At 39.4% G+C, this 144179-nt stretch overlaps 4 protein-coding genes and 1 long non-coding RNA gene across 26 annotated transcripts; 4 read left to right on the forward strand and 1 right to left on the reverse strand.

Moving 5' to 3' along the window:
* The first annotated feature begins 6955 nt into the window (after positions 1-6955).
* On the forward strand, positions 6956-12248 carry LOC1279706 (DNA mismatch repair protein spellchecker 1). The gene is made up of 6 exons (XM_319476.5): positions 6956-7173; positions 7241-7290; positions 7354-7884; positions 9908-10179; positions 10258-11899; positions 11967-12248. Exons 1-6 carry the CDS (start codon positions 7137-7139, stop codon positions 12147-12149), a joined length of 2715 nt encoding a protein of 904 aa, XP_319476.5. The 5' UTR covers positions 6956-7136; the 3' UTR covers positions 12150-12248.
* Positions 12249-16380: 4132 nt separating this feature from the next.
* LOC1269030 (plectin) lies at positions 16381-80428 on the forward strand. 21 transcript variants are annotated; one of them, XM_061655507.1, is made up of 28 exons: positions 16388-16712; positions 18287-18372; positions 22941-23095; positions 23175-23237; positions 23373-23512; positions 26171-26305; positions 26767-26957; positions 27032-27276; positions 38086-38295; positions 38363-38515; positions 38603-38841; positions 38916-39065; positions 61072-61168; positions 61422-61477; positions 68582-68671; positions 68749-68826; positions 68946-69113; positions 69191-69682; positions 71305-71421; positions 72563-72583; positions 73480-73662; positions 75195-75362; positions 75448-77511; positions 77620-77835; positions 77903-78265; positions 78349-78419; positions 78578-78712; positions 78780-80428. In XM_061655507.1, the coding sequence occupies exons 2-28, from the start codon at positions 18320-18322 to the stop codon at positions 78868-78870; spliced, it is 6144 nt and encodes a 2047-aa protein (XP_061511491.1). In that variant the 5' UTR covers positions 16388-16712; positions 18287-18319; the 3' UTR covers positions 78871-80428. The 21 variants fall into 21 exon arrangements, 20 of the variants coding, with proteins under 20 accessions (XP_061511501.1, XP_061511495.1, XP_061511491.1 ...); XM_061655508.1 differs by having other exon boundaries at positions 16390-16712; positions 18283-18372; XM_061655509.1 differs by lacking the exon at positions 16388-16712 and adding an exon at positions 17112-17128 and having other exon boundaries at positions 18283-18372.
* LOC133392919 (uncharacterized protein K02A2.6-like) lies at positions 52614-53269 on the reverse strand. The gene has a single exon (XM_061655526.1). The coding sequence runs from the start codon at positions 53267-53269 to the stop codon at positions 52700-52702; it is 570 nt and encodes a 189-aa protein (XP_061511510.1). The 3' UTR covers positions 52614-52699.
* Positions 80429-113608: 33180 nt separating the features above from the next.
* On the forward strand, positions 113609-115006 carry LOC4576115 (uncharacterized). The gene is made up of 2 exons (XR_009766251.1): positions 113609-114291; positions 114356-115006. It is a non-coding gene; the product is annotated as an uncharacterized LOC4576115 (long non-coding RNA).
* Positions 115007-134819: 19813 nt separating this feature from the next.
* On the forward strand, positions 134820-136682 carry LOC1279715 (YY1-associated factor 2). 2 transcript variants are annotated; one of them, XM_319485.4, is made up of 2 exons: positions 134820-135342; positions 135598-136682. In XM_319485.4, the coding sequence occupies exons 1-2, from the start codon at positions 135204-135206 to the stop codon at positions 135915-135917; spliced, it is 459 nt and encodes a 152-aa protein (XP_319485.2). In that variant the 5' UTR covers positions 134820-135203; the 3' UTR covers positions 135918-136682. The 2 variants fall into 2 exon arrangements, with proteins under 2 accessions (XP_319485.2, XP_061511511.1); XM_061655527.1 differs by having other exon boundaries at positions 134821-135342; positions 135583-136682.
* Positions 136683-144179: the final 7497 nt, after the last annotated feature.

The raw sequence follows: 144179 nt of genomic DNA on the forward strand, positions 1-144179 counted from the left end.
ATGGTAAAGTTTTGAATTTTGATCTTCTTTGTCATTGGTATTGGATTTCATTCGTTACATCATTATTGGATGATTTGTTCCCAAGCGCCACAGATTAAGCTTAAACGACTGGAAAATTGAATATCCATAGAAAAAAAATTAAAGCTCCACAGCTTCATTGGTTTGATCAATAGATAGCGTATTACAACTCATCATTATATTGCTATCCTTTTCTTGCAATGTGTTTCGACAAGTTTAATCATATCATGACCTATATAGCCTTCTAACTTTTCGAGCAAAAATCTATATGAATGGTCGTGTGGTCAGATAAGTGGGTATCAACACCAACGACTATTACTCAAATCTCACTTGCTTCAGTGCTGGTGGTTTTCGTTGGAGTTTAGTATTTAAACAATCGTATCGCCGTTCTAGTTCTAGCGATGCATAACTTCAATGCGAAACCATACAACAGTACAGAGGAAATGAGAAAGCTCTCTTCCAAACGATGAAGCTCTCAACTGGTTGGGGTATCCCACCAACAAATAGCGCCACCAGCTTTTTTGCTATTTTTAGAATGCATGAGTCGTTTGCCGTCTGCTAAACGAAGTCTTTCTATATTCCGTTTAGGTAGAGTGCTTGAGTCGTTTAGAAGCCGTTTAGTGGTCGTTTAGTGGATTTGTGGCACTTGGGATCTGAGATTGCTCATCGTTTTTTGATACCCCAAGCGCCACAGATTAAGCTTAAACGACGGAAAAATTGAATATCCATAGAAAACAAAATGAAAGCTCCACAGCTTCATTGGTTTGATCAATAGATGGCGTATTAAAACTGATTATTATATTGCTATCTTTTACTTGCAATGTGTTTCGACAAGTTTAATCATATCATGACCTATATAGCCTTCTAACTTTTCGAGCAAAAATCTATATGAATGGTCGTGTGGTCAGATAAGTGGGTATCAACACCAACGACTATTACTCAAATCTCACTTGCTTCAGTGCTGGTGGTTTTCGTTGGAGTTTAGTATTTAAACAATCGTATCGCCGTTCTAGTTCTAGCGATGCATAACTTCAATGCGAAACCATACAACAGTACAGAGGAAATGAGAAAGCTCTCCTCCAAACGATGAAGCTCTCAACTGGTTGGGGTATCCCACCAACAAATAGCGCCACCAGCTTTTTTGCTATTTTTAGAATGCATGAGTCGTTTGCCGTCTGCTAAACGAAGTCTTTCTATATTCCGTTTAGGTAGAGTGCTTGAGTCATTTAGAAGCCGTTTAGTGGTCGTTTAGTGGATTTGTGGCACTTGGGACGGTTAAACAAGTTGGATGACTGATCAAATGAGCTACTTTGATCTACACAGAGTGAAATTTTGAGCTATTTTTCGTTGACGTTGTCGCTCTATCCCAAGCGCCACAGATTAAGCTTAAACGACTGGAAAATTGAATATCCATAGTAAAAAAATGAAAGCTCCACAGCTTCATTGGTTTGATCAATAGATGGCGTATTACAACTCATCATTATATTGCTATCCTTTTCTTGCAATGTGTTTCGACAAGTTTCATCTTATCATGACCTATATAGCCTTCTAACTTTCTGAGCAAAAATATATATGAATGGTCGTGTGGTCAGATACGTGGGTATCAACACCAACGACTATTACTCAAATCTCACTTGCTTCAGTGCTGGTGGTTTCTGTTGGAGTTTAGTATTTAAACAAGCGTATCGCCGTTCTAGTTCTAGCGATGCATAATTTCAATGCGAAACCATACAACAGTACAGAGGAAATGAGAAAACTCTCCTCCAAGCGATGAAGCTCAACTGGTTGGGGTATCCCACCAACAGAGTGCGCCACCATCTTTTTCGCTATTTTTAGAATGCATGAGTCGTCTATTTGAATGGTAAGGGAAAGAGACAGAGGAATTCTTACCTGCTACTGCAGTGACACCACTATACGTTGCTGTTAGGGCGGTGACAAGGCTTTTTCGCGCGACGAAATCGCAAGTCCGACGTTATCTGTCAAATCCCATATAAATCTCGTCCGATAAAATCGCATCCGATCAAGGATAATGTATTTAGAAGGTTGATTTTTATCGCTTTTGCTGGGCGACATTGTGGGGGACATCTGTCACTCTCTGCATACAAATTTCATTACCCCGCACCAGCCCTCCCCGATTTTTATACCGGAGCCCCTGGAAGAGAAATGTCAAGTCGAGAAATGTCATTTTGCTCTGAACAACTTCACCTTATCATTTATAACACCTTGCATCCGATGAGCGTTGCCACCGCCCTTAGTATTAGGTAAAGTGCTACTGTGCGCACTGTGTGCGCAGCACACTATGATGTGCGCACAGCTCAGCACAGTGCTTGAAGTGCGCATTGTGCTAGCACAGTGCGGAAGTGCTAGCACAGTACGGAAGTGCTAGCACAGTGTTAGCAAATAACCTGGTAGCCAACCACTTCTCACTCATTAAAAGAGTATCAGTATCATATCAAATAATTAATAAAGTAGCTAAAACCACCCCCTATTTGCAAAATTTTACGAATATTAGTGATATTTTGGCTGGAAATTACGAGATTTGACATACGTGGAATTTCGGGATATACGGCATTTAGAGCCCGTTTTCGGTCCCCATTAACCGTGTTTCTCGGAGACCGCCTGTACTTTGCATATTATAGCGCGTGGCCACGGAGCTGAAAAAATATTGAAAAAATTTTCAACTTTGTCAAAATTGCTAGTCAACTGCAATAAAGAGCTTTTCTCGTGGCCGCACCAAAAACATACACAAGAGCGATAAAAAGCTCCAACATCTGAATATCATCGATATTTTGTTTAAGAAGTACTTAATAGGTACATAAATCAATTAGAATCATGCATTTTAGCATTATTATCATAACAATGGGTCACAACTGCGCCAAATAGCTGTTTGTTTACGCTTTTCCACGAATGTCAAATTTTGTCAACTTTTGTCAACTTTTTTTCCTGGCTGCTCCAGGTCACAAAATTTTGACAAAAGCTCAAAAAAGTGACAAAAGCTCACATTTTGAAAAATTTGTCAGCATTTTGTCACTCCCGTGGCCTTTCGCTTTTACCGTTCAAATTGATATACAGTCTGTACCCGTGTTACGCGGTTGGCGCGTTCCCAAGGAATCCGCGTAACTCGAATATCAGCGTAAGTCGAATTTGGCGGTTTTCGGCCAAAATACAATTTATTGTTCGGCATTTTTGGTTCAATTTAGTACTTTTGTACACTTTGTCATTTATTTGATATGATTCTTGCCGAACATTTTGATATTTTTGACTTTTAAAGTACAGGCGGTCCCCGAGATACACGGTTAATGGGGACCGCAAACGGCCGCAAAATACCGCGTATCTCGAATTTCCGCGTAAGTCGAATCTCGTGATTTCCTGCAAAAATATCACAAATTTTCGTGTAATTTTGCAAGTAGGAGGCGGTTTTAGTCACTTTATGAATTATTTGATATGATTCTGACTGAATATAACTGTTTTAAACCTTTTGAAATAGTTTTTAACATTCGATCAAAACGGAAATTATTTGACAATTTGAAATTGATGTGTCAAATCAGTACTATTTGCTCAAAGAATTGTCAAATTTAGAAAACCGCGTATCTCCGAATCCGCGTATAAGAGGTACCGTGTATCTCGGGGACCGCCTGTATTTAAATTCATTGGTAAAAATGCAACTTATAACACCGACAAACCGACGTGACACTTCGAACAAAATGAGCTGCAAAAGTTGTCTCCTTATTTCAAATGAAAATACGTTAAACACTAGCGCCATCTCTATAATGATTCGCTTACTACACTGACACAGAGAATAATCTGCTAAATCCCCTTTTTGTTTTTCTTCGCAAATTCCAATGTGTATTGTGTTATGTACTTCTCACATCTTTTGCATTGATTTGGAAACTTTTAAAATGATTTTCCTGTGTGTTTTGTCCAATAATTCTCACAAAATCGTGCCTCAAACTTCCTTCGCAATTAGTACAGTAGAGCGTCGATTATCCGGGCAGCTCGGGACCGGACGGTTGCCGGTTAATCGATTTGCACGGATAATGGTCCAAGAAATGTCAAACGCATATAAAACATATGAAATTCACTAGTTTTATTATTAATTCACCTAGAATCAATCGATTAATCGTTAGTAGAATATTATTTTAATCAATAACTGTAGGTTTAACAACTGTTCATGAGCAAAAATGAATTTCGATAATACCCTTAGACACTACAGAGCTGCACAAGAAACTGGTTTCCCAATTGATTATCGCTGCAAACTTTCGCCGTACGTATGAACAGCTGTCAGATTTATGCGCACGGTTAAGCCGCCCGCCGGTTAATCCGTCCCTGGATAATCGACGTTCTACTGTATTTAGAAAAGTTGTTTACATCGAAGCAGCAGTGAACAGAGCTTACTTTGACAGAAGTGATCGCCTCACTGGTAAATGACAGTACAGCAATTATCCGCAGTACGCGATACTCGATATACGCGAATCCGCAGTACGCGATTTCTCTAAATTTGACAGCTCCATGTGTTTTTTGAAAATATTTTGATTCTTTGAAATATTTTATGTTCTTTTTGAATTTCCTTACTGTTCTTAATGCATTTTGCATTAAATTTGTGCAAAAGATGCTTGTTTTATGACAAAAAACTTTAATGCAAAACTCTATGACGATATATTTCAACCCTCGAACCGGTAGTGTAAACTATTTGTTGGATATCACAGTACACATGTACAACCATATAGAATAGTTATTGTACGATCGTAGTATACATTTATAACCTTATAGAATAGTCAGTTGGAATAAAGCTATTAATCTGAACACATCGTAGTCTGGCAACTAAGTATATAACACTATTTTTCCATAGGAATCCGCTATACGCGAAAACTCGAGATACGCTGTTGCGCTCAGTCCCGTACGATAGCGTATATCGGATAATGACTGTACTTTCATGTGGGACACTTTTGTAACGCCAGTGTCACGTCGGTTTGTCGGTGCTTATAATGCGTTGGACAATTCTTGAAGCAAATTGTACTGATTTGATGTTTGATCTGTCAAAATTAGAAAACCGCTTATCTCCAAATCAGCGTAACCGTATTAATACACGATGCGCAGTCTCAGATTGCGCATATATTCGTTTTATCAAAACATAAGTCATTTCGCGTAGCCAACCCTTAGCTATAAACGTCATTTCCATACAATTTCAGATTGCGCCAAGATTGCGCATAAATTTTCAAGATTATATGTCCGAGATATATAAATTTTTTTGACAGATAAATATATCAAACCGACCCGTTTGACAGATAAATATATGCGCAATCTGAGATTGCGCATCGTCTATTGCTACGGTAAGTCGAGAACCGCGTAACCTGGGAAGAGACTGTAGAGCGAAAACGTCCCGCGTGACAACGTCTCGCGTGACAAAAAGTAGCTCAATTTTGCAAACATTGCTACTCGTCTCGCACGACATTTCTGCTTCATCTGAAACAATCGAATTTTCCAGTTTGTTTATGAGCCAGACATATTAAAAAATGAAATAAATAAATTTGAACACATTTTAACTTATTTTTTTTATATTTTTAATTTTTATAATGTGTTTTTAGGTTGATTGGACCAAATAAGCTACTTTGATCTACACGGAGTGAAATTTTGAGCTACTTTTTTATCGTGCGCGACGTTGTCGCTCTATATCTTTTTGAACGGTTACTGTTGAAATAGACATACCCCAAGCGAAATTTTTCGGGGATAATGAACATAAACTCATGCCATCTCTTTCTATTCATCAGCTCTACTCTCTCACACGCATCGATGAACTTTTACACATCTCTTTGTTCATTGTGCTATATTTGAAGGGCTTAAAACTGATAGATGACGATTCATGTTCATGAACTAGTAGTGGTCAAATGGTAATGGTGTAATGTTTGCACCATGGTCGACATGAGTTCAATTCCATTTTTATTATTTTCATCGATGATTTAAAGTTTTGATTTCTTTTTAAAATATGCAGCTCCAGTAACTTCAGACTCCTTTACTCATTGTTAGAAATGCGTGTTTAATAGTCAATCTATTGTTTTTATTGTTTTAATTATTTCTTTTAATTCATTTAGTATCAGTACCCCTTCATACAACAAAACAAGCAAATAGCACGATCATGAATAATGATATTGTGGCGCAACTGGCAAAGTGATTCGAAGTAGAATTAGCGATGTGGTGTAGAATTAGCGATGAGGGAAGGGAATGAATCCGAATGTTCATTTCTATTTTTAGCTCTTTTTTGCATGGGTTCATCCTTCACGTGTGTTCACTATCCCCGAAAATGATCTGTATTTCGCTGGTCTTTTCGGGGAAAATTCGTTAACGAATTATCCCCGAAAAGACCAGCGAAATCCAGCGTGGTCGGGAGCTTGGGACAGGCGTTCCCCGAATTAAGACCCCCTCGAGCTACGACGATTCGCAGATTATGATATCGACAATCAAAAGTGGTCATTGAGACGAAATTGATGTATTTTTTTAAATTTCTGTGCTGATAATCGTTACAAACACATTTCCACAGAATCCACATTATTACATTATTATGAAAAAAATACACGGTTTCATAGATTCTGTCGGGAACGAAGAAACCGCGTAACTCGGGAACAGACTGTACTGTCGTATCTCGGAGGCGAAATAGCGACAACGTTGCGCGTGCGACAAAAAGTAGCTCAAAATTGCCTACAGAGCTACTGATCTCGCGCGACATTTCTGCTTCATCGGAAACAAACGAATTATCCATTTTGTTACGACCCAGACTGATTCAAAACTCCTAAAAATAAAATTTAACTCATCTTAACTTAATTTGTATGTTTTTCAACTAACATGTAGGTTGACTGGGTCTTTTTTTGAGTTACATTTTGTTGCGCGAGGTGTTTTCGCTCTATGTCTATTTGAACGGTCATTTGACCTCGTTCCTACACAGTCCTTGGCTTTTTAAGCACCTTGTTATTCGCGTTCCCATTATTGGCTGTCATATAAAATCGAATGAAACAAATTTCGCGCGTATTCCATATGTTTGTCTTTCTGAATACGCTCTGCGCCGGATTTGTTGTGAATTATATCTTCAATACAGCCGTTCTGTTTGTATCGAACAGCATTTCGAAATGTCGACCTTGAAACCACTACAGTGTCTAAATCTAGGTACGTAAATTAATAAAAACCCATGTGTTTGTACTTCCACAGTTTATTCGTATTTTATTCGTTGCAGACAAAGCACAGCAGCGAACATTCATCGAGTTTTATAAGTCATTAGGCGAGGTATGAAAAGCAGTTCAAAAGTTAGCTTTTTTATTTTAACTTCCTTGTGTCTATCATCCATAGAAACCGGCTACTACTGTGCGAATTTTCGATCGAACGGATTATTACAGCTGCCATGGCGTTGATGCCGCATTTGTTGCCAAAACACTTTTTAAGTCTTCGAACGCGATCAAAATAATGGAAGTAGATAATCAGCAGTTGCCGTATGTTTCCTTGAGTAAAAACAATTTCGAGGGACTCATTCGAGACCTACTGCTCGTGCGTAACTATCGAATAGAAGTGTATTCGAAGGAATCTAAAAGGAAACATGAGAATGATTGGTCGATCCAGTATAAAGGATCACCAGGGAATTTGGCACACTTCGAAGATGTTTTGTTTAACAACAATAACGAAATGGTTATCGGTTCGGCTCTGATTGCTCTGCACATTCGTCATGAATCCAAGCAACGAATGATTGGTTTAGGATTTATCGAAGTAAATGAGAGACGTATGGCCGTGATTGAATTTGTCGACGATGATTTCTACACTGAGCTGGAGGCTTTAATTGTAGTTACGGGACCTAAAGAGTGTCTACTTCCCAGTGTCGCAGCAGAGGTAAGTTGCACATATTGTGTATATTAAAAGAATACTTAAATCGGTTTTATTATTTGGCACTGTACCAACAATGCCATATACCAGTATCAGCAATAATAACAAATTCGATATTTGGTGCTAGGACATCTATTTCGTATAATCGATCTTTTCGAATATAATATATATGTGTGTTTTTTTGCTGAATGTAACTTCCATTCCATTCAGAGCCGGTCTCGTAGTACAGTCGTCAACTCGTACGACTTAACAACATGCCCGTCATGGGTTCAATCCCCAAATAGACCGCGCCGCCATACGTAGGACTGACTATCCTGCTATGGGGGGGAATCAATCAGTCACTGAAAGCCAAGCCCACAAGTGGGTACAGGCAGGCCTTGACCGACATCGGTTGTTGAGCCAAAGAAGAAGAAGAACTTCCATTCAATTTCTCGTTCAATTCCCTTCACCGTAGCAATAGACGATGCGCAATCTCAGATTGCGCATATATTTATCTGTCAAACGGGTCGGTTTGATATATTTATCTGTCAAAAAATATTTATATATCTCGGACATATAATCTTGAAAATTTATGCGCAATCTTGGCGCAATCTGAAATTGTATGGAAATGACGTTTATAGCTCAGGGTTGGCTACGCGAAATGACATATGTTTTGATAAAACGAATATATGCGCAATCTGAGATTGCGCATCGTGTATTAATACGGTCACGTAGCATAAATTCGCAATAAGTGTTGGTATATACAACATATCGTTCATGGCAACTACTGGTTTTGAATTTCCAATACAACTTCGCAATTTTCTTCATATGGTTAATCACATCACTTGTCAGTAAGCTTTCTAGCCTTGACTTCAGATACTTTTTGTTGTTTACCATATTTATTTGTTATTTGTTATTTATTAATTAAAATTCAACGGACCGCAAGTGGCCCACTTGAAGCGAATTCATTTACATTCATTCATTATAACATAGTCACATTTCGGTCATTCATTTGTCACGCTTAGTCTTAAGTAACATATGCTAGGATCTTTGAGCATCAGAACATGTTTATATAGGCAACATTTGGTTCAATTCACATCACCAACTAAGAACTAGTCGTGGGTAAAGTTGGCAAAAATCCGAAGTTGACTCAGATTCGACTCCGATAAGTTCGGAATCAACTCCGGAAGGTAGGTCCGTGCTGCAATATCCGGAGTCGTTGGGAATCGTGCGAAATGGCCCGGAGTAGCCCGGAGATGCCCGGTGTTGGAGTCATCCGGAATCATTCGGAGTCGTTCGGAATCGTCCGGAGTCGTCCGGAGCCGGAGTCGTCTGGAGTCGCCCGGAATCATTCGGAGTCGTTCAGAATCTCCGACTGCGAACGACTCCGGCGACTCCAGACCACTCTGGACGACTCTGGACGACTCCGGACGACTCCGACTCCGGGTAGATCTAGTGGTTCCATATTGCCGGAGTCGGAATCGGACTAACAATAGTCGGAGTCGGATCGGAGTCGTATCGGAGTCGTGGGTGTGCTCCATACAGCGCATCACTACTAAGAACGCCGTATTGTTTTGATTTTCCGTAATGTGTGCCATTTTCATCTTTTTCTGTCTTTTTGGCCTGCACGTAAGCTTCCCTTGAGATTTCTATTATCAATACGCCATGAAACGTTAAGTTTCCTTGTCCATAAAACAGATTAATATGTTACTTCGTTCTTTGTTCATGTAGTTTTTTTAGCTTTTTTTTAATATAAAGTAGTAGTAGTAGGTATAGCTTAAAGAGATAAGAGATTTCGAGCTCCGTGACTATAATTATTCCTGGTTTTTCAATAGAATCGACTCACATGAGAAAGGCCACAAATAAAAATATTATCTTCAGTAATCCGCAATATCCGCTATACAATTTCAGACAGGTGCCATAACTTTATTGCTATTGAAAGTGTTACGCTTAAAGTTTGCCTCTTTTGTACTCTTTGCATATCCCAACATGTTTGATGTGTATCGCTCATACGTCTATTTTGTTTTCAACATTCTCGTTAATTCTTTAGTACGAACGTGTCGAGCAAATTATGAAGCGTAATAATGTGATCGTTACAACACGCAAGGTGAAAGAATTTATGAAGGATAAAGTCGATGTCATCGACAGTTTGAACAAACTGCTGCGGTTCCGCGAGGGACAGCATCCAAACGCAAACACCATTCCAGAAGTATCTAAATCGCTGGCTCTAAGTGCACTGGGTGTAATCTTAAACTATCTCGAGCTTACTCAAGAACCAGGCAACCATGGTCAGTTTCGTCTGGAATCGCTCGATGCAAACCGGTAAAATATCAAACGTGTAATGATGTATTGTTTTCCTGTTAATTTTAATGTGTTTATTTATTTATTTTTCTATTCAAGCTTTGTTCATCTTGATGCAGCTGCAGTATCGGCTTTGAATCTTTTTCCAAACCCAGGCACGTCAGTTAAATCGAACGCCTATCGATGGCAAAGTGTTCTGGGCGTACTTGATAGGTGTCGCACACCACAAGGCCACCGATTGATGGCACAATGGATGAAACAGCCGCTACAAGATTATGAGATTATCAAAGATCGGCACGATATTGTGGAGTATTTTGTCAACAATACCATAGTACGCTCTGAGCTTTATGATAATCATCTTAAAAAGCTTCCAGATATAATGTTCGTGCTCAAGCGTCTTTTACGCAGAAAAGCTTCGCTGCAGGACATTTTTCGTTTGTACCAAGTTATTTTACGTGTGCCAAGAATGTTAACTCTTCTGGAAACGAACGATCTAGAAAGTATTGCTGTGCTGAACAATATATACAATCCTATCAAGGATAGCTTGAATGATTTGAAGCTATTTAAATCCATGGTTGAACAAATCATTGACTTGCAAGCGGTCGAACATGGCGAATATCTTGTAAAAGCTGATTTCGACAGCCAGCTAAAGAAGCGAAAAGAAGAAATGGACGAAGTTTATTCTAAAATGAAGCATCATCTATCCACAGTAGCCAAAGACATCGGATTGGATGCGGGATCGTCTATTAAGCTTGAATTTGTTAGCCAACATGGTTACCATTTTAGAATCACGCTTAAAGATGAAACTTTAATACGGAAGAACAATTCCTATCGCATCTTAGATGCCGTAAAGGGTGGCGTTCGGTTTATCACAACTAAACTACAAGATTACAGCGAGTCTTTTGCTACGTTAAAAATTGCGTATGAGGAACAACAGCAAACTATTGTCGCAGAAGTGATACGTGTAGCTGTAGGATATGTAGAACCATGGACAATGCTCAATAGTCAGATAGCGTACTTAGACTGTCTGGTAAGCTTTGCAGTGAGTGCTTCAACTGCACCGATCCCATACGTACGGCCCAAAATGTATCGCGAAGGTCCAAGTGTGTTAAAACTGATTCAAGTGCGTCATCCCTGTTTGGAGTTGCAAGAAGATGTCAACTATATCGCCAACGATGCAATGTTTGACGCCAAGGAAACTTCCACTTACATTATCACCGGCCCAAATATGGGTGGCAAAAGTACCTATATAAGATCTGTGGGAGTCACTGTCTTAATGGCTCATATCGGCTCATTCGTACCATGCGAGAGTGCAGAAATGTCAATTTTCGATTGCATCTTGGGGCGAGTTGGCGCCGATGATAATTTTACCAAAGGACTCAGTACATTCATGGTGGAGATGATCGAAACTGCAGGAATAATTCGCAGAGCAACAGATAGATCGCTTGTAATAATCGACGAGCTTGGGCGCGGCACATCAACATATGAGGGATGCGGCATTGCGTGGTCCATCGCTGAATGGCTAGCAAAAGAGAGCAAATGTTTTACCTTATTTGCCACCCATTTTCAGGAAATAACCGACCTTGCCAGCTACGTAGAAAACGTGAAAAACTGTCACATGCAAGCCATAGTTGATGGCGAATGTTTGACTTTATTGTATCAGGTAAAACCGGGAGTAATGGAGAAAAGTTTTGGCATACAAGTCGCTAAGCTGGCTAATTTTCCGCCAGGTGTCATAAAGGTAAGAACGTTTAAGAATGATGTAAATCGAAACAAAATCTGCAATTACTCCATTTGTTTACTTTCAGCTAGCTCAAAAGTTCTACAATGAATGTGAAGATCATCGAGGAGTCATTAAAGAAAAGCATGATACTGATTGTTTGGCGGTGCTGCAAAAGTGTTTCTCTGAGATCGATAATTTTGATTGTGACAGTGATAATTTTGCTTTGACTCCTGATGTATTGGAAAGATTGTTATTTTTGGTTAATTAAGAAAGGGTTTCCGTATGTATCATTACATCGTATTCTCCAACAAGACAATAGTTGTTTGTGATGTAATAAATTTGAATTGAATTTGTTGGATATTTGAAATGAATGATGTTTGTTTCTTATTGCGATTGCGATGCCTCTCCCAAATAGAAATGATTTTGATAAGTGTTTACGTATGAAAGCCTTTAAATTAGTAGTGTCAAACTCATGCACGGGCCGCTATTTTTTATACCAGGGATCTCCAAACTAAGGCCCGCGGGCCGCATGCGGCCCTCAAGAGCTTGTAATACGGCCCACGATGACTTTGCCAGAGTTAAAGAAAATGTTACGTTACTTTGACTTTAGTCACTGAAAGCCAAAGCCCACAAGTGGGTACAGACAGGCCTTGACCGACATCGGTTGTTGAGCCAAAGAAGAAAGAAGAATGTGATACAAAAATCAGATCTTGATCACTTCTTTTCATGTCATTTTGGGATAACAGTTACGTTGTAATAGTTAAAATTTTGTTGCAAAATAAAGAAAAGTACTGAATCAATTTATAATCAGTTGGGTTCGGCACATAGCAAAAAAAATTGCATAATTTTGTGCCAACTAACAACCCAAGCGCCACAGATTAAGCATAAATGACAAAAAAGAAAGCTCCATAGCTTCACCTGTTTGCTTAATAGACGGCGTATAAGACCAATATAATGATGAGTTATTATAATTAACTCATCATTATATAGCTGTCCTTTTTTTGCACTTGCAATGTGTTTCGACAAGCTTCATCTAATCGTGACCTATATAGCCTTCTAACTTTCCTAGCAAAAATCAATATGAATGGTGGTGTGGTCAGATATATGGGTCCCAACTGCCACAAACCACTAAACGATCACTAAACGGGTTCTAAACGACTCAAGCTCCTTACCTAAACGGAATGTAGAAATACTTCGTTTAGCAGATGGCAAATGACTCATGCATTCTAAAAATAGCAAAAAGCTGGTGGTACCATCTGTTGGTATGATACCTAACCAGTGGAGCTTCCTCGCTTGGAGAGCTTTCTCATTTTTCTTTCTGAGCTTTCTCCTGTTGTATAGTTTCGCATACCCGTTTATTGGAGGTGTGGCACTTGGGACGTTTTAGGATCATTATAAGGAGATAGTCTTCTTCATCTTCTTTTGGCTCAATCAAGGCCTGCGCCTGTACCACTACTTGTGGGCTTGGCTTTCAGTGACTTATTGATCACCCCATAGCAGGATAGTCAGTCCTACGTATGGCGGCACGGTCCATTTGGGATTTGAACCCATGACGGGCATGTTGTTAAGTGGTACGAGTTGAAGACTGTACTACTGTACTAGGAGATAAGGAGATAAGGAGATAGTACTTAATCTATAATAACATTGAGTCGGACAAGCTATTCACTAATTAACTGAAAACATTAAGATTCTTAAGGGTGATATTATAGTTTTGGAAGAAATCGTTTGACAAAGGACTGCCTTCAGTGGTTCCAGGCTGGTTCTTAGAATCAGATGTAACGAGGGCACTATTTTAATATGAGGAGAAATGTAGCTGCAGATAAGGACCAGTCGATAAGATAATGTAACAAACGAGAATGTTGATACATCAAATAGAAATTATGAATTAATTATTATTTTTCACGATGATACAAAAACATGTACAGGTGACCCGCGAGATACGACTGAATTTGGGACTGAAAAAATGTCCCAAAGCAAGGCGTAAATAGATATAGTCATATGTCGAATATCTTTGAATATAAAGTTTATAACCTACGTTGAAGATCCGATATCTCTGATATCGAGAATTTTAATTAATAAAATGTTGGATAATGTATAAATTTAACTCCAAAACCCGTTTACACGATATAGATACTCAAGATCGGGTAGTTGGGGAATCTTTGAAAATGTGTGTGTAACGGTTATCAGCAAATTTAAAAAAAGAACATCATGTTCTTTTCAATGACATCTTTAAACTGCCAAAATCTAAATCGTCGTATCTGCAAATCGTCGTAAATCGAGGGGGTCGTAACTCGGGGGACACCTGTATTTAATTCCCTCAAACTGATTAATCATCACGTGGTTCTTTAACACTTTAAGCGCCGTGTCATATAAATTCGCATGACGGTTTTGCTCACCGTTCAGCTTTGCATCTGACGCTCAGTGATTCTCTTGAGAACGAATGAGGTAGGAAAGAGAGAACGAGAACGACATGTGCTACGCCGCTTATCGCAATGAAACAAAAGAGTGATAACAATGGCACGAGAAACTGTCGCTCTCTTGGCTCTCTTGCCATGCGCTACGTGCTCACTCAAAAACTGTGACGTCAGGCCGGCGGTCAAAGTGTTAAAAAAAATCTAAGTTTTATTTCTACAGCATTACAACCGAGCTCTCCATACCTGGATGCAAAACTTTATAGCTGTTTTGAAAATATGTTCTGAGCGTTAAAACTATTCCCCTATATCAGAGATGTCAAAGTAGTGGTCCGGGGGCCAAATGTAGCCCACGAGATCTTTCGGTCTTTCGCTCGCGACCGCTTGCGAGCGCCTACATGTATGGTCCAAAACAGCCAAAATCATACAAAATCATGGAAAAGTCTGTGGCTTTGCGTTCTGGCGCCCACCCGACCTTTACCGAGCCATCCCGAATAGTTGTGTTCGTTAAACATGTGTGCGCATCAAAAGGACATGTGTAGCCGTGAGGAAACTTTTCTGTGTCTTTTTTGCCTTGTCCTTGCCTTTAGATCCTGATGAGTAAAGCATGCATACCTTTCGGGTACGTTCAGGGTATAAGCCCTGTCCCTCTCATGTTAATCGTGAAGATAGAATCGTATACTTACCTTGTCGATGTTTTATTGTACCTTCTAAGCATGTATGCACAAAAAAATAATAAATTCAAAAATCTATTTATTTTGACAAAAATAACCCCTCAATTCCAGACAATTTTATAGTAATGGATGAAAAATATAAAGCAAATTCTGTTATAACCTTTCGGATGAATAAATGTGTTAAAGATACAACTCGCATTTTAGCTTCAATCTCATACACATGTATAAAACCCTGAATTTTGTGGCATATTGTTTTCGTCGCTCATGAGTGGACATGGTTGTACCACTAGGTTGAGCAGTACAAACATATCTGATATATCTGAGACGGTTTTCTGATTTTTTATCTAGAGGGTGATGAGAAATGAGAATGAAATGAGTGAAATTGAACGTCGCGGCGAACGTTCCCGGGAACGAACGAGTTCCCCGATACGGTTGCATGGCTAATTGAAAGTAATCTGATAATTTATTTTTTACTTTATTTTATATCAAAGTTTTAACAAATGCAATGTAATTGTTATCCCAAAATGAAATAAAAAGAACTGCAAAAGATCTGATTTTTGTATACTATAATGTCATAAAAAACTAGGCTGCGGCTCGTGCTATTAATTTCAGTATAATTTTGGTCCGCGGGGTCAAATGAGTTTGGCATCGCTGCCCTATAAGCTTAAAAACCTCCATAGCAACGTTGCCAACATCCCCTAACCATTTACAACATTCTACCGCGTGGATTAAGTAGTCCATTATTATGATTCGAAATCCTGTAAGCGTAAATTACAGTACGTCCCTCGTGAATAAAAAGTAATTGTAAAGGAATCAGTGGGCTGGTCTGGTGGTACAGTCGTCAACTCGTGCGATGTAACAACATGCCCGTCATGGGTTCAAGTCTCGAATAGACTGTGCCCCCATACGTAGGCCTGACTATCCTGCTATGGTAACAATAAGTCACTGAAAGCCAAACTCACTTCACTACAGGCACAGACAGGCCTTGACCGACAGCGGTTGTTGTGCCAAAGAAGAAGAAGAGAAGAAAGGAATCAGTTATTTCAGAATGTAAGATGTTTTCAGCATAATATTTAAATCGATATTGTTAAAACAAGAATAAAGATACAAACTGCGAATTTCATGAACGAAGTTTTTGATTATCAGTTCCAAGGATACAATTTAGTTCATTATTCAGAAATAAAAACAAGTTTTCATAGATTAATACGATCTAATACTTAAGGTATTTGTGGGTATTATAAATGAAAAAAAAACAAAAACAAAACATAAATGCATGAAAATGCATCAAGCAGTAATTTATAATGGCTGTTAGGTGGATTTAAATATCTTACCACATATCAGGCTAACATCACACGATGTAGCGCAATGACGGCATCATGAGATCCTATTCTACGTTTTCTCGATGGTTTGCTATGTCCGATTCGAAGCCTTCCTTGCTAATGTTGAATATGTGTAGCGGTTTGAAGCAGACGCAAAACGAGTTTTTTCTCCACCTTCTCCGCCATCCTACCAGTGAGCAACATTCAGCTTCAAGTTTAAGCAGGCACGCGATGGTTGACTTTCGTCGCTATCGTTATTGCAGTGATCATCAACGAAGTCTTCGACGCTTTCAGTCGTTCGTCGTCCGCGAAGCTGTTCAGAGCAACTTGTTCGAAAGGTGTAGTGTAAGATAACCAACGAGTGACGAACACGGGAGTAAAAGAAAAGAAAACATAATAACTCGTACTACAGCAAGGGATTGGAAAGGTAACCAACGCAGAAAATGTAAAGAAATGAGTAAAGAATAAATCTTTCCTTTTAACATTTCTTTACAATTGTATCAAGCTAACAGTTAATCAATGGTTTTCGGTATACATGTGTGTCGCTACATTTGCTTCGGAGGGGTTGTTAGATGCTGCAAGGGACGCAGTGTGTTGTATAAAAATCTGTTCCAGCCTGCTTTACAATAGTGTTGTTCAGTAGTGATGAACCATGTGTTAGTGCAGCGTAGTTGGCCAATCGTGTATGCTGCCCTTTATATTAGCTTCTCAGACGTGCTACGATTCCGTGATCTAGTTCGTTCTTTGCTTCGATCAAATCTTAGCGGCGTTTCGTATTATGTTGAACAGATTAATTCAGTGAATATCGTTATTCTATGTTAGTATCGTTATTCTATGTTTAAGGTAAAGGAAATTTAAATGCGTTGTAAATTAGCGAATGGGTTGTAAAATCAACAATTTTAAAGGGGTGTGATCATTTGATAATGCTAAATAGATGTGCTCGGCTTACGGAGATAGAATATCAAACACTTTCAATGTCATGTGGAGGCCATCGAGTGTTGCAAATGAATCGTCTTCTTCGTAATAGCTTGCTTCCTGATCCCGAAAAAGGGTTCGTCGCTTTGACGGCTGTCACTGCTACTGATGATGCAGTCTTTCATTGTGTGTGTGATTAAATCAAGTTATTTTCTGCGTTCGCTGTTTGGCAATTATCAACAAAGTGTTTGGTAAAACAGTTGCTCTAACACGCGCTATCTGTTTGTTATAAATATGTGCTATGAATACACAATCATTACCGTCCATTAGTTTCTTAAGCAGAATATTAATATCTATGTTGAGTATTGAATTTTATAAAAAAAACATCTATGTAAAATAAGTACAAAATCATATAAGACTACTACAAGTTGTTTATATTTATTATAGTTTATTGCAGCTAGAACTCACTAGCTAAACTTCGATTACATGCCAACTGTTGAATTTGAGTTTGTGTGAATTATTTCATTTGGCACGTTTTTCTATAAAAACAGTCTTAATAGGCCTTGACATTTTTGTGAAATGATCAAAAACCGGTTTTCTACATGTTTTTATTAGCGGTCCCGTAGTACAGTCGTCAACTCGTACGATTTAACAACATGCCAGTCGTGGATTAAAACCCAGGATGGACCGTCTCCCCTGAAGCTAACAGGACTGACTATTTGGCTGCGTGGTACTGAATAAAGCTTCGAAAGTCTGTATAGACCGGGATGTTCGCGTAGGACATTTACGCCTAATAAAAGTAGAAGAAGATGCATGCTTTTCAATTGAACTTTCAACCAAATATAGTGCGTTCAATTAAAGGGCGTGCCAAGTAAAAAGTGTTCAATCATTGTATTCCGACTACAGTTCTTCTTCTTTTTATATTTGGCGTAACGTCCTATGCGGACATGCCGGCCTATACAGGCTTTCAAGACTGTAGCTAGCACCATCGAATTAATTTGTTTTGTTTTTTTTTTTGTTAATGAGGGATCGAATTAGTTTCTGCACAAACAAAAGTAATAATAAATTTACCAATCTTTCAGGAAGGCCATACAATGTTTTTGCAAACAACGGGATAAAATGAGAATCGTTGCAGCAACGCTGTTTGTTATTCTCACTGTCTTCAAAATAAGGTATGCTGTAAGTATGTGTGGAACGGGTGTATTTTTTAATACAGTAAATTGCACCTATACGTAAATATGGTAACATAACATGGTTAACCAGATTAGAAAAAATCATAATATAATGTTTTTTATAAACCTAGTTTTAGAGAAGCTTCAACCAGTATCGTCAAGAATGGTTAGGTTTCTATAAATATATAGTGCATCCTAGGCACGGTACATTTATTTCACTATTACAAAGAAAATAATGATTGATAATGATAATGAACCATGAGTTTAAACATACCGTAACAATTTCAAGCGGTGAAGCGTGAAGCTAGAATCAGCATGGTTCAATCTTATCACGCTGACAATTATTTGCACGTTTGTGTCGAATTCAAAGTGAGCTGATATATCAGATAGGCTTATCCAGTGCAATTTGACGTTTAAAAACGAAAAGAGGAAAAAAACCCGGTTTGACAGTTTGATTTTTCCGAATACAGTGAACCCTCTCTTATTTGAGAGGCGATGGGACTGTCGAATAAGAGGGGTTTTCAGAGGTGGAAATTACAGAGGTGGAAAGTTAATGAAAGGTCCATCCAAACAAGAAAGAGACAGAACATTTAGTATGCAGCCTTAACTGTTTCTATAGGAAACTGCGAACAGGATTGCCAATTTGAGCATACATCTTTCAATAACCATGGCAACACCATACACAAATAAGAGGGACACAGATTTCAGAGGTTTTCCAAATTGGAGGAACAAAAATGTACTGGAAATCAAGGGACTGTGCAAAATGTTCAAATAAGAGAGGTTTTTCAAATTGGAGAGGTGTCAAATAAGAGAGGGTTCACTGTACTCACTCCTAAGATTGTCCAATTTTTTCACTATTTTCTATAGTTTTGAGAATAAATCGTGATAAAATGAACGGAACTTGATAGTGTGTAAACTGGAACACTGATCGGTTATTGGTTAAAACTCACCATAAGCGTTCTGCGGTTTTTTGTTCGATTGGTACACTATTCCTTGCTTTCCTTGCTGGTTATATACATTCAAAAATCACCTCTTTTGTTTAAAAATTTATTGCGAAGTAACGGTTTTGTTAGGATCAGGTGAGCTTCATATCTTGATGTCAATCTAAAAACTGACCGTCTCGTGGCTTTTTGGCTGCTTTCTTTTAACTACTCCAGAGCAAGGTCTTTGAAAGAGAACAGGTCAATGCGTTTAAAGTAAATTAACAGAAAGCCATGGGAAAATTTTAACAGTTAAAGTGAAGATTGTTTATGTTTAGCGATGGACGTTGCTATGGAGTGAATGAGAGTTTTGTTCATTTTGCACTCATTACCTTTTAAAAAATTATAAGGCCGAAAATACACGGACCGGAATTTTGCGACCGCGGAATTCTGCCTGCTGTCAAACCTATATACAAAGTGTCAACGGCAACATTCCCGAACTATCAAATCCATACATTTTTCAGCAAGCATTTCGTGTATTTTCGACCTATGATTTAGAATTCAATCATGGCTGATACAATCCAAGTATCTCATTTATCATTCGTCGCCGGGTTATCAGCAAAAGACGGTATGCATATTGTACCAGTGTCTGCCGATTGGATGTTTCATTTTACTCTCAGTGTTTAATCGAAGGTTAATGAGACTTCTTTTACCCAGTTGGAAAATGTACTGTGCTGTTTTATGCCTGTTAAACTTAATCGTTCTTTCAGCAGGACCGTTGCAAACGGTAGTGATTCGTGGTCGCGGAATGGTAAACAATGAAAAAGGTTATCAATGTTTCTGTTTGCAATTACTGTTCAATGTTTGCAATTACTTCTCCTTTATTCTTCAGAAGTGGTTGGCCGCAAGAAATTTATCCAATATAATCTTCCTAATAGTAAATTTGTCCACTTTTCCGCGATAACTATTAGCCGTTTGTTTGTAAACCCTTTTCCATGAAACTGTCAAAAGCGAGCTGAAAATGGCAACCTAGCAATGGGCTTTGCATCGGCCTGTGCTCCTTAATAGAACCTGACTCCAGAGTAACGCTAGCTACCATGTTTGCCATTTGAGACACCGTTTTATCTTCAAGGCACACTAAATTTTGTTAGGGAACGAATTTTCAAATCGTGTGTCAATGTATGAGTGAGAAAGAGCATGGTAAGCCCACCTGATAAATACACTCACTTTGGTCGAATTGTCAGCCTCAACTGTGTAATGACATTCGATTAAATGTCAAAATTTTCACAATGTCTAACACATTGTATGAAAATATAAGACACGAAACAGATTATTTTTGCATAGGTTTCTTATCGAATATCATTGCATTTTGGCACTATTTGGCGGTATATCTAAACTCACGGTTATAATAACTTTAATAAACCTATTCCCTATGCGCTTTGAGTCCATGGTCCAAGCCTCATTTGAACCGTCTTACCGTAGTAGCAAGGACTGACTATCCGGCTGCGTTGTAGGGTAAATGTACCTATAGTGGTGATAGTACCAATAGTGGTGGTATTGCACTAAAATGCGGTCCATACGGCAAATTAAAAGTAATTAAGTTATTTACGTTAGTGTGAAATGTTCTTTAGCCTTTTACAAAGGGTTTAAAAGATAAATGGGACCATTCCATTACTTTGTGACCGAAAAAACCATTATTTTGTGAAATGTGTCAACATTTTTCCAAATTCCTTAGGATTTCATAACGAAACTCATATTTCTGTTAACGTTCTAAATGACCACTTACTTGTGCAATTACTAATTTTTCAAAATAACTGTTATGAAATGTTATTGTTTTACTAAAATTATTTGCCTTTTGACCATATTTATGCATTTTTAAGTGTTTTTTACCATAGTGCCATTATAGGTACACAAAACAGGTATGTTTCTATAGTGGTTATAGTTATAAAATCAATAAAAATAGGTTGTTTTAGACTTTTCGAGGATATTTTTGACATGTCGTACTGTTTTCACTAAAAGAAACAAAATAAATGAGTTTTATGTAGGTAATTTACCAAAAAAAGGCGAAAATTTGCTTATTTCGCTGAATGAAAAATCGACCTCAAAACAAGCTTTCTGTTCCGGGTGTGGGTTATACGACAGGTGTTATATAGTACTTTAGTCAATAGTTTCATCAATCTAATTTTATTTTTTTACGATCAAATTACGCAAGAAACGAATATTATAGCAGTAATCATTGATATCCATACGAAAGCAACTTCGAAAGTTTCATTATTATTATACATTTTTTGGAGGTATCTTTGTTTACCACCACTATAGGAACACAATACGACGACTATAGAAACCATACCACCATTATAGGTACAACGAATCATTCACAAAAATATGTATTTTTTCGTAAATTTGATGTGTTTCGTGGTAAAAGTGGTTGTGATTGCGAAGATAAAACATATTCCAATTGCAATGTGTTAAAATATTCAGAAATTGTCCTTCCTGACACTTTAAATTCATTAAAACACATCTGTACCACTACAAATTGCACCACTATTGGTACACTTACCCTACTGAATAAAGTCTCGAAAGCTTGTGTGTAGGCCGCCAAGTCCACGTATGACGTTACGCTAAGTAGTAAAAACCTATTCAACTGTGAATTAACGCACATTAGATGTCTGACAAATAGCCAAATCGTTTTGACCTTTGGTTGTTTATGACATACAAATGTTCATTACTTATGCAAATGCCAAGTTCATGAAAAATTTACGCAAATTCTAGCATATAGTTTATTAGCGTTGCAATTCTATGCACAACATAATAAAGCCAATTATGTGACTCGAGTATCAGTGAAACAGTGTCAAAAATGCTGATTTTCTGCTATGATCCGTGTTAAACAACTAGATTTCTCTCTGGTTTGACATATCTAACTGAACGAAGGAAATTTGCATTATCTGACTCAATGGGAAACCGTTTTTTGTCCAACAGCATTTCGTCAGGCTAAAGCTACGGAAAGCGTTTTGATTTACAATGTTTCTATTAATTGAATAATTTTAAACCTTACGAATTGCATGTTATTGCATTCATAAATAGAGTTTAAGTAATGATTGTGCGAAAAAATTAAAAAGTGTGTGAATAATAAAATGCAGAGAAAGTAGAGAAACATTACACAAGCGCTTCCTTACATAACATCGCTAAAAACATTTAAAAAATTACAACGCCATACGTAGGAGTAATCATAAAACTATACGATAAATACTGCGTTTCACGTAACAGTTTTTATTTTTTTTATTTTTATTATTATTATTGTTTACAAAAAAGGCTGATCAATTTGGCAGCAATGTCACAAATCAATGAAATAAATCTCTAACAAGCTTGCATAATACCGGTTTCGTTTCGTTTTGATTTCGTGCATAGTGGTTTTGTTTGACATTGTTCCGTTTGAATCAGATAATCGACACTAACATCATTACTCTGAAACTTTTCCCTACAATTCTTTCCACATACTATTTCTATTTCAAATTACACATTTTAGTGATAACAATAAGTTTTGGTACTCAAATAGCTTTTATTCATGCTCCATTTAAATGTTTTTTTTGCTTTCCAAACATGTATTCCAAAACGTATTATACCGTGAATTTTGGCTTGTTCATACAGGGCTGCTAAATGTTTTGTATCGACGGTGCTTTGCTCGCGTATGCCAGGTCTGACTCAAACCCAGCGTCAGATATGCACTGAATCATCAGATGCGGTTGTATCTCTAGCATCCGGTCAGTGGATAGGAGCAAATGAATGCCAAAAACAGTTCCATGGTAAGATGGTTGGAAATTATAGACCAGTATATTGTATGCTCTGTACTCACATTATATATTCATTAATATTTTATGAAAGGTCATCGTTGGAATTGTACTCACGTATGGAATACTGATATGTTCGGGCAGATAGTAGTGATAGGTACTTAGAAAATTATGTATTTGAAAATATTTAACATACAGGACCATTATTATTGATTGCTAAAGCCGAAGAAAAGTATGGCAGTAGCAACAACATGCGTAATTTCGAGTTTTGAATAAAAATTGTATTTTTTAGGTTCTAGAGAGGCTGCATATACTTATGCTATAACTAGCGCCGGTGCTGTATATTCAATTACGACTGCCTGCGCTAAAGGAAACATTACAACATGTGGTTGTGATATGAACCAGAAAATTTTCTCTTCTAGTGAGTCTGAAGTGAGTTCGAATTGTAACATACCTAAATACAGTAAGTGTTCGCTAACTAGATGCTTTTTAACAGAAATGTTGTTAAACTGGACGTTCGTTAAATGGGATGGATCACGGTCAAAGTGTGTTCATAAACTAGATGATTTTTAAGTGAAATGCTTTCAAACTGAATGCTTTCGAACTGGTTAGCAAACACTGGGATGGATCCCACTCAATGTGAGTTTATAGATCAGGTGGGCTTATCCAGTAAAATTTGACGTCTAAAGACGAAAAAAGGAAGACAACTTGATTTTATAGTTAGATCCAAGGTCTTTGAAAGAGAACAGGTCAATGTGTTGAGAGTAAATTGTACTGGATAAGCCCACCTGATCTATAAACTCACATTGACTGGGATCCATCCCAGTTAGCAAACATCCAAGCAAAGTTGAGACAGAAAGCCATGGTAAACTTTTGAAACTAAATTGAACATTGCTTATATGTTTAGCAATGGATGTTGCCTTCTTCTTCTTCTTCTTCTTCTTCTTCTTCTTCTTTTTCTTCTTCTTATTCATATATTCATCGTAATGTCCTACGCGGACATCCCGGTCTGTACAGGCTTTCGAAACTTAATTCATTGCCATACAGCCGGGATAGTCAATCCTTGTTACTGGGAGATAGTCCATTCTAGGTTTGAATCCATGACTGCTGAACCTCCTTTTTGTTTTTCTCCGTAAATTCAAATGCGCATAGTTTTATTTACTTCTCACAAATGATTTTCCTGGATATTTTGTTCAATAATTCTCACAAAATCTAGCCTCACAGAAAAATTGTTTACATCGAAGCAGCAGTGAACAGAGTTTACTTTGACAGAAGTGATCGCCTCACTTGCAAATGACAGTACTTTTGTGTGGGACACTTTTGTAACGAAAGTGTCATGTCGGTTTGTCGGCGCATGTACTGTGTAGTTTTTTGACTACTAAGCTTTTAATTTTTCTTCCGACGGCAAGACCGTTGCAAAGGTAGTGATTCATGGTTACAAAATGGCAAAGAATGAAAAAGTCTATCAATATTTCTGAATACAGAGTGGACTCAAATGACTTCTTCTTATGTCTGTATGAGTGATTGTCCGCAAGTAATAGAAGCAAAAGAATATTTTTCATATAAAATTCGTCGTCAATTCTTCTTTAGATATCACTCGTTTGTTGGTAAACACTTTTTCATGAAATTGTAAAAAGCGAGCTGAAAATGGCAACCTAGCAACGGGCTTTGCATCGACCGGTTCTCTTTCAAAGACCTTGGTTAGATCCATAACAAACTGGATACTTTGATGTTTTTTCTATGTACACTTATGACATTTTTAGCATTTAATATTTTCTTGGCCCGCAAATACACGACCATAACAATCCAGCCATATAAATGAAATGTCATTCGGACGCGCTACCACGGAAACGCAGAGATGTTCTTGCTGGATATCTCTGCGGAACTGTTATACGCGTTTGAACACGCGAAAATGCGCGTAGTGTTTTTGCGGCCTTACTATTTCAATTTTCATCCGTATAGCTCACTTTACCAAAGCAAACCTTCTACATTTGAGGAAAAAAATAAAATAAAAATATAAATATAAATAAATTTTTTTACTCAAAACATTGCAGAAATTCGTGAAATTTACAACGATATTTTTATTCATATTCCGGACAGTTTCGAGCTCATGTTTCAAATTACGGACGTTTTGATTCAAATACCAGACAGCCTCAAAATTTCGTCTATTCTCTTCAAATTCACACTCATACTACACTATTTTAGCTTTTAACTTATTTTAAGTTCTGAACACCTTGAACCCGAATTCTGCGTGAAGGAGTCCATAGACTGTCAAAACGACTTTTGAAACGACGGTGTTAAAAACAACGGGGTTTGGGTGCTGCTTTTCTCTTGTACTCGTAGGTGCATAAAACCGAAGAAATTATATACGCATTGACGGTGTTTTTCGTTCGGCCATCGAGGCCTTTGTCACATATATCTTCACATATCGTTATTTTCTTGTTGTTATCACTGTCTAAAAAAGTCTTGCTTCGAATTCTGTACAGGATTAAACATGTGTTTTAATGAAATTTAGAGCACAATTTGATAAAACATTGTTCTGTTCACGTTCATAACTATTTCCACAATGGATGCCGATATGTTTCAATGCACGTGGACGCGATTTATAGGAATTATCGAAGAAACAACACTGGCGTCGGTTTGAAGTAAAACTGATGAGAATGCCTTCTGCGGTGAACTAACCGACAGAAAATATTTATCGGGACTATTAGGAGACTACTATTTTTAATTGATTCTAGTACATCATCGCAATTATAAAAAAAAACAAAAAGCGGTACGACCAGTGCCTAGATATGAAGATATTCAATAAAAACATACCAAGTGTCCGTAATTTGAAGCATAACGGTAATTTCATTTCAGTTAACGAATATCGTCCGCAAGCTGGAAAATAAAAACATCCCAGTTAGCGAACACTTACTTACTTACATTCCTATTCCATTTTCCTATTCCAATTGTACATTTGCTCTTAATTTGTTTATCCCATGTTCGATTTTGCACACAACTTGACATGAAATTAAATGTTTTGTTTGGTTTCTTTTCTATTGGTGATGACGATTATCCCCCTTTCCCTTTCGCATATTCTTTTAGTAGAACTGGAAATGGGGAGGCTGTTCTGTGGACATTGGCTACGGCATGCGGTTTGCTAAAAAGTTTCTCGATGCCCGTGAAATCGAAAACGATAACCGGAGTCTAATGAACATGCACAATAACCGCGTAGGAAGAAAGGTAATTTAGAGCGATAATTTAAAATGAAAACAAAAACTACATAAATAGTAATAAAAATAACCAGTACATATTTATCATCCATTGTAAACACTAGACGTGTTATTTAAGGTTATTTAAATATATATATATATATATATATATATATATATATATATATATATATATATATATATAGTTATATGTATATATATATATATATATATATATATATATATATATATATATATATATATATATATATATATATATATATATATATATATATATATATATATAAGCATAAGTTAAATTAAAATGCAACATATACTATGAGTTGTACCGTTGTACTTTATGTTCGGCTAATTTTACTACATTTTTTAATTTAAATTTAGTAATGATGTTATATGTTTAACAATATAGAGCAATTTTGGTATGTCGATTATACTTTACTAAAGATTTGTCATTTTTTAATCCACTTATAGCTAGTAAAGTTACTGCTACGAACAGAATGTAAGTGCCACGGCGTAAGTGGTTCCTGCGCGATGAAAACTTGCTGGAAAAGTTTGCCTTCGTTTCATGTTATTGGCGATGCCATGATGAAGAAATATCGCAAAGCCAAACTTGTTCACGGTATTAACATTAGAAATAATCAACCGCAACTCGTGTTGAAACGGTATGTTTGTGATATGATTATAACATTTTCGTTAGTGTTAAGTTATGATACTAATCCATATATTTCATTTATAGAAAAGTGAACAAACCGTTGCTCAAAAATGGGAAGACACTGGGTGACAGTCAAATTCCAAAGAGAACTGAATTGGTTTATCTGGAGCCTTCGCCTAACTATTGCGAGCGTAATATCAGTATTGGAGTACTCGGTACAGCCGATCGAAATTGCAACCGCACTTCGCAATCCATAGATCATTGTGATCTACTGTGCTGTGGACGAGGCTACAACACCCATCAGATCGAACGAACCTGGCAGTGTAATTGTAAGTTTAAATGGTGCTGCACGGTTACATGCGATGTATGTTCAGAGCGAAAGGAAGCATACACTTGTAAATAAAATATGATCATAATGTTCACTAAATAAATTCACTGTCTATCGATAGACGAATCCTTTGTTTGTTATTGTGTATAAAACCTAGATTAGGGGTACTGGGGGTAGTTTCGACACCGGTTTACCCATGATTGCAATACTTTTTCCAATGTAAACTTACTAGTAGACACCGAAAAAGGTTTTTTGATTCAGTATGTATCATCTTACAAGAAACTACGGATCCTGGATTTTTTGATAACATTTTGATAAAAATAAAAAAAAGTGTGTGTTGACTGCACTGCGGGTCAAGACTGCACTGCGGGGTGGGGTGCTTGTGGGGTGATTTCGACACATTGATTATAACTCTTAAAATAACAAATTCTGATACAGTCTGAACTTCGATTCCCTGCCAACTATTGAATATGTACTTTTTAGCTGGCACGTTTTTCCATACAAAAAAATCTGAAGTTTTTCTCAGCAAGCCATGAGATTTTTGTGAATTTTTCAAAAACCGGGTTTTCTATACAAACCAAAGTGAGTGTATATATCAGGTGGGCTTATGGTGTTCTTCCTCACTAATACATCGAGACACAATTCGACAGTTTGTTCCAAGGTCCTTGAAAGAGAACAGGTCGAAGCGTTTAGAGTAAAATGACAGAAAGCCATGGGAAAATTTTGACAGTTAAAGTGAACATTGTTCATGTTTAGCGATGGACGTTGCTATGGAGCGAATGGAAGTTTTGTTCAGCATTTTGCACTCATTTCCTTTTAGAATATTATAAGAAATAGAATCTAATTAGAATATTACATGGCTGATTGAATCCATGGATCTCATTTATCATTCGTCGCCGGGTTATAAGTAAAGGACGGTATGCATATTGTATCAGTGTGTGTCGATTGGAAGTTTCATTTTACTCTCAGTGTTTCATTGAAAGTAAATAGGACTTCTTTTACCCAGTTGGAACATGTTAAACTTTTCGTTTTCCCAGCAGGACCGTTGAAAACGGTAGTGGTTTGTGGTCACGGAATGGCAAACAATCAAAAAGATTATCAACGTTTCTGAACACAGAGTAGACTGCAATTACGCCTCCTTAATTCTCCAGAAGTGATTGACCACAAGAAATTTAGCCAATATAATCTTCCTAATAGTAAATTCGTCCACTTTTCCGCGTTAACTATTAGCCGTTTGTTTGTAAACACTTTTTCATGAAACTGTCAAAAGCGACCTGAAAATGGCAACCTAGCAACGGGTTTTGCATCGATCGTTCTCCTTAATAGATCTTGGTTTGTTCCATAAAAAAATCTACTATGCTTTGAAGTTTAAACGGTATCTCGCAGTAATGGTATGTGGTTTTACTCAGGCGTAGCACGAAGAAAGAAGCCAAAAAAACTTACGTGGCAGCCAGCTCTTGGATTAAAACGAAGATTTGAAGGCTATAGATTCCAAAAAAGAACATTTCCATCGTCAAATCTGATACATAGGCAACAATTATTGAATCCTTTCTACCAGCAAGCAAGAAACAGTGTACCAACCGAACCAAATATAATTTTATACTAAAAATGAGGAATTTATCAGAGTGCCTGAGCATATATCCTTTGGTCCTGTTCAATAGACCACCGATACATCTCAAATATTGAGTAAAATTGTGAAATTTTTGGATAGAGTTAGGAGTGAGCCCATAGAAAAATTATCAAAGCATCCAGTTTGTTATGGATCTAACTGTCAAACCAGGTTTTCTTCCTATTTTCGTTTTTAGACGTCAAATTGCACCGGATAAGCCCTCCTGATAGTGATCAACTCACTTTGATACAAACGCATGCTTTTTAATTGAACTGTCAGCCAACTATCGAGCGGTCAACTAAAAAGCAAGCCAACTTCGTTCAATTATTGAATTCTGACTGTAGACGGTTGTCTTTCATTGAAGTTCAACAAAGTATTTCGTTTCAATTTTAAGAAAAAATAACTCAAAACATTTTTAACATATGCGAAAGAAATGAAGTTATAAGCAAGAACAAATATTTCGTTACGAACAGCTTGGGACCAGACTCCATATAGTAGAAACTGGAAGATAGTATCTGGAATGGTTAACATTCTTCAGTATCTTCATGCAATCGTCTTCTTTTTTCATAAATTCGAAGTGTGCTCAATTTTATTTTTCTCTGCTAACTCAAATATCAAAAGTCGAACATCGGTCAATGTAAAGTAATCCTAAAATACGATCAAAGCCATAACAATATTAATTTTAATAAGCCTAAACCATATATAAAATACATGTTTTGAGTCCGAGTTTGGCAATCGTTCTATGAGATAATGATACAGTCAGTCGAAAAAGTATTAGTCTAGCTGAATATTTTGTAGAAAAAGGCGAATTATGGCCGCAATAGGCATGGGTTACTAAAAGTAATGATGAGGTTTGATAAAGGGACCATCAATGCACACGTATTGCTAAAAACATCGTTTCATCAGTATAGTTTCAGCAGGTTTGGTGTTTTGGGCAAATGACAATGCTCAGTATGTTCTCCTGCTCGACTGACCTTGAAACATGTGGTACTTTTTAAGTACATTTTCTCAGAACTGGAACCCAAAGAACTTAAAAACTGCAAGAATATATTTCCCCATCTAGTCTCCTATCAATTTGAATCATTTTTTTAGCTCACCTTTCCTCATTGAGCCCTAGTAGTAGGACTCCATGGTGCTACCGTTACACGAGATTATGATGCTACATGTTAGTAGACTGTTTTCGCTATACTAGACGGCGGCTGTATGACCTTGACGAGTTATACTTGTGTTAATATTTAGTAGAGCTTAATTTGAAATGATTTTTGAATTACTTGATGCTGTTTACCAGATTTTGCCACTTTCTGAGTGTGGGATTATTCAAACAAAACAGTTTTGTAACAACTCACTCATGCAAGCCATAACATGATCAGCTACAATAAAATGAAACATGACCCATCAACCAAATGTGATCCATATCTTTGCCTGATCTTATTGGCCATCATAAAATGCATTGATTTTTGGGTTATATTTGATTTTTTGGACATTCAACCGCTTCTTTCGTTAGATAAACGGTAAATGATGACTGCTTACATGATGGTTTGAGACACAATTAGTGTCAAAAAATGGCCAAACGCTGATCAAATCAAGGAATGAGGCCTTTTTATGTATTTTGGTTGCGTTTGCACTATTTTAATGCTTATTTTTTAGCAATACGTGTGTATTGATGGTCCCTTTATCAAACATCATTACTTTTACCGCCCCATGTCTATCGCGGCCATAATTCATATTTTTCTACAAAATATTAAGCTAGACGAATATTTTTTGGACTGACTGTAGCCTTAATTCATCATTATATGCTCCTTGGTTTGTTGACATCGCGAGTTTTAAAGCTTTTAAGATATTTTTTATTGAGTGTATGCTTAGCTTGATCATTACGTTTGCCGTACATAGTTACGGGTCATCTGTAGAAAAATTACGATAAAAAATAAAATTTGCATACTATAAATAATCATTACAAAGTGATTTACATTACTGCCAAGTGTCAATTTTACCCCCAATAGCCGCACAAATTTTGGTGACACTTTATACTACATAGTTTAATATAAAAATTATACACTTTGATACATAACTAATCAAAAGTCTTTATAAAAGAATACTATTAATAAGAACATTATAATTTTGTTGAAATAACGCCACAAGTCCCAGAAGTAAAAATTTACATCGGCTGTCAATCAGAACCACCATGTGTTTATTTTATTTTTTGATAATTGACAGGTTTCTGATCAGTAAAAAATGATCCAATATTCGAAACAGTTAATATAAATAAGGTGTACCAAGTTTTTTTCTTCAAAAAGTTTTATAAATACTAAAACGGCAAGGTATCGATCTTAACCACAGTGTAGAACCAACCCTGACTTCCCCTACTTTTTTTGCGTTTCAGCCGATATTGGCCGCGGTTAGCATAGAGGCGTAAAAGATGCAGAATATGAAAGAATTATTTTTTTATCCATTGCTGGACGATTAGTTGTGTATGATGTGGAAACAAAAATCAAATTCAAATCAAAATATTTAGCCTACGAGATAAATAATAAATATAATAAATAATAATAATAAATAAAAGATAAATAATCAAATCATTATAATCTCCTTTCTATTCAAATGTTAGCTGTCGTCATCTCTGCATAAAACAATGTGTTATGTATCAAATAGATTGCAAAACTTCCATTGATGTTCCGATCATCAGATTAGTCGATTATGTGTACGGTTCTGTGTATCCCAGTCGATTCCCTGCCAACTATTGAATATGTGCTTTTTAGTTGCCACGTTTTCCATACAAAAAAAATCCGAAATTATTCTCGGCAGAGATTTTTGCGAATTTTTTAAAAACCGGTTTTCTATACAAACGCATGCCTTTCAATTAAACTGTCAGCCAACTATCGAGCGTTCAACTAAAAAGCATGCTAACTAAAAAGCTCTTATACTATACTCTTATTTATAATGACCATAGGAAACATAAATAACATTTTTGAAATAATTGAAATGAGCGAATATGAGCAAAAAAAAAACCGTTTAAAAATGACGGGTAAAAGCAATGGGGTCATATCTATACACCAGCACTACCCAAAAGCTGAACCTTTCGGCAAGAAACCTTGTGAAGCTTTAGACAGAATGTTTTATGTCATGAGCTTGTCGAGCGTTTGAAAGATTGCAGACTTATGTCACACGACCATCACACCAATATATGTGCAAAGTACTATTATAGCAGAAGGGCATGCGCAGACTAGATTGCAATGAGCAGCACTTTTTCATTGATTCTTTTCCTACCAGTTTTGTAGCGCGAAGTCAAAGATTTAGAGTGGTCGAAATATAGGACCTGGAAAACGGCATATCAAAGTGGTGTTGCTTGAGTGTAGGCACATTTGCAGACGTTTAGGTTTCACGGCTCTGTAATGTACCTTAACAGGTTGTAAATGTTGCGTATAAAAATATGAAAAATTAAATGTTGCGTTATGCGTGAGGCACAACTCCATATTTGTCGTACGTGTGTCCGTGTCCAATGGCATGCCCATTAGGTTAACTGTAAGCGAGAAAAGTTACAGCTTAAAGAAAGCATTGCGTGCAATCTTTGTGCTAATAATGTTCATGGTAATGTGAAAAGCAGTGTGTTTAGTAACGAGTACAAAATCAGTGGTGGTCTCTGCTTACCGAATGCACCACTCGGTAATGGTGCTGACGAGCATGATAACAGGTCAAAAATGTTAGCAAGATAAGCATGCCGCTTGCTGCTCCAGTTATTTTTTCCTCACCGCGAACCGTAGTGCACCACCCTGGCTCTTGCCGCCATTTCGTTTTTCAATCCAATTGACAAGCAATCTTTGGAGCATGTGTATGCAAGAGAGCTGAAGGAATATAAATCGGGTCGTACAGAAAGTGAATAGCATTCGTATTCGTGTGCCGTTACTCAATGGGATAAAGTGTCACAATACATACTAAGTTAATTTTCCAACAGCATATTGTTGGATCTATTCAGTTATATTCGCATACTACATTCTGCTGTGCTACAGTTTATCTAATCCTGAACCAAGTTGTTTGTTCCTACGTAAATTTGAGGTGCGTTAAATCCATTTTCACCCCTCATCGTTTGAAATTTCCTACCTTATTAATCTTCCTCATCAATATCATCAATATAATCATCGTCGCCATCATCTTTGTAGTCCTCATAATTCAGAACAAGGTTACCAATTTGAAAATAAGATTATTGTTTGAAATAACATTTCTATCACACGCGTTAGGAATCAGCGCAACACATAAAAATTGTTTTGAAGCTCGAAACTGTGAAGTTTGTCCCTTCTCTTTTGTTGTCAGCATGGCATTGCTATTTTTTCTTTCATTTTATGTAAATAGCATTTTTATCAAATGGTGTGTATGTTATTTTTAGAATACGAGCTCAATGATATTATTTCTGTCCACTTAGATAAAAAAAACATAAATTCTCCACAAACTCCGTTCTCTATCTGAACCATCAATTGCTCTCTATATGTTACTCATAGTTCTCTCTTTTTCTCAGTTCAATTTTCCACTCTAACTCCGTCTTTCTCTTCTCTAAGCTCTTATGACTTCTCACACTTTTCTAAATCTTGCATTTTTTACTCTGCTCAGGATTCTCTTAAATTCTCCTATATTTTATTATGCTCCCTCTTTTCATGACTATCTCTCATTGTGTCCTTTCGTGAGCACAGTAGAACATGCCATACATATCTAAGGAATTTTATACCAGAAGATCAATACTGCATGATTGTTAGAAGGAACGTGACGGACTTCTGGAGCCAAAAACATCCGTATAATATACGACATAAACGAACAGTTTGGTGTAGATATGTATGCAGTTCCTTACGAGTCTAGCCTCATTCATTGCTGGACTTTTACCTACTACACTACTGACAAGGATAGAGTACAACATAATCTTATGTTCTCCATTCAGGCTCGCTGCTGTGAGCTATATTGTGTAGGCGCCTGCGTGCTTATGTATGACACTGTGTTTCATAGAATTTCCTAGACAGAGCGTGGTTTTCATCAAAAATGCTTCACCATTTTTGTTGTCCTTCAATTAGTGTCCGGGCTTTCGGCATTGAATGTCAACTGATTGTTGCAGTCAATAAAATTGACAATACTCAAACAATTAATTTTTGCTACCCGATATAATTGTCGACTTATTCAACATTATGATTGTTTTAAGATCACATATCTTATAAGATCCCTTTTATATCTTTAAGATCCCTTTTTGTATAAGTATTTGTTCTGCCCAAATATATGATTTTCATATTATATCTTCGTTAATTCCATATTAAGTAGATCGGTGACTTGCTTTGAACTTCATTTAGGCAATATATTTTATAGGAGTTTATTCTTTCTGAGCCCATGCTTGCAATTTTCTTCTGAATGCTAATAAACAATCGTTTAGATTCTCATTTAAATTGACACAAATGTAATTGAACAATCAGACAACTCAATTAGAAACATGAGTACTAATCAATTTGCTTGGGGAACACCATTGAATCGATCAACTAGTCACATAAGAACATGATGGTTTGTTTTCAATTGGTTTGTTTGTTTCTGTTTTCTTTTTTTTTGCTCAGAATGATGGAAAAAAACAATATTTTTTTCTGTTTTTATTAATATGATTTTTTCAAACTCGCAATTAAAAAATTCTATCTCAATCTCTCCTCTGTTATTACATATACAAAAGCTAGCATAATATTTTTGCCTTCATTGTGTTTTTTTTATTATCACTATAGTGCCGATTATGTGACTCAATCGCTTGAGAAAAAGTATCAAAAATGCTCATTTTCTATTATGATCCGTGTTAGAGCACTCAATTTGTCTCTGGTTTGATATATCGTACTGAACGAAAGTCATTTGCATTACCTGGCTCAAACGTAGACCGTTTTTTGTCCAACAGCTTTCCGTCAGGTTAAAGCTACGGAAATCGTTTTGTTTTACGGTTTAACTACTAAATACATGCAATACGTTTGGTTTAAAAATATGTAATTACATTCAGAAGGGATTTTTGTAATATTTACTTAAAAAGGATGGAAATAACAAAATGCACACAAAAATGGGAAACGTATCAAAAACGCTACTTTGCATGACATTGCCAAAAATATTTTAAGAACAATGATACGCCACACGTATAAATAATTATAAATTGGTACGATACTTCCTGCGTTCCGCGATGCAGTTTGTTTCAACTAACAAAGCCATTTGAGATCGATTTGGCAGCAATGTCTCGAGTCAACGAAAGAAGTCTCTAACAAGCTTGTATAATACCGATTTTGTTTCAGTTCGTGTAGCGCGGTTTTGTTTGATACTTTTCCGTTTGAATTAGATAATCGACACTTATGTGTAACTAACATTCCAGTTTGATAATAAAAAATATAAAATTTTAGCATATAATGCCATTTTTCAAAGTCATACATTTCATTTATCCATACATGTTTTCCATTTTTCACGATAAAAATATATGTCAAGCCGAGGTAATACTGCAACGACATTTTCCCGTTTATTTTTGTTATAAAACTAATGAAACTAATTATGAGCCATGTGATTCATCATATCACTTCATAAACAGCTGAGCATATTCCGTCACACATAGCTTTTAATTGTTTTTACACTTAACACTGCAATGAAGCAATTATATACTAATTTGTTGTTTGTTTTATCGCTCGGTATGCAGCATCGGCAAAAGTGTTTGTAAAGGTAATTCACCGTGATTCGCTTCAACCTGAATCAACACCCATACGGTGAGTGTACATTGATGATGTCCATTTTGCAAATGGAAGTTTTTTAAGCAAAACCTCCTCCTTCGGCATACCTAGAATATGACAATCCCTCTCATTACACTATCCTTTTTATACCTGCTTTTATCGTTATTTGAATACTTGTCGCTCCTTATAATATATATTTAGAAAACAGCCATAATGTATTTTCCACAAAAAATGTAAATTTGACACAATCATTTGTACCAACATCGTATTGTAATTCTGTTCAAATTAATCCGTTCTAAATATGAATTCTTGATTTTTTTTATGAACCTATGATTGGATTGTGGACTACATATAAACCATTAATTTTTAATAATAAGTCTTAATAATAGTAATAATAATCTAGTGGCAGTTTAGTTGTTACTTAAAAAGTTGGTAATTCCTATATACATGCTATATTTTGATATTGGATACAACAAATCATTTCACGAAAGTCAACAAAATCCAGTTTTAATAGTAAATATCTATCTATATTCACTGTTTAGAATTATTCCACATTATTTAATAGCCGTGCACTCACAGTACTACACCCATATCTGCGCCATATTGTTGTTACTCATCTATCTATGTTGCTTTTCTTTATATGCACCGAAAACACATGATGTGATATTCCGCCACCACCAACACCACTACAAAAACACTGTAAAGAAAACAAATCAAAATATCCACAAACCAAACCTAAAAAACAGTAGCCAATTCTAGAGCCGCGGAATATAATATAGACCGCGATTTATTCGCGGCATATTATGTCTCGCGAAGTCTACAGCACAGGTCAAACAAACTCAAACACTACCGGTACTAGAAGCCCTGGTCGATCAACGAGACGATTAACTGAACTGCCGACCGTTGACAAGTCGCCTTCACGAGACTACGGCGGAATCCGAGGAAGACCTTTAGGTGAAATAACCATCGTTTTTACACTGATCGTGATTTTGTATTGTATGCCTCTTTTTCTCCTCATCTTTAAATCTATATGTCTGGAACGTACAAATCAATTTTGATAGAATTTAAATTGAAATACTGTTTGCTTCATATTTCATAATTCTGTATCAGCTGCTCGTTTGCTAATATCTGAAAAAATATTGGTAATAATCGTTGATGAATATATAATTGGAAAAATTAAAATGAAAAGGATTCACACTTTACGCTAAATTTTATTTTTTGAAAAGGTTTTCGTTTGACTAGAACACAATTATGCCAATAAAGTTTTAAAGTATGAAATGTAAAAATGTATAATATTACATTATCGTGCTTCTCACAATATCTTAGTTAAAAATTCGAATGATTGAATATTTTCACTCGAGTCTTCCATTTACGGATTTGTTTCCTTTGTTGTTATATTACTATTTTCTCGACATGATTTAGAGCCATTCACATTTCAATAACTACACACAGGAATCAACAAACGTGCCCTTAAAAGTTTAAAATTGATACTTTCATTTAAAAAGCAACGAGCAGTTTGTTAGGGGCTATAGTTCGATAATTATATTTTACTTGTCTCTTACTGCTCGGTTTGTAATGGTGCTGTGCTGACACGGTAATAATAGTGTTACCCTATTTAGGATTGTGATCACAACAACCTTATGCATAGTATATTTTTTAACAGGTTAAATGGACATTTTTTGCGAATTTTATAAATGCAGTACAACAACAGACATTCAAAGTATTTATGTTTTTTGTTTTTATAATTGTTTGTTTGTTTATGTTTTATATGTAGTAGTATTTATTGATTTTATGTTAATGTGCAATGTGTTTCATGTTTTTAAAGTTGTTTTAGCTATATATTAAATACTTACACAACTTTGAACTAATATAACATACATTAACAATGCCGAACGCTGACTCGATATATACAGGAGACTCTCGAGATATGATCCACTCGTATTACAACGATTGATGGATTTTTAATCATTCTCCCTATAACCGATACATACACATTTATGAAGAATCCTTGACTACTCGGACTGTAATTTCAATAATGTAAATGAACCTTACAATGAAATTTAGTAATTCTTTTAAAAAATCGTTTAAATACACGAATTTTTTTTTTCGGTCCCAGATACAGTCATATCTTGAGGGTCTTCTGTATCCTGATACGATAACAAGTAAAAACATGAATTCAGTCAATACTGTGAAAACTATTTAATTCTATAGTTACTGATTTTTGCTCTAAGGTATGTTTAATTTAGTTTTATGTTTTTTGTTATAGTAAGAATGTTATATTTTAAACATGTTCCTAGCATATAGATTTATGATAAAGTAAGAAAAACTACTAAAAAGGAACGTGGACGAGAGATAGAGTTGTACTGTATTTTAATTGGTTTTGCTCGTAGCATGTAAATCATGGTTATGTTTTCCTACTTTAATTTTTATGTTTCGCTTTCAATTCACGGTAGAATCATCTTTAGCTCATAAACGTCACCTTTCCCCATTCTTATAGGGCCCAATATACACCAATCACGCTCAGGAACTAATTCTCCGCTAAACTACAGCTGGAAGTCTTATCCACACCATAATTCATTTACAGCCATGGGTAGTCCATATTATCGGGATATGGACGAGCCCATCAGCCCTGCTGGTGGCCACCATCGCAGCAGAAGTGCAACTCGAGCTCCCACGCACTCGTTGGAGTATCCTCGCGAGCAATTGAGTATGGCTTCAATTGAGTGAAATGATCAATCTCTGTCTAATTTATCTGTAACATATCTTTATTCTAGGAACTCGTTATCAGTCATTGGATAGGGGTCTCGTTGATCCACACGATCGTGAATTCATACCGATACGAGAACCACGGGATCGTTCTCGTGATCGGTCATTGGAAAGGGGACTGTATCTAGAAGAGGAACTCTATGGCCGACCACCCAGGCAAGGTTGGAAACGCTCCAATATGTGCACATAAGGCACCAAAATCAATACAAACTAATTTAACTCTCAATGTTCTGTTTTTTTTTTTTCAGCAATGCCGGAACGAGGGTATCTAGGCGATTTACAGGTTCAAAATGGAGAGTTGCAACGCGAACTGGGAAATCTAAAAAAAGAGCTCGAACTCACGAATCAAAAGCTCGGAAGCTCAATGCACAGCATCAAAACATTCTGGTCGCCCGAACTAAAGAAAGAGCGTGCTCTTCGAAAAGAGGAAAGTGCTAAATACAGCCTGATCAATGATCAGTTAAAATTGCTTAACAGTGAAAATCAGGTATAAACTAGACTATTCATAATTTGCTGTCGAACGAATGTGACATTAACTAGTTTATTTTCTTTTTTATTTAGAAACAAGCAATGCTGGTAAGGCAACTAGAAGAAGAGCTTAGATTACGAATGAGGGCACCGAATATAGAAATGCAACAACAAATGGAGGCTTTATATGCAGAAAATGAACACCTCCAACGAGAAATATCAATATTGCGCGATACTATTAAGGTAACAAAATATCAGTAAAAATGATTATTTTACCCTTTTTTTAACAACATTAACAAACTATATGGTTTTATAATCATATTATTAATCGTATTGATTAAAAAACCAGTTGGAAATTACACGGTATGTTTTCACAATACGCTGTATGCAATTGTAGATCAAACGATCTCTTGAGACAGATTACTTTAAATTGAAAAATGTTATATTTGTGTCTGGTTGTGAAATTGAAATATTTTTTGTGCATTACAATTGAAAAAATTACAAGATTAGACAGTTCAGCCGTATACGCAGATTTGAATATCCCATGCGAAGGTCTTTGAAAGAGAACAGGTCTATGCAAAGCCCGTTGATAGATTGCTATTTTCAGCTCGCTTTTGACAGTTTCATTAAAAAATGTGTACAAACAAACGGGTAATAGCTAACTTGAAAAAGTGGACTAATTCACTATTAGGAAGATTCTATTTGTTAAATTTCTTTCCGCCAATCACTCATGGCGAAAATAGGTACGTAATTGCAGTCTATTCTGTATTCAGAAACATTGATAACCTTTTTGATTGATTACCATTTCCTGACCACGAATCACTATCGTTTGCATCACTCCATTTGAAGCTCAACGGTCATAAAACAGCTCAGTATATGTTACAATTGGGTAAATGAAGTATTATTAACTTTCAATACAGGGTTTACCAAGTCACTTTGCGATGTGAGCTGCACAATTCATCCCACTTGTCATATTTACATATTTTTATTCTGACGTTCTACTTCATTTGTTCCGAAATAATTTTCTATTCCACCGCTTTCATTTTCATCCATTAGGAACTTATGGAACTTAGTTTTGAAGCTTTTTCGTATAAATAGCAAAGATTTCTGCCATAATATTGATTTCTTGCGTAATTTGATTGTAAAAAATGTATAAATTTGATTGATGAAAATATTGACTGAAGTACTGCATAACACCCGTGCAGTGCTGCAAAATGTCATGAGTATCACGAAATTTTCACCAACGAAAACAATGAACATATCCGTGGTAGCTTGATGCTCATTGCTGATAGTCAATAAAAGTGCGCCATGACATTTGCCGGCGCAAGCATTATCATGATTTTTTTCTGGCTGTGAACAGTGCTGCCAAATGCCACTGTTTCAATCATCAACACTTATGACTGAAACGAAGCTCAAATCAGATCACGTACACAACTGAGATGATCAGTGACTATACTGAAACAGTTGGAGAATCAATCACATGCTTGGTGACATTAAGTTTAGCAGGCAACTTTTGGTCACTCACTTGGTCACGACATTTTTGTCGGCGATAATCGCGACATTCTCGGAATATACTTGGCGCGTGGGCTCTAGCAACAAAATGAGCATGTTTCTCCCTCTATCTGTTTTGATTATCGGTCGGGTCAAACGGAGCGAGAAAACATGCTCATTTTGTTTATTGGAACCACTCGCACGCAATGCATATCTCCCGTGACCATCGCGATGATCACCGACTGAAAATGTCGCGACCAAGTGATTGAACACGAGTTGGTTGCACACAATGTCACCAAGCATGCGATGGTCGCACCAACAGTTTGAGGCTCGCCTCTGATCTTCGCAGTAGAGCTCGTGACGCTGAGATGATTTTGTTTCAACCAGAATTTGTCATGACTATGTCAGTGACATTTTGCAAAATTAATCACAGCAAAAAAGTCGTGATATAGTGACTGACCAAGCGATAATCGCAAACATGTCATGAGCATGTATTAGTCACACCAATCGTTCTGAGTATCACCTCTGATTATCACAATTGAGTACGTGACGCTGATATGGATTTTGTTTCAGTCAGATTTTTTTATGACATTGATAGTTGACATTTTGCAGCACTGCACCCGTGGCCAACCCACACCCGGAAGAGTGTGCTGGATTCGAAGTCGATTTTTCACTCAGCTTCTTCTTCTTCTTTTGGCACAACAACCGCTGCCGGTCAAGGCCTGCCTATACCCACTAGTGAAGTGAGCTTGGCTTTCAGTGACTTATTGTTACCATAGCAGTTCTACGTATGGGGGCACGGCCTATTCGGGGCTTGAACCCATGACGGGCATGTTGTTAAGTCGTTCTAGTTGACGACTGTACCACCAGACCGGCCCATTTCACTTAGCTAGATATGCCAAATTTGGCCTTTGTTTGGTAAATTACTTACAGAAAACACATTTCTGCTGCTTATTTTAGTGAAAACATTACGAAAAATCAAAAATAACCTGAAAAAAAATCTGCACTCTTCTGGTTTTATTGATTATATGACTATTACCACAGTACCACAGGTACGGTCCTGTTTTGTGTAGAATGGCACTATGGTAAAAACACTGAAAAATGCAAACATATGGTCAAAAGGCAATGAATTTTAGTAATTCAATAACATTTCATAACAGTTATGTTAAAAAACTAATAATTTCATTGTTATGTGGTCATATAGAGCGTTGAGTAATTTGAAATTCGTTATGAAATCCTAGGGGTTTTGAAAAAATTTTGACACAATTTACAAAATAATGGATTTTTCGGTCACAAAGTAACTGAATGGCCAAACTCTTTGTAAATGATCAGAGTACATTTCACACTAACATAAATAACTTCTTCTTTTTCTTCTTTTGGCACAACAACCGCTGCCGGTCAAGGCCTGCCAGTACCCACTAGTAAAGTGGGCTTGGCTATCAGTGACTTATTGTTACCATAGCAGGATAGTCAGTCCTACGTATGGGGACACGGTCTATTCGGGGCTTGAACCCTGACGGGCGTGTTGTTAAGTCGTTCGAGTTGAAGACTGTACTACGAGACCGGCTTATTATTATCATCAGCTTGTTAAAAATACATGTTGTTTAACTTAGTATGTATTATTTTAAAATGTTATCCTAAGCTAATCACCAAACATATTATATTTTTTGAAAAATATAAAACCGATTTGCATTATACGGGCTTGAATAAAAAAAAGGTGATTCAACCATTTTTACTTGAAATTTAACTTAAAAATAGTCAGTTTTCTAACAGATCAGTTTAACTACACTATCCATACTACAGTCCGTACCAAGGTGGATTTAAAAATATCAGGTGGTGGACTCTAGTGCATTTTGACAATTCGTCACTTGACGTAAGGTCCCCAGGATTCAAACTTTGTCTACATTTATTAAATTTGTTCATATAATTTATCTACCCCATGTTTTCGATTAAATTTTATTTAAAAATATATTTTGGACTTTCCGAGTTCTTATTTAACATTAGAACATAGATTAAAGTGTGTTATTTTGTGTTATTCCGTGAGTTTATTCTATAATTCATTGTGTTTTCGACATTTTTGATGATAAAAACTAAGAAATCATTATTTTTTTCAATTTTCGCATGAATTCCTCGTTATCTACGAGTCATAAAATCTTTTGTTAATATATCTCACTTTTTCGATAAAATCAATAGACACAGAAACATGCACGTAGTAATAAAGAAATCTTTTCTATTTGCCATGCTTTGTGTGCAGAAACCATTGGTTAACGGTTTTAAAATGACGTAAAGTCCCTCAACTATGGCGACCCCCCAAAGGCCCTTAACCACCACCTGATATAATTAATCCACCTTGGTCCGCACTCATTGGTTGAACTTCGATGAGTTCGCCTGCAAACGTCAACGAGTGCAGTCGTGTTTTGATCTATTTTTGCAAGCCCCCGCCATGGCGAATAAGCGACCGCAATATGCGGACGGAACGTTCCGCATCGATTTCTCGCTGATGCCAAAGCGACCGTCTCCTTCGGAGACCGTCGATTTCATGTGCGAGCGGCTGGGAATCGGCGGAAAAAAGTGCAAGTCGACCAGCTGAATAGTGCGAAGAGCTGTGTGTTTGTGACGATGGAAAGAGTGGAGGATGCGGAGGCCATCGTCAAAGAACACAGAGGAAAGAACTCCATCACTCACGAGGGAAAGCACTTTTCCATCAATGGGGCCCTTTCCGTTGTAAGTTATTAGGCTGAAATTTCAGCCTGTCAGCTGTTTGCATTGTATAGCAGTTTTCGAGCAGCTTTCTAATTAGGTATAATATACAGGTGGGCTTATCCCAAGGTGTATGAATTTAGAAGACTTATTTTAATCGCCTCTTTTTCTGAATGAAGATTTTAAGAGTGTTTTGTGTATTCTTCAAGCCTCCAGAAAGCTTGTTTGAGCAAAGGTTTTCACTCATTCTGTCAAAAAGAGATATTCAAATTTGGTTATAAAACACATGCTATGAGACCATCTGGACTACATACACTTTGATTCTAGATTCGACCACGTGATCTCTTTAATGCACCTTGGGGTAAATGTAAACAACACCGTGTTTTCGAGTAGGTACTCGAATCTAATTCTAGCTTTGAGGTTAGAATAATCTAGACTGAAAATTGCAGGCTAGTTTTTTGTGTGGTTTTGTATGGAGTGTTTACATGATTTCAGCCTCCAACTGTCAAACTCCATACAAAAAACTGACTAGAATCGTGAAGGGTCCCAATATTGAGATGGTAGATGGGGCGGTAGACGTGTCCGTGCGCGATCTGCCTCATCTAATCCCGGACGAGAAAATTGTTGCCAAGGTGGCACAATACGGTGAAGTCCTATCGATCACCAAGGGCGTATGGGCCCCCGATTCACCGTTGGTTGGTGCGCTTAACGGTGTGCATGTGTTGAGGATGAAGCTATTAAAGCCCATCCTCTCCTACGTAACACTATGTGGGGAAGTTACAGGTGTGTCCTATCGTGGTCAGGCACAAACTTGCCTCAACTGACCTTTAAGGTACCGCTCGATGTCCTTCCTGCCCCATTTCCTGGCCCTTCCACGGATGAACCGCGAACGGTAACACGTAAGCGAACCACTGAGTCAGATGTCGAGAGTGACGCCTCAAGTTCATCCATGAACAGCTTTACGATGGTCGCCAAGCGTAAGCCTGGTCGACCATCCAAAAAGGCCACTACCACTAACAAACTCTGAATTTCGTTGCGATGGATACGGTGACCAATAATATAGGAACAGTTGTTAATAGTGGCTATAATATAGCTACTATTAACATCAACACCATATCAAGCGCAACGAAATTAGAAGCTCTTAAGACATTTATCAGGACAATGGATCTGGATGTTATATTTCTGCAGGAAGTATATCATACAGATCTAGCGCTTCCAGGATACAATGTTTTGTCTAATGTTGACGCGTCGAGGAGGGGTACGGCGATCGCTTTACGGGACCATTTAAAATTTTCTCACGTCGAACGCAGCTTAGACTCACGTCTGATCTGCGTTCGGTTGGAGAATATAGCCACCCTGTGTAATGTTTATGCTCCTTCAGGAAGCCAGCGTAGGGCGGAGCGGGAGGAATTTTTCAACCGTACCGTAGCGTTCTACCTGCGGAATGCATGTCCTCATGTCATTCTTGCGGGCGATTTCACCTGTGTGTTGAAATCGAAGGATGTCACGGGTGGGGGGAATTTCAGCCTTGCTCTGCGAAACGCTGTAAACAGCATGGGTATGAGTGATAGCTGGGAGGCTCTCAGAGGCAACTCTGTGGAGTTTTCCTACATCACTAGTGGTTCGGGGTCACGCATCGATCGTTGTTATGTCTCCTCTTCGCTGGTTACACAGTTAAGGACTACCGATATGCATGTGCTCTCCTTTTCGGATCACAAGGCACTCACAGTGCGCCTCTGGCTCCCAACCCCGCCTAACCGTTTGACCTACAACGGTTATTGGCAGCTGAGGCCACACGTTTTAAATGAAAGAAACCTGGAGGAGTTCATATGCAAGTGGAATAACTGGACTAAACAGCGTCGAAACTACGGCACATGGATCTCGTGGTGGGTGGAGTTCGCGAAGCCTAAAATAAAATCATTTTCCGCTGGAAAACAAATGAGAGATTCCGAAGTTTCCACTTGCACCACGAACTCCTCTACAGAGGGTTGAAGTCCTCATACGAGCGATATCTGTCTGACCCTAACGAGTTGACGAATATCAATCGTATAAAAGGTAAAATGCTTCTCCTTCAGAGACATTTTTCCGAGGATTTCAAACGTATCAATGAAACCCGCGTATGTGGCGAGAACACTTCGACCTTCCAGCTTGAGGAAAGGAGGAGGAGGCGAACTGTGATCGAAATACTAAACATTGAAGACGGGACATCCTTTACTGATAAAGACGCGATAAATGTTCACATTAGGAGCTTCTTTTCAGAGCTATACACCACAGACAACACAGATAACACACAAACAGACGACACATTTACATGCACACGCGTCATTCATGAGGATTGTGATATCAATAATGGTTGCATGGAGGAAATCACTTCTGGTGAGATCCTCTATGCGATCAAAAACTTCCAGTCTCGAAAGTCCCCTGGCCCGGATGGAATTCCCAAAGAGTTTTATCTCCGCGCGTTCGACGTCATCGAGCGCGAGCTTGGGCTCGTGCTCAAGAGGCACTCCGCGGAGAAATTCCTCGAGGCTTCGTCAACGGGGTCATAGTGCTGGTGAGGAAAAAGGGGGGTATATCGCTCCTTAACACAGACTACAAGCTTTTGTCGAAGGTTCTTAAACCCCGTCTCGATTGTATAATCGAGAAATGGGGAATAATCTCGACAGCGCAGAAGTGTTGCAACAAACCTTGTAACATTTTTCAAGCTGTACTCTCTGTTAAGGAGAGGGTGGTTGATTTGAAGATGAAACGCAAGTGTGGTAAAGTCATCTCCTTTGATCTTTCGCAGGCGTTCGATCGCGTCGATAGAGGCTTCCTCTTTAATAACATGACCTCTATGGGTTTCAATCCTGGGCTGGTGGGGCTTTTGAGAAGGCTTGGTGATCAGTCCTCCTCCCGTATCCTAATCAACGGATTCCTATCTCCCTATAGAGTTAAATAGTATAGAGGATACTATAGAGGAAATAGTTCCATCGGACGATCCGTTCGTCAGGGGGATCCACTTTCCATGCACCTTTTCATCCTATACCTTCACCCCCTCATCGCTAGACTAGAAGGCATATGCTGCGACCAGGATGACCTGGTCAATGCGTACGCTGACCACATCTCGGTGGTGACTACCTCATCCCAAAAAAATCGAGTTGGTGCGTGAGGCTTTTGAAGCGTTTGGCAGAGTCTCCGGAGCCCGCCTCAACGTCGACAAAACCATCACGCTCGACGTGGGATACATCACATCAAATGCCATTCAGATCCCTTGGCTTCGTACCGTGGAGAGGCTTAGGCTCCTCGGTATGTTGTTTACCAACAATGTACGAGAAGCTATGAGTCAAAACTGGGACCTGTTGATCCACCATTTCCGGCAGCTGGTGTGGCTTCATCGCGTGAGGGATTTGAACGTGGTGCAGAAGGTGGTTCTGCTGAACACCTTCCTACTCCCCAAGCTGTGGTTTGTTGCATCGGTTTGTGGCGCCCGTGCAATGGAGATAGCGAAGGTGACCTGCACCGTGAACTCGTTCCTCTGGGATGGATCCGGATGCTTCCGAGTCCCACTGCAGCAACTGGCGCTGCCTCACAACCGTGGTGGGCTTAACCTTCACCTTCCTGCCATCATGGGCAAGGCGCTGTTGACGAACCGGTATGTTGCGGAACAGGGGTGTCTACGAGTCGGAGGTCAGCACATTTCTTGTGCTGGGAATCCTCCGAACATCGCCGCTGTTTCGTCAACGTACCCGTGTCTGCGTATCGTCATACAGCAACTTGGTTATCAATCAACATCAGACGCCATCACGACACGCTGGATTTGCCAAACACTGACGGAAGTGCTACTTGAGCCGAAGGTAGTCTTGGAAAATCCGTCAGTGAATTGGCGGCTACTCTGGCGCAATATTCATCGTTCCTGTCTATCGCAGTACGCGCCCTTCAACGCAGTACGCTCTTCTTGCTGGTAAACGGCAAGATCAGCCATGGAGAGGTGCTGCATCGAATGAACCACGTCCCATCTCCGTCATGTTCGTTTTGTCCTGCAATAGACACCCTGGAACACAAATTCGCTGGCTGCAAAAGAGTTGCTGATGCTTGGCAGATTCTGCACCAGCGAATTAGCGTTGTAATTTCAGGGTGTCTTCGTCTTCGTCAACATTATTGTTCGGTTTGTTGCGTTTGCCTGTACTAAATGGCATTAGTGCAGGTAAACGTAACCATATCCTAAGTTTGTTTGCGAACTACGTCATCCACATCAATGGAAACAATAACGCTGTGATTGACATAGAAGTTCTGCGTTGTTCCTTGTAAATATTGATGTTAAATAGAACCTAAGCACGTTTTCAATAAAACAGTTTATAAAAAAAACTACACTATCCATACAACAGTCCGCACTCATTGGTTGAACTTCGATTCCCTGCCAACTATTAAATATGTGCTTTTTAGTTGGCACGTTTTTCCATACAAAAGAAATCTGATTTTTTTTTCGGCAGGCCATGCGATTTTTTGTAAATTTCACAAAAACCTGATTTTCCATACAAACCCATGCTTTTTAATTAAACTGTCAGCCAACTATCGAGCGTTCATCTAAAACGCATGCCAACTAAAAAGCGTTCAACTATTGTGTTATAACTGCATATACTATTCAACATTATCAAATGAATGTTGAGCGTATATCAAGTAACCAACGACAGATTGTTTGAGTTTCCATTGTTGAAATTTATTTTACGGGATCGATGTGTTTGCGTCCGATGTTGAGCTGGCTAGAGAAACCCTGTATTGACTATTCATAGCAGAATAGTCAGTCCAACGTATGGAGGACGGTCCATTCGGGGTATCCATGTTGTTATTTTTATGAGTTGGTGACTCGTATATGCCGATAAGGTGTGCTTGCATGTAGGGGAATACTTCAAGAGAAGTTTTCAAAACAGCTATGCAGCCAAGAAGGATAGCGTAGGACAAGACGGCTCTAGCGTACGACAAGAAGGATAGGCTAAGATAATAGCGAGGAAACTAGCGCTGCACGCCATGGCCGCGAACCTTAGCGGAAGGGTCAAAGAAGGTCGAGTTTGGCGCAATTAGCAACAAGTAGTTATAAAACATGACAAAAATCAGACAATTTTTTAAGAGTGCGCATTAAGTATGAATCGCCGATGCCGAAAATTGTCGGAATAAAATAAATATTTCCTATAAATAAAAATGATCGGCTTTTTGGTATCGTTTTTGTCTGTATGTACAGTTTTGCATCACGCAATAACAACAACGTTGATTTGAGCCAAATTTGCCACATAGGTAGTTTCTAGTTCAGGGTATGATTTTTGGTGCTCCTTTAACACCTACACCCTCTTCTTCCTCTTCGCTTTCCCTTTTCTTTCAACAAGATATAATGATGTTGTTGTGGGCAGCCGTGCCGACCCCTGGACTTGCCGTGGTAGTTGTGCTGCCACTGGTCAATGTCCAGGGTACGACAGTGTGTCACGCACACTGTCGTACGCACACTAAGCGCGGGCCGCTTAGTGTGTGTTGTGCGCTCGGACAAGCAAGTGTTGCGAGCAGCCGGCGAGCAGGGCTCCCGGCAGGGCACGGTACGGCTGGCGCGCGGCTGAGTATTTTATTGTGTATTGTGCTTGTCAGTGTTATTTATTATGTGTACTGTAATATTAGTGTTTTTAATAAAGTACCTGAGAGCAAGCCAAAGACACAACAGTGGCGACGAGGATGGGATCCTCTTACGTAAGGAGGATCCCTAGAAGAACCCGCGGTCGCCATCGCGATCGAGCGCGTCGGTTGGAGCCGGCGCCATCGCGATGGCACGGGTCCCCGCGACAGTGGGACGCCGTTCGACAAGGACCGCTGCCGCCGCCGCCGTTAAGACCGTGGCCCCGGCTGTCGTCCCGCGATAGGGACAGAAGGGACAGCCGCACACACACACTCGGCGATGTTTGATTCGCCGGGCTGCAGGCCCAGGGAGCGCCGGCAATGGAAAGGTCGAAGCCTGAATGCCGGGCCATCTGCGGCGACGCTAGGTGTCGTCGGGCTGCAGCCCAAGGAGCGCCGGCAGTGCAAGAGGCGAATTGTCTTTCTGCCTAGCTGCCGGGCCATCATTGGTGACGCGAGAGGTCACTGAGTTGCTGTCGCTGTGTTCGACGGAGAGGGGGCGAGATGCCATGCCCCGCTGCAGCCGTCGTGTTGGACGGAGAGGAGGGCGAGGTTCCATGCCGCCCCGCTGCAGCCGTCGTAGACCAGTGAGAGGGGGCGAGGTCCCATGCCGCCCCGCTGCAGCAACAGTGTCAACGGAGAGGGGCGAGGTTTCATGCCGCCCCGCTGCAGCAGTAGTGTCAACGGAGAGGGGGCGATGTCTCATGCCGCCCCGCTGCTGCCGTTGTGTTTGACAGAGAGGAGGGCGAGGTTCCATGCCGCCCCGCTGCAGCCGTCGTGTTTGACGGAGAGGAGGGCGAGGTCCAATGCCGCCCCGATGCAGCAATAGTGTCAACGGAGAGGGGGCGAGGTCCCATGCCGCCCCGCTGCTGCCGTTTTTATTCGTCGGAGAGAGGGGGAGATCGCATTCCGGCCCCAGTTGCAGCACCGACGTGTTGTTCCCGACTTGAAGGGCGAAATGTGTGCCGTCCTTGCTGCAGCAATTGTACCACCGCTACAGGATGCCATAACGGGCTGCTGGGATATGCTCTTCAGCCGGATGAGGCTTGCGGGACAAACCGGTCGCCGCCGGAGAGATCGCCAGCAGCAGCGTAGCAGCGTGCGGAACGAGTTGCTGGGTAATGCTCTCCTGCCGGATGAGGCTAGCGGGACATTACGGTCGCCGCCGGGGAGATTTCCTGCAACGTCGTAGCAGCGTTGCGGTAGCCGGGTAGCGGGGTCGCAGCTTAGGAGCAGCATTTGCGCAAAAATGCCCCAGGACAAGGGTCTATGGCCGGAGGGTGTCACCACACCGATATTCCCGCAATGGAATATGCGCGTGTCGGTTCGACCCCCTCCGGATAAGTAAAAGGGGGAGATGTTGTGGGCAGCCGTGCCGACCCCTGGACTTGCCGTGGTAGTTGTGCTGCCACTGGTCAATGTCCAGGGTACGACAGTGTGTCACGCACACTGTCGTACGCACACTAAGCGCGGGCCGCTTAGTGTGTGTTGTGCGCTCGGACAAGCAAGTGTTGCGAGCAGCCGGCGAGCAGGGCTCCCGGCAGGGCACGGTACGGCTGGCGCGCGGCTGAGTATTTTATTGTGTATTGTGCTTGTCAGTGTTATTTATTATGTGTACTGTAATATTAGTGTTTTTAATAAAGTACCTGAGAGCAAGCCAAAGACACAACAGATGTGAATACTGATACACTGATGATGATACACTGAGAAAAATTTAATCCATTCCGGATAAGGGGAAGTGATTGTTTAAAACCATTGTTCTACCTAAATAAACCCTCCTCTTATTTATCCTTTGTTTTCCTTTCAATCCTTGAAAATACCATATCTACACTTTATGTGGCAATGTCCAGAGATTATTATTATTATTAAATCTTTATTCAACAGACAGTTATAGTCCTGATAAATTTTGATTAGGTGTGAATTTCTGATATATTTGGATAGTTTTATGGCAACGAACAAGATTCAGTACGCAAAAATAATGTGCAAAAACTTGCCATGACTGACACGTTAGTTTCAATACGGAGCAGTAAAATTTGCTGTTAAATTGATATTGGTGTCACTTTGATTATCAATGTTTTTAAACTGCAGTTAAAGTAGCAAATTCTTACTTTTGATGCTGTCTAAAGTCCATAAATTACAACAGGTTGTGCAGTCCAGTTCAGATCGTCATTTTACAGAGGAGTGCAAGGTGTCATACAAGTCCTTAGTACCCGTTATTCCCTTCCTGTCAATCTCCATAGAAATCTTCATTCATTGTGGCGACCAAAATCAGAGTTATAAGCCCACCTGTAGTTTATCTAATTACATTAGTCTTGGAAGGATGCCTGATGGAAAGCTTGAGATCGTTTGTAACATTCTATCAAAAGTAACTCGTGTTTGTGCTGACATCTGATTTCATCTGATTTCTAAACGTTTTGCAGAAATATAATGTTCTATCTTTAGTACCCATACTTTAGTAGTTTATCGAAAGATGGGTTCAACATTTTCCAAAACAATATGCCAAAAAGTGTGAGAGCTTGCGTTTTAAATTCCTGTCGGCTGAGTGATTTTGCTTTTTTCTTATAGATACGCTTAATTGGTCACCAAGTGTCTCAATTGATGGCTTAACATTAAAAAAGTAATGTTGCTAAATTACATACATATGAGTAAGACATTAACAATTTTGTATGAGGTAGAAACTAAATCGTGAGTTGCTTATTTTAAGAGCTGTTCATCAAATATTCGTTTGCTAAAAAATTTAATCACCGGAAGGGGTATAACATAATTTTTATTGATGGTTTAACCATTTTGCTAAAATTGTGCTGAATTGAAAGCACAGTTTTATCAAAATAACCATGTTTAATTTTCCTTCTACAACTACAGCAGTTTTTGCAATTCTAATCTTTTTTATGTATTTATGCATAAAGAGAGAAGGTAGAAAAAACCGACAAGGTTTTATGACGATGCATGGTTTTATGACGATGACAATTCACATAAAAACCTGCGAAGTTGCAAATCTCTTCATATTTCAGGAGTCCGGAATTGATTGACATGTACTATAGAAACAGAAATGCTTTTTCAAATAAATTTTGGCTCAAGCGGTCGCGGGCCAAACCAAATGACCTGGCTCTAACCAAAACCAAAAGACCAAAAGATGTTGCCCTTTGGCACGCGGGCTATCAGTTTGACATCTCTGGTATAACAGAATTTGATTTTTTTTTTTTTCATCCATATTACTATAAAATTATCTGGAATAAAATGCTCGTTTCTATCAAAATTGTTACAGTTCAAACGGACAGCAAATAAAAGCCAACTTGCTCGATTGGTGGTTAACTATGAACTGATTTATTACAAAATAAAGCATTAATGTATGCCTAGGAAGCGAAATTCTGCTGAGGCAAAATCCACTGTTTGGTAGTCATAGCCTACTACATCTCCCTCTTTTTAATAAAGGTCGTATGATGAGAGCCATCGAGGGCTTCTCGGTGTTCGTACGGAACGACATAGTGAGCTTCCGATGGATTCGGATGCACGGATTCAGATGCGATGGATTCGGCTGTGACGGATTCGGATGCAATGGATTCCGATGCTAATGCAGATAGTTGTTCATTGGTTGTTGGCGGGTTAAAATCGGGTGGCGGATTTTCAAAAACAGCTGGCACCGTAGAGTTCAAACTAATAGCAACATGATTGCCGGCTGGTTTCACAGCAGCAGTAGTACCAACTTCTTCTAATAAAACTTTCCATGGAAGTTGTTTCGGAACAGCCCAGGGGTTTCGGAATCGTAGCGAGAACGCATTTGGTTGACATGCGATCTAACCAGCTTCTGTCTTCCATGCAAGTCAAGCGACACGACATAGTTAACGGATCCACGACTTTTTGTGGTGTACGTGTTGTTCAACATGCACCAAATCATTCGCTACAAATGATCGCTTGACCGCTCCATGCCGTTTGTTGAATTGTTCGTTTTGTTTGTGATTAACGGCTGCAGTTGGAGGAAATGGTTTCCTGAACAGATCCAACGTAGTGCGCATCGTTCTTTTTAAAAACGCTTCGGCTAGAGACGTTCCCTAAGGTGTATTCCGGTTGGGTGTTGATCGGTACACTGAATGAAACGTCTGTAGATGATGTAATGTCGGTGATTCCCCCTTACCTAACTTCTTAAGGCCGCGTTTGAGGGAATCCACGAAATGTTCAGCTTGGCCATTCGACTGCGGATGGTATGGAGCAGTACGAATATGGTTGATGCCATTCTCACTGCAAAACTGTTGAAACTGTCCGCTCGTAAACTGCGTTCCGTTATCTGAGACTAGCGTGTGTGGATTGCCGTAACGGGAAAATGTTTCACGGAGCTGGTCAAAAGTTGTTGTCGTGGTGATGGATCTAGTGCGAAAAAATTCGGGCCACTTAGAGTAGGCATCTACAATCACGAAATAGTGATGTCCGTCGATTGGGCCAGCGAAATCGACGTGTACTCGTTGCCACGGCCGGTCCTGGAGAGGCCATGATTCCAGGGTTGCTTTCGCCGGAGCCTTCGCTGCTTCAGCACATGCATTGCACTGACGGACGAATCGCACTACATCGTCGTCAACATTCGGCCAGTAAATGTAGCTGCAAGCCAGAGACTTCATACGCTCCATTCCTGTGTGTCCACGATGTACGATTCGCTTCCGGATTTTTTATGGAACGACGATTCGATCGCCGAACATGACGCAGTTATCGACGACTGGAAGTCCCTCACGTCTGACGAAGAACTTTTTCACATCACGATCAGTGATTAGCTTCACGCATGCTGGCCATACTTCATTGAGGTAACTAATCACTTGCTGCAGAACAGCATCCTTACGAGTTTCAGCCACAATCATCTGATGTGTGACTGGCAGATTGTTGATGGAGTCTTCGAGAATCGCCTTTGCTTCGGTTTCGACATAGACAGCAGCTATGACCTAATCCTCATCTGGTCTGCGCTGTAATGACATCAGCCGGGACAGAAAGTCTGCGTAGCCGAAATTCATCGTCGAGATGTGCTTTATCTCGAAATCATACGAAATCTCGAGAAGTGTCAAAGCTCATCGTTGCAGACGATTGACTGTGTAAACTGGTATACCTTTTTTCGAGCCGAAAACTTTGAGCAGCAGTAGATTATCGGTTTGGAGAGTGAAATGCCGTCCGTACAGCATCTTATGGAAACGGGTGACAGCGAATATCAATGCCGCCTTTTCCACTTGGCCGTAATTCATTTCCGCTGGCGTCAGTGAGCGAGAAGCATGTGCGATTGCCTTCACCTCACCGGTCGGGAAACGATGTATGATGACAGCGCCAAGACCATACTTTGATGCGTCTGCCGCGACGATGATCTCCTTAGATGGGTCATAGTGTGTAAGCAGCAGGTCGGAGAGTAAAATGGTCTTGAACTGCTCAAAAGATTTCTGACACTCTTTAGTCCAGTTCCAGTGAGCATCCTTTTTCAGAAGGTCATCCAGGGGAGCCCTGAGGTGCTTCATCTGCGGAACGAATCGACCATAATAGTTGATAGCTCCGAGGTAGGAGCGAAGTTGCTTCACGTCCTTCGGGGGTGGCATCTTGCCATCGGGCAGTAGCATGGACGGACATCAGACTTCAAGTATAACTTCACTTGGGCTTTTGTACTTCTACCCAGCGTGCTACGAAATACCTCCGGAAACTGGTGCTTGAGGCGATCAACGTATTGGTCAGAGTTTTGATGTACGACGTTGACCAAGCTGTTAATCGGTACGGACCACAGATCAAACAGATCCATAGTATCCATTCCTAAAACGTTGAGATCGGCGCTATCAGAGATGAAAATGCACCCTGTCTTGGTCACGTTATTGATAGTGATTTCGACTTGAAACTCTGTGAGGAGATTCAAATCACTACCAGACGCTGTAACAGTCTGGTTACGGTTGAGTGGGTGGTCGTCCGATGTTAAACCATGTTCCGTTCGAAATGATGGTGATGTCGGACGCCGAATCGTGCTGAAGCTTGACTGCTACCCCGTTGAGCTCGACCGATACGAATTTGCGTTTCCTTCCGACGTTGCGAAAAGTGTAAATGCCATTCGTCTTCATGTTCTCTTTGGGCTTCCATTGCTTGAAAGGTTTTGATCCAGCGGGATTATTGCTTGAACAGTAGCCTTCTTTATGTCCTTGCTGCCTGCATCTAGTGCAAGCGTGTGATGCAAACGGTGCAGTTCCCCACATTTCCACCTGGGTATCTTGGGCACTTTGTTGTTCTTCTTCGAAGAGGAATGATTCTGGTTGCGCGAAATGGCGTTGACGGAGCAAGCCTCCTTGTGTTCCACCATCTGTGAGTCATGCTTGAGGTTGGCCACACGATTACATTCTTCCACCAGGTTTTCCAAAGTTACCTTACTTGCAGCTTCTCCTTGTTCAACAACTGCAGTTTCATCAGCTTCCAGTTTCGAAATCAATCTAGCTCGGATGTCCGCATCCCAAAGCGATTGGAGTCCACAAATCGGAGAGCTTTGAATTGATCCGACGTGAGCTTGGAAAGTTGAAACGCTTCGCAGTGTTTGTTGACCATGGCAGCATACGAAGTAAAATCATCCGCGTCACTCTTGGCGTACTGCAGGCGCTGGTAACGGGAGTGAAAAATCGACTTCTGGCGTCCAAACAACTTCTTCAGTTTTGTAACGGTGTCATCCAGAGAGAAATCGCGAGGATGCTTTGGCAGAATAGTGTTCACGTACTTATCGTGCAGAGGGGTGCTTAATTTGCGTAGAAGCAATCTTACACGGGCGGTCGTCTAGAGAATGGCCGTCCTGAATGAAGGCGCCTTCGTATCTAGCGTACCATGCTTCAAAGAAAACTCCCGCGTCCGGATCGTACAGGAAATCTTGGATTCCATTTGCCAACGACTCGATTGTCTTCTCGCTTCCGCTAGCAGCCGTCGGAAAAGTTCGATTTGCTAAATTTTCGATCTGCTGCTGCTGCTGCTTCACGACGAGATTCGTGAGCTGAACGATGGCGTTTCGCAGATCTTCTTGGGACATTATCGTTATTTGATGATTTCGCTAAAAAGACCTTCGAGATGCTTCTGAACTTTTCCTCGTCGTCAAATGTTGCAGTACAAACGGAGAGCAAATAAAACCCAACTTGCTCGTTTGGTGGTTAACTATGAACTGATTTATTACAAAAGAAGGCATAGGCTACTATGCTTAGGAAGCGAAATTCTGCTGGGGTAAAATTCGCTGTTTGGTAGTCAAAGCCTACTACAAGAGTAAACTGCAATTACTTCTCCTTTATTCTCCAGAAGTGATTGACAGCAAGAAATTTAACCAATATAATCTTCCTAATAGTAAATTCGTCCACTTTTCCAACTATTAGTCGTTTGTCTGTAAACACTTTTTCATGAAACTGTCAAAAGCGAGCTGAAGCGCGAGGTTTTGCATCGACCTGTTCTCCTTAATATATCTTGGTAATTTGTATCATTCTTCTCCATACCTTTCAAAACACTAAAAACCAAGTCGGCGTCAAGGATAATGTATTTAGAAGGTTGATTTTTATCGCTTTTGCTGGGCGACATTGTGGGGGATATCTGTCACTCTCTGCATACAAATTTCATTACCCCGCACCACCCCTCCCCGATTTTTATACCGATGTCGATGTCAAGAAATGTCATTTTGCTCTGAACAACTTCACCTTGTCATTTATAACACCTTGGTAGGCGTTGCGTTTTCTATAGTCGATGTGGTTGCCATTGTATGGATGTAAACTAAGTAAAAAACATCAAAACTACCGCTGGAAAGTAATGCTGATCAGCCTTTACTAGAATTTTATAATAGAGATAGGTGAAATGAGTTTCCATAGGAACGGTTCGCTTTGTTCTTAGCAACACATACGTAGTACACATTGGTGTCCTCATCGACGGCATTATTTTGATCCAAAAATGGATTTTAATCAGTTCAGATTTGGTTTAGCATACAATAAGAAATATTTTGAGTGCTAAAGTATTTCAGTGCAAATAACGAAGATTCTAAGATTGTTTGTGTATTAGGCAAGTCATCAAAAAGCTTGTTTGGGGAAATGTTTTCACCCATGCTGTCAAAAAGTGACGTTCAACTTTTGCTATAAAAACAGGCTATGAGACCACCTGATCTTCATACACTTTGCGTTACACCACAAATGTGTTAACCTTGTAACTTCCTGGACAGTTCTTAGGCAGCGGTCTAATGTTGTTGCGCGCAACATTGTTGCTCGGAAACATATCGCTGAGGTGGTCTATGAATGTTGCTGGCAACATTTCACTTTGACATTGTTTAGCGTCAAAAATTAACCAATTAACAGCTCAGAGTTTATTTTTTTATCATTCACTTGTTGAATAAAGTGTTGAAAAAATAAAATATACACCAAAAAATGTATTATAAATGCAAAAATTCCAAATTGAGCGGAACAAAACACACACTGCTGCTGTGTCATTTCATACACCCGATTACCATGACCAAGGTAAATACAAAATGTTTCCAGACAAAAATCAAATTGGTTTAAATTTGGCCGGCAACAAAGTTGCGCTAGCTGTCAAAACCCATACATTTTGCCAGCAACAATGTTGCGCGCAACAAGATTAGACCAGTGCCTTACTGTACATTGCAGAATCGTTAAATATCAATGAGGCTACTTTTGAGCCATAGTGATGTAAAAAATAGGATAATATCTTAAATAACCATAAAAACCAAGTTACGCAATTTTGTAACTTTTTTGAAGTGGTGTTCAAAAATAAGGTTATTTGTTACGCACATAAAGTACCAATGAATCTTATTTACTAAAACTTATAAGTAATTACAATGATAATCATAATTGGCGAGTTTTGTGGCCATTTCGATAAAATAGAAGGTTCAGTAGCTGAACCTACGCTACTTATTTTCAATCAAACTGATATGTTCCATGCCTTTGTTGACACAAATGTATAATTTTTTGATTATCCTTTTTAGTTATCGGTGTGATTATTTTGGAAAGCATAGCTAAGTAGTAACCTCAACGTGTTTATTGAATAACGTATTGATGTGCAGTGGATTAAAAAATTAGGGTGCCGCTAGTACATATACAACATGTTTAGATCCCGAAATCCCAATTGCGTACTTAAAAACATACAATTTTGAAGTGCTCACTTCTGCTTCAATCCATCTTCTGTTTTTTGTGCCCATAAATGGAAAATTTAACTTCAAAAATATGATATCGCACGTAGTTCAAATTCCATTCCTTCTCTTTAATCGACTTATGTTTCATACGTTAGGTAATAAGTAATAGTTGCTTAGAACAATTTCAATGTAAATTTCCCCGGTATTTAATTTCATGAGGGTCATTTCAAAAATCACCATCAAAATTTTATTTTATTGTCCTGAAGCTGGTTTTGAAGTATTAAATGGAATTGGTATTTGTGTATGAGACAAGTAGTTACGTCAAATATCAAATTTCAACAGTGAACATATTCCATCATATAACTATTCCAACTGTGTAGTTCTAATATTACGATCTATACTGTTATAGAAAATAATGGTTCAGCACTGTTATAGCCTTCCCAGATCAATTAACTAAATTCGTGTTTACTTGCAAACTACTTTATCAGCTTTTGCCGCCCCACATCTTTCAGATTTTACTTTTAATTTGACGTGTCCTTAACGTGGTTGTTCTTAACCAACACCATAGTACGGTGATAGCTTCACATGGTAGATATCATCATCACTCTTGATAGATACAGCCAGATTTTTTTCAGCCCTCTTGGGCATGCTGCAGTAAGCATAGTTTCATTTTGGATCATTCTGCAGTTGATGCTGATCCGGCTGAATGCAGTGCGCACGGTTATCTCACCTAACGCGCAGTATGTTGCAGCCATGTCGCGCAATGAACCATCTCTCCCTTAAGTGCTTTGTTCCGGAAGGACACCCTGAAATAAGTAGTTCTTCCCGCCCGCGAGCAAATCGTTACAAATTCAATTTTAACTTGCAAGCCATCAACATCCGCCGCTTTTTTGCTCGGAATTTCAGCAAGGCTTTTTAGCTTATGGCCGCTTAGGATCTCTCGACTACATATGCCTCTTATTGTCATGCGTTTTCCTTGTCCCGAATCAGCAAATATTGCGGACTAGTAGATTTTAGGGAGTGTTTGGTGTCCTGCGTATAGCAACCCATTTTAAAGGATATTCTGTACGACACTTATCTGCCGACGACGACGGTGTATGTAGTACTCGATGAATTATTGAATTAATTGGAATATCAACCATTTTATGACAGGTCCCAGGACCAGTATGGATTCAATATTCGTTCCAGCACCGGTATTGGTTCATGATTGGTTCCAGTACTGGTATGGGTTAATAATAGGTTCCAGGGCAGGTGAATCATGATCGATTCCAGGTGTGGGTTCATGATCAGTGCAGGACCAGTATGGGTTCATGATCAGTTCCATGATCGGTATAGGTGAATAATGACCGATATGAGCAGGTTCATTAACCAGCTTCAGGACCAGCATTTGATCATATGCAGTTCTAAAACCAGGAAACGTGATTGTTGGTGATTGATGAAAATTCTAAGGTTCCAGAATCTGTCAGACTAGGCGATGTTTTGATCTGGTTCAAAACATATAAAGAGAAAAATCGTGGAATCGCCCTTAACGACAAAAAAGTGAAAAAATGTACAAGCGAATAAGAGAAAATAAAAAAACACAATTTTTGTTGGCTCTGTGCAGAAGTACCCTAAAAATTTTCAACTCTCTCACTTTTTCCACGGGAAGCAAACGTTTTCTTACACTGGGACCCTTTCCGTTTTAAGTTCGTAGATTGAAATTTCAGCCTGTCAACTATTTGCATTGTATAGCAGTTTTCGAGCAGCTTTCTAAGTGGTACAATACACAGCTGGGCTTATCACAAGGTGTATGAATTTAGAAGGCTTATATTTATTGCTTCTGTTTCGGAATGAAGATTTTAAGAATGTTTTGTATCTTCGGCAAGTCTCGAGAAAGCTTGTTTGAACAAAAGTTTATACCCATCCTGTCAAAAAGTGATATTCAAATTTGGTTATAAAAAACATGTTATAAGACCACCTGGAGTACATTTTTCTATCGGGCATGGTCTGTTGATTGGAACTGTAATTGTATCGTTGTAGGTTCAAGAATCGTTCCGAATCCAATTCCAGAACAGTTACAGGTACTGTTTAGAGAAATAAATGAAATCGAGAGCTGTTTTTGGATCGGCATGGGTTCATTATCGGTTCCAGGACCGGTATGGGTTCATGATTAGATACAGGATCGGTATGGATTCATGATAGGTTCCAGGGCAGGTATGAGTTTATCGACGAGAGCATAGACTCCGTTCACCGCGACACCCAATCTGCACTCATTTGCACTTATGGGAGAGTGTGACAGCGCTCACTTTTCATCTGATGAATTTCATTCAAAGATTCATTCAATCTGTTTGTTTACGTTTGTATGGAAAATCCGCGAAAAGAAATCCGCGAGGTTTTGCGTTGGGGATTCTTGTGTTGAACGCTCAATTTGAAGTGAGTGACGAACGGATTTCGTCGAACGGAGTCCATGCTCTGGCCGTTGGTTGGTTACAGGACAGGTATGGGCTCATGGGGACCGGCATTAGGTTATGTGTAGTAGTTGAATCAGAATATGTAATGTATTGGTGTCAGGGCCAATACGGGTTTGGTTTTGGTTTTAGATCTCTTAAGGGGTCATCATAATTATCTCATTATAATTGGATTTCGAGGCCATTGTTTTCAGCGTACTCTTAAGAGGAAAGGGGATCTTTGAAATTTATTTGCGCTACCCCGTTACGCGTTAGCTGGCCAAATTAACTATTTTCTGTAAAACATTCTTAAAAATTGGTGTTTGTATTTTTGGACGATTTTCAAATGCATTCGTTAGTATAAAAACCTATTATTCGAAGTGTCCATATAGTTATTGTGTGACCCTAAGTTCGTTTGTATTTTGTAATAAGTCATAGTCTTAAATTAAATAAAATATTTACAAAGATGTGAAATAGGATTTTGCACAATTCATAGATTAACTGTTTTTTTTTTATCTTCTCCGGATTTTCCGCAAACCCGAAAAACGACTGTCCATATAGTTATGGTAGGCGCTGTTTAATCAATTCTGGCGGGTCTCGTGATAGAATCGTTAACTCGTACGACTTAACAACATGCTCATCATGGATTCAAGTTCTGACAGGACCGGGTCCCTTTACGTACTGTCTATCCTGCTATAGGTGATCAATAAGTCTCTGATAGCCAAGACCACTAGTGGTACATGTAGGCCTAGCCTGACTACGATTGTTGTGCCAAATAATAATAAGAAGAACTAGAACAAAAAGAAAACAATATAAAATTCTACTACACACGACTTAAAACTACATAATTTCGATTTTGTTAATTAAAATTATATCTATTATTTTTCTTAATCTTCAGGAACTGGAACTGCGAATAGAAACCCAAAAACAAACGCTTCAAGCAAGGGATGAAAGTATAAAAAAGTTATTGGAAATGCTTCAAAGTAAAGGAATGGGTGCGTATGATAGCTAATGAAATCATTAGCTCGTGCGCAAAGAAAGCTGTACATAGATGTCGAATTAGACGGCGCGCTAGCACCAATCGGACATGAAAAATGTATGGAAATCGACATGTTCAATTTGACAACCAACATATCAAACATGTCCAATCCCATAAATTTGTCATGTTCGATGTCGTGTTCGAATGGTGCCAAGCGCCGGGTTATACGTCAGATAGAGCTTACTGATGAGGATTTATATCACTTTCAGGTAAAGAAGAAGAGCGACAAATGTTTCAACAAATGCAAGCTCTTGCTCAGAAACAGGTGAGTGTTTGCTTTATTTCATTTAATGTTAGAACTAAACAATCGGGGCGAGTACCGGCTTCGAACGACGAAATCCGTTCGACGCTCATGAGAATGAGAATCATGAGATACAACTGTCAAGCATTTAAAGACGTTTATATCTACGATTCAAGGATGGTAAAGTTTTGAATTTTGATCTTTTTTGCCGTTGGTATTGGATTTCATTCGTTACATCTATATTGGACGATTTGTTATCAATTATAAGGCAGCTTTACTCACTTTCTTGAAATTTGAATTAAACTTAGTTAAAATTTAGGAGGGACGACAGGATTGGATTTACTTTATAAAAGTGCATAAAAATACTGATTGATTTTATTTTAAAGAGTTATAAACGTTATTTACATGGTGAAAATGTTTTGCGATATTTTTCTATAAAGTTTTCAGCAGTGTAACAAATTTATGTGAAAAACATTAAATTTGATCTTTACATAAATATTCAAATATCTTTATATATATTATTATGTTATTGCATAATACTTTATGTGTTTATATTTGTAGGTATATATATATACCTATATATATATGTTTTTTTAAAATGAAATGAAAATGTTTTTTTATTGGAAATAGATCACAAAACATTTTCAAAATGTTACATACCTCCAAGTTCAATTTACTTCAATCATTTAAAGCAAAATTTAAAGCAAAACGTTACATTGAAAACAACATTCGTTCCAAATCCGCAGCGCAAAACTTCGCGGATTTCTCCCCATACAAAAGGGAACGTTTGACCCCGGCAGGTAGAACTCATTCTTTCACGCGCTTCTTACGGTCTCTCAATGGTACGTTATTTTAAAACTGAGCGCCAACTGAGCGCCTTCTGACAACCGCGGCGAACGGATCTCGTCGTTCGAAACCCATAGTCACCCCGAATATCAAAACTCTTGTGCGACACATAAGATTATTTGCTACAAAGTGTGCTCGCTGCAAATGTGGTTTTATGCATAAATCATTAATCATGCATGAAACAATACGCAATTTCTTCTCTACATATTTTATTTAATGTCACATTTTTGTCACTATACTTTTTAAGAGTACATTGTCTCCATATTTGAATCAACAACAGTTTAAGTTTTTTTACTACCATTCACATATTATTTATTATTTCTTTCCTACATTTCGCTTTTCATGCTTACGTACTTGTTGTTTGGCGAAAGAATTATAAAAAAAAAACTTATTTGTTAAAACAACCGTGCGCATTAGCAACTACGCTAGCGATCATACACCCACACACGTGGGATAAGCTATTTGTTTCGATCTCTCTCTCTCTCTCTCTCTCTCTCTCTCTCTCTCTTTCTCTCTCTCTCTCTCTCTCTCTCTCTTTTTCTTCAACTAATTATACCTCATTTTTAACTTTAAATATTTTGTGTCTGTGTTATTTTCTTATTTCTGTTTATTATTCTTTCGCTCGTTTCCGATCAATCGCATTGTCTCTTTCTATCTATCTCCCTCTCGTTTTTGTTTTTTCTCTTTCTCTTCTATCAATTTACCTTCTAATCTAACATCTTGATTTAATACTTTTTTAAATTAATAAATAAAAGTAAACCATAATATGTTTTCTTTTAATTAATTCTAAATTAATTTGCCTTTATTCTGATCTGGATCTTTTTGCGCTATCGAAGTTGTTTTTTCGAAATACGATTTTTTTTAAAGAAGCTATATGTTTTAAGAGTGAGTAAAATTTATGTTTTTTTAATATTTTCTGTTAATTCAATCGGTATACAAAAAAAACTCAAGTAGAAAATGGAGAGGAAAATATATATTTGGTTTGTTTGCTTTTGAGGGGTGATAAATGCGACAGGAATTTCTACTATCATCAAAACTGTACTCACATCCTTTGGAAATATTCTATGAAATTTTCACTCATTTCTTCATTGAACCATAATTACGTTGTCTTTGTTTTTCTGTTGTTTTTAACACACTTAAAATAAAATAAAACATCAGAGAAAGAGTACTTATCTCAAACAGTAGTACTCAATCGTTCATGTGTATGCCAGCCAATTTATGTGTGGGTGTATGTATGCGTAAGTGTGAGGGTTGTTTTCTACTATGATCGTATGCTGTCGTTCGCTGGCTCTGCTGTTTCGAGAAGGCATCTTGTTCAAAGACAATAGCGAACATTATAAAAAAGCAAGCATACAAGAGTGCACGATACAAAAAGAAGACAAAATAGCACTACTAGCAATAAATATACAATACAAAACAATACCGAATCATGTTACAAAACTAGCAACTGCATAAATATTTGGTAGTAGCTAAAACTGTAAAACATATGCAAAAACTAAACTAATACGTATTAATAATTGAACATTGAGAAGCCATCTAATGTAAGGATATAACAATACAATGAAATGTAAGCAAATTTGTTAGCGGATGATGACGATGATCATAAAAAATAATTCTTTCGTCAAAACCACTGCATTTGTTGACGAAGCGTAAAGGCAAACATACGTCCTTAATGTTATATGTTAATATAAAAACAGTAAACTGTACATACGCGATAATTATAAGTAGAGCTTACTCAAAGTACGATAGCATAGAGCATGGCATCATTGATAAATTTTATATGCAACAAATAAAATATTTGCATTTACTGTAAGTAAAGCGGGAATTGAAAAATATAATCAAATCTCCACTAGCTTGATAAAAAGAACTGATTGGTTCATATATATTAGAGCAAGATAGAAATCATGCAAGCATTAAAACTACATTGAATGTGTATCAATGTGAAATATAAAATTATAATTCACCGAGCAGCTCTTTCTTTTATTCAACCTTTGTAGTACGCTCTTAATTCGTTCTAGTGAACCATACATCAATAGCAAACGATAAGGAAAAAGATTACAACTCTCTCTACAGCAAGATGACAATACAAACGATTATTAGATGTTTATCATTTCTGTTGCATTACATAAATGAATTTTTTACTGTCCATTTCATGACACCAAATAGATCCAAATTCCATCGCAGTATCTGTATACTGTAAAACTTGTGGTTCTGAGTTTTGCATCATTTTACCAAAACAGGAAACGTAGTTATAGTCCGGTTCTAGATATGTTAACGCGATGTTAAGTTAATGCGGACTAAACAAATCCTCTAACTTATTAACAAATCAATGTTAACAAAATACCAGCACCCGTTAAACGAAAACAAACCAACATCCAGTGTTGTCTTCTCTCTCCTTTCTTTTTCATATGACCATATTTTCAGATGTTTGATATCACCAACTGCACCACTACTACAGCTGATTTAATGCGTACCAGTTTTTATCCAGCCCAGCCAACGTCGGTATACAATTCAAACTACCACAACATCGCTCCAGCATCTAAACTGTTGGACGTGCGCTCCGGACGATTGCCGGCTCGCCGCTACAGCATTAGTGGCAGTGTGCCGTTGTCCTCCATGGTTGATTACTGCAATTTGTCCGAGAATGCGGCTAATCTTTATACACAATCAGCCAATCTGACCAACTTGCTAAATGAAACCACAAAATCGTTATCCCGCTCTTCTAACATATTGAATATGCGTTCGCTAGGCACAACGGCCTCAGGCGATAGCGGTAGTAATTTGCCAATGTGTCATGCAACAACACACTTCACACAATCATTATTAGCTTCAGCACCAACATCTTCCTCTACCACCATTTGCGGTGTACTTGATCCATCTCCATCGCTCCCTTTCGAGCGAATGGGTGCTTCTACGGCTACTTCAGCTGGGACTACCACAGGTTTACACTGTTCATATCCAAACACCTCCAGTATTTCACACTTGCCTAACGCGGTAGCCAGTAATTCTAATCTGTCGTATTATAACCATCATCTGCAACATCATCTGCCTCATGTTAATCAGCAAAACAGTATACCAGTACCGCAGCAACTACAATTTTCACAGCATAGCTCCTTTTGTAACACCGGTTGCAGGCCGTCAACAGACTACCTTCTCTCAAAACCAATCTATAGCAATAATACGATAAATGCCGCCTCGAATGCCACCTCCTTTTTATCACATCCCCACAGTGTGTTATCTCATACAAAAAATTTATTATCGCAGCATCAGTTTCTTTCCAATCCCGCCATCACTCGCTCGTTAACTAATTTGCCTTCTTCGACCACTTCATCTTATCCCTACGAACGTCCTATATCCTCGGTAACAGCGTTACGTTATCCATCGTCATTCGATAATACAAACTTATTGCATACAATGCACGACAATATCGACTGCAATGCTATGTTGAGATACCCTACCTCATACCACGCTCCGTATTCCAAAGTAGATTTAGACTATAGCAGAGCCAGTGATATGAAGCGTCAAGTAAGTTTTAAATTCGATGTTGATACTTTATCTATAGATTCTTAGATCTGTGGTATGGATCGTCGACAAAGCACGGAACAACTAATATGATTCAAGACTGCCATGCTTTTAGCTAAACTTGCCATAGTGCGGAATACGAATAAATTATTGTTACATCCAATAGCTTTATTTTCTTTTTCCCACGGTTCCTTTTCGTATTTTCCTTTTTCATGTAAAATGTATAAAAAACGCCATGTTATTTTAACGATCGTTATAAAAGGTCTTATTACATAAAGTCGAAGTAGACTAAGTCTTAAAAAAGATATTCAAAAATAAAAATGAAAACTAAAAAAAATGAAATGAAAACAAAGAAATGTTAATGTGTAGTACAAGTTCTTCAACATCTAAAGCCAATTAATGAACGTCAACATATAGAAATTCAATAAACACGCAAGGACGTTTGAAAAAGAGCCCCCTCCCCCCCCCTCTCTCTCTCTGCCCCTCTCTCTCTCTCTCTCTCTCTCTCGTAGGTTGCCAATTTTTGGTATCGTAAATTCACAAGCAATAATGTCATATTAACAATTTAAGAAAAATGTAAATTAAGTAGGGTAGTGAAGAATTACGGAATGCTCACTTTCATAGCTATTTACAGTTATGTATAAGGTTACAACATAACACAATAGATAATTGCATCAAGAACAGATCAAAAATAATAAAATAACTGAAAGCAGGTGATTTCGTTTTTAAGAATCACAAGTATTGGGAATATTATTGGGTTATATTTTGTTATTATTGGGTTATATTTTTATTCAGCCCCTCGAGAATTCACGATTCAATATGAAATGGATTCGCATAACATGCACTGTCCAGTTTTTCTCTTGAGATTTTGAAATTTGTTTGTGTAAAAAATTTTTTAAGTTCATCTGTACCAAAAACTGCAAAATAATCATATTTTTTTTAAATGTCTTTGAATCCTTGTTACATATCCGTTTGCTTTAATGCCCTCTTGAACAGAATTGGGGCAAACGATAACAATTATACCATCCGACACATTCTTACCTCTTTTATGATTTTGTTTGCTTGTTGCATTTTTAAAGAAAAAGTTGCATTGCGTTAACGTCTCATCTCAGTACCGAATTTCCCAAGTTTCTTGTTGTTGGTTTACAGGATTTTATTATACTTCAGTATTATAATACTATAATACTTTCGGTTTTGTTTTTGTTCTGTACACACTTTTCGAGGGCTTTCCAACATTTATGAATCATATATTTCAATATGAAGAAACGATGGCAAAAAATCGTGGGAATGATTCAAGCGAATTTAGGAAACGCTCAATAAATCGTTGCATTAGTTCAAAAAACAATAGGAATTAACCAAAAACACATGAGCCTTTATTCCAACAGAAGAGATCAACTGATGCTCAGTTTTAGCAACAGGCGAAAATATACAACGGGCCATGGTCTATTAAATAGACGTGTTAGCTTATGTAAAACCGGATGGGATACATTCCCATTCAAGATCCGATCACACAGTACACTTAAGACCGGGAAGCCTGTATAGGCCACGACTGTGTAGGTCGTTACGCCAAAGATGAAGACTACATTATCACTTTATAATAGGTTGTGCTGTGGGAAAATGTGGGGAGATTATTTTACTTCTTATTTTATATCCTTGTCCAGTCGGTTATAACCTTGTGAAGAGTGTGAAATGTATTACAACTAATTATAGAGTTTTAAAATATCAAACATTAAGAGTCAATTAAAACTAGTGCTCTCAAAACTAGTATTAGTAAAAAAAATTAATCATTTCATCCTCGATAGATATAAGACTAATTTTAAACTAGATAACTATGTTTTAAATTATACCTTATATAGCCACTATACAACGAATTACAACAAAAGCGACGAAGAGAACAAACATAAAACATGTCTAACCTGCATAGACGTTAAATCATTATGACGTGTTAGCATACTAGCTTATTGAAACAATTAAACAAGAATGTCTTTCAATGCTCTACATATGAAAATATCTTCTTGAATGATGTAACACTAACATAAACCTAAATTTGATGTTTTAGACATCGGTGCAGTAACAAATTAAGTTTTTTGTTAAAATATTTGGTTATCTTATACTTATTGTAGTTCATTCGGAAAAAAATATAACCAGAATAAAAACCCTGGTGCAGTGATTAAAATGAACAAAGAGATCAAATATGTTCGATTGGAAACTTTCAACTTAGGATATGTATGTAAAATGACAAAGTATAAAGGAAGAATTACTAAAGATATCTTTTTGTTTAATATTTCTTCAAATATCTTTAAATGAAAGGTAGATGATAATTACTACGAAATTTGCATCAAATAGAGTTATGTTTCTATGTATCGTTGAAATACTAGTAACATAGTTTGACTTATGCTGAGGGTAACTTCATAAGCATCGTTTATTATTGCTAAGTATTATCATATGATAAATAAACTAGAATTAAAGTCTATTGTTTAAAAAATCGTTCAAAATTATTGCGCTCCACTGTAATTGTCAATATTCAGCAATGCTATCTCGAATTGCTTTGCCTTCGAAAAAGTATACATATCGCAATCCTTACACTTCACAAACGCCACCATGAAACTTAATTTTGCTGTGCTAAAAAAATGACCGATTACAACTGCATCTAACATTCAGTTAGCATAATTATCAATAAAAGATGCATCCGTAATCAGGTTTGATTAGGATATTAGAACAATGTGTATTAACAATTCTATCTTGTGTCTATATTTAAAGCTGGATGATTTTCGTTTGGAAATCACACGTCGTGATCAAGAGATTATGGCAATGGCTGCCAAAATGAAGACTCTCGAAGAACAACATCAGGTACACACATGAATATTTGTTTTTCCCTTTTCAAGCCAATATATCGAAAGCATACTAATACATTTGTATCCTTCTAGGATTACCAACGTCATATTGCCGTTCTGAAAGAATCACTATGCGCCAAAGAAGAACATTACAATATGTTGCAATCAGATGTAAGTGTTGTATAATCTATTACCACGTACACCAAAGTTAAAATCGAGATCAATTTAAAAATTTACTGCGTTTTTTATTATATTCTTACTATATTCACATTTTTACTATATTCTTACAGGTCGAGGAACTCCGTAATAGGTTAGAGGAAAAAAATCGCATGATTGAAAAAAAAACTCAAGGCACAATGCATACTGTTCAGGAAAAGAATCGTCTACAGACCGAACTCACCGAGCTGAAAGAACACATGGATATTAAAGACAGGAAGATAAACGTTCTTCAACGAAAAGTATTTATTAACGATGATATTCCCATATCATTCTGGTAAAAGTCTGTAAAACTATATTTTTCGTTTAATTTATACAGATTGATAATTTAGAAGATTTGCTTAAAGAGAAAGATAACCAAGTCGACATGGCACGAGCAAGGCTTAGTGCAATGCAAGCCCATCATTGCAGTTCCGAAGGAGCTCTGACGAGTTTGGAGGAGGCTATCGGCGATAAGGAAAAACAGATGCAACAACTGCGCGATCAGCGTGATCGAGCTGAAGCGGAAAAAAAAGAAGAACGAGAGTTGCATGAACGAGAGCTGGCCGAATTTAAGATGAAGCTTCATTCTCTTGATAGCGAGGTAGAAAAGTTAACAACTCGCCTCCATAGAGCTCTTGCAGAGAAAGATCGTTTGGAAGCTAAATTAGAGAGCTCGCAAAGCGAACTCGGCAAGTCGAAGGCAGAGCTAGAACATAAAACGGCAAGCGATGTGGGTCGCAGTGGAGCAGATTGGGATCACGCAAAACAACGGTTATCTCGTTTAGAATTGGAGAATGAACGTTTACGTGCCGAATTAGAACGATCACAGGTAATATTAATACCATTACCATCTCACTGACGCTCTATATATTGAAAAAATATTAGGGATATTAGCATGTCATCGATATGTACGATTTTATTGAAAAAATGTAGTTTGACATTTGGAGGATTAAATTATATCAACACTTTATATAAAACCATGCCTTCAACTAGCCTTAGGATTTTAGGCTAGATTGTTTTAGCCTGAAAAATGTATTCAAACGACGATTTGTTGTATCCTAGTTAAGGTTTATTTATGCATGAATGATTTTTTTGCAGCTACATTTATGGGTTTATTATTATTATTATCATTATTAATGTTGTTATTATCATTCTCTGGACAATATAAGTTATTTAGGTAAATTAGACCGATTAGACAAATTGGTACGTTATTTAGGGTGTTTTAGTATCTAAGACAATAGATTTTAATAATTCGCGTTTCTAGAGTTGTATATTTTTATTATCAAATTTTAACAGTTACATGCGATATTTTTTGACAAAATGACATGTTAACAAAATAATTATGGCAGATTCTAACGAGGTTAAAGCGATCTTTTGATTAAAGTATAAGTAATCTTAATTGTGACGACCAGAGAGTAACCTTAAAAGACTAAAAAAAGACAGTAGAAATATAGTTGTTGTTATCAAGATCTATGCAAATGCATTTCGATATAAACTTGTTTCATTTTTCGGAGTTTTATCATACAGTACTTCAGTATAGGCAATAGTAGGTTTGAAGGAGAGAGTTAAACAATATCTATAACTTTTTAAACAATATCGCTGATACCAAAATCCTCCGGCGCGCTGCTGAATTTCGTGGTTCATGATGGTGTCGATTAAGGTCCCTTAAAGATAGCAGGTCGAGTAATGTAGAGTAGAGAGATTTCACATTCAAAAAGAAATAGAAGGAAGGGGGCGTTGGCATCCTAAGGGGGCGACTGACAGCTGGGAAACAACCCCAAACAATGTACATGTACCCTTCAAATTATAACGAATTTTTGTTGCGATAATATTTTTTTATTCTTTCGCTTTTGTACATTTTTCTGGGTTAAAACACATTGTTACTTTATGAAATATAATTCCTACGCATATTAGCCGAAATCGGATTGGCCATCTTGGATGCCTTTTGACAGAAAAAAGCCCTTAAAAATTCATCATTGCCTCAAACATTTACTGTTGCTACAGGCATGCATACTCTGCCTGTAAACCACTGTATGAATTAATTAACATTTTTCTGGAAATGGCCTGACCGATTTATCATTTTAATTATAAATAGAATTTGAATCGAACTGTCAAACTGCCTGTAACGAACGTTTGTCTACTTGTCAAATCGTTCTACATTACTTGACCTCGTTCCTACACAGTCCTTGGGCACACAAGAAGAAGATATTTGCTGTCATGTCCTCATTATCCGACCTTCTATCATAAAGGAGCCTTCGTGTCGATACAGAATTCAAAATATAATGTTCGCACTGCTTTTTCCCTACCAATACATTTTCACATATTACAAAACTGTCAGTTCTCATGATCCAGTTGAACGCAAACTCAAAACGCTAATGAAACATTTCACAGACACGGACTATGGCCTGTTTAATCACAAATACGTTAATAATCTCTTTGTTTTATTTTTAGACTACTTTTGGCAGATCAACGCTGACCACATCACAAGAACTTGATCGAGCCCAGGAACGGGCGGACAAAACCACAAACGAACTGCGGCGCACGCAAGCTGAGCTACGAGTGACACAAGTAAGCAAAATAAGTCATGTCGTGATGTTTTTATTTAGCTTTTTGCATAAGTATTGCCTAATAAATTGATATTGGTTGTAAAATTTATGTTGTAGTATAGATGATAGAATTGACAATACTTCTTTATCATCTAAATGTTTGGACCCAAGTCGGTCAATAATATTCTATGTTTACAAAATGTTTTCACGTTCACTTTCGACACTGTAATCCAAATAGAAAATACAAATAAAAACAAAAATATGACTTTAACAAGTGTCAAATCAATACACTTAGCTCCAATCAATATATATAACTGAAGAGAAAACTACATAATTTGATCATTTCACGAAGCTAAACATAAATCTAAATATTCTCTCAGTTTAGTAATCATACATTACACAGAAGATTTAAATTCTTTCAATAATTTTTGTTTCTTATTCACAATATCTATATTTTCCCTCAAAGATCTTCCTTCATGAAAATTTAAAGAATTAATAAGTATAAAATTATGTGTTGCTTGGTTTTTTTTATTAATTTGAGCCATAATAAATACTCTTACTGCTCGTATCTAATTATACAATAGCTACATGATTAAATTGCGTTAACACGCTTTGATTTTAATGTTATTTATGCATGCTCAGAATATCATGCGCTTTCGATGTGAAGATAATGCTATATTTAGTTTTATTTGATTTTTTTCTGAAAACATTCCGTAAGTTTCATTATATGTCTGTATTTTCATGTTGTTTTTTGTGGAACAATACAATACACAAATCATTTAATTGATGGACAGGTTCCTTTTACAATATGTTGTTACTGTTATTTTGCACAACTGTTACAAATAATATAAGTGTTTTAGTTGTATTTGGCTAAATGTGTATGAATAAAATTATCTACTACTTCACCACATGTTTATTGTTCTACAATTTCAAAACATAAAACGTTTACTAATTGTCATTGATAGCCTTATAAAGTATGGGTATTATATAATTTCGATGACGATTCTGAGTATACAAAACATTATTTCAATACGGATATTTATTGCATTATTAGAATCTTTCTGAGCGCATTTTTATTGCATTTAATTCAATGTTTCTTTTATTTGATTCATGACACAACAAATAACACAATCACTGATAAACCGTTCACCAACGTTTTATAGGAACATACGGTACACGATTTTGTGAGTAGCAATTTTTTACACAATCTTGATCTTTTCTCAGTAATTCATTGATTTGATCTAAGATTGAAACCAAATGCCAACAACATTTAATTTGGACTTATTGTTACTTTTTATGCCATTGTTCGTTATTTATGCTCAATTTATCGTTACTAGATTTCTCCAATTATTCCTAATAATAATCATTTTATTTAATGCCACAGCATTTGATACATTGGAAAAAGTTTAATCAAATTGAATCAATTTATCACACAACACTAAGTTTACTCAAATATCACGCTGACGCCAACGTAAATTACTCAGTGATGTTAATGTTTGCTACTCATGCACTCAAAATGCTGTTGACGGATCAAACTACACAGTCTTAAAGCCAGGATTGGAATAAATTCACACAAACAGCATATTGCTTTTTTTTATTTCTTCTCCTCTTTGTATAGTACACACATTCACACTTGATGATAGATTGTTAGCAGTATTTGTTGCTTTTGTTACTTAAACCTACTCTTTAATATTAGTATGTATTTCATTTAATGGGCTTAGCACTTCTATGGTCACGTGTATATTTTTAATAACTATTGCTATAGGTTGATTGTCAATTTAAAGTTTTTTAATAAAAGCTCTATCCTTTTATTATACAATATTTACAAGTGTATGATAATGTAAGAATCTCTTTTATGCTATCAAAACACATAGCAATAGCAATTCTATAGAATTTGTTTACGTTTAGAATTTGACCGAATTTGATTTTGATTTGATTTCCTTTCTTTCTTTTCTTTTTTCTCTTCACATTTCTTTCTTCTCGTTTCTGTCCCATTTCTTAACCTGTGTCAATTGCGAAATTGATGCGGTTCAACTCCGCATCACACGTTACCCAATCGAACGGCAATTTTCTCGTCTAGACTGACGCTGAACGATCAAGAGCGGAAGCTGCCGCCTTACAAGAGAAATTAGAGAAGAGTCAAGGCGAAGTCTATAGACTCAAGGCTAAGCTTGAAAACGCACAAGGTGAACAGGAAAGCTTGAAACAGGAAATGGAAAGAGGCCAGGCTGGTATACAACGAATTGTTAGTGAAAGAGATAAGGTAATTTCCAGTTCCGTTGTTTTAAATTTCCACATATACCCTCATGACATGACTGGCATAATTACATACGACTGACATAAACTTTTTTTCTATTGGCATTTAATTCAACGATGCCTTTAGCATAAGTATTTAATCATTAAACATTCATGCAAATTTTTGTTTTTGGAGACTGGGGTGCTGAATAAGATTAAGTGATTTTAAAAATATGTTCCTATTCAAACTACACATTTCGTGTTCACTATCGCTTATTAGTAAGTGATATTGGCTTATCATTAACATCGATTTGCACGCTAAGTAGACACTATTACAACAATACATTTATTTTTTGTTAGTTTTACATACACGTTCATATTCTGATAAAAGCACATGAAATACATGTCGCAAAAACTCTGTGCCATTGTTATGCCTCAAGGGTTCTTACAAACGCAACCATGTACAACTCTGAGTTGATACGATCTCCATAGATACCTTATGTGGTTAAGGAAGCTGCATTGTAGATCACAGCAATCTTACTAACCTCACATCATTATCAACACTATCAATTAGTTTTTTGCTCACTTTGTATTATCATCATGCCCTACAATATAAATCGTATGAGTGTCGTATAGCAAACCATAGCAAAAATTATTCAACATGTTGTCAACGCGTAATGTTTGTGATTATGGATAAGATAAGTATTTATCTGTGTTGTATACATGTCGAAATAGATCTGCCTTAGCATCAAAATATTTCAATTATTTTTAGTATGGTCAAAGTTTAATAATTTAATTCAATACATGTCTCTTGAAACCAGCGTGCGCAAAATCCAGTGTACTCGAATAATCGCTAAAAAACATAATTTATAATATGACAACGATATCTCCAATTAGGTTCAACTTAAAAGAAAACATGAACAATAACCATACATTGCAACTTAAAGGCAAGCAATTAAGGCTAATATACTAGCCATTGTGCATGCAGCTAACTACTTATCATTCCATGCTGTAAGTGTTAACCACCTGCATATACCTGCATAAATATAAAATGTAACTAATGTTTAATTATAAGTATCTATCTAGAAAATTAAAAATTACATGGCTGTATGTAAATATTGAATGATTGGTAGTTCAAATCTATCGCTCCTGCAGTACGTTACCACTCTACGCTTTGTAGTGTACTCTCTATGACCTGTATTATTTCACTCATACAATTGAAAGCATCGATACATACATTTGAATGTTCAAATTGCCGGTAAGGGCAATTATATTTAAAACAGATACAAATTCAAATGCAATTATGTTATTATAGCTATATGACCTGAGAGTCTTTACATAATAATAAATAAAAGATTGTATGCATTTATGATATAATGAAAGTAAAAAACACATTTTTTGAGCTAATATTCTCCATCTTGATACACTAACGTACACTTATGGGATATTTTTCTTCTTTTAAGTATACATTATTCATGAAAAGTCTCTTATTCTGCAACCTTTAAAAACAACTTAAATATATACTACATTTGTGTCACTGTAAACTGTTTCATAAACTAGGCGTACGCAGAGCTCGAAAAAATACGCGAAGAACTAGAACGTACACAGGCTACTCTCGGCAAATCGCAGCTTACCCAAGAGAAACTACAGAATTCTCTCGACAAAGCACAAAATGAAATTGATCATTTGCAGGAGAAATTAGATAAGAGCGGTGGAGAAACCCGCAGGGTGAGAATAACATAAAAAAGACACAATGAGAACTTATATTATATTTATTTGGAATTTATTTATTTTTTCTTCTTTTTCAATATAGTTGCAACTCGAAAAAGAGAAAATCAATTATGAATTTGAAAATATTCAGTCGCAGTTAGACAAATCTTTGGGCCAAGCTTCACGTATTCAAAAAGAGAAAGAAGCCGCACAAATGGACCTCGATCGCTATCGAGACAAGGCGGATAAATTACAGTCATCCCTTGCTCGTTTGCAAAAGGAACGCGATGTGCTTAGTGATGAATTAGAAAAATTGAAGGAAAAATCCGAATCTACTCAGAGTACAGCACTCAAATACCAACGAGAACGCGATGCTATACAGACAGAACTTGAGGTAGTAAAAGAACGCTGGGAAAAAGCACATCAGGTACACCAAAAGCTTCAGATGGAACGAGATGATGCAACTACCGAGATCGATATATTAAAAGAGAAGCTTGATAAAGCACTGTATGCTAGTCAAAAGTTGATTGATGAGAAAGACACTTCCACTAAAGAGTTTGAGAAGATGCTTGAGAAGTATGATCGTGCCCAAAATGAAATCTATCGACTACAGTCACGAGTCGACACGGCCGAAGCTGACCGCAATCGTTTAGAGGTAGAAGCTGAACGTTCTGCACTGGCAGCAGCTAAAGCACGGGAAGACTTACGTAAAATCCAAGAGGAAACTACGCGGCTCCAGGAAGCATGCGACCGTGCAGCAATGCAGCTGGGTCGCTCGAAAGAACTCGAAGATAAGGCAAAGGAGGATGTAGATATGATTCGCGAGAGGCTTGATAAATGTCAAACTGATTTGCGTCGAGCACAATCAGAAAAGGACAATCAACAGGCAGAAATTGAGCGGCTAACCTATGAACTAGATCGTTCGCACAATCTGTACACTAAACAAACGGCTTCGCTTGACTCGGCTCAGGAAGAAATAGCACGCTATGGACTGGAGATCGAAAAGATGCGTGAGCGCTATGAAAAGACGGCAGCAGAACTGCGACGCTTACAAGAGAATGAATCCTTCTCACGTGAAGCCCGGCGTATGAAGGATGAAAATGACCGATTGCGGGAAAAGTACGACAAGGTTATCGTGGAGCTAGAAAACTTCAGAGGCAAATCGCAATATGAACAGGAGACGTTCGATAAAATGAAAGAGAAGTTTGAGACACGAGAAAATGAATTCCAAACCATGGAGCTAAAGTTACACGAAACCAGCCTACAACTCGATCTGGCTAGAGCAGAAGTAACTAAGCTTATCTCAAATCAAGATAAACAGCGAGCCGATGCAGAACGTGCTCACATTGAATATGAAAAAATACGAGACAAGCATGAGAAACTCATCAAGGAAGTCGAGCGATTGCGGCAGAATCCGCAATCTGCTATCAGCCCCGGAGCGTTGGCCGCTACCAGTACAGTAAGCTTAGCAGACAAAAACGAACTAGACCGTTTGCGCGATCGGCTTGAAAAGGCGCTGCAAAGCCGAGACGCCACCGAGATGGAGGCAGGACGTTTGGCAAAGGAACTAGAAAAGGCACAGCTACATCTGACGAAACAACAAGAAGTCTATGAAGCGACACGTATTGAGTTTGAGCGTATGTCTGCTGAACTGACACGTGTGCTCGAGCGGCTGGAAAAATCTGAAGCCGAAAAGGAAACCCTTCGCCAATCTACTAAGATCTATGAAAAACATCACCAGCAACATGCCAGTAACCACCATATAGAGCAAAGTCTCATGAAACTCGAGGCTGATAACAAACAGCTGATGGCCGAACGCGATCAACTAGTGATGCAGCTGGAAAAGAGCCAGGATATGTTAATGAGTTTCCAGCAGGAGCTTAACGCAGCTGAAGTGGAACTGCAGCGTCAATGTGAAGAAAATCGCCGGCTTAAGAGCTCTCCTCAACAGCCAGGAAGCGCTCCTGCTGCACCTCAACAAGGCCAAGCTGCGGCCCAGGAAATACAGAACTACAAGAAGGAAATTACAAAGCTGAAACAAATGCTTCAGGAAACGGGGGCTCGTGGAGATAATGAGCTCGAACAGTGGCGTAAAGTTGTGGAGCAGGAGAAAAATCGAGCAGATCAAGCAGAAAAGGCGGCCATTGAATTACAGAAGCGAATGCAGGTATGAATGACAATTTCTTGTTTATTATCTTGAAGATTGTAGCTGTTCATACATACATGTTACAACATATTTTCGATGCAAAATAATGTATTTCTATTTTTGTTCTAGGTAATGGAGCAACAGTTGAAGCAACAACTCTTACAAATGACCAATATGCAGAAACAATTGCAACAACAATCAACACAACAACAACCACCACAGCAATCGCCGTCAAATAAAAAGGAGCTAGAAAAATTACAAGAAGATCTTAAAACAGCTGCTGCACAACGCGATCAATTCCAAAATCAGTTGGAGTTACTGGTGCAGGAATTAGAAAAGAGCCAAGTAATATTAAATTAAAGTTTCCGTGCATTGATTTTGGGTTAGTAATTGCTTGTTTTCTTCCTTATAGACAGAGGCTTTGGAAGCGACCAAAAAGACTCAACAGCAACAACAGCAGGTTGGTCAGCTACAGCAACAAATACAGCAGATGCAACAACAACTGCAACAAGCAACGCAGGCAGCTAATCAGAAGGTAGCTCAAAATGCAGGCGTAAGTGAGGCGGAGCGTAAGCAACTAGAAGCACAAATGAAACAAATCGAAGACGCAACTCGACTGTTGGAGAGCGAAAGAAAAACGTTTGAAGATCAGCGCAAAGCTATCGAAAACAAGCGCAAAGAGCTGGAAGACAAAGAAAAAAATCTTATTGAGTTTGACAAACAACTTAAGAAACGCAAAGAACAAATGGACCAACTAGAAAAATCATTACAAAAGGTAAGATCCATGATGCTTTATTCTACATTTACATTTGCCAACCTACACTTGCTATTTTGTTTACCTATGTTGTGTTGTTTTAGGCCGGCGGAACTGCTGCTGCTGCTGGAGAATTGAATAAACAGTTAACAGAAACCCAGCAGATGCTAGATAAGTATGTACACAAGCAATTGCTTTGTATATTAGTATATGCGAAAGTCATATTCTATCTTGATTTTATTGTACCTTGGGAATTGTACCTTGGCATATCTGTATCAAATCATTGATAGATAAAACCCTAATACAATCACTACCATATGGTATTTTTTGTAGAGCATCAAAGGAACTAGAGGATGCAAAAGAAGAAGCCAAGCGATCTGCTGCTGAAACGGAACGACTCCTCCAGTTGGTGCAAATGACACAAGAAGAACAGAATCAGAAAGAAAAAACAATAATGGATTTGCAGCAGTGAGTATATTTGTTACCAAACAGATTTAATATCGAACCGGTCACTGAAATGTCAATTTGTTCACAGGGCCTTAAAAAATGCTCAAGCAAAATTGAAAACAGCACAAGCACAGCCACAAGATGCGGGACCAGCAGGTTTCCTCAAGAGCTTCTTCTAAAATGGGTTTGCTTTTTTGGATTAGTGATTGGTGTACTTTAATTTTTATTACACCAATAACTGGGTCTTACTTAAATGCGACTAGAAACAAAAAACAACTACAATATCGTAATGAGAGTACAACTATTAGTAGTAATTTCTTTAAGAGAACCTGAATGGGTTGCTGCTAGCTTCAATTGAGAATGGTAAGTAGTTTTACAACCTTATGGTTGGTAAATTATTTGTTATGTTGAATTCACTAAATGTGATTTCGTAAACAAACTGTACAGTAAGAATGGTCGGAGAACAACCAACATAGAAACATATGTAACGCTGGTTCTGTTATCGTTACGCGTTTTGGTAAAATCTAAAGCCATGTAACAAATAATTTGGAATACAAATCCCATCCATACGTTAAACATCAATGACAACAACCAAAATAGACATTTTTGTTAAATCTTAGTAGTTCTGTTAAATCTTGGCTAGTATCTAAGCCACTTCTCCCACTTTATCATAAGCAATAATTCTGTAAAGTATCCAGACAGCCAAATTAAGGGTTGATTGAACTAGGAGATTAAACAATAAAACGCAAGTAGCGATCACTAAAATATATTTAGCAAACCAGATGAACACTTGCTGCCATTTATTATTATATAAAATAAAACAAGAACCCTTTGCAAGAGTGATTTTTGACAACCAAAAAATATCATGTGCAATATTATTACTCTTCATCAATAGACCATGGATGAGAAATGAAGAGCAATTTCAAATTACGATACGACACAGCGCTGTTGAGTTGCGAACCAGCTAAAAAGAAGTTTACACTTCCTAACTATCGTTACAGAGAATCACATTTGAATGAAGCAGTACTTAGTTTAATGATCCTAGCATAGAGAGAAACTACACTCTTGTAAGCAAAATCATGAGCGACCAGTTCTGAGCCACCGTAAATGTTTAATATGTATTATCAAATTACATGGCAGTAAAATACAAATCAATTAGTTATGTAATATTCTACGCACCTATGTATTGTACGATACATTAAATAAGAAACAAAGCATGTAAACAAAAACTACACACAAAATCACACACAATAGACAATAATAGAATTCAAAGGCAAGTGTGTAATCGCTATTTGTACCGCATCGCATTCGCTCGACATTGTCGGTCCAACAAAATCGTGCACTATACCTATTGTTTTACTGTGTCCAATTAATAATACCCTTCAGCTTCAGACGAAGTAAAACTATCTAACGCTTTCTAGAAAATCAGGACCAAATCGTTAGTAGGTCTTGTACACTGCTAAAAAACAAACATATGCACGATATTAAATCTATAACTGATATTATACGCTACCACTATCTGTAACAAAATCGATGGTTAGTATACAATAGTCTACTGTTTTTTTTATATTGTATTTTAATTATAAATATTGTGCGTAGAACTAGTTTCAAGTTTTTCTTTCTGGGCATTTCAATAATCGAAACGGTTCTAAAATGCAGAGTTTGTGTTCGATCGTTATGGTAAAACTTATCGTAAAAGTTAAAGGTAGTAGTGAATAAAATTATTTAAACACTTTATTTATTATTTAGTATGCAGTTTTATTATATGTTAAAAGTTTACAAAAAAAGAACCGAAATAGTAGAGGATTTTTTAACCAACACAGATATTCAAATAGATAAAAATATAAACATGTTGGATAAAAATTGCGATGTTCTTTGAACGAAAGCAACAAAACAATATTTTTTTTATTTTACATGTCAAATAATCGGAAGATCATTTTTTGCATATTCTATAATCACGTCATCAATCTTTTTGTACGCAATTTTCTATCTGTATCATTTTATCCGATAGTCCCATGTAAATATTGTATTGAACGAACTGTCTTCATAGCCGAGTTAAATTTGTTTTATTCAGGAGGAACGGTCCGAAAAGGCAGTATTGCAGACATATTTACATATATTATTACAAAAATTTTCAAATACTAATTCAATGCTCTAAAAAAAAAGTACATGACTTTTCACACATGTAAATTAAACGAGTAGGGATTTGCTCCAAATTGTCATCTTAGACTGTAAAACGTCTGCATAATTGAACCAATTCATGCGCATGGAAGTATTAAAACACAAACAAAATCCCAAATGTGAAGTTACCTAAAACATGTTTGCAGTATGAATCTAGGCTATTATAGAAGACCAGCTGGTTGAATACAAGGCATTTTGAAAAACTCCCTCTTGACGTGCGAGTTCTTGAACCAGCGAGAGTGGCTACTTCAAACCTCAAACATTTTTAAAATCCGTCGAAAACAATATTAAGTTTTTGACAAATGAAACAAAACGACTGATTTAGTCGTTAGATCTGTTAGATCAATATTATTCAAATGTTATTAAGAAGAGTAAGTTTAATGACTGCTTATTCAAACCTGAGAAAACCCACACGCGTGTTTGGAAATGGCCAGCAGTCAGAACGGCTATTCCACCATCTGTTCTCTTATAGCCTAGGTACTGGCCGAAGACTGAACCCATTTTTTTCTCATTGTATATTTCCGCAATTGATAATTGTGTTGGATGTAAACAAAAACTAATCATTATTTTTATCAACAATGGTAAATCTAATTTATATTATTATATTCAGACTGACATTGGGGGCGTTTACGATATCATCCAGCAGTTTTATATGGAGTTTGGCACTTGGTGGCTGAAATTATGTCAACACACCATACAAAACCACACGCAAAACTAGCCTCAGTATTTCGGTCTGAATTGTGTCAGACTGAAAAATATGTAACAAACGCCGCTTCGACCTCATGAATTATTAAATTTTTTTGCTGGAGGATAAATAGTGGATCAAGAAAGTTTAAAACTTGTTTGGATCGATTAGTTTAAGTGAAATAAAAGTACTATAACTCATTTCAAACAGAAAAATATATAAAAAAAAATTTATTTGCATCTTTGTTTGTACACAATTGTTGAAATTCAAAATGGCAAAAAGCAATTGTCACAAGGATATGAATAATGAATACTATCCACTGACAAGCTGAAATTTCAGCTCCTTGGCTGAAAAATATAAAAAGGCCAGATTGTTGTTTTTTAACATTTTGGTATTGTTGAACACAATTCCTTAACAAGCTTTTTTGTGCAATAGCATAAGTTCATATTCTTCTATGCTCAGTTCGATTGATTCCCATATTCAATTCAAGTTTTCTTCAAGTGCCTTATTCACGTTGACTTTGTTGATTTATTGTTTCATTTTGTATTAAATTTATCACTGCTTGGTTTTGAATTAAAGTGATTCTTAAATTTCAAACATAAAATTCTAAATGTTTGTTCTTAATAAATCTTTTTCTCTAAAATCTGCTAAATATTAAGAAAACAACAAATTTGTACAAAAATAAACATGCCAATTGCCCTAGCAAGCCATTAATTAGATTTTTTCGATTCGATATTCTTTTCAATATAAACACAGTTAAAAACTGAGAAGTGCATGTCTCTTAAAAAATCCTCAATCATTCATTGCATTGTAAACATAGTACGTAGATATTCGTTTTTAACTACATACTGTTCGTATTATCTGTATCCAATAGTACGTGCAACGACAATCATATCAGTTGCTAATTCATTTTGCAATAATTTTCTTCTTGTTATTATTCGAATTATTATCATTATTATTTCGAAGTCATACTGTGATGTTGCTGCCACAGAAATAAAACCTTTTTATTCTGTATCAACTTATTATCATACTCCTTAACTTGATAGATATATACTTAACTTGACTGATAGAAGTCAAGTATATATCTATCAAGATACACAACTTTACAATTCAATATTAATATAACCTAAGTTTCGTTCATCAAGCAATCCTTAACAGTTTACTAGATTACTACTGCTAGGAGCTGGCCTCCTAATGTTCTAAGACTACAACTCACAAGTAGAAACATATGTTGTTTTTGAAATGCATTCATCAATTTTGCTTTGGTCGATCATGCAGTGATTCGAAATATCACGGAATCAAACTCGATAACTGGTAATCTAGAAACATAGGAAAATTTATATTTTATATCCCAATTCCTAAATCACAATGAATCACAATATAAGAATTTGACTTAATATTGTTAGAATATATTTCTGTTGATAGTTAATCCATTACGTCACATCTTGTTGCAAATCTAGTGGAAAGGACCATTTTAAGAAAAGGTGAGCGTCAAATCTTTTTGTCACAAATCTATGGCTCGAGCACTTAAATCCGAGTAGTGCACTCGAAAGTTATTCATCTCTCGTGTATTTCTATCACTACGAAAGCACTCGCTATTACTTCTACTATTCCTAACTGTTAAAAATACTGCTTTTAATGTAATTTAATAATACTGTCACTGATACTATTAATATTGTGCACACACTAACACCCCATGACTAACTGCGACGTAGCAACTGCCGCTCGTAGAACTGAGGTATTGTACTGCAATGAACACAAAGGTAGCCACATGTACAACTACTATTGTTGTATTAGATTTAATCCTAGCTCACAACAACGTGTATCAGTGGATAAACTGAACGATTTGCCAACAATGAGTTAAATTAACATTATGAGGATGATCTTACGTCGAAAATTATGTTTCTGAAAATCCGGATGAACTTTTCCATTTTGCAATTTACGCGAGCAATGCTCTACACCTATTGTTGGTAATATTGCTATATACAATGAAATGCAATTACTATAAGTCTCCAAGGAGACATACAAAAGTAGCCAGATGACAAACTGTGACAAATATGTACTAGATGTAGATGTAGTACATCCTAATAAAGATAAAGATGTAGTAAAAGATGACTGACTGACTCTGGAAATAAAACATTTTCGGTTAACGAGTAGAGAACCTTCTAAAGGGATGTATCTAACGATGCAGAATTTAGAATCCCCCTGCCCGGCGCATACCGCTGCGTTGAATGTGTAGTAGTGATGTGCTCTTTGGAGCACAACCATGACTCCGATCCACCTCCGGCAAAATCCAAACTACTCGGAGTCGGAGTCGTCCCCATTTAGGCTGTCAACCCCCTGTTGCTATTGTTGCTGCTGTGTCAACCCATCAGTATTGCTGTTTTTTCCTCAAAACCCGTACTCTGAGCCATAGGCTGTACTAAGTGTCTTCGTTTTTCGTAGCAGGCCCCATAAATGGGGAATCGTGAGTGGAAAAGCAACTGTTTTTGCGTATTGCGTGAATGCGTGATTGCGGCTGCAGTTGTTGCTCTTTCATCTGACTTGCCATTCCTCCGTCGTTCGTCACCTAAGCGATCTTCGTCGTAGGAGCACTTTTTTTTTGTTTTTCCTCAGTTCAAATGATGTAAAGATTGTAGTGGCGGATATGAAAACTTCTCCTTCTTTGGCACAACAACCGTTGTCGGTCAAGGCCTGCATGTACCACTAATGGGCTTTGGCTTTTAGTGACTCATTGATTACCATAGCAAGATAATCAAGTCCTATGTATGGGGACACGGTCCATTCGGGGCTTGAACTTATGACGGGCGTGTTGTTAAGTTGTACGAATTGATGACGGTACTACGTGACTGGCCCCACAAACACAAATCTCAATATTAGCGAAATGATCGATTATCAGGAGCGATACTACAGATGTATAGCATTCTCGACCTCTACTGCGCAATCGCATACGGATCAGATTAACACTTTGAGTGATTGGCACTAACCATGACTATTGTATATGATAGCCAGTAATGTTTTCTAGGGTGCCATCTTATCATATATGACAGTCAGGAATAACTGACTTCAAATCTTAAGATATTTGAATAGATCAGGTGTATGATCATGGGATTTTGCAAAAAGATCAAGAAAATGATAAATAACTTTGTAATGTATACGGTTTTTGTATTTTTGTTTGTTACTTTCATTTATATAGAATAATTCATTGATACTAAAAATAACAATTTCTTTCATCAATATAGTGTACTTACTTATATTTTAATTATAATATCAGTTTTCAAAATGTTTAATAAGTAGTAGTATATGATTTAATTATTTATATTATTATTATATTGATAATATTTAAAAGATTATCTAAATGTCAACATACGTTGTTTACATGGTCGCTATTCAATGAAGCATCTTGTTGAGAACGAATCTATACATAACATTAAACTGTTGTTTTGTCGATTCAATGATCAAAATAAAGCAAAACAATGAAAACACAATAATAAATCAACCAAAATTGTATTAGAAATCATTATTTTCATCATTTTTTAGTTTGTTTATATTCAATTACACAATCACATATGATAGCCATCAAACATGTAAACAAAAAGTGCTTGGCTCCCAGGGAAACATAAACAAACATGGTTTGCACTATAAGTGTTAATTGTGAAAATAACACATCCTAAAAATGAATGAAAAGCTGGGTTATCAAGAAAGATACGGGATTATAAATAATACCTAGAATAATAAACGTTTGAGCTATATTGAATACTAAATATTCCTTTTCTGTGGCATCACTAATGAAGTTTTCGTAGTTGGTGATACTCATATGTAACCCAAAAGTAACTCATTGCAGGCAGATAGTTCGGTTTATTGTAAATAGGAGTGATATTGTTATATTCTGCAAAAACCCAGACCTGGTCATCCATATTTATTTAGCTATGTATTCACTATATTTTATTAACTTTCTCACAATTCTATTCTTTGACTGGGTCATGGTGCATAATGTTGCACTACCACCGGTTTATTGTTACTTATAATTAAATACATCCTCCTGTAACGTAAATATAGTTTACCCAAAATAAATGGCACTACAATTCATAATACTACCCAATATTATGCATATGACTGTAGACGATCGTATCCGGCTGGCAATGTATAGCAGTTCAGATAGTATTGCACTTTGTTGCATCCGACTATTACAAACCGTAACAACTACCACAGCACAGATGCATAAAAATAAACCTAGGTAAACGAAACGTTTACGCGAGCGCTTTTCTCATTTACATATCTTTGAAATTATTGAGCACAGTTAAATCTTAACAAAACAAGAACCCATTATCAACTTAAACTCAGTGCCGCACGGCAAAAACGAACAAAAATAGTCCTTTTTTTTCAAACTATACACAAAACAAGTGAAATAAAAATGGATACAATAGCTCTTATATCGGTAATGATGCGAAAATATAGAGCGAAAAATAGTATAATATCGCGATAGATTAGTCAGGCAAAAGTTATGTAATAATCATGATTATCGTTATGATTACGCTGATTAATAAAACTAGTCATAACTTATCTAACAAGATGTGTAGGATAATGACAAATATTGCCGCCGTTATAAGTATCTACCTAATAAACATACATAATCACGTTAATATGTAAACCATCTAAATAATGTATAGCTTAGTACAAAATAACAAATTCGAAACAAGTAACAAAATGGTTCATAATCTCGATCTGTTGAGATGGTGCATTTTTCCAAAACGAAATAACATTAAACAAAAGCTTATAGTTCAAAGAAAGATGACTGTCCATACCCTTTGAAAACAAACTAGGAACCTGCTGTAATAATTTATTAGCACTTTACTACATAAACGGTCGGAATGAAACTATAAACAAAGTAATTTAAACACACAGAAAACTCGTAACGATTGCGTACAAATCGGTTCAATATCCACTCTTTGTTAAATGTTATTGTATTAAATTATCAGAACAAGATAAACAACATCCATCTCGAACCTAAACATTATGTGTGCAAACATAGTTAAAAAGAAATAAAAACTGTTGAAACCGTAATGTCAACAAAACAAACTCGCTGACTCGTTACTACGTTTGGGATGAAAAAATGGAACACTATGTTTATGTTTTGAATATATAAACATTTATCAAAATAAACAACATAATAAATAATAATTACAAACAAATAAATTATTTAATAAAATAGGAATTCTTTAAAAATAATAAATCGACTAGGACCGCGCACACGAGTCATACCGCTGCCCGTATTTTGCTGGTAGCGTCGAAACAATTGTAATATCTAGTGATACAATCGTGCTATCATCTGCGACGGTTGTCATATACATGAAAATTTTGTCTTTTCATCTGAAGCGGTTGTGCTATCATCTGATGCCTTTGTCATATTAGTTGATACTTTTGTTCTATAAAATGAAAAACCATGTATTGAGAAACAATAATACAGTGGAGCGCCGTTTATCCGGGCTCATCGGGACTCGACTTCACCCGGATATGCGAATAACATGGATACAGGGGTTTCGAGGATTATGTAATGAGTCAAATAATATATTTTATCGATTGATTTTTTTTTTAAATTTACATTATGTTTTGATACAAAGCACAAAGTTTTTATTAATTTTTGTAATGAAAATATTTGAAATTTTCCATGATTTTTCTTTTGTTATAACTATTATGACTTTTTTATAAATATTATCCTCAGAACGCAATGTCTCCTTTGTATTGATCTGCCACTTCTCAACAGCACGGATAAATGGACAATCGGATAAAAGGTACCCGGATAAACGGCATTCCACTTTACCTCATAATAATCGGTCAAGGTCTGCCTGTACCCACTAGTTAAGTGAGCTTGGCTTTCAGTGACTTATTGTTACCATAGCAGGATAGTCAGTCCTACGTAAGGGGGCACGGTCTATTCGGGGCTTGAACCCATACCGGGCATTTTGTTAAGTCGTACGAGTTGACGACTGTACCACCAGATCGGCCTTAAAAAAATAATTAATTTAAATTTAATTTAATTAAATTTAGTTAAGTTTAAATAAATTTATAGAATTTCGAATAATAGAAAATTAAAAAATCATAGTTGTATATACTGCAATTTATGTTGTAAACACTATAAGCATACAAAACAATTCTTTTACAAAGAATTCAAAAACAAAATGGTTGATTGAAGTGCAATTCAATTGCAGCTTCCGTGGTTGGTACGTTGGTACGAGTAACCAGTGAATTGCGCGCCGCTGCCAGACTGATATGGTTATTGGCCGCATTGTGTACTGGTGATGTCCGGATTGCTGCAGAACAACATTAAAATATCCAAGACCCTACAGGAAGTAGTCTTATTTCAAATGCTCAATCATCTGCGTCACCTATTTGCTCTTATATTGTCTGAGGGAATGTCCCAGAATCCTCTCTTATTGTAGGACGCAAACGTGAACCACTTTTGTGAAGACGTTTACAGGCAAAATCAGAACCAGTACACCGTCGAACACTCCGAACAGTATCGGTTGCTGGGAGCTATCGAGAACCTCAAAGCGCTGCGACTTATTGATCCGTACCTGAGCAAAATGATGCTGCGGAAGGCATTGACAATGTTTTCGAGTATACCGTATTACGTGATTCAACCATGAGTGCTTTTATTGAACTGACCATATAATCTTACACTAACCTGAACCATAACACCGATCTCACTAACACCTAGTTACATGCTATAATTACGCATATGTATATATACTACATATCGTATTAAGCCGACTTTGTACAGATACTGCTAGACCTGCTACAATGCGCCTTATCCGCAGCCGAAATATTTTCCCTGGTGGACGCGGAGCACTCTTATGCTATTGATGTTTTGGACAACATATTAAAAAACGTGAACCAATTGAACAACGAGCAACGAACGATGTACGATGTAGCTACCGCAGCAGTGGACAGCTACGGTTTGACAGAACAATCCAGCGGAAAGGATAAAAACAAAAGAAAGTTCTTTTTACTTGATGGACCTGGTGGCACCCGAAAGTCTTTTCTACTCGAAACTGTTCTTGGGTACACGCGACGCCAATCGAAAATTGCAATCGCAGTGGCTTCGAGTGGAATTGCTGCGCTGCTACTGACCGGCGCATGTATGCTACACTCTACAATTAAGCTCTCGCTCAACCTGGATGCTAAAAGTTCCTGTAACATTCGTGTACAGTCAGCACAAGCTAAATTGTTGCGACAGGCATCACTCATCGTATGGGAAGAGACTGCTCAGCCGCTATGCTCTAGAAGTTCGCGCCCTCGATCACGCCCTGCAGATTGTTATGGGAAATCACCGAACGTTCGGTGATAAGGTGGTGGTGATATCTGGGGACTTCCGACAGATACTGTTAATCGTTCCTCGTGGGACCTTCCTCCAGGTTCTGCAGCAGTGCATCCGGCGGAGCATTTTGTGGGGCAAATTTAGGGCATACCGTTTGCGGTAAAAGATGCGTGTGCAGACAGCCCAGACTATACACGATGCTGAAGAGCGGAGAGAGTTCGTAGAATTTCTGCTCCGCATCGGCGAAAGTTATACGCAGTGCTGCAAAATGTCATTGTCCATTTCATAAAAAAAAACTGACTGAAATAAAATTCATATAAGCGTCACTTGTGATAATCAGAGGTGATACTCAGAACGGTTGGTGTGAATGAGCATTTCATGACATGTTTGCGACCATCACTTGGTCAGTCACTATTTCACAATTTTTTTTTGCTGTAATCAGTTTTGCAAAATGTCACTGACATAGTCATGACAAATTCCGACTGAAAAAAATCATCTCAGCGTCACTGTAATGATCGAGCTCTACTGTAATGATCAGAGGCGAGCCTCAAACAGTTGGTTCGACCATCACATGCTTGGTGACATTGTGTGCAACCAACTCTTGGTCAGTCACTTGGTCGCGACATTTTCAGTCGGTGATCATTGCGATGGTCATGGGAGATATACGATGCGTGCGAGTGGTTCCAATAAACAAAATGAGCATGTTTTCTTGCTCTGTTTGACCCGACAGATCTCAAAACAGAATCAAAACAGATAGAGGGAGAAACATGCTCATTTTGTTGCTAGAGCCCACACGCCAAGTATATTCCAAGAATGTCGTGATTATCGCCGACAAAAATGTCGTGACCAAGTGAGTGACCAAAAGTTGCCTGCTAAACTTAATGTCACCAAGCATGTGATTGATACTCCAACTGTTTGAGTATCGTCACTGATCATCTCAGTTGTGTACATGATCTGATTTGAGCTTCGTTTCAGTCATGAGTGTGGATGACTGAAACAGTGGCATTTGGCAGCACTGTTCACAGAAAAAAATCATGATAATGCTTGCGCCGGCATTAAGCTAAGCTTGTCAGTCAGAGTATCGCGTTGGACTCAAGAATTCACATGGTGTTGAAAATGTCATGACGCTCTTTTATTTACTATCAGCAGCATCAAGCTAACAAGTTATCATTGGTCCAGGTCATTGTTTTCGTTGGTGAAAATCTCGTGATACTCATGACATTTTGCAGCACTGGTCATACGTCATACGGCATACGACATTTCCGGGTTTCGATAAGGTCTTTACCAAGTTACCACGGGACTTGATATTGCCTGAAACATCTGATCCGAAAGGCAAAGTAAATTTATCGCAAACAGTGTGAATTTCGATAGATAATTTATGTATTACAACAGGTACGCCATCCACAATTATATTTATATAATTTAAATTAAAAAAAATCATATCATATAAAAAAACAGGATTTTCCATTCCAATTAGGGGGCGTCCATAAATTACGTAACGCTCAAAGGGGGGGGGGGAGGGGGTTCCCTGTAGCGTTACGATTTGTTACATAGGGGAGAGGGGGGGGGTTCACATTCTGTTACGTAACGTAATACAATCCTATCACTGGTCACTGACAAATGATCGCCCACCTGGGTAAGTTTTGCACTTTTATTTCTTTATATCTTTTGATAGGGAATACGAACTTGACATTTATAAAATACCAAAACAGAGGTTTGACAGAAAATTTAATATTAATTAAACATTAATTTTAATTAAACATTAATTAAAACAACTCTGCATACTTTATAAAAGCAATCAAATAAAAAAATATAAACCCATATTTTTTTGTATTTGTTGATGCAAAACCAAATTAAGGGGGGGGTGTTCGATCATGCGTTACGTAATTTTGGAAGGGGGGTCTTCTCCAACGTTACGTTTTGTTACGATAGGGAGGGAGGGGGTCGAAAAATCCCAATTTCAGCGTTACGTAATTTATGGACGGCCCCTTAACAGCTGTCCACAGTCTACTAGCAACCCTCGATTTGAAAAACACGATTGTCTATCACTTACAAACAAGTCAAGTCGGTTTTGGTACACTGTCCATTTCAATTTCACAACTGTCGTCTTCGAAAACTGTGCAACATGGACATGTTACGCAATTGTATCTACATGTTAAGTTTTCGATACAACATCTAAAGCCAAAGAATCATTTCTGGAAAAATAAACATATTTTTGGAGGACTAGTCAGAAAAATGGTTCTGATGATGGTGATGCAACAACATTGCAAACTGTGCTGAGGATCCTATTATCATAATCTTTTTGAAATTCATTGCTGCATGGGACAACTTTTCTTTACATAAAATATAATGTAATTTTTCGGTTAATTTATGAAATCATGAATATACCCTTATAAAGTAAAAAAACAAGGGGGAAAACAACTAACCCTTATCTGAGGATATGGAATCCTAACCCAGTAAACAACGCTCCTTGGTTCTTTCGCACCCTCCCACGGAATCACTTTTCGGTATAACATCACAAGAGGGGCAGTGCAGCGGCACTCACACAGGATCTTTCAGCTCAAGTTTTTTAAAGTTCCATGAATGTTCACGCGTAAGTTTATTACAGCACAGTCATTCACTACTTATCTAGTCCCATCCGCTGCGCCTCCCGCCACCAACGATCAAGTTTACTTTCGCACCTATGTTCTCAACTACCCTCCAAGATTCAGCATCCTTCAGCATTCAGGAAATTTTCCTGGTTCACAGTTCATTCCCACACATCATTCCCACTATCACACAGACTACATCATAGGAGATGATTCGGTAGGCACTAATCACCCGTATTAACAATAATCTGTGCGTTTGAGTCACCATTGTTTTTTTGCCATTAGAGGTAATACGGGACTCCATATCTCAGTTGCAATGTAGCGATATTGAATTGGAGTCTTCTCGTGCTGCTGCTAGAACCCCCTATGTTAGGCTTGAATATCGACATTTTGGTCACTTTTTTGTGCCTTACTGCAGGATTATCTGATATGTGCCTGGAACTTCAAACGGTCGTCGATAATTACGCCTATGTAAGGTAATTTGCCAATTGTTGCACCCCACCCAATTATTGCACATTGCGCATAAATTATGTTTTTATCAAATATTCATAAAATATTTCTGAAAGTTAGCATTTATCCTTTAATATTGAGCATTTCTGCCGCATATTCCACTTTATTTTAATGAGCACTTTATCGATTCTTTTAACACAAATGAAAATATTTCGGCTGCTTTCGATCAAAACGCATTAATTTTTTAGCCAAACCACTAAGAATTGCATGCACAAAATAAGGTTTATTTCGTTCTGTGAACCAGCTAAACTGTATATTTTGATTGAAATCAAAGAAATTTAGTTAATTCTCATGATTAGGTAGCAATATTTTTGACTTTTTGTTAAAAACACTTATTTTAATTCACGGTTGGAACAAAAAGATACTTAGATAAGATAACTTTTTTTTAGCCCTTTTTTTTTGAAACAATCATTAGTATTATTGTTGATGAACGAGGATTATGGAATTGGAAAGATGTGTGGTGAGAATAGATTAGGACGAATCCAGTATGAGAGCACGAAAGCGGGAAAAAGGAAGGTTAAAGTGAAACAAATTAAGTATTTGTTGCAGGACTCACACGCTCTAAGCCACGGACCATTCTGAGAAAAAGTATAACGCATACGAGGGATTAAAATGTAGGTCTCGAAGACAACGAAGTCACGAAGCCAACGGGAAGGAATATACAGCAGAATATTGGACAGTAAAGCATCAATATTAGCGGTAAGTTAGCCGGCAATAAACAAAGTTTCCAAGTTCCAATACCAAGTTTCTCTAGCTTCGAGAACAGTAGATTATGGGGTAGGCTATCAGAAGCAGCTTTGAAGTCAGTGCATATGGTATCCACTTGCCCTCTATTAGATAGATTAGACATTATAAACAATACAATACTCGTCAGATTCGTCGTGGTCGAACGTTTTGGAATAAAACCATGCTGATTTTGTGTAATATGCGAAGAGACACAAGGAAGAATGGAGGATAGTACGAGAGATTCAAATATTTTAGACATGCCAAATAGTATTGAAACACCTCGGTAGTTGAAAGCGATCGAGTGATTCCCTTATTTAATATCGGACAGCTTCAAGCGTTTTTTCCTGATCCCTGGGTGGTGGAGGAGAAGGCGGCAGGAGATGCAACTGACACCGTGACTTGGCTTGGCCAAGGAAGGAGGGAAGAGAAGGAGGCACAAACCTGTGAATAAATTCGACCATAATTGCCACAGGAAGAGGAAGGGATAGAACCTGACTGGTTGTTGAAGTGCCGAACCAACCAGGTCAAGGGAGGGCGAGGAATCGACTGATTTATTTATTTATTTCATTTCATTTATTGAATCCAATATCCGGACAATTCCGAACTGATCAGGTCGAGGGAGGGAAAAGGAGAGGAAGCGACTAATCGTTGGACTATACTGAACTGATAGAGTCAGAGTGAGAGGGTGAGGAAAGGGCGAACAAATTGGCCAACTGCGCCAGAGAGCGCCCAATAGTGTCCAGCTGTAGCTACCCGCCAAGGGCTACAGAAGGATTTTTGGACTTTGTCGAGTTGAGGATGTGAAATAAATTTCGACTACGAACATTTTGCTTTTTTTCGAATCTCATTTGCATTTATTTCAGCGCATGTTATGGCCTAAACACAGGCATGCGCTTCTAGCGATTGTTTATTACACTGTTACATTAGAGTTACATCATGGCTCCTTATCGATGGAACAGTGGTAACCTTGAGTTTAATCTTCGCATTGGTTAGTAGTCCTGCAGGTCGCATATCTGCAAACGGATATATGCTATAAATCCAGCCCTGAGAAACAACCGTCTACAAACCGAGAAATGTAACCAAGCTAACATTGTATTTTTGAGAACATATGAGGGTATTCGGTCAGGTCCTGGCGCACAAGATGGCTTTAGTCCATCAACGGCAGATTGTACCATGGCTTCGGTGAAAACGACGATATTCAATGGCAATATGCTTTCAGGAACGCATGATGTTGATACTGGACGAGATAAAGGGTCTACGAATACTTTAGAGAAGTGCTTTGCGAATAGCTCACAACAGCCATCAGCAGATTCGCCTAATGAAATTGGAGAGGGAATTCTATTAGACTTCTTACGAACATGTACTAAAAACAATCTCGGATCAACAGTGAATCGGGATTGCAACAGTGGCGGATTTAGGGTGTCGGGGGCCCTAAGCGGTAAAAGGAGTTGAGGCCCCCTGTTGGTTTCGAGCGGGGGGGGGGGGGGATATTGCATTTGGTTTTGATTCAAACTCACCGTAGGGGTTTGCTGACGGGGAGGGGGGTTAAATTCGATTCCCTCGACTGCTGGGCTCCTACGTTTATTTATTTATTAATAAATTAATTTATTTATTATGTATTCAACATATAATCCCTTACTTATTTCCCTAACATCTGCCATAATCCAGAAATGCCAAAATTGGAAATAAATAATATATTCTCTTTAAATGCTTGGTCTTTTAATTAAAATCAAAGTGTTTATACTATTGAAGCGACCCTTTTTTGTTTCTGGTCGCTTCCAATGACCGACGACACGTGCCTCGACAGTTACCTCATAGCATGAGGTTCAACGCACACCTCAAACCCGGCCGACCACCAATGACCGACGTTGAACTGGCAGAATGGCAACTATACACTGTCAGCATAGTTACCTCATAGCGTGGGGGTTCATCGCGCATCTGAAACTAGGCCGACCACCGATGACCGAACTGACAGAACGGCACCGACAGTGAAACGATCGGTTACGCGATGCCTTCCCCTCCGAATGATCCGCCCGTGCTTCGAAACTCCACCAACCCAATTTGCTGACGACACCTCATGGCGCAACCAGAAGCAGAACCTGCCAACGATCGGTCACTCCTTCCTTCCCCTCCGAATGATCTGCCCGAGCGTCGAACCTGCACCAACCCAATTTAACCAATAGCCCTCTAGCAGTGAAAAGTCAGCCTCCAGTGGAAAACAAATCTCCTCATTTTTTTGTGGACGCTAGTTTAGGCTGCTCAAGCATCGTCATGAGCACCTTTCCATCGGAAACAGCTATGAATTTGATCCCGGAGTTTAGAGGGAATGCTGCGGAACTTGATGCCTTCCTTTATGCCGCAGATCAGTTTAAAAGTGAGATACCGGAGGGAGGTTCCGATGAACCCCTCATCCGTATAGTGCTTACCAAATTCAAGGGCAACGCGGCTGCCTATTTTAAGCGGATAAAAGCGGATACCTGGAATGAGGTAAAAACTCGCCTTTTGCATTAGTTTGGGGATAGTTTGAAATTATAAACGATATGACAGCAGATCGAAACATTGCGGCAAGGAGTAAACGAATCCTTTCCACGCTATAAAGAGCGAGCTGAGTTACTGGAAGGTTACCTTAATGCTTTCGAGCCGAAAACTAAGGAAAATCTTTCGCACTCTAAAAGAATCTTACGATCGCATTTTATTACCGGGCTAAGGAATCGTTCACTTCGCATCCTTGCCCGCCTTCAGAAGTCGCTTTACTTTGGAGAGTTATTAAATCATTTGATGGAAGAATATCTCGATATAGAAAATGAAGAAGAATTGGAGAGACGGTTGGATGCATTAGAACAGGGCTCGCGCCGTCGGCGAATAAACACATTTTCAGGGGATATATCGGATAAAAAAGATTATGGTGATAGGAATTCAAAGGGTAAAGCGCCTCCACCATGGGCTAATGCTCCCGAAGCTTATCCTCCCTCCCATTTCCCTCATCATACAAGTGGAAATGCGGTCATTGACATTGATGGATAATGTGGGAACCGACAGCCCCCCTAGCCTGCCGGCTTATCATAATTCGTGGGTACCTCCAGCACCCTCTGCGCACATGAATTACGGTAATGCATGGGCACTCCCACCTGTTTCATCGTACGCTCTGTGGGGGATGTTTTCAAACAATTACAGGACACACCAATCTCCGTGGTCGGCGCAGGATGTCCCTGGCCCCAACAATTACCATTCGACGTGGGCCCCATATACAGCTAACGGCAATCCAGCCTTTTATAGTAATCACGCTCCCCAAATGCCGCCCCAAGTTTTTCCTTCAAGTAACCATACTATGGAACCCGAAGTTTTAGAGACGGCTAACCAACAAGGGTATAGCCAACGGCTTCGAAACCACAATCGTAGAGTCATGTCCGCAGCAGAGCCAAAAAACTAATACCGGGGGGTCCGCAGCAAATCGGAACCCCCACAATAGATAAGAACCCTTTGAAATCTCCACCTGACGGTGCTCAGCCCTCCTGTGTACCTGAGGCCGAATGAATCACATGTCAGGTGGTGCAGGCCCTGGGAGTTCTGGACTGTGTAGAGCTATCAACCACTATGAATCCCTCTTATGTATCTAAATTCCTCATTGATACCGGAGCAGCGGTGAGTCTGCTTCGCCGATCAGAGGCCCACAATATCGGCATTAATGATTTCGATTTAGCAGGTTGTCCAACTTTAATCGGCATCGGGAACTCGACCGTCCAAACCATTGGGTCATGCCAGATTGATCTATTAGTAGGGGGAGAAAAATTTTGTTCAAAATTTCATGTCGTTAACGATCTATTTGTTCCTGGATTATTTGGAAAGAACTTGGTACGAAAACACCAGGTCCAGATCTTTCTGGCAAACGATTGCATTAGATTTCCATTGTCAACGGAACCACAGATGGATAGCGCAAGCGCCTCAGGAGGAAAATATATTGGCACACAGTCTCCCATGTTTGTTAGTTCATCAAAACTTGTTTCATCTGCATCTGTACCTCAAGAAAACGGGTGGACAGAAAATAGCCTTAATAAATTTAGCCAATCGGAGGAACAATTGGATTGCGACCCCCGAGATCTAAAAGGAACCCTTTTAGTGGGAGAGAAAAGAGTACAAGTTTTGTGTCGGATGCACGGGGATTAAAACAATTCGAAACAAACAAGACTTAAAGGCACTGTTACGAACAGAGTTGAGCGGCACTGACAGTGTAGGATGGCTAGAGCTATGCCATAGGTTTGAGAGATCGGAAGCGTGAAATATTAGCGAAGGATAATCGGCCAAAACGATAGAAAAAGGTTTGATGGTAACGGAATGGCGGTAAACCGAAAGATTATAAATAGGAGCGAATGCTATACGAACGTTCTTTTCGGAATCGAATCTCTGGGTAAATAGATTTTAATTTTGGCGCTCGCCTCAAGCTGCCTAAAATAAGTCTACGGCTTGCAGAAGTTTGAACAACATCCGAAAGCAGTTATAACAGGCACCGACACACAAGTTATTACAAAATCTTTATTCCCTATTCCTATACTAATGCTATAACGGGCCCGTTTATCCTAACCTAGCTCTACCGCGCGAATGTCTCTACTCTCTCTCTTCGCTCCCTTATCCCCCCTTCTGCTTCTCTGGTCAGCGACCCGGGAACTCACGCACATCCTTTCACGCACACATCATACGACAGCCGTCGACTGCTGTCGGTGAGTGGCGCGTCCCGGTGGATAAACTGCGCAGTCAGGTTGGACCACAATAACAAGCTTTGTGTCATGCTCTAAACTTACAAAAAGAACTGGTCAATTCATCGTTAAAAAGAATGATAGCACAGTTTAGCGACGTGTTCTATGTGAAAGGGGATGATTTTAATCACACAATTTTTGCGCAACATGAAATTGAGACCAAATTTTTCAAATTTTCCGATTTATAAACGGCAGTCCCGTTTACCCGAAGTGACCAAACCTCATCTGGCGGATCAGATAGCCGAGATGCTTGCTCTGGGAATTATAAAAACCAGCGTTAGCCCCTGGAACGCTCCGGTATTTTGTATACCAAAATCCCCGAATGCGGCAGGCATCCCGCGGTATCGAATTGCGGTGGATTTCAAAGAGTTGAATTCCATCACAAAACCTTTTATTTATCCGATTCCACGGATAGATGAGATTATGGACACTCTCGGGAAAAGCCGCTATTTCTCTACATTAGACTTGAAATCAGGGTTTTTTCAAATTCCTATCCATCCTAGAGATGGGGAAAAAACTGCATTCTCCACACCGGCCGGACATTTCGAATTTACACGAATGCCCATGGGGTTACGAAATAGTCCTTCGACCTTCCAAAGATTGATGAACACGGTGTTGTACACAATCCCAGGTGTTAAGGCGGTAGTATATTTAAATGACATAGTGGTCCATGGCAGTACGAAAGATGAGCATAATGACAATTTGAGAAAAGTATTATCTGCCCTACGTCAACATAATCTCAAACTTGAACCCTCAAAATGTCAACTTCTGCGGCAGGAGGTTAAATATTTGGGGCATATAATAGATCACCAGGGCATTAGACCCGCGGAGGACAAGGTAGATAAGATCGCCAATGCTAAGCCCCCAAAAACGGTGAAGCAAGTTCGCTCATTCCTCGGGATGATAAATTTTTATGGAAAATTTATTCCAAATCTGGCAACTATAAGAAAGCCTTTGGATGAGCTCACCAAGAAAGAATCACCTTTTGAATGGACACCCCGACGTGCAGAAGCGTTTAGTATATTGCAAACCATTCTGACGCACGAACCAGTGCTGGCAAGACCCGACCATGAGGATACCTTCGTAATCACCACCGATGCTAGCGGATATGCCATAGGAGCGGTGATGTCTAACGAGAAAACCGACCGACCGCTAGCATATGCGAGTAGGACCTTGAAGGGTGCAGAATGCATGTATCATGCAATTGAAAAAGAGCGTTTAGCCATTGTTTGGGCAACTCAGCATTATCGACCATATATTTTTGGAAAAAGATTCATAGTATATACTGATCACCGCCCACTTATTTCGATTTGGAAATTGAAGGAGACTTCGCCATCCTTAACGCGCTTAAGGTTACGATTACAGGGAATCGACTGCGAAATTAGGTATAAAAAAGGGAAATAAAACGTGGTAGCCGATTTCTTATCAAGGCTACCTGACTACGAAGGGAAACCAGAAAATGAATCAACGAACATCGGAATGATTACCAGACAGGCAAAAAAGAAACAAGACATCCTGGAGGGAGGGAAGCCGGATGATAGTAGGGGTTCACAAGATGAAAATCATTGGGACGATTTATTAAAAATAGAGATTCCGAATGAAGAAACGGAGGAAAAAGCAATTAAAAGAAAACAAAAAGAAAAAAAAAGCAGCAGACAAGCTAGAAGTGCCTCAGGAAGAAGTAGAAACCATTCTGAAAGAATTTCATGATACACCGCTGGGTGGCCATGTAGGCTCCCGGAGGATGCGTAAACGAATAGCAGCTGCCTATTATTGGAAACATATGAGAAGAGATATAGAAGATTTTGTCCGTAGGTGCGACCAGTACGCATGTAAACGTCAAAGTGAGAGGACGTGTTTTGACCAATTTGCAAGCCATCATGAGCAAGTTTCAGCGGTACGGAAGTAACACCTTCCGTATCGATTATTCAGAAGACCAACGCTAGACGAAACGGCAGATTTTCTGTTTACCATGCTTAAAACTGGCGCGGATGTCTCGATGGTGCAACGGAACACTGCACAAAGTGCAGTATATGTTACCATGCCAACACTCGAACGTGCATCGGCCATAGTAAACGAGCACAACGGGAAACACTTAGTCACGCACGAGGGGAAGCAGCACAAGATCGCAATCGAGATGGTGGATGATGCGACAGAGGTGAAAGTGCGCGATCTGCCACCAGGGATTCCCGACGCGGATGTTGTTGCTGAACTGGGCGGTTTTGGTGAAGTACTCACGATTGTTCCCGGCGTTTGGGGCGCAGAAACGCGGCTAGCTGGGATCCCGTCGGGTGTGCGCATTGTCCGCATTAAACTGGCTAAGCCCATACCAACTTTCATCACTGTGTGCGGAGAGGTGACAGGGGTGATCTACCGAGGACAACAACAAATGTGTCGTCACTGCAATGAAGCCGTACACCACGGTCTCAGTTGCATCCAAAACCGCGTGTGTCACTTTCGGAACAACGAAAAATCATACGCTGGAGACGTACGGCAGACTGCAACACCAACAGAAGTTACAACTTCACCATCAGTGGCAGGCACTAACACTAAAGGACGCGGACGTAGAGGAAAGGTAAGAATCATTACGTTTACTAATACAACACCGCCCTCGTCAAGTGCTGCACAAAACACAGCACCGCAACGACCAGCAGGCGCATCAAAAATAGCTCCCGATCGTGCCGGTCATCCCGATCGTGCCGGTTTCTAACGTTCGGCCGTCAAGCCCGAAACCGAACAAAAAAAACAGGGAAGAGCAACCCCAAGGAAAAGCGAATTTTAATGATTCTGCTTCAAGCACTACGGTGGTTGCTATGCATGCTGCAGTTACGTCTGCCACAGCCTCTGCCGCTGCTCCTGCCGCTGTTCCTGCCGACGCTCCTGCCGCCTCTCCTGCCGCTGCTCCTGCCGACGCTCCTGCCGCCGCTGCTGCCGCTGTTCCTGCCGCTGCTCTAGCCGCCGCTCCTGCCGCTGCTGCTGCTGTTGCTCCTGCCGCTGCTCCTGCCGCTGCACCTGCTGCTTCTGCTGCCGCTGCCGCTACTGATGCCACCGTTCTAGCCGCCACGGCAAACGAACACATGAGAGTGGACGGCGTGGAGGGCACGGCGGTAATGTTCAAAGCACCGCTCATAATTCCTTATGTTCCTCCGCCTTTCCCATCTGCTCCTTAGATGAACAGTTTGCGGTAAAACGCAAACAATTTCCGGAGACGGATAACGAGAGTGACGCCTCAAGTTCATCAACACTTAGCTTTACGAGCGTGACCAAGCGCAAGCCTGGTCGGCCTCCCAAGCGGCTTACCACTACACAACCATGATTATAATTTTGTCGCAATGTTCAAATGTCGGAGGGAGTTCAAATGCAAGTAGAACTATTGGACCCGACAGCGAAGAAATTACGGCTCGTGGATGCAGTGGTGGGTTGAGCTCGCGAAGCCTAAAATAAAATCGTTTTTCCGGTGGAAAACAAACGAACGCTACCAAAGTTTCCGCTTGCATCATGAACTCCTTTACAGAGGGTTGAAGTCCGCATACGAGCGATATCTTTCTGACCCATGTATCCTTAACCGGGCAATAATCCCAATAAAAGGTCTGCAGTGACCGAATCGCATCCCCGTATGCAAGCGGAGTAAGTAAACGCTACACTGTTCTTAGGGAAGAACGGAACTGACTTTATTCATTCAATTCGGCGTAGCCGTTCTACGCCGCTATCTTACTCTAGCGATGCCTAATCCTAATTTTCCTAATCCTAGTTTCCTTATGCCCTATGTCCTTATGATGAATACCCCCACCCTTATTTTAATGTGACTTCTACTTAAACTACTAATCGCACTAGCTGTCCTAATCTATAAAGTGGGCGTGGCCTTCCTATCTAATCCTATGCTATAGTTCATCCTACTTCCGAATTCATCCTAGTTCTAGTCTTAATCCTAATTAGTTCATTTCTATTTTTAGAATCCACCTAGTTCATTTCTGTCGGCGACATCATGTGAGTTAGTAAATATCAATCGTATGAAAGGGAAAATGCTATTGCTCCAGAGGCGTTTTTCTGAGGACTTCGCCCGCATAAACGAAACACGTCTATGTAGCGAAAGTATTTCAACTTTCCAGTTAAAGGAGCAGAGGAAAAGACGAACGGTGATCGACAAGCTTACATTAGATGACGGTTCGCACTTAACTGAGCCTCATGAAATAAATGTTCATATTGAGAGCTTCTTTAGAAATCTTTACCTGACGCACGATACACCCAACACAATTGCAGACAACACATTCACAAGCACACGCGTTATTCCCGAGGACTGTGAAACCAACAATCATTGCATGGACGAGATCACTTCTTGTGAGCTTCTCGATGCAATTAAAAGATCAGCTTCGCGGAAGTCCCCTGGCCCGGATGGAATACCAAGAGAGTTTTATCACCGCGCCTTCAGCACCATTCAGCGCGAGCTTCTGCTCGTGCTCAATGAGGCTATCTTAGGAGAGATTCCTCCAAGTTTCGTTGACGGGGTCATAGTGCTGGTTAAGAAAAGGGGAGGTGGGACTACCATGTCTGCATTTCGACCTATATCACTCCTTAACGTAGATTACAAGCTTCTGTCGCGGATTGTCAAACACAGAATCGATGGCATCATCGGTAGGTGGGAGATAGTCTCGACAGCGCAAAAGTGTTGTAATAAACCATGCAACATTTTTCAGGCTGTTCTTTCCGTTAAGGAGAGGGTGGTAGATTTGCAGAGGAAACGAAAGTGTGGTAAGCTTGTCTCCTTCGATCTTTCACATGCTTTTGATCGCGTCAATAGAGACTTTCTCTTCAACAATATGCTCTCTTGGAGTTTTAATTCGGGGCTAGTGGGGCTTTTGAGAACTATTGGTGAACGGTCTACCTCCCGTATCTTTATCAATGGAATCCTCTCTCCTTCCTTGCCGATCCTTTGTTCCGACCGTCAGGGAGATCCCCTTTCCATGCACCTTTTTATCTTCTACCTTCAACCCCTCATCACAAGATTAGAAGGTATTTGTTGCGATCTGGATGACCTGGTCAACGCATATGCTGACGATATCTCTGTGGTGACAACCTCTCCTGACAAAATCGAGCGTGTGCGAGAACTATTTGAGGCATTTGGAAGTGTCTCTGGTGCTCGTCTCAACGTGGACAAAACCAACGCACTCGACGTAGGAATCGTTAGTGCTTCCACAATAGTATCTGTCCCATGGCTACACACTATTCAACGGCTTCGACTGCTCGGAATTCTATTTTCGAATAACATCCGAGATGACATGGGACAGAATTGGGACGTCATAATCCAACACTTTAGATCTCTAGTGTGGCTGCATCGCATGAGAGATTTAAATCTTGTGCAGAAGGTATACCTTCTCAACACCTTCCTGCTACCGAAGCTGTGGTACGTGGCGTCAGTTTGTGGCGCCAGAGCATTGGACATTGCGAAGGTCACTAGAGTTATTGGTTCCTTTCATCAGCTGGCACTACCACGGAAGCGAGGTGGTCTGAATCTGCACATACCAGCAGTTACAGTTAATGTTCTCTTGACGAACAGGTATGTTGCAGAACGAGAGTGCCTAGCAATCGGTGAGCCACACATCATCAGGGCCGGTAATCCACCGGATCTCTCAAGCATTCCGACTACATATCCTTGCCTGAGAAACGTGATCAAACAACTTGCGTACGTGCCACCAGAGTACGGTCAAAGGCCATCGTCTTGGCTGTTGCGGCGTATGCTTACGAGCAGATTACCAGACGCTAAGATAGTGCGTGAGACACGACAACACAGCTGGAGAAGGATCTGGAGAAACGTCAATTGTCCAGCCTTATCATCCCTTCAACGTTCGACACTTTTCCTGTTGGTCGGCGGAAAAATTCCAACATGCGATCTCCTTTTCCAAATGGGGCGAATTGTTACCAACTCGTGTTTGTTTTGTCCGTTCGTGGAAACCCTGGAGCATAAATTTTCATGTTGCAGAAGAGTTTCTGCGCCTTGGGAGCTATTGCAACAGAAAATTACTGCGTTAGCTCCAGGTTGTGCTCGTTCTTTTAACTGTTTGCAATTCCCAGTACTAGCCGGAGTTAGTACTGAACAGAGAATAGGTGTTTTGCGTTTCCTATATCATCCACATCGTTGGTAACAACGATGGTATCATTGATCTAAGCGTACTCAATTGTTGTCTAACGTTATAAAATATGTTATGTTTTTTTCCCTGCGTCATTCTGTTTTTGTATATAAATTAGTTCATAAGCATTAGACTTTACTCGCAAATATATATATATATATATATATATATAAATATATATATATATATATATATATATATATATATATATATATATATATATATATATATATATATATATATATATATATATATATATATATACAGTATCGGACAGAAAGATAGGGCATTGGTTTTTTAACGCACCGTGCACCCGTTGGGCCAAGTTTATGTGTGGTTTGTATGTGCTTGTGTTTGTGTGTGTGTGTGTGTATGTGTGTGTATGTGTGTTTGTGTGTGTGTGTGTGTGTGTGTGTGTTTGTGTATGTGTGTGTGTGTATGTGTGTGTGGATGTATGTTTGAATGTGTATTGATGTGTGTGTTTGTTTCACAAGTAGGTCGTTTCGAATTTAGAGATTTGTAAGTAGTTTTTTTGTGTTTTGGGTTAGGTTTTTGGTGTGATAAGCAGGACCACCGCCCTCGCGATCAGTGTGTTTTCGATGTATTAACAATGTTACGGTCTTCTTTCGCCGTGGTCTTCTGAGGACGTCCGGTTGACTTGCGCGTTTCGGTTGTCCAAACGCGTTTCAGTTGTCTAAGCACGTTTCGGTTGCCCGAAGCGCGTTTGCCACAAAAGTGCGCGATCGTTCCATTACGAACTCGATCCTTTTGCGCTTAATGCCAGCAGCAGCCATTCGCTTTTACACATGGCGCTGATGATCGGTACAACGTTTACCTCGACCCATTGTTACTAACATTGCTTGCTTGGACCGTCAAGAACGCACTGGTTAAAAACTTGGACACGGCTGATCCCGTGCTCTGCCTGCGTTCTACTTCTATACGCGATGAATTACATCGTTTTGGAGCAGCAAAAACATCGCATGGATAAAAACTATCAACGAGTACGCGAGTAAGCGTCTTCCCTTCAAAATCGAGAAAAGAATACTGCCGCGCTCATGAAACAAAACGCCCATTGAAAAGAATAACTGCGCGCCAGCTCAATGCACGCACAAAGTTTACCATTCGCACACAACGTGCAACGCAGAGATGCACGAAGGCCTTTCAATGGCGTGCACTGGAGAAACACCTGTGAGGGAATGCCGAGTTCATTGCTATTGTGCGCGTGTCCATTTCGCACCGGTGTCGCATTCACATTCATGAAACAGCACACCTGCGTTTTCGTCCGAGGAACAAGCGCTGCTGTCGATGCAAACTTTAGTTTTTATCCAAGTGTAAACGCACAATGTTTCACATGATAACACACATAATAAGAATAATTTCAACGCAATATGACATCATGGCAAGCTATGTTTTTCAGACACAAACCCGCGCAGTTGCTAATAAACATTAAAAAGCACACTCTCTTTCTACTACTACTACACACACACACATGCACACACACACACACAAACACACACACACACACACACTCACACACATACACACACACACACACACACACATACACACACACATACACACACACACACACACAAACACAAGTAACGTGGCAAAACAAGTGCACGGTGCATTGAAAAAAAAGGGTCCTATCTTAATGTCCGATACTGTGTATATATATATATATATATATATATATATATATATATATATATATATATATATATATATATATATATATATATATATATATATATAAAAATTCGTGCCAGAAGAACAAAATTTGTAAAGTTAATCGGATCCCTATGAAAATAACTACCACCGCCTCCGAACCAGGAGAGAAACTATTCATGGATATAGTTGTTTTACCCGAAACAGAAAGGGGCAATCGATACGCTCTTGTGGCCCAAGATGACCTCACTAGGTTCCTTATGGTTGTGCCATTAGAGAACCAAGAAGCATCAACTGTTGCCAAGGCCTTTGTTGAAGGGCTCATTTGTTGGTTTGGAACACCCCTAGAGTAAGTGACTGATCAGGGCACTAACCTCACGAGCCAAGTAATGAGAGATACCTGCAAGATACTGAAGATAAAAAAAAATAATACTAGCGCTTACCACCCGCAGGCAAATCTTGTGGAGAGGGCCAACCGAGAACTAAAAATGTATCTACGTCAGTTTGTAGGGGGCAACACTAGGGAATGGGATAAGCTCCTACCATATTTCTGCTTCCAATATAACACTACCGTTAATGGATCGACTAAATTCACCCCTTACCACCTTATGTTCGGTAGAGAAGCACGTGTACCTTGCTCTTTGTATAAGCCTTCCCCTGAGGGTTCGAGCTATCCGGAATACGTACTAGAAATGAGGACTAACTTCAAGAAATTGCACAATACTGCATCGGAAAATCTCCGACTTTCCAAAGAAAAGCGGAAAATTATGTACTACCGTGGTACAGTCGAATGGCAACCTATGTGGGGCGAAAAAGTACTGGTACAGGTCATTCCGACAGGGGTAGGACAGAAATTGCAAAGTACCTGGAGGGGTCCATACACGGTGCAGGAGGTGCCAAGCGAACAGACTGTTTTAATTAGAAATGGAAGAAAGCTCGAAAAGATCCATGTAAACCGGCTTAAACGGTATTATGATCGGAGCTAAAGCTATCATCATTGTTTATACCGTTTTAGCCTCCTGGTCGCTTTTGTATCATCGACCAATCAATGAGAATCGGAGCTGTATATGGAAACGATGGGAAGAGTGATGGTTCAGCAAAGCACCGTAAAGCTACAACTTGAAATCAACTTCACGAAGCTCCTAAATCAAACTCAATTGTATTGTAAAACTTTTGAAAAGTATCACGAAATATGCCGTATCTTATGCACACAGGTAAAAACACACCATTGTCCCTCTGTCAGCCGACAACTGGACATTTTGCAACAAGACACGAAAGACCAACTCAATGAAATAACACAGCAGTTTTCTAACAGACGAAAGAGAGGAATCATGTCTTATTTAGGAGTAATGGATTCAGATGATTGAACACGGATCGATGAGAACCTAGATGCCGTACGGGCCAACGAAGAGGCACAGAAACAAAGGTTACAGATTCAATCAGGATTAGTGAAGTCTATTTTTGAGGACGTGAAAAATGCCTCACTTACTATAAATAAACAGTTAGCCACGCTCTCAAGTGACCTTAAGGTAGAACAGGAAAAGTTTAAATCTGGAATAGAATCAATCAACAACATAACGGAGGTTACCAGACATGAACGAGAACTCGTGAACCTAGGTCAAAGGATTATGTTCATCTCAAAAAGAGTAGAAAAGAGGTTAAATATAATATTAGAGTTGGTGATAGGCACGAAGTTACGAGTGACAGAATGGTGGTTCCTATTTGAACCCAAAATGTTAGAGTAGAGCTTTATGAGTTACGAAAAAACACTTCCGGCAGGGACAGAATTCCCAGGCGCTAAGTCTGGTAAAAGACACGTTGGCCTTTTAGGAATAGTTAACATTTATACGGAGCTAACTAACCACTTTTGTATCCAGATACACATGAGCCTTCCCACAATAAAATCAGATAGGTATATGGCTCTTCCAGATAGGAAGTGCCACCCCCAAAATAGAAAATTATACCCTTTGGATGGTACATATTCCTCGACCTATATTAGATACGAAACAAGGTACACTGGTGGACATAAAAATAGGAACTTTTTTCTGTGACCGAAAAACATAGTTCTTGTCGGAAATATTTGGTAGCCCTGAAAAGGACTGTTTAAGTGGTTGTTGGGAGGTGGTGTTGCGGTGTTCCACAGAGCGGAAACATATTCTAACGGTCAATGTGTTGACCGTTATTCGCTATCACTCCCTCACAGCGTAGGGCCATATCGCCGATGAGGTTACGGCATTCGCTTCTGTCTATGCGTTTCCACATAGCCTTGCAGCGTCTCCATAGCGAATCGGCAGAACGTGCATGCTTGTTCTTAAGCTGACGCTTGAGAGTTGACCACAGATTCTCAATCGGGTTGAGGTCTGGACTCAACGCAGGCCACGGTAGAACTTGCACATCCTCGTTTGCCAAAAAACATTTAACTAATCGCGATGTATGCTTTGAGTCGTTATCGTGCTGAAAGATGTAATGCTCTTCGTCTCCGAATTTTTGTCGGGCGTGTGGCAACATCTTACGACGTAGTATGTTTCTATACCCTTCCGAGTTCAGTGTCCCTTTGATACGGAACAAAGGACCCGGGCCGTGCCAGGAGAAGCAACCCCACACCATTACGTGGCCGCCTCCGTGCTTTAGGGTTTTTATAGTATTTTTTGGATGATACGCCTGTTTAGGAAGGCGCCAGACGTATTTAGTGCCGTCCGAACCATCCAGATTGATTCTGGACTCATCCGAAAAAATTATTTTGCTCCACCAAAAGATGGATGCAGCTAAATGCTCTTCGGCAAACAGAATGCGCGCTTCTACGTGGTGCGGCATTAGCTTACGAACCTTTCGTGGTTTCCGGGCACAGAACCCAGCGGCGTGTAAACGGCGCGACACCGTTTTCGCCGAAACTTGCAATCTAAGCTCCTGCTTAATACGATTGCAAGTTTTGAAAGGGTCCGCCCTGATTATCTCAACCATCTGCGCGTCAACGTCAGCCGTTGTTTTTCGCGGACGACCTGTGGATTTACCCGTAGCCTCGCTACGAATGGCGTTGTCCACAAACGTCCGCGAACGGCCGAACGCCTTGCAGATGGTTTTGATAGGCACGTTCTCACGATACAAACCCTGAATATATTTCCGCTCCTCTGGAGTGCAGTGCTTTCTGCGACCCATGATGAACTTGTGGAATTTTCAAATCGCAAACTTTCACCTTTACCACTGAATGAAGAATGAAGCGCAACACGGTTTGGATCTCTTTTTATACTACCGAAAAACGCTGCCGTTACTCAAAACTCAGATAAGTAGCGCACCACAAATGCGAGTATAAAAGGCAAACAAACAGCGATTGCAAATTCAGTACGCCTCGAACGTTAGGCGAAAGAACTCCGCAGGAGCCAAAGCCTCTCTAAACCATACTAACAACAACATACGCCTCGATCTGTTGGCGATAAGAGGCCAACGAACTCCGCAGGAGCCAAAGCCTCTCTAAACCATACTAACAACAACAACAACTGTTGGCGATGACACACCTATTGCACGCAAAAAAACACACAAAAAATTTTTTTCCTATCTTTTTGTCCACCGGTGTACCAATGATGGGTTTTCATTCACCGAAAAGGAGCTCAGACAATGCAATAGGATGAACAGTGCGTACCTTTGTCGGGTTAAAAAAACATAGTAAACCTAATAAACTCGTCAGAATGCCTTTGTATCCTACTGTATAGGAAAATAACTAAAAATTGTGATTTGGCCCTTTTAAAAGTCAACCATACTGTTTGGATAGCCCTACCAGACCCCAACAAATGGTGGTACTTTGCTCCAGTTGCCGAAAAGGTACAACTAGTTATTAAGGGAAAACATTCCACACAGATTCTAGAAGGCGCAGGCAATATCAAAATATTCCCTAATTCCTCAATAGTGGCAAACAACCTAACACTGACTTACAAGGGTAATAAGGAGACTAAGTTAGATATTTTTTCACACCCGATAGTAGTGGAACCGCCATTTTCTGACCCTTTTCCCAAGGAATTCCGCATTCAACTGGTAGTGTAAAAGTTTATGAATTTATGGACAGAACAAAATTATTTGAGTTAGGAGCAAAGACGAATTCACTTCTGCAGCAAACAAAACCACTAAAAAATCTAGTATATGCCCCGCTTCAACGCCCATGGATATCCCCAGTCCGCAAAAAGCCGAAGTTTTGTATGGGATCGTCCTGTACTCATATGTACCCACTTACGTACCCACTTGCAGTAAAAGTGGAAATGTGGTTTTACGCACACATAGACACCTTGTGTAGACGGCAGAACGTTCTCCCCCTTCCAAATTTACCGTTCTTCCTCCTCTTGATCTTTTTTCTTCTTACCGCGTCCGGGGTACCATCAGAGCTGCGCGCTGGCTTTAGTTTTTGCTCCTCTCGTTCTTCTTTTCTCCTACCGCTCCCGGGGGCAGCGCGCGTTTCGACAGGTTCTTAGCGTAATCTAGTGCGTTGTTTTGTGGCTGAGTTGTGCTGAACGCTGTCAATAAAAATGAACTAACAATTAATGTATGTAGTACGTATTACTTTGGATAGTTTTGCGTATATGATGAGAGCAACACTTACCTTAATATTTTAAAACTGGAAAACAATTTCTTTCCGTCACCCACTTTGAAGATTGTTGATGATGCCAACAGGTAGGCGTTGATGAATGGCGCATGCATCTGTAACTTTGAAGACGATAAGCATTAGTTGAATTAGTACATTGAAGCACATATGAGATCAAGAAACTTACCGCAACAAGTTAGCTAGGATAAATCATTCCACAATGGAATAAGAAGCAACACTGCGCAAAACGTAAACAAGGAAAGTAGGGGACACAAGAAATCGCACATCACTCCCGCCCATCATTCCACAACGAACGTTCTGGACGGAATGAGGATGCCTAACACCCGGATGAGCGCGATAGCAGACAAATCATGGCAGATCGAGAAAGATGGATAGACACGGTGAAGCGCAATCCGCTGGTAGATGCATGTATGTGTGACCAACGAAAGACTTCAGATCCCGCTCCTCGCGTTTTTCATCCATCGTTTTTCGTCACACGTACACACCTCTACACGCGAGGCGGTTTGCTGTCCAAAATCTAGAGAGAAAAGACAGGGCATCTCGCTTTGGCACACAGAAAAATCTCTGAACAACTTCGGCTCTGTACTTGGGCAACCCGATCCAGAACCCAACCAGCAAAACCGAAGCTATTGGAAAACTTTCCTGTGTGCCAAAGCGAGAGAGCATGTCTTCTTTCTCTAGATTTTGGACCGAACAACGCCGATCGTGTGCCTATGAACGAAAAACGGGAGAAGGGGAAACCGAAATCCTTCGAGTGACACACACACATGCATCTGCATGCAGATTCCGCTGAACCGAGACTACCCATCTCTCTCGATCTCCTATGATTTTTGTACTATCGCGCTCATCCGGGTGTTAGACATCCTCAGTCTGTCCAGAATAGTGATGGGTAAAGTTGGCAAAAATCCGGAGTCGACTCCGATCCGACTCCGATAAATTCGGAATCGACTCCGGAAGGTAGGTCCGCGCTGCAATATCCGCAGTCGTTCGAAATCGTCCGGAGCCGTACGGAGTCGCCCGGAGTCGCCTGGAGTCGCCCAGAGTCGGAGTCGTTCGGAGTCGTTCGGAGTCATCGGAGTCGTTCGGAGTCGTCCGGAGTCGCCCGGAGTCGGAGTCATCCGGAGTCGCTCAGAGTCGTTCGGAGTCGTTCGGAGTCGTTCGGAGTAGTCGGAGTCGTCCGGAGTCGCCCGGAGTCGGAGTCGTTCGGAGTCGTTCGGAGTCGTTCGGAGTCGTCCGGAGTCATTCGGAGTCGGAGTCGTTCGGAGTCGTTCGGAGTCGTTCGGAGTCGTTCGGAGTCGTCGATCAGCTTTTTTGCTATTTTTAGAATGCATGAGTTCACATGTTCGATTTGTGGGTTATCACATCGAACATGTAAAACCCCATATATTTTTCATGTTCGATATCGCGTTTGATTGCTGCTAGAGCGTCCCAATCATTTGTTGGGTTAAATTCCCTAGTACAATTTTCCGACCAACACTTCAGAAAGGCCTCATGTGACCGCCCGCTGCGCAAATTCGAGCAGTTTTCTGCGTAGTTTTTTGCGTCGTTTTGTGTCAAAAAATACGCAAAAAATATACGCTAGACTTCAGCCAAAACTACGATAGCCAGCGTATTTATTGCAGTTTTTAGGTGCGGAACGAGCGCCATCTGTTGAAGGAATGGATGAACTATTTCAGACGGTGGAGCAAAAAAAAACGGCCGAAAAATTCAAAAATATTGGTGCCCATTCCTTCCTCCTCCTCTTCCTCTAACTCCCTTCCCCTCCCTGCCTTGTCTTATACTTGCGCTTCAGCCCGTGCCTTTCGCCGTCAGCTGATTGTGTGTATGCGTTGGTGTATATGTACATTGCGGTTGTGTATTGTAATTGGTGGGTGTTAGCATTTATTTATTCGTGTGTGACCTTGACGATGCGGGAGAAGCTGGTTCATTTTGGGATTTAAAGTGTTATCGGTGTGGGATTTAAAGTGTTCACCCAATCGAGGGTGAAGAAGTCAATTTCAAACAAGCGTACGAGAACGTCCCAGACTGATCTAATTTTTTTTTTTTTTTTTTTAATCTGAACATGTTTGATGCTTCAACGACCTTCTAAACATCATGTAGCACGGTGTATAGTGGCAATAAAAAAATTTTTTTTTTTTTCAATGTGCCGGAATTTGTCTCGAGTTTTCTGGCCACGACACACACACACGGACACACACACAGCGCGGGGAAAGTGATCGTCCACTCTATCATGCCGCGATCCCCCTCCCCTCCCGGTGCTTTGGATGAGGATGCGCTACAAGTTAAGCCAGCAATTCTACCGATAAGGTAGCGGAAATCGATCGTGCGTGTACGCGCGTTCGGGGGTGCGTTCTCGCGTACGCGCGTGCATGCGTGCGTGCGCGTGTGTGTGTGTGCGTGCGGGAACCCCAAAACTGTTTGATTCTGATGCGTGCATTGTCACCGGCTGCGTCTACACACTCCATGCATTCTCAGAAAACGCACTGTACGCCGCCCGGTCGATTACCGCTACCTAGGAGACAATACAACCATTTAATTGGCACCACCATCTTTGCGACCGGTTCTGCTGTTGGGGGTATTAAAAAGACAAACGATCGAAGCAAACGTGCTGGTTAATAAACTGGTTTGGTTTATTACGGTGCGCGTATGATACTGCACCTGTCCGTCCAGAATCTGGTGGCTTGTTGGTTTTGAGTCGGTATCATGACGCCGTGCGACCGGCACTGCCTTGGAATGGGTTCGGATCGGTAGGTTCATGTTTTGGTCGAGTGCATTCCGTGCATTTGTCGCGTCACAGCGGTAGCCCGGCAGCAACAAAGTCAAGACAAACTCTTACCCGGGTGTGGACTGCTATACTAAGTTCTTTTTATTATTATTGGCGTAATAGCCAACGCGATCATGCCGGCCTTTTCAGGACTTGAGTACCACGTAGCCGGAGCCGGTGACTAACCCCTTGCTACGGCGGATGGTTCATACGCGATTAGAACCCACGACGGGCATGCAGATGTGCGGAATGATGGCGGTGCCGCGGGCCCGCTCCTATCCAGTGTGCAACTTGCATACTGCCACACTGTCTCCTGCCCGGTGCATACGCAGCATGCAGGGGGAAGGATGCACCTCCACCATAAAAAAAAAAACCGTCATGAACCAGCGGTGGATCTAACGGTAGGCGGACTAGGCGGTCACCGATGATCTCTAGTCTTTGATATGCCGTATGTCTACAAGTATTAGCGACAAAGGCCCCCGGAAAGATGATCGTACCCTCCTTCCCTCCTTCCCTCCTTCCCTCCTTCCCTCCTTCCCTCCTTCCCTCCTTCCCTCCTTCCCTCCTTCCCTCCTTCCCTCCTTCCCTCCTTCCCTCCTTCCCTCCTTCCCTCCTTCCCTCCTTCCCTCCTTCCCTCCTTCCCTCCTTCCCTCCTTCCCTCCTTCCCTCCTTCCCTCCTTCCCTCCTTCCCTCCTTCCCTCCTTCCCTCCTTCCCTCCTTCCCTCCTTCCCTCCTTCCCTCCTTCCCTCCTTCCCTCCTTCCCTCCTTCCCTCCTTCCCTCCTTCCCTCCTTCCCTCCTTCCCTCCTTCCCTCCTTCCCTCCTTCCCTCCTTCCCTCCTTCCCTCCTTCCCTCCTTCCCTCCTCCCTCCTCCCTCCTCCCTCCTCCCTCCTCCCTCCGCCTTCCTCCCTCCTCCCTCCGCCTTCTTCCCTGCTTCCATCATTTCAATTCCCTGGGGAAGGACATTTGGGAAGGAGGGAAGGAGGGAAGGAGGGAAGGAGGGAAGGAGGGATTCCCTCCCTTCCCTTCCCCAGTAAATCGTAGTTTCGCTATCGTAGTTTTGGCTGAAGTCTAGCGTATTTTTTTGCGTATTTTTTGACACAAAACGACGTAAAAAACTACGCAAAAAACAGCTCAAATTTGCGCAGCGGGAAGCATGATAAAATTCTCTGAACGCCTTGATTTCTTCCGTCGCTTTGCGCAGCGGGCGCTATGAACCAAATCTAAACTATCTCCTTTAAATAAATGAAAGATGTTATTTTCTCGTGCTGTTCCTCATGGGACAGATTAGCTTCCATCTACGACAACCCCCCCCCCCCCCCCCGCTCAACACTTCAAAGCCTACCGAAAACTACCGAAATAATCTTAAACTCCTACCGAAAACTACCGATAAAATTTTGATGCGCCTACCGAAAACCGCAAAAATAATCTGGCCACTCTGCGTCTGACGCACCAACCAAGGATAATGTCAAGGTTATTAGACTCTATACAGGTTACGACAGAGCGTTTTAGAGGGTCACCATTATGGATACCTTGTTTACAATTTGTCTGTCAAAATAGATGCCGGCCAGCTGTTGCTTGGCATGAACAACATAAATAAGTTTACCGAAGACGAAATTACTGCTACAGTTTTTCTTAATGCTAACTCGTTATATCATTTATAGAATATGACTTCTATGTTGGATTGGTTAATGCTGAGTCAGTTTTGCTTACATGCCCTGGATATCGTCGGATTGTCTCATCAGTTTCAATTGTTCTACAGGTTTGGTATTGCAGTCCCAGCTTCAGTGGACGAGGGTTCATGCCGCCCAGCAGCAGCAGTGTCCAAACTGGGTTATTCCAGATGCTGCCCCTCGTGTGGGAAGTGGCCAGATCCCATGTTGCTTCGCGCATAACAGCTCGTCCTTTATTCGGAGTGGAACGGACACGGAATAATTCAGTGAAAGAGTATCGATGTGATGACACCCTTTTGACTATGTTGGTCAGGGAACTTGTGATGATGTGGTGCAAAAAAATGCTACCGGCATCACTTTCGTTCCGCTATTGCACTTGACCCGAGCTAGGACCGCGACGGCGCTGACGAACTTGCGGCAGCGGGGATGATGCGAATCCCTCCTTCGAAATTGCGGTGCTGAGATGATGATAAAGTAGAAGCTTGTGTGGCATGGTCTCGTCCTTACTAAAACACTGCTTAAGCTACACCCAAGGTGACATGAATCATCGACCCCCACAGGAATAAGGCTGCAGCCAGAACGGAATGAACATTTGTTTTCTTTGAACTGGAACGGCAACAGTGGCAGCATAGACGATCGTCTCGAACACGACGACTGCAACGAACCGACATGGAACCGCGGACAATAACTTAAATAACCACTATGCATAAGCACAAATATACTTATGGTTTATTTCCTAATTATAATTGTTACAACAGGACCGTTCAACATTTACTTCCCGGCTCAACCACTACTTTCCCTTCACAAGTGCTTTACTCGGTGACCCTCATATTCATCTCTTTCTCCTACTCTTTATCATATAATTTGTAGGAAAAATGAAAAAATGTGGATAGGATTTATCTGCCTCCATCAAAAATGAAAAATATTATCATACGACACACCTCGGATCGTAATACGAGATTTTCCTCGTGAAGAAGGGTACTTGTAGAGCATTTGAATATGCTCGTTATACGAAAAACTCGTTGTAACAGTTTATACTGTAGTGGGCTGAGATGAAATATGAAGTGGTCACTTGCATCCAGTCTGCGTGTCAGACCTGTTGGACCCTGGAGTCGCTGTTGCTGGTTATTTATGTTCTGGGTACATCATGCTTTGCTGTTAGGAGGGAAGAGATACTAGTATATGTGGTATATGACGCTAGTATGCTTTTCCGCGTGGTGGCGTAACAGCCACAGAGTAACAGAGCAGTATACAGAGTAACAGTCAGAAAAAACGGCTCCTCAACCATCACGAATAGCAGTTGCTTTTAAGAAGGAACGGTAATTTGCTCCGAAGTCGGAGCCGGCTCTGACCGGCTCCAGATAATTTTGGAGCCAAAAGTCAGAGCCGGCTCCAGACTAACGGGGTGGTGCGCTACGAAACGCCCATCACTAGATCACACGACTGTTCTTGGACGGAAAGGAAACTCGTGGGATGAAACTCTATGAGAAATAAAAAAATAAAATTATTTCTTTTCATTTCACTAAAATATGAATCAAATGAACGTTTTGCATGGTCAATATTTGGTGGAGATCAATTTGGGTGAATATTTTAGTTTATTAGAACACTGCCCGTGATTTAAAATGGAAATTTTCCTTCGAGAACTTGAAGCGTTCGCCACCCAAGTAGCACAATCCTGTTAAGAAACCGTTAAAAGTATGCCTAAAAGTATTACTTTTAGCTTTCCATACAGCAGTAATTCCAGGGCATAAAACACTGCGTAACGCTTTCCTGGCTTCGTCAATGTTTCGTTAAAATTTGAAATTTAGCCGGTATTTTCAACGAAAAAGATCAAAATTAACGAAAATATCGACAGGGATGGCTGTATTGGTGTTTCTCTTTCGAGCATTTTTACATACACCGAGAATGCAGCTGAGAAAAAAAGCTGACAGCATGCTTTGACAGCGACTGACAGCATTTTCGGTGAGAGAAATCTCCTCAGCATGCAAAGAACGATGGAGCTGAAAAAAATTAAATTGGCAGTTTATGTCGAACGATCAATTATTGTTTGTATTTTTGCAGTCTAATAATCGTAGAAATGTTACTAAAAAGTAAACGAATTTTTTTTACTTCATTTTAGCGATTCAAATGGATTTTTACAACATAATTTTAAAAAATCTCATCTCGGCGCTTTCCGGAGCTTCTACACACACCGGCGTGAGAAACCGGTTGTCAATTCTCTCACAGCCATCTGTCAGCTGCAGTCTCGGTGTATGTAGAAACGCTCTTCTATGCGAATTTTCTAGATCTTCGTTAAGTTACAACAATGGGTGTTATTATTTCATAGAATAAATGCATAAATCCAACACAAATGCTTTTATTCGACATTTAATCATTTTGCCACTGCAGATTGTCACTGTATCACATAAGTTTCATTCATTCTATGGGTTTTTTCCATCAATTTAGCATGGAGGTTAGCTGCAGCCGTGGACGGAAAACATGATGTCCAAACGCCATCCGAATCGAAAATGCTGTGAAATATAGAACTTATGTAGCTCATGTGAAGAGATTAGTAATATCGATACACTGACCTGTTGTAAAAGCATGATGATACACAAATTAAACGATAGCTGATAGAAATTGTCGCAGACGCTTGGTATTGTTGTCATCTACAAACAATACACACGAAGCTTGACGAACTTTTTGACATAAGAAATGGAGGCGCCATGTACGCAGAGTGACCAGAAATACCGATTTATCTGTTTTCCTACCGATTTTTGATATGCCTACCGATTCACAGATGACCGCCCTAAAACTACCGATTTTCCATTTATCCTACCGAAAATCACAGATATTTGATTTTTCAGTCGTTTAAGCTTAATTTGTGGTGCTTGCGATGCTGTTTCAAGGATTGCTAACCTCATTTGTTACTAATCGCGCTGATGCACGTTTGTTTGCCTGGCACTTTTTATTTTTATCCGTTAACCATAGAGTTGGCAACCAGATTTACACACGTAAGTTGGCAACCGGCATACCCGGGTATTCCACACGTTTTGATGCAAAAAATTAACGATTTTCATAGGTAAACAATGCTTTCTATATTTTAATGCTGTAAGCAAGTAATGCCGACCATATATTATCTTCTATTTCATTTATTCATTAAGTTTTTTTCATTTTAATATAAAAATAACGGTCATATTGAAATTTGGAATCGCTTGAATTTGACTCGAAAATAAGCACAATACGAAATGAGGAAGAAGAGAAACGTCATTCTCCATACAAAATGTATGGAATACCCGGGTATGCTGGTTGCCAACTTACGTGGTAAAGTTAAAAAAAATTCAAAATAAAATACTTACAGGATGTTTAAAATTACAACTTATGCACCAAAAAATCATAAATTAAAAGTTGGGAGGCTACGGCAAATTTCAGGTCAATAAAAGCAATGAATCAAAAGTTATGGCAGTTTAAAGTTGAAAAAAATACCCGGGTATCCGGTTGCCAACTTAAAGGTTAAAATTTAATGTTCATAATAAGAAGAAAATGTCAGTTGCGTGGATTCCAAGAATTGCTCATCAAAGAAAATCATTTAAATTTGAATTTGAATCTCGCTGTATCGCGCTGACGTGTGTTTTCGAAGACGACAATTGTGAAATTGAAATGGACAGTGTACCAAAAACGGCTTGACTTGTTTGTAAGTGGTAGACAATCGTATTTTTCAAATCGAGGATTGCTAGTTGACTGTGGACAGTTGTTAATTGGAATGGAAAACCCTGTCACTTCAAATTTTCAAGGAAGCTTGAAGTCAGGTGTACAGGCGGTCCCCGAGATACACGGTTAATGGGGACCGAAAACGGCCGCAAAATACCGCGTATCTCGAATTTCCGCGTAAGTCGAATCTCGTGATTTCCAGCTAAAATATCACTAATTTTCGTATAGTTTTGCAAGTAGGGGGCGATTTTAGTCACTTTATGAATTATTTGATATGATTCTGACTGAATATAACAGTTCAAAACCTTTTGAAATAGTTTTTAACATTCCATCGAAACGGAAATTATTTGGTAATTTACAATTGATGTGTCAAATCAGTACAATTTGCTCAAAGAACTGTCAAATTTAGAAAACCGCGTATCTCCGAATCCGCGTATAAGAGGTACCGTCCCAAGTGCCACAAATCCACTAAACGACCACTAAACGGCTTCTAAACGACTCAAGTTCTCTACCTAAACGGAATATAGAAAGACTTCGTTTAGCAGACGGCAAACGACTCATGCATTCTAAAAATAGCGAAAAAGCTGGTGGCGCTCTCTGTTGGTGGGATACCCCAACCAGTTGAGCTTCATCGCTTGGAGGAGAGCTTTCTCATTTCCTCTGTACTGTTGTATGGTTTCGCATTGAAGTTATGCATCGCTAGAACTAGAACGGCGATACGATTGTTTAAATACTAAACTCCAAAGGAAACCACCAGCATTGAAGCAAGTGAGATTTGAGTAATGGTCGTTGGTGTTGATACCCACGTATCTGACTACACGACCATTCATATAGATTTTTGCTCAGAAAGTTAGAAGGCTATATAGGTCATGATAAGATGAAACTTGTCGAAACACATTGTAAGAAAAGGATGGCAATATAATGATGAGTACGCCATCTATTGATCAAACCAATGAAGATGTGGAGCTTTCATTTTTTTCTATGGATATTCAATTTTCCAGTCGTTTAAGCTTAATCTGTGGCGCTTGGGGTGTATCTCGGGGACCGCCTGTATCTTGGGGACCGCCTGTATATGAAAAATAATTTGGAAAATTCCTATTTTTTATACTGGAAAGAACAAAGTTTTATGCAGCTTTCCTGAAAATTTGAAGTTATTTCAATAATTAAAACAGAAGACATGATCAATTTACCATCCAGAAATGCAAACTCCCATACAAAATGTATGACCTACCCGGGTAGGTGATCATAGAATTGAGGGTGTATTTTTGGTCTTAGAAACGAAGGTTAAATGGTTGCGTTCTCAACAGTGCTCCTGCCGAAATCTGCCAATATAATCTGGCTACACTGGCTCGCAGGGCAAAAGCTCGCTCGAAAGGTCAACAACCGTCGCCAAACGGTGGCCGCCAAAAAGCTCGCCTTGCCCTGTGGGCGATGTATATATATATATATATATATATATATATATATATATATATATATATATATATATATATATATATATATATATATATATATATATATATATATATATATATATATATATATATATATATATATATATATATATATATATATATATATATATATATATATATATATATATTATATATCTAGGGTATCTAGGGTATCTATATATATCTAGGGTTTGAAGGAAAAAATCTCAATTTTATAATCATTGAACTATAAAACTCAGCCAAACAATCAAATTAGTCTAAATAATCCAGCAAAAATCAAATGACAGCACGTACGATTAAATCGTATCCAATGGAGCACTGCTGCGGCCCTATGCGGTCATAGAAAAAGAACATGTCACCACTGAGAAAGAATGTGCATCTTAGAATTGGCTTAGAATTCCAATTTTCAGATCGACACTTCAGAAAAATCTTCATTTGTGTAACCGCTGAACCAAATCTAATCCATATCCCAGATAAAGGATGCATATTCTCGTGAGATGGAACTTTCATTTTACGCATTAGCTCCCCCCTCCCCTTCCCCATCAAGCTAAACACTTCTTTCGCTTTTACTTCTTTTAAGTTTCGAGTTTTAACCTACCGAAAACTACCGATAAAATTTTGATGCGCCTACCGAAAACCGCCAAAATAATCTGGCCACACTGCATGTACGTGATCATGAACAGTATGTCTCAAAAATTATCATCATCAAGAGTATATTATTTTGTACAAAAAATATTTTTTGTGAAGATTTATCTCATTAGCATATCCTTCATCAAACTCATTGCATCTAATATTTAAAAATATGAAATATTATTTTTTTATTATAATTTTTTTTTATTAGCACCGTAGATTCAAGTGAAGGAAAAAAAGAAAAACATATTTTACGTACCGTTAAACAAACAAATATTTTGTTCTGAAAATAAATGAATGAAAAAATAAATAAGAATTAAAAAAAATCCGAATATTGAAACAATGAAACCGATGTAGATATAATTTTAAAAACACTGTGTGTTATATTGGCCCGAATCGAAAAAAACAGGGTAACGGAATACGTCGTTATGCTGTAACGCTGACAAATGTCACATTCTCTTAAGAAACTCTATTTGATTTTTAAAGGCTTTAAAACACTGTTAATACTGTTAACTACTTAACACTGTTAATAAAATAAAGTTTCTTAAGGCTACTTGGGCAAACGCGGAAAAGTTCTATCAGTTTTCTTCGTCGATTCTTCTTCCACCTAGCTGTCAAAACGGGCTTCCCAGTCAGACAGCCTTGTGTTAATTTACCCATTCGAGCAGTTTTGTGTCTGTCATAACAGTAATTTAAGAGCAATTTAGCGGTACGAAGTGATGTCGTTTGTTGTCAGTGAAAAGATATAAATTAGAACAAAAAGTGTATTGTTTTAATGATCTTTTAGTGGAAGAAGACATCGGCGGTGTGTTTAAAACTATAAAATGTAAAAAACAGCCGACAAATTGCATTTATTAGTGCTATTTGTGCACCACCTTCTCCGGGTGAAGCGGCTGTTCAAGTCGAGTCTGCTTAAAAAATACATTGTAATCGTTTGTATAAGTTAAGGACAATGATTGAATAAAAGCATTCTACTGTAATATAATACATTTCGTGTTATTTATTAACAATCTGGCCGACAAAAATAAAAATAAAATAGAGGAAGGAATAGGATCTGTCAAAACTACTCGAATGGGTAAATTAACGACTGCTAATTTACTATTAAGTTACTCTTAAATTACCGGTAATTTAGCGGTAAGATAGGGGTAAATTAAGTCCGATTTGTCTGACTGGGTTATAAATTGAATTGATATCTTTATGGTCCTTGCGCGAAAGATTTTTTGGGTCGTCTAGACCCAAGTGCCACAAATCCACTAAACGACCACTAAACGGCTTCTAAACGACTCAAGTTCTCTACCTAAACGGAATATAGAAAGACTTCGTTTAGCAGACGGCAAACGACTCATGCATTCTAAAAATAGCGAAAAAACTGGTGGTGCTCTCTGTTGGTGGGATACCCCAACCAGTTGAGCTTCATCGCTTGGAGGAGAGCTTTCTCATTTCCTCTGTACTGTTGTATGGTTTCGCATTGAAGTTATGCATCGCTAGAACTAGAACGGCGATACGATTGTTTAAATACTAAACTCCAACGGAAACCACCAGCACTGAAGCAAGTGAGATTTGAGTAATGGTCGTTGGTGTTGATATCCACGTATCTGACCACACGACCATTCATATGGATTTTTGCTCGCAAAGCGATAAGGCTATATAGGTCATGATAAGATGAAACTTGTCGAAACACATTGCAAGAAAAGGATAGCAATATAATGATGAGTTGTAATACGCCATCTATTGATCAAACCAATGAAGCTGTGGAGCTTTCATTTTTTTCTATGGATATTCAATTTTCCAGTCGTTTAAGCTTAATCTGTGGCGCTTGGGGAAGCAGTGTCACACTAATTTAACACATCGAATATGAAATGCAACGAAAATTGATCGAATTTTAAAAAACCATTTTAAAAAGTATAAAATTGTAATCTTCAGTTCAAGCCAATTTAGTGGTTAAAACTTAAAGGCCGGGCTACATTGATGGTACTTGTTAGTGTAATTTCGATTTTCACTAGCGCATCTGGCGGCGGCTGACCGAAGCATTTTGCCAAACAATTTGGAGTCGCTTCAGAAAATACGTTATTTTTCCATGTTTTTGACTTTAACTGGACCAGAAAAGCTTTGTAATTACCCAAGTGCCACAAATCCACTAAACGACCACTAAACGGCTTCTAAACGACTCAAGTTCTCTACCTAAACGGAATATAGAAAGGCTTCGTTTAGCAGACGGCAAACGACTCATGCATTCTAAAAATAGCGAAAAAACTGGTGGTGCTCTCTGTTGGTGGGATACCCCAACCAGTTGAGCTTCATCGCTTGGAGGAGAGCTTTCTCATTTCCTTTGTACTGTTGTATGGTTTCGCATTGAAGTTATGCATCGCTAGAACTAGAACGGCGATACGATTGTTTTAATACCAAAGTCCAACGGAAACCTTCAGCACTGAAGCAAGTGAGATTTGAGTAATGGTCGTTGGTGTTGATACCCACGAATCTGACCAAACGACCATTCATATAGATTTTTGCTCTGAAAGTTAGAAGGCTATATAGGTCATGATAAGATGAAACTTGTCGAAACACATTGCAAGAAAAGGATAGCAATATAATGATGAGTTGTAATACGCCATCTATTGATCAAACCAATGAAGCTGAGTGAGCTTTCATTTTTTTCTATGGATATTCAATTTTCCAGTCGTTTAAGCTTAATCGGTGGCGCTTGGGTAATAGATAAATATGTTGTGCAAGTATTTCAGCAGTTTTCGCATCAAAAAACGGTGAAAAAACTAATTAATTTCGAGATTCAACATGACCATTCCCCCGACGACCAATAAAGCTTCTACCAGCCGCCGCCAGATGCGCCAGATGTCAGATGTGAAAATCAAAATTACACCAGAGGGTACGATCAATGTAGCCCGGCCTTAACAATTCAATTATCCTGCGCCATTACCGCTTTGCGATCTTGGGCTGCCTCTGGAGTGTCCGAAACCGCTCACAGTCTCGCGCCTTCGTCTGCCAGTCCGTTATCCCGGCCTTAATGGCGGACGCCTCCACGCCATCTTGCCACCTCAATTTGGGCCTACCACGCCTCCTCTGTCCTTGTGGACGGCCTAAAAAGACTTTACGGGCTGGGTCGTCCGTTTCCATGCGTACAACATGGCCAGCCCACCGGAGCCTGGCGAGCTTAATACGCTGTACGACAGTGAGGTCGCCGTACATCTCGTATAGCTCGTCATTAAGGCCGGGCTACATTGGCCGTACTCGCAAGTGTAATTTCGATTTTCACTAGCGCATCTAGTGGCGGCTGGTGGAAGCTTTTTTCGGTCGTCGGGGGAATGGTCGTGCCGGATCTCAAAATTAATTAGTTTTTTCACCATTTTTCGATGCAAAAACGGCTGAAATACTTGCACAACATATTTATGTATCAATTACAAAGCTTTCCCAGTTCAGTTAAAGTGAAAAATATGGAAAAATAACGTATTTTCTGGAGCATCCCCAAATTGTTTGGCAAAATGCTTCGGTCAGCCGCCGCCAGATGCGCTAGTGAAAATCGAAATTACACTTGCAAGTACGATCAATGTAGCCCGGCCTTTATAGCGGCTCCTCCATTGTCCTTTCACACATACGGGGCCAAGTATCCTTCTGAGCATCTTCCTCTCGAACGCGGCTAAGAGGGCTTCGTCAGATTTGGGCAGTGTCCATGTCTCAGAGGCGTATGTGAGTACTGGTACTATATAGGTACTATATAGTCCCAGCTTCGTCCGTCGCGACAGGTTCTTTGAGGTGAACTGCTTTTTCAGGCTGTAGAATGACCGGTTGGCAGCCAGCATCCTTGCGCGCAACTCAACTTCCATACTGTTGTCGTTGCTGACCTTTGACCCAAGATAGGTGAATTGTGGGACGACTTCAAAAGTGCGTTCACCTATCTGTACATCACGCCTACGTAGATTTGGATTATTTATTGGTAGGTCCGCTGATGTTGCCACCATCAGTTTGGTCTTTGCCTCGTTTATCTGCAATCCGAGGTTCTCTGCCGCCTGCTCAATCCCTTGGTAGGCTTCTGCTACATAGGAGAGCCGCAGACCAATGATGTCTATATCATCAGCGTATGCCAGGATCTGGGTTGACTTATAGAAGATGGTTCCCGTAGTCTCCACCCTCGAGTCACGGATGGCTCTCTCTAGCGCCAAGTTGAATAGGAGACAGGCAAGCCCGTCCCCCTGGCGCAGACCCTTGGTGGTAGCAAAAGGTCCTGAGAGTTTTCCATCCACCCTAACCTGGCATGTGACGTTGGTCATAGTCATTCTAACTAGCCTTATCAGTTTGGCCGGGATTCCAAAAGAGCTCATAGCGTCGTACAGTTTTACCCTGGCTATGCTATCGTATGCGGCTTTAAAGTCTATGAAGAGATGATATGTGTCGTTTCTGTATTCAGCCATCTTCTCCAAGATCTGCCGCAAGGTGAAGATCTGATCAGTGGTTGATTTTCCATTTCGGAATCCTCTTTGATAGTTTCCAACTATCTCTTCGACGTGCGGGACAAAACGATCCTGAAGGATCAGGGAGAATATTTTATAGGCGGTATTCAACACCGTAATACCCCTATAGTTGTTGCAGTCCAACCTATCTCCCTTCTTGTATATGGGGTAGATGATGCCGAGATTCCAATCACAAGGCATCGATTCGCTATCCCACACCTCAGTAACAATTTGATGAATCTCGTTTTCTAGTCGTGCACCTCCATTCTTGACCAGTTCGGCTGCAATTCCGTCGGTTCCGGGTGCCTTGTTATTTTTCAGCCGACGGATAGCCTTTCGTGTTTCATCTATGCTAGGTTTCAGTAGCATGACATTATCTGCTAGTGGCGCTTCTAGCTGTTCGCTAAACTGGTCATTGAGTAATTCATCAAAGTACTGAGCCCACCGCGAGAGGACCTCTGGCTGGTTACTGACCAGATCTCCATCCTTGTTGCGACAGCAGGTTACCTTAGGTACAACGTTGTTTCGGTGACCTGCTATCGCTTGGTAAAACTTTCGTGTCGGTCCGTACGCCTCTCTGGTTTGCTCGAGTTCCCGCATGTTTTGCTCTTCCAAAGCATGCTTCTTGGAGCGGTGAACTCGTTTCTCTTCGCGTCTAAGCCGTGAATATTCCTCTGCGCATGCCCGCGTTCTATGCCGTTGCTGCATTGCTCGGTATGCAGTATTCTTACGTTCGGTCACTTGTCTGCATTCATCGTCGAACCAGCCAGATTTGGTGTTGCCACGACGTGGTGGGAGTATATTTCTTGCACAGTTTATTATTTTTGTTTTTAGAGCGTTCCACCTCTCGCTCGTAGTTTCGTATCTGTCTTCTGGTAGTAGAGACTCTTCTAAAGCGGTTTTGAATTCCTGTTGGACAGCAATGTCCCTTAGAGAGTCCGTGTTGAGCCGAGCCTGCGTGTTTTCTCCGCCCCCATTGGCGCGGGGGCGGGCGATTCTACAACGTATCACTAAGCCAACCAAGTAGTGATCAGAATCGATATTGGCTCCTCGATATGTTCTGACATTTAACAGACTCGACTGTCGTCGGCGGCTTATTAACACGTGGTCGATCTGGTTGAAGGATTCTCCACCCGGGTGCGCCCACGTAATCTTGTGGATTTTTTTTTGCGCGCAAATTTGGTACTTCCTACAACCAGATTGTTCGCTGCGGCGAACTGGACCAATCTACTACCATTATCATTACTGTGCTCATGCAGACTGTGACAGCCAGTGTATTGGCGGTACATTGGCTCCCTACCGACTTTTGCGTTGAAGTCCCCCAGGATGATTATGAGGTCATGCCTGGGGCAAGCATCTACAATTCTAGCGAGGCGGCCGTAAAAAAGGTCCTTCTCCTCTTCCTCTTTGTCTTCGGTAGGGGCGTGAACGTTTATGAGGCTTATATTAAAGAATTTGCCTCGCATGCGCAGGGTGCATAGCCTATCATTTATAGCCTTGAAATCCATGATTGCGGGTTTCAACCGGGGACCTACGGCGAAACCCGTTCCGAGCACGCGGTGGCGGTCGTGGCAGCTGAAATATATGTCGTAGCAATGCTTACCACGCCTGTTGTGCACACCGTTCCCTAGCCACCGAATCTCTTGTAAAGCTACGAGGTCCATGCTCAGTGTGACTAGGGCATCATCAAGTTTTTTCAAGGCTCCGGCTTCGCTTAGAGTGCGTACGTTCCATGAGCCCATTTTCAGAGTAGTCCTGGGGCATTGCGTAGGGTCGGTATCGTTGGTTCCGTTTCGATGATTCCTGGTGCTTTCCGTAGTCGTTGATTCATGGGACTGGGTGACTGGCCCCGCGCCCACGTGACCGTTTTGTTTAGCGTCGGGTTGCTCCCCCGACGTTCAGGCACCCAGTTTCCCGGGATACCCACCCCCCTCCTGGTTCGCCATGTGCCACCATCCGCCCAAGGGGTTGGGTCAAGCCCGTGTACCCAAGCTTGGATATGTGGTGACACATGTTACCACTCTGCACGACGGGGACGTGTCGGAATAGGAGTTGGATGGGAGAGCCTGTATTATCCCTCAATGGGGCTTCGGATCCCATCCCATTACGGCCTTCTAACTTTCCGATCAAAAATCTATATGAATGGTCGTGTGGTCAGATACGTGGATATCAACACCAACGACCATTACTCAAATCTCACTTGCTTCAGTGCTGGTGGTTTCCGTTGGAGTTTAGTATTAAAACAATCGTATCGCCGTTCTAGTTCTAGCGATGCATAACTTCAATGCGAAACCATACAACAGTACAAAGGAAATGAGAAAGCTCTCCTCCAAGCGATGAAGCTCAACTGGTTGGGATATCCCACCAACAGAGAGCGCCACCAGCTTTTTCGCTATTTTTAGAATGCATGAGTCGTTTGCCGTCTGCTAAACGAAGTCTTTCTATATTCCGTTTAGGTAGAGAACTTGAGTCGTTTAGACGCCGTTTAGTGGTCGTTTAGTGGATTTGTGGCTCTTGGGACAGCGAGATTCAAATTCAAATTTAAATAATTTTCTTTGGCTAGCAATTCTCGGAATCCCCACAACTGACATAGTCTACTTATTAGGAACATTAAATTTTAACGGATAAAACTAAAAAGTGCCAGGCAAACAAACGTGCATCAGCGCGATAAGTAACAAATGAGGATAGCGATCCTTAAAACAGCAACCCAAGCGCCACAGATTGAGCTTAAACGACTGAAAAATCAAATATCTGTGATTTTCGGTAGGATAAATGGAAAATCGGTAGTTTTAGGGCGGTCATCTGTGAATCGGTAGGCATATAAAAAATCGGTAGGAATACAGATAAATCGGTATTTCTGGTCACTCTGGCGCCATGTACGTGATCATGAACAGTATGTCTCAAAAATTATCATCATCAAGAGTAGGGGAAAGCGGGGCAAAATGGGCATGTGGGGCAAAATGGGCACCCTCTATTTAAGCATTATTTCACTACAAAGATACTTTCCATTGCTCAAAATGTATTCCTTAGAGTGTTCTATGAGCACCATGTATGTTTCATAACCCTTACATAACAAATAACCAAGAAAAATGCAAAATAAGGTTTAGTAGCATATAGATATAATTTTTGCCACTTCGAAAATAAGCTTAAACCAGTGTCACAGGGATGCGTTGAAGTTTTACATGATATATTTTTAAAGATATGATATTTCTATACAATTCGTCTGAAGAAAGCAAGGCGATTGAATGCGTATTTTTACTAATATAACAAAAAATACAAAAATGCTTCACGTGGGGCAAAATGGACAGTTACGCTTGGGGCAAAATGGGCAGATGCTTTTGACATCTGGCGCTTTGTGAGGCTATGGTGTTGTATTTGTCGCCTCAATAATGATGACAGCCACAGCTTGAAAAGTTTCAATTTTGTAGATTTCAGCGTGTAAAAATTGTTTTAATGTCGATAACATATTTTTGGAAGAATTTTAAGGGCTTTTCTGACCAGCAAAACAAAAGATAGAACGAAAATACATTTCACAAAACGTGCGCAAAAGCATAGACCATCACCTAAGCGCCGTTGTTGTGGCCCATATTGCCCCAGTGTTTTGACGTTTCGCAGTTTGTTTACATATGCCCATTTTGCCCCAGGGCTATGCCCATTTTACCCCGCGTGTCAAAATAGCTTCTCGTAAAACATCAACTTTTATTTTACATTGTTTTCATGATTTTAAGTTGTTTTCATTCTATGTGGCAATTTTAATCCATAGATAAAGGGTGGAGGCATACAATAATGAAAGAAAAATTGTGTTTTGTGGCATATTTAAAGGAATATTCAGTAAACTGCTTAACATGCCCATTTTGCCCCGCTTTCCCCTATATTATTTTGTACAAAAAATATTTTTTGTGAAGATTTATCTCATTACCATATCCTTCATCAAACTCATTGCATCTAATATTTAAAAATATGAAATATTATTTTTTTATTATAATTTTTTTTTATTAGCACCGTAGATTCAAGTGAAGGAAAAAAAGAAAAACATATTTTACGTACCGTTAAACAAACAAATATTTTGTTCTGAAAATTAATGCGCATTATTACATAAATAAGAATTAAAAAAATCCGAATATTGAAACAATGAAACCGATGTAGATATAATTTTAAAAACACTGTGTGTTATATTGGCCCGAATCGAAAAAAACAGGGTAACGGAATACGTCGTTATGCTGTAACGCTGACAAATGTCACATTCTCTTAAGAAACTCTATTTGATTTTTAAAGGCTTTAAAACACTGTTAATACTGTTAACTACTTAACACTGTTAATAAAATAAAGTTTCTTAAGGCTACTTGGGCAAACGCGGAAAAGTTCTATCAGTTTTCTTCGTCGATTCTTCTTCCACCTAGCTGTTAAAACGGGCTTCCCAGTCAGACAGCCTTGTGTTAATTTACCCATTCGAGCAGTTTTGTGTCTGTCATAACAGTAATTTAAGAGCAATTTAGCGGTACGAAGTGATGTCGTTTGTTGTCAGTGAAAAGATATAAATTAGAACAAAAAGTGTATTGTTTTAATGATCTTTTAGTGGAAGAAGACATCGGCGGTGTGTTTAAAACTATAAAATGTAAAAAACAGCCGACAAATTGCATTTATTAGTGCTATTTGTGCACCACCTTCTCCGGGTGAAGCGGCTGTTCAAGTCGAGTTTGCTTAAAAAAATACATTGTAATCGTTTGTATAAGTTAAGGACAATGATTGAATAAAAGCATTCTACTGTAATATAATACAATTCGTGTTATTTATTAACAATCTGGCCGACAAAAATAAAAATAAAATAGAGGAAGGAATAGGATCTGTCAAAACTACTCGAATGGGTAAATTAACGACTGCTAATTTACTATTAAGTTACTCTTAAATTACCGGTAATTTAGCGGTAAGATAGGGGTAAATTAAGTCCGATTTGTCTGACTGGGTTATAAATTGAATTGATATCTTTATGGTCCTTGCGCGAAAGATTTTTTGGGTCGTCTAGACCCAAGTGCCACAAATCCACTAAACGACCACTAAACGGCTTCTAAACGACTCAAGTTCTCTACCTAAACGGAATATAGAAAGACTTCGTTTAGCAGACGGCAAACGACTCATGCATTCTAAAAATAGCGAAAAAACTGGTGGTGCTCTCTGTTGGTGGGATACCCCAACCAGTTGAGCTTCATCGCTTGGAGGAGAGCTTTCTCATTTCCTCTGTACTGTTGTATGGTTTCGCATTGAAGTTATGCATCGCTAGAACTAGAACGGCGATACGATTGTTTAAATACTAAACTCCAACGGAAACCACCAGCACTGAAGCAAGTGAGATTTGAGTAATGGTCGTTGGTGTTGATATCCACGTATCTGACCACACGACCATTCATATGGATTTTTGCTCGCAAAGCGATAAGGCTATATAGGTCATGATAAGATGAAACTTGTCGAAACACATTGCAAGAAAAGGATAGCAATATAATGATGAGTTGTAATACGCCATCTATTGATCAAACCAATGAAGCTGTGGAGCTTTCATTTTTTTCTATGGATATTCAATTTTCCAGTCGTTTAAGCTTAATCTGTGGCGCTTGGGGAAGCAGTGTCACACTAATTTAACACATCGAATATGAAATGCAACGAAAATTGATCTAATTTTAAAAAACCATTTTAAAAAGTATAAAATTGTAATCTTCAGTTCAAGCCAATTTAGTGGTTAAAACTTAAAGGCCGGGCTACATTGATGGTACTTGTTAGTGTAATTTCGATTTTCACTAGCGCATCTGGCGGCGGCTGACCGAAGCATTTTGCCAAACAATTTGGAGTCGCTTCAGAAAATACGTTATTTTTCCATGTTTTTGACTTTAACTGGACCAGAAAAGCTTTGTAATTACCCAAGTGCCACAAATCCACTAAACGACCACTAAACGGCTTCTAAACGACTCAAGTTCTCTACCTAAACGGAATATAGAAAGGCTTCGTTTAGCAGACGGCAAACGACTCATGCATTCTAAAAATAGCGAAAAAACTGGTGGTGCTCTCTGTTGGTGGGATACCCCAACCAGTTGAGCTTCATCGCTTGGAGGAGAGCTTTCTCATTTCCTTTGTACTGTTGTATGGTTTCGCATTGAAGTTATGCATCGCTAGAACTAGAACGGCGATACGATTGTTTTAATACCAAAGTCCAACGGAAACCTTCAGCACTGAAGCAAGTGAGATTTGAGTAATGGTCGTTGGTGTTGATACCCACGAATCTGACCAAACGACCATTCATATAGATTTTTGCTCTGAAAGTTAGAAGGCTATATAGGTCATGATAAGATGAAACTTGTCGAAACACATTGCAAGAAAAGGATAGCAATATAATGATGAGTTGTAATACGCCATCTATTGATCAAACCAATGAAGCTGAGTGAGCTTTCATTTTTTTCTATGGATATTCAATTTTCCAGTCGTTTAAGCTTAATCGGTGGCGCTTGGGTAATAGATAAATATGTTGTGCAAGTATTTCAGCAGTTTTCGCATCAAAAAACGGTGAAAAAACTAATTAATTTCGAGATTCAACATGACCATTCCCCCGACGACCAATAAAGCTTCTACCAGCCGCCGCCAGATGCGCCAGATGTCAGATGTGAAAATCAAAATTACACCAGAGGGTACGATCAATGTAGCCCGGCCTTAACAATTCAATTATCCTGCGCCATTACCGCTTTGCGATCTTGGCCTGCCTCTGGAGTGTCCGAAACCGCTCACAGTCTCGCGCCTTCGTCTGCCAGTCCGTTATCCCGGCCTTAATGGCGGACGCCTCCACGCCATCTTGCCACCTCAATTTAGGCCTACCACGCCTCCTCTGTCTTTGTAGACGGCTTAAAAAGACTTTACGGGCTGGGGCGTCCGTTTCCATGCGTACAACATGGCCAGCCCACCGGAGCCTGGGGAGCTTGATACGCTGTACGACAGTGAGGTCGCCGTACATCTCGTATAGCTCGTCATTATATCGGCTCCTCCATTGTTTCGTCAGATTTGGACAGTGTCCATGTCTCAGAGGCGTATGTGAGTACTGGTACTATATAGGTACTAAATAGTCCCCGCTTCGTCCGTCGCGACAGGTTCTTTGAGGTGAACTGCTTTTTGAGGCTGTAGAATGACCGGTTGGCAGCCAGCATCCTTGCGCGCAACTCAGTTTCCATGCTATTGTCGTTGCTGACCTTTGATCCCAGATAGGTGAATTGTGGGACGACTTCAAAAGTGCGTTCACCTATCTGCACGTCACGCCTACGTAGATTCTGATTATTTGTTGGCGGGCCCGCTGATGTTGCCACCATCAGTTTGGTCTTTGTCTCGTTTATCTGCAATCCGAGGTTCTCTGCCGCCTGCTCGATCCCTTGGTAGGCTTCTGCTACATAGGAGAGCCGCAGAACAATGATGTCTATATCATCAGCGTATGCCAGGATCTGGGTTGACTTATAGAAGATGGTTCCCGTAGTCTCCACCCTCGAGTCGCGGATGGCCCTCTCTAGTGCCAGGTTGAATAGGAGACAGGCAAGCCCGTCTCCCTGGCGCAGACCTTTGGTGGTAGCAAAAGGTCCTGAGAGTTTTCCATCCACCTTCACCTGGCATGTGACGTTGGTCATAGTCATTCTAACTAGCCTTATCAGTTTGGCCGGGATTCCAAATGAGCTCATAGCGTCGTACAGTTTTGGCTATGCTATCATATGCGGCTTTAAAGTCTATGAAGAGATGATATGTGTCGTTTCTGTATTCAGCCATCTTCTCCAAGATCTGCCGCAAGGTGAAGATCTGATCAGTGGTTGATTTTCCATTTCGGAATCCTCTTTGATAGTTTCCAACTATCTCTTCGACGTGCGGGACAAAACGATCCTGAAGGATCAGGGAGAATATTTTATAGGCGGTATTCAACACCGTAATACCCCTATAGTTGTTGCAATCCAACCTATCTCCCTTCTTGTATATGGGGTAGATGATGCCGAGATTCCAATCACAAGGCATCGATTCGCTATCCCACACCTCAGTAACAATTTGATGAATCTCGTTTTCTAGTCATGCACCTCCATTCTTGACCAGTTTGGCTGCAATTCCGTCGGTTCCGGGTGCCTCGTGTTTCTTCTATGCTAGGTGGCAGTAGCATGACATTATCTGCTAGTGGTGCTTCTAGCTGTTCGCTAAACAGGTCATTAAAATACAGTAGAACGTCGATTATCCGGGGACGGATTAACCGGTGGGCGGCTTAACCGTGCGCTTGAATTTGACAGTTGGCCAATCGTGGCGAACATTTTCTGCGATTATCAGCTAAGCAAAAATATTTATTGTGCAGCTATCTACCCAAATAGCCAGCTCGTACTTTATAGCTGATTTAGGGCTGTTTAACGAAAAATCGTTCCGATGTCGTACTTTGTGGCTGATTAAGAGATAGACGGTACTTTGCGGAACTATGGAGCTTTTTAACAGGCACATGGTACTCTTTGGAACTTTGCGGCTGATTAGCACTATGTGTAGGGTTCACGATGGAACTTGAAGGTTTGTTAAGAAACGGTTCTGAACTTGGTGGAACTTTATAGCTTTTTAATGCATGACATCGGTTCAAGGTGGCTCTAGTCAAAGTGTCAAAGACGGACGCCGGCAATAATCTCATTGCTGCTGCACAAGTTAGATTCGTTACTTGAAGAATGAATATTGAGTGAAGCGATTGTGAATTATCAGTAAATTGTGTAAAAATTTGTGTAATTTATCAATACAAAAGATTTAAAAATATACATATGTGTTTAAACCAAACAAATTTTGTTGTTTATTTCATCGATGACGCTTGCTTGAAAATAAAACACAAAGAAAAATAATCCCTGGCATCGTGGCATAAGGAAGCTGCTTAGGCGCTGTTTGAAAGACCCACATAGAACTTTGATGCTGTTTATCTACTGCAAAAGGCGAATTAGAGCAGCGATCTTTAGCGTACCAAAATGAGCTGCTTAAGCAATTCTGGCTATTTGGGTAGAGTCTAGTGAGAATTTTAACTTCATTTTTGATAAAGAACAATAGTTAAATCGATTGTTATTTATTCAAAAAATATTTTATTAGTGATTAATCGATTGGTTTAAGGTGAATTCTTAGTAAAACCAGTAAAATTTATAATTTTTACATGAATTTCACATTTTTGGACCATTATCCGTGAAAATCGATTAACCGGCATCCGCCCGATCCCGAGCTGCCCGAATAATCGACGTTCTACTGTACCATAAGATTTCGAGCAGATGATACTACTCGCAACCCAAGTGACATTTGCTCGAAATTGTTTTCCCATATCTGCTCGATTAGTACTCGATACGCTTAAAATTGTGAATTTGTGTGTGATCAAGTGTGTTGCAAGCGCCAAGACTTGATGTGTTGGTAAATTAGACGTTTTTCTATCAATGGACAATGCCGTCAAGCTCATTTTTCTTCATAGCTTTGGTTTTTTGATGAAAAACAAAAACTAATTTTGTGTGACGTTATTCTATAAAAAATGGGTATTTTTAAAATCTAAAATGGGTACATGACCAACTATAACGATAGGAAACACCATTTCCGAGCGAATCTAGAAGAAAGTTACGAAAAAGCTGCATCACAGTTGATTTTAAAGGACTTTTTCTAAATTCCCTTAAACTACCCAAGTGACATTTGCTCGAAACTGTTTTCCCATATCTGCTCGATTAGTACTCGATACGCTTGAAATTGTGGATTTGTGTATGATCAAGTGTGTTGAAAGGGCCAAGATTTGGTGTGTTTGTAAATTAGACGTTCCTTTATCGATGGACGATGCCGTCGAGCTCATTTTTCACTAATATCTCTGGGTTTTCGATGAAAAACAAAAGCTAATTTTGTGTGGCGCTAATCTATAAAAATTAATATTATTTAAGTATACAATGGGAACATGACTAACTGTAACAATAGAAAACATCATTTCCAAGCGAATCTAGAAGAAAGTAATGAAAAAGCAGCATCACAGTTGATTTTAAAGGACTTTTTCTGAATTCCCTTAAACTGGTGCAGTTTAAGGGAATTTGCTCGAATTCCCGATTATTCGAGCTATAAAATGTCAGTTGGGTAGTTCAGTTTAAGGGAAGTTTAAGGCTCCAGTTTAAGGGAATTTGCTCGAATTCCCGATTATTCGTGCTATAAAATGTCAGTTGGGAACCCTCGCAATGTTTAACGGGAACCCTCGCAATGTTTAACGGGAACCCTCGCAATGTTAATCGGGCCTGGCTGTTTAATGCACCTTGGTGGTAGCTCTACCACCTCCTATTTCCTTACCTTGCTGTGCACACCACAAACAGAAATTGACGTTCGTGTTGTCACTGCGGATGTTACAGGACGGAAAATTATTTCGATCGGAAAAGGTTTTGAGAAACACCTAACGCCCTTTTCGGATGACTTTAACATACATTGCTTATATGCAATGGGTCATTTCAATGTTTAGGCATTTCAAGACGCTTTTCTGTAGAGAGAATATGTGCATCTGTTGGCAACGAAACAGCAGAAAATTTACTACGTATATCAGTGAAAATTAATTAGATGCATGTTAATTTGTTGCAACAACATACTGGTGTATAAATTTTTTGCACCATCTTACGTACGGGAAATCTAAACAACTCTAATATCAATGGTGATGTGATTGTGCATCGAACATCGTAGCAATGGATAAAAGTAAATCGCCTGTACGCCGTGCTAAACGTCAATCGAAAGTGGTTGAAGAAAACTTCTGGGATTGCAGCGTCTGCACATATCGCAATACTGCCGAAGCCTTCAAGTGTTTAATGTGCGACGTGCGAAAAGGTACTCCGCTTAAATAAGAAAGCTTTTCCCACAAATGATTGTTGCGGTGGTCATTTAGTTGTTGTTTTGCCGTCACTATCAAGAAACATCAATGTTGTACGATTTTGCTGTAATGCAAAGCGCAATTGCCTCGCCCAAGCAACCAGGCAAAAACAAAGCTAAATGCATTCCATTCCTTCAACCATTTGTGTGAAGATCGAATTGTTCAATAGAGACGGGATGCATTATAATTAATTTCAGTTTACTCCGTTCCAGGTACATCCACCCGAAAACCACGACTAAATTCTGCCCTTGCGGCGCAACAGGCTGCAACACAAGCCTTTCCAGGGGCGTCCGGGGGTGCGCAAGTCGTATCGAACGTGAAATCTCCCGGTAACACAAAAGCACTAAGAAGCAAAAGCAAGCGATCAAAGCATCCAGCACGATTAAAAAATATTGACCGTTCGAGCGGCCAAACGCGTGAAGTAACTGTAAATTCAGTAACTGTTGTCATCACCGAGTATAAACCAAAGCCCTCCGTTAGTCGGCATGATTCGAGTGAAAGTTTTAGTGAGAGTAATGATTCTAGAAGCTAAGCAACTTCATTTGCCCTGCACATTTGGCTATTATTTTAGATAATAACAGAATGTCGAGTGTTACTAAAACTAGCAGTTGCTGCTGCATTATGATTGGTTTGCTCTGCTGCTTATTCGTGATTGGTAACGATAGTATCATGTCTGTTTTTATTCTCGATTTGGGCTTCATTTAAAGAAAGTGTATGTCTGAAGTCAGTTTTACTTGTAAAACTAACTCATTCTAGCCTTATAAATTATAAGGGAGTTATAGTTTGTGTAAATTGATTGATATTCAATATTACTCATAATAAGATTCAAATTTCTTAAACTAAATATTATCAGAAGTCATAAGAAAAAGATCTGTAATTTCCATAAGTTAATACTACGTTGAAAGTATGAAGTTATGTCTGAACTAATATAATTTCTCTGTCTACAACTATTATTATATTATATCAACCTAGAGATTTGTAAAAACCAATCATTTTCAAACACATTGAATGTGGTTAAGAGATTGGCATATGAAGGAAATTATAATTTAGAGTAGGATATGTATGTTTTTTCGGCAAACCGAATTAGGTAAACAGATAAATAATTGTAATAATAAAAGCGAGAACAACTATATTGCATATGTTTCGAAAACTTTGAATGAAACATAGTAAATCGGGGATATGTAAAACTGCCATTATTCCAACAAAATACAACAATCTATCATTATATCAGCACACTCCAAAAATGCGAGTATTGTAAATGAATAAAAAGAGTGCTATGGTAGTGTTAAGTTTATTACATCGTACTGTTTACTTCTTGTCAATGGCATCTCGAAGCTCTCATACGTTGGTAACACTAATGTCAAAGGGAAAGCGAGGCAAAATCACACTGTTAAGGATTTTGATGTGTATCTACAGTCAGAATTCAATAGTTGAACGCTTTTTAATTGGCATGCGTTTTAGTTGAACGCTCGATAGTTGACTGACAGTTCAAGGCATGTGTTTGTATGGAAAATCCTGGTTTTGAAAAATTCACAAAAATCTCATGGCCTGCCGAGTAAATTTCAGACTTTCTCATTTATTTGATATGATTCGTGCAGAAAATTCTAATATTTCTGGCTTTTAAGCGATTTCAATTTGTTTGCAAAAATGCAATTTATACCAAACTTGAAGCAAATTGTATTGATTTGACATTTAATCTGTCAAATTTAGAAAACCGCGTATCTTCGAATCCGCGTAAGTCGAGAACCGTGTTACTCGGAAACAGACTGTATTCAATAGTTGGCAGGGAATCCAAGTTCAACCAGTGAGTTCGGACTGTAATTTGGTAAACCATTTTACCAATGTGAGTTGATATATCAGGTGGGTTTAATTTGATGTCTAAATACGAAAATAGAAAAAAAACTGATTTAACAGTTAGATCCATAACAATCTGGGAGCTTTGATGATAGTTCTTCATACTTTTTCTAAGTCGATCCTAAATTTTACACGATATTTGAGAACAATCGGAGGTCTGTTCAATGAAACAAATGGATATAGGCACAGGCACTCTTATAAGTTCCTCACCTTGAGTATGATAGCGTATTTGGTTCGGTTGGTATACTGCAACTTGCTTGCTGGTTGAACAGATTCGGATTCGGAACGGAGAATTGTTGCATATACAGTGGAACCCCTCATAACGAGTTTAATCAGTTCTAATGATTAATGACTCACTTGTCATGCGGGAGGCTCTTTTTCACAAAAGTTGTATGGAAAGTGAAATAATTGGTGACTGGTCAAGAAAAGTGGAGGCATATAGAAATTATATGCATCACAATCATACGGAACACCTCCAAGTGGCAACAGCAATGCATTGATCAATTCTTAGTATCGAACTTCTCGCCTTCAAGAGCAAGTAAATCAAGAATGCATGAAACAAAAAACACTTATCAATACATCTCAAAATTGTAACCAGTGTTGTTAATTGTCGACATTTTTTATGATATTCGCAGTAAGCGGGTGTCAAAATCACTTTTTGATCATGATATTCATGGTTACCATGACACGACTTTCCAAAAGCGACAATCATTTGTGCAAAAACAATCAATGCTTTTGCGATGACATGATTGCAAAAAATGTAGAATGAATGTCATTTGACATTTTTTATGAGACGCCAGAATTGCTTAATCGTGCATTTACCGATACTTAGCCATTAGACCACTTGATATTTTCACTCAGTCAACCAAGAAAATGGTGTTCGCTTACAGGAGTATAGAAATTCACGCGAAAACACGAAAAAGGACCCATTTTCGATGAAGATCTAGTTCACTTGAAGTACGGTAAAATCAAAAGGTCAAATGATTGTAGTATAAAAATATCATCGTGTCAACCCAAGCGCCACAGATTAAGCTTAAACGACTGGAAAATTAAATATCCATAGAAAAAAAAAATGAAAGCTCCGCAGCTTCATTGGTTTGATCAATAGATGGCTTATTACAACTCATCATTATATTGCTATCCTTTTCTTGCAATGTGTTTCGACAAGTTTCATCTTATCATGACCTATATAGCCTTCTAACTTTCTGAGCAAAAATCTATATGAATGGTCGTGTGGTCAGATATGTGGATATCAACACCAACGACCAAATCTCACTTGTTTCAGTGCTGGTGGTTTCCGTTGGAATTTAGTATTTAAACAATTGTATCGCCGTTCTAGTTCTAGCGATGCATAACTTCAATGCGAAACCATACAACAGTACAGAGGAAATGAGAAAGCTCTCCTCCAAGCGATGAAGCTCAACTGGTTGGGATATCCCACCAACAGATAGCGCCACCAGCTTTTTCGCTATTTTTAGAATGCATGAGTCGTTTGCCGTCTGTTAAACGAAGTCTTTCTATATTCCGTTTAGGTAGAGAACTTGAGTCGTTTAGAAGCCGTTTAGTGGTCGTTTAGTGGATTTGTGGCACCTGGGAAATGATATTTTTTTCGTGATTGTCGAATGAATGCGTGGATCTAGAATGCGATGCTTCAAAACGTATCATTTTGTAAAATTTTGTGTCGGTGACTATCACCGTTCGCAACACTGATTGTGACACACCACACTACACACAAAAATCCACGTCCTGCCTTCTTTCACGGCCCAAGCCGAAGAGAGACTCCAATATTGTGTAATAAGAAGGTAAGAAACGGAGTAATTAAACTGAAGACACTACCTCACTTACTCCATCTGTCGATAAGCGCAGCAAAACTCTGAGCTCCGCTATCTGATCTGAAAAGAGTTATCTAGACGTGTAGAGAACGCGCCTACGGCCCGCCCCGGCATTTTTTGATTTTTGTATGACCTCGTGAGTGTTTGGTTGACAGTGGGTGTTAATGTGTCACCTCCCTTACACTTTTCCTCCACACTTACAGGGTTTTCCGAGAGAACTCAAGACAACGGGACACTTTGACGAATCTGCGTGAGTCAATCGCAAGACTGCGGAACGACACTTGAAACCGTTGACGATACCGAGATCTGCGTATTTTATCGCAAGACTACGGCACACTTTTTTGGGCACACTATCGCACCCCAGGGACATATAACTTGACAACCTAAAATTTTTATTGTGAGTTCCCGCTGCTTGGGGCTTGAAAAAGTCATCTGTAATGGATTTTTATTTGTTTGTAAGCGAATTAATTATTGATGCACTCTCTAAAACATGAAATTTAAATTTTAAACATTTGTGCCCGAAAAAGTGTAAAAAGTGTGCCCGAAAAAGTCTTGCGATACAAATCCGCAGATCCTGGTATCGTCAACGTTTTAAAGTATCGTTTCGCAGTCATGCGATTGACTCCCCAAGTGCCACAAATCCACTAAACGACCACTAAACGGCTTCTAAACGACTCAAGCTCTCAACCTAAACGGAATATAAAAAGACTTCGTTTAGCAGACGGTGAACGACGGATGTATTCTAAAGGCCGGGCTACATTGATCGTACTCTCTGGTGTAATTTCAATTTTCACTAGCGCATCTGGCGGCGGCTGACCGAAGCATTTTGCCAAACAATTTGTAGCCGCTTCAGAAAATATGTTATTTTTTCATGTTTTTTACTTAAACTGGAGCTATGCAATTGATAGATAAATATGTTGAACAAGTATTTTAGCCAATTTCGCATAAAAAACGATGAAAAAACTACTTAAATTTGAGATCCGGCACGACCATTCCCCCGACGACCAAAAAAAGGTTCGGTCAGCCGTCGCCAGATGCGCTAGTGAAAATCGAAATTACACCAGCGAGTACGATAAATGTAGCCCGGCCTTAAAAATATCAAAAAGCGCCATCTGTTGGTGGGATACCCAATCAGTGGAGCTTCCTCGCTTGGAGCGTTCTTATTCCCTCTGTACTGTTAGGACGAAAATACACGGACCGGAATTTCGCGGCCGCGGAATTCCGCTTGCTGAAAAATGTATGGATATGACAGTTCGGGAAAGTTGCCGTTGACACTTTGTATATGGGTTTGACAGCAGGCGGAATTCCGCGGCCGCGAAATTCCGGTCCGTGTATTTTCGGCCTTATATGATTTCGCATTGAAGTTTTGCATCGCTAGAACTAGAACGGCGATTATTGTTTAAATACTAAACTGCAATGTGCACCATTTGTACAGAAGCAAGTAAGATTTGAGTAATGGTTGTTGATATTGATAGCCGTGTGTCTGACCACACGACTCTTCATATAAATTTTTGCTAGGAAAGTGGAAAGACCATGATAAGCTCGCTGCGCAAAGCGATCGAAAATTTCTCAACCTCTCGCTCAATGTAGTTAGAGATCAAGAACCAATAATGATAAAGCGAGGTGAAAGGATGGGGAAGAGGGGAAGGAGGGGAGAAAAATATCGTGTTTGTGAACTATTTTTCGGCCATTATCATTTTTGCGCCATCACGGTCGCGTAGCGGAGCTTTTCTAAAGCGCCACAGATTAAGCTTAAACGACTGGAAAATTAAATACCCATAGAAAAAAAAAAAATGAATGCTCCATACCATAGCTTCACTTGTTTGCTCAATCGATGGCGTATTACAACCCATCATTATATTACTGTCCTTTTCTTGCAATGCGTTTCGACAAGTTTCATCTAATTTCATAATGCGTTTCGACAAGTTTCATGACCTATATAGCTGTTGCGTACGACCTCATTATGAAGTAAAAGCATAGATGCGGATGTAGCGAAGTAAAACACTTCAAGTTAAAACACCTCAAGTTAAAACAAAGTTCAAGCAAAACACGCCTCAAGCAATAGCGCGCGCTTCAGAAACGCAACAAACATAAACAGGTAGTCAACCGTTCTCACGGTTCAAACGAGGAAGTAACTTACGCAATTCATAAACCATAAACATGTCACATGTCGCATTAAATATAAATACAACTTGTTATCAAAATAGTCATAGTCACAGTTAGCTGACCTATATGCGGTCAGCAACTAAATAGCATATAAGAGATGAAAACCTAAATAAAGGAAGCGCATTCGAACACAAACCTCAGAATCGCTCGTTTCTTAATAGTCGGAGGCACTCTCCGGTCGACGAAGGAAAAATATACCCGACTCGGTGTAAAGCACCGGCGTTGGGCGCTGCGACGGAGCAACACATCCGCCAGCAGCATTAATGGTGGCTCCAGAGAGGAACTAACGACCTCCTCGTAGTGAATAGCACGTGATTCAGACCAGCATAAGCGCCGAAGCACCGTGAGTGAAATAGAACGGCAACTAAGTGCGTAAAACAGCACGTCCGCCAAAAAACCGCGAGTTAAAGTGCGTAACATAGTGAAGATCACAACCGTGAGTGAAATAGATAGGCAACAAGGTGCGTAAACCAGCACGACCGCCAAAACACCGCGAGTTAAAGTGAGTGAAATAGTAAAGATCACAACCGTGAGTGAAATAGATAGGCAACAAGGTGCGTAAACCAGCACGACCGCCAAAACACCGCGAGTTAAAGTGAGTGAAATAGTAAGGATCACAACCGTGAGTGAAATAGATAGGCTACAAGGTGCGTAAACCAGCACGACCGCCAAAACACCGCGAGTTAAAGTGAGTGAAATAGTAAGGATCACAACCGTGAGTGAAATAGATAGGCTACAGGTGCGTAAACCAGCACGACCGCCGAAACACCACGAGTGAAAGTGAGTGAAATAGTAAGAATCAGCACCGTGAGTGGAATAGATCGGCTACAAGGTGCGTAAACCAGCACGACCGCCGAAACACCGCGAATGAAAGTGCACAAAGCATTAAAATCAACACCAGGAGTGGAATAAAACGGTAAAATAAGTGCGTAACTAAGCACGACCGTCGAAACACCATAAGAATAAGGTGACATCATAAACAAAACCCGAGAACCGTTAGCGAACACAAGAGCACGGAGGGTACCGACAACGATATAAACAAACCAACGGCAAAACGTCAAAAAGCCAAATCAGCAAAAGGCTACGCCAACGTAGTGACCATTAGGTGGTTACACAGCAAGGTCGGCGACAACGAAATAAAAACAACGAGTAACAACAAACAAGCTTAAGTTTCAATGGAAATAGCTGATTAAAAACATCGAATTAAACAACACCGAGTAGGCTTACTCGGTTTGGAACGGACAGCAAGCAGTGACTCATCGTCAGGTCCGACAAACAAAACGAACAGCGAGCGACAAGCGGCAAGTCCACCGGCGTCTCCAAGCACCAAGCAGCAAGCAGCGACTCATCGCCAGGGCCGGCAAACAAGACAAACAGCGAGCGGATAACGGTCAGTGCACCAGCGACTTCAGGCAGCAGACAGCGATCGCAGACGTTCCAAGCAGCAGAGCGGGGCCGGCAATAACGTGACTGAAGAAAGCATCCAACCTACTAGAGACGACTATACAGCAGTAGCCGGACCAGAGAAGAACCCACCAGATCGACTAGCATCATCAGCAAGCGGACATCCGTGATACGGCATACAAAAGCATCTCAAACGCTGAGTGAGTAACAATGGAATTTATTACTAATCCAAACGGTCATTGTAAACTTTGTACTAACAAAGATGAGTGGGGGAAACAGGTTAGTTGCACGGAATGCGACAGGTGGTTTCACCTGAGTTGTTTGGGGGTAAAGAGTACCCCAAAGAATTTCGTATGTTCAAAATGTAAGAAATCTGAAGAAGAAAGGAAGGAGATAAAGAAGGCTCTAGAAGAATCACAAAGACTTTGCGAATTATTAAAGGAAAAAAGAGAGAAAGAATTAGAACAAAGTAATAACAATAAAAAGGATTTGGAGCGGTTACAAGAGGAATTAAACGAAGCTGCAAACGACGGGAAAGAAATGCGAGAAGCATTAATTCAAACAGAGAAATTATTGCAGGAAAAGATAGATAATGAAAAACGAAACAAAGAATCACAAAAGCAGCAAGAAGAAGAAATAGAAAGATTGCAGAAGACTCTTGAAGATCAAATCATAATAGAACCAAAAAAGCAGGAAACAAAACAATTGCTAAGCGATAAGGCTCTGAAACCCGAAACAAGCGAGGAAAATATTTCGCTTACCGAAAATATTAACAGACTTGTAAGCGCACTAACTGCTAGTTCTTCTGCTGGCAAAAGTACGCTTATGGAACTTCCTGAATTTGATGGTAGTTATAAACTATGGCCTCGATTTAAAACGGCCTTTGATGAAACAACTAAGAAAGGAAATTTTTCAAAGCTGGAGAATCTGAATAGACTACTGCGATACTTAAAAGGGAATGCATTAAAATCAGTCAGTGGTCTCATGTTAAGTCCTGATAATCTTGATAAAATTATCGACCGATTAGAAAAACTTTATGGTAACCCCGAAAGCGTCTACAAGTCTTTGCTTAACGATCTCACAGCTTGCAGGCACATTTCAATAGAAAATCCAACATCAATAATAGAGTTTTCCAACGCGTTGAATAATATGGTAGATAATATGAATTTACTGGGGAGAACACAATATTTTAATGATCAGAGGCTCCTGAGCGACCTCATAGCACGGCTATCAACAGATCTTAGAAATAAATGGATTGCAAAAACATTAAATGACCAAGAGATTCACACATTAAGTGATCTGGCACTATGGATAAAACCAACCGAGGACCTAGCGCCAGTTTTGGTAGCAAATGAAAATGGTCAGAAATTTCGAGGGCACCGATTAAATGCCCACTTACAGCCAAAGATGTATTCTAAAGACAATCATTGTCTGGTATGTGGAAGGGCTCATGAAACAACTCAATGCCAAGAGCTCATAGATAAGCCAGTATGGCAGAGATGGAAACTGTTAACCCAAAAGGGCATTTGTACTAATTG

The sequence above is a fragment of the Anopheles gambiae genome, chromosome 3 (assembly GCF_943734735.2).
Source record: "Anopheles gambiae chromosome 3, idAnoGambNW_F1_1, whole genome shotgun sequence".
Classification (NCBI taxonomy): Eukaryota; Metazoa; Arthropoda; class Insecta; order Diptera; family Culicidae; genus Anopheles; species Anopheles gambiae.

Excerpts from the sequence above, each read along its gene's own strand:
- LOC1279706 (XM_319476.5), top strand. The coding sequence starts at position 7,137 with ATGTCGACCTTGAAACCACTACAGTGTCTAAATCTAG. Across the intron at positions 7,291-7,353 it reads TTTATAAGTCATTAGGCGAG|AAACCGGCTACTACTGTGCG; the intron begins GTATGAAAAGCA and ends TATCATCCATAG. Across the intron at positions 7,885-9,907 it reads TTCCCAGTGTCGCAGCAGAG|TACGAACGTGTCGAGCAAAT; the intron begins GTAAGTTGCACA and ends TTAATTCTTTAG.
- LOC1269030 (XM_061655507.1), top strand. The coding sequence starts at position 18,320 with ATGAGAATCGTTGCAGCAACGCTGTTTGTTATTCTCACTGTCTTCAAA. Across the intron at positions 23,513-26,170 it reads TCTCTTCTAGTGAGTCTGAA|AACTGGAAATGGGGAGGCTG; the intron begins GTGAGTTCGAAT and ends TTCTTTTAGTAG. Across the intron at positions 72,584-73,479 it reads AACATACGGTACACGATTTT|ACTGACGCTGAACGATCAAG; the intron begins GTGAGTAGCAAT and ends TTTCTCGTCTAG.
- LOC133392919 (XM_061655526.1), bottom strand. The coding sequence starts at position 53,269 with ATGGAGCGTATGAAGTCTCTGGCTTGCAGCTACATTTACTGGCCGAAT.
- LOC1279715 (XM_061655527.1), top strand. The coding sequence starts at position 135,204 with ATGGATAAAAGTAAATCGCCTGTACGCCGTGCTAAACGTCAATCGAAA. Across the intron at positions 135,343-135,582 it reads AATGTGCGACGTGCGAAAAG|TTTACTCCGTTCCAGGTACA; the intron begins GTACTCCGCTTA and ends AATTAATTTCAG.